The 122,401-nt window shown below is 41.0% G+C and overlaps 9 protein-coding genes and 1 pseudogene across 11 annotated transcripts; 4 read left to right on the top strand and 6 right to left on the bottom strand.

Moving 5' to 3' along the window:
• Positions 1–4,419: 4,419 nt before the first annotated feature.
• rxrgb (retinoid X receptor, gamma b) lies at positions 4,420–33,176 on the top strand. 2 transcript variants are annotated; one of them, XM_084920837.1, is made up of 10 exons: positions 4,420–4,648; positions 23,651–23,886; positions 27,001–27,145; positions 27,506–27,685; positions 28,135–28,295; positions 28,959–29,088; positions 29,573–29,705; positions 30,008–30,099; positions 31,066–31,171; positions 32,689–33,174. In XM_084920837.1, the coding sequence occupies exons 1-10, from the start codon at positions 4,618–4,620 to the stop codon at positions 32,834–32,836; spliced, it is 1,362 nt and encodes a 453-aa protein (XP_084776963.1). In that variant the 5' UTR covers positions 4,420–4,617; the 3' UTR covers positions 32,837–33,174. The 2 variants fall into 2 exon arrangements, with proteins under 2 accessions (XP_084776963.1, XP_084776962.1); XM_084920836.1 differs by lacking the exon at positions 4,420–4,648 and adding an exon at positions 10,301–10,473 and having other exon boundaries at positions 32,689–33,176.
• Positions 33,177–33,303: 127 nt separating this feature from the next.
• On the top strand, positions 33,304–44,372 carry lmx1a (LIM homeobox transcription factor 1, alpha). The gene is made up of 9 exons (XM_084920838.1): positions 33,304–34,328; positions 34,418–34,463; positions 34,823–35,003; positions 39,824–40,044; positions 40,467–40,645; positions 41,260–41,337; positions 41,779–41,860; positions 43,503–43,682; positions 43,854–44,372. Exons 2-9 carry the CDS (start codon positions 34,436–34,438, stop codon positions 43,994–43,996), a joined length of 1,092 nt encoding a protein of 363 aa, XP_084776964.1. The 5' UTR covers positions 33,304–34,328; positions 34,418–34,435; the 3' UTR covers positions 43,997–44,372.
• Positions 44,373–45,646: 1,274 nt separating this feature from the next.
• On the bottom strand, positions 45,647–54,508 carry selp (selectin P). The gene is made up of 20 exons (XM_084920840.1): positions 54,418–54,508; positions 54,238–54,307; positions 53,767–54,156; positions 53,576–53,683; positions 52,981–53,166; positions 52,703–52,894; positions 52,013–52,198; positions 51,720–51,905; positions 51,416–51,601; positions 51,119–51,304; positions 50,789–50,974; positions 48,653–48,838; positions 48,356–48,541; positions 48,028–48,213; positions 47,714–47,899; positions 47,372–47,557; positions 47,035–47,223; positions 46,770–46,958; positions 46,428–46,544; positions 45,647–46,337 (listed from the first exon to the last, which is right to left on the bottom strand). Exons 2-20 carry the CDS (start codon positions 54,305–54,307, stop codon positions 46,273–46,275), a joined length of 3,366 nt encoding a protein of 1,121 aa, XP_084776966.1. The 5' UTR covers positions 54,418–54,508; the 3' UTR covers positions 45,647–46,272.
• A 155-nt stretch (positions 54,509–54,663) lies between these two features.
• Positions 54,664–58,681, bottom strand: LOC146362161 (L-selectin). The gene is made up of 8 exons (XM_084922382.1): positions 58,654–58,681; positions 58,144–58,539; positions 57,590–57,694; positions 56,759–56,938; positions 55,539–55,718; positions 55,223–55,312; positions 55,104–55,125; positions 54,664–54,984 (listed from the first exon to the last, which is right to left on the bottom strand). The coding sequence occupies exons 1-8, from the start codon at positions 58,679–58,681 to the stop codon at positions 54,942–54,944; spliced, it is 1,044 nt and encodes a 347-aa protein (XP_084778508.1). The 3' UTR covers positions 54,664–54,941.
• A 3,005-nt stretch (positions 58,682–61,686) lies between these two features.
• Positions 61,687–69,961, bottom strand: LOC146362160 (P-selectin-like). Its single transcript, XM_084922381.1, has 19 exons — positions 69,871–69,961; positions 69,131–69,535; positions 68,878–68,982; positions 68,590–68,781; positions 68,290–68,475; positions 67,982–68,170; positions 66,895–67,080; positions 66,578–66,784; positions 66,273–66,452; positions 65,920–66,105; positions 65,603–65,809; positions 65,298–65,477; positions 64,945–65,130; positions 64,628–64,834; positions 64,331–64,510; positions 63,242–63,427; positions 62,913–63,119; positions 61,777–62,150; positions 61,687–61,695 (listed from the first exon to the last, which is right to left on the bottom strand). Coding segments are annotated over exons 1-19 (3,573 nt in total). The 5' UTR covers positions 69,872–69,961.
• Positions 69,962–76,102: 6,141 nt separating this feature from the next.
• On the bottom strand, positions 76,103–81,641 carry LOC146362159 (E-selectin-like). The gene is made up of 15 exons (XM_084922380.1): positions 81,579–81,641; positions 81,401–81,473; positions 80,890–81,294; positions 80,124–80,228; positions 79,843–80,034; positions 79,500–79,685; positions 79,202–79,390; positions 78,932–79,117; positions 78,603–78,809; positions 78,306–78,485; positions 77,220–77,405; positions 76,891–77,097; positions 76,594–76,773; positions 76,358–76,487; positions 76,103–76,148 (listed from the first exon to the last, which is right to left on the bottom strand). The coding sequence occupies exons 1-15, from the start codon at positions 81,639–81,641 to the stop codon at positions 76,103–76,105; spliced, it is 2,535 nt and encodes an 844-aa protein (XP_084778506.1).
• A 5,235-nt stretch (positions 81,642–86,876) lies between these two features.
• LOC146362158 (E-selectin-like) lies at positions 86,877–90,569 on the bottom strand. Its single transcript, XM_084921894.1, has 12 exons — positions 90,502–90,569; positions 90,294–90,372; positions 89,759–90,163; positions 89,537–89,641; positions 89,254–89,445; positions 88,954–89,139; positions 88,646–88,834; positions 88,376–88,561; positions 88,055–88,261; positions 87,750–87,929; positions 87,537–87,666; positions 86,877–87,452 (listed from the first exon to the last, which is right to left on the bottom strand). Exons 1-12 carry the CDS (start codon positions 90,502–90,504, stop codon positions 87,392–87,394), a joined length of 1,923 nt encoding a protein of 640 aa, XP_084778020.1. The 5' UTR covers positions 90,505–90,569; the 3' UTR covers positions 86,877–87,391.
• Positions 90,570–94,372: 3,803 nt separating this feature from the next.
• Positions 94,373–98,159, bottom strand: LOC146362157 (E-selectin-like). 2 transcript variants are annotated; one of them, XM_084921896.1, is made up of 12 exons: positions 98,061–98,159; positions 97,868–97,931; positions 97,345–97,749; positions 97,070–97,174; positions 96,787–96,978; positions 96,444–96,629; positions 96,134–96,322; positions 95,864–96,049; positions 95,542–95,748; positions 95,265–95,444; positions 95,023–95,152; positions 94,373–94,938 (listed from the first exon to the last, which is right to left on the bottom strand). In XM_084921896.1, exons 1-12 carry the CDS (start codon positions 98,061–98,063, stop codon positions 94,884–94,886), a joined length of 1,902 nt encoding a protein of 633 aa, XP_084778022.1. In that variant the 5' UTR covers positions 98,064–98,159; the 3' UTR covers positions 94,373–94,883. The 2 variants fall into 2 exon arrangements, with proteins under 2 accessions (XP_084778022.1, XP_084778023.1); XM_084921897.1 differs by having other exon boundaries at positions 94,373–94,935.
• A 7,798-nt stretch (positions 98,160–105,957) lies between these two features.
• On the top strand, positions 105,958–109,678 carry LOC146362156 (dynein axonemal heavy chain 6 pseudogene; annotated as a pseudogene).
• A 3,422-nt stretch (positions 109,679–113,100) lies between these two features.
• On the top strand, positions 113,101–114,075 carry LOC146362155 (14 kDa phosphohistidine phosphatase). The gene is made up of 3 exons (XM_084921119.1): positions 113,101–113,327; positions 113,657–113,781; positions 113,866–114,075. The coding sequence occupies exons 1-3, from the start codon at positions 113,114–113,116 to the stop codon at positions 113,956–113,958; spliced, it is 432 nt and encodes a 143-aa protein (XP_084777245.1). The 5' UTR covers positions 113,101–113,113; the 3' UTR covers positions 113,959–114,075.
• The last annotated feature ends 8,326 nt before the right edge of the window (positions 114,076–122,401 follow it).

The raw sequence follows: 122,401 nt of genomic DNA, 5'->3' as shown, positions 1-122,401 counted from the left end.
CATCTACGTCTAAAAGTATATTGTGTTTACTTAGCAGGATATAGTTCTCTATGGTTCCAGTCTAGGGTTTTACTATTAACAGAACTCAAAATGCTAACTTTGTGGTGTCTTGATTATGGTAACAATGTAAGCATGTCTGTTTGGAGTCTGTGGACAGTTTGGGACTTATAATATTGATCGTGAGAAAAGCCCCTGAGAGCCAGACACCAAGAGCAGATTAACAGGTTAACCTGATATGTTGGCTGAATGGTTTAACAGAACATTTGTGTAAAATGGATTAGAGGCTTTGGTCATATTGCTGCTGCTGTTGGTGTAAAAGCTGCTACAACACGTCTCCTCCGTTCGAAGCAGACTTAATAAATGTTTTTTTTGGAAATATTCGTAGTAATTTTAAATGAACACCAGAGTAGAAATGATGATAATTAAGGGTGCCCAGTGTAATTTTGGGACAGGTAAAGCAGTCACATATATTTTATACAAATATGAACAGCTGATATAAACAGTGTATGTTGCCACTATAAATAACACACAGCAGAATAGGAACACCATGTTATTTGAATATTATGCCCACTTTAACACACTCACAACAAGCTTTTTTTGTTGTTAATTCTTCACAAATCCCTTAGAATAAAACAATAACCCGTTATGAAACCAGTCTTTGTTACTTTACTATTAGCAGCCTGTAAAACACATACTTTGTTTCCATCTCTTGAGTTGAATTAATTAAAAAAGCTAAAGACTGCACAACTTGACAGACATAAAATTGTACTTTTGCTCTATAAACATAATTCCCACTGGCTATTAGAATTGCACAACGTGTTGTTATTGCAGCATGGTGTGCAATGTTTCCTAAGGAACAGTGGACCTAAAAAAAATCAGTACCAGAGAGATGCTAGCCATTCAGCTCATCCATGTACTGCTCACTGAAGGGTCACCATAAATGGTCTCAGTGGAGGAGTGGCTGTCATAAAGCCATTCTTAAGGAAGGGAATGGGTAGAAAAGGCTGACGTATGCCAAAAAATTATTGAAGCAATGTAAGATAACAAAAGTGAAACAAAAAACTGGAGAACTTTTCCTGAAGACTACTTAAAGAAATTACAAGAAAGCTTGCCTATGAGAGTTCAGGCCATGTGGAATAATAAAGGTGGTCATACCACATATTGACTTTCAGGCCTTTTAGAATTGCATAAACTCTGGTTTTGCCTTATATACTTTATTTCAATTTATATTGAAACATATTTCAATAAATCATTGTAAGTGCTTCTAATTTCCCTAGCAACATAAAAGAAAACGAGGGTTAGCTTAGGATGTTTCACTGTACTGTAGATCAGTAAGTAGAAAAAAAGCCATTTTTTTAAGCAGAAAAGGTTTTCAGTCTGTGTGTTCTTGTCTCTCAGTTCATTTTCTTTTTTCTAATGCAAGATAACAGTTTCCTCTCATACTGCTTCCTCAAAACACTTTTGAAAACAGGGTTAAATAAACTCCATTTAGACCAATAACGGAAGATGTAGACGGTGCCCATGATTTCTCTAACAGGATTTTGCTCAGACGAGATGAGAAACAAGCAACAGAGCAAGACTCGAGTCAGATGACTTGATGACTGAAAAAGAAGAAAAGGTTGATTACAGCACGTTACTATACTCAATTTATTGGTTGTTTACAGTAATTTGTTACAGTTAATGCTTTGGTGTTTACATTCTGATGCTCTTGTTATTTGTCATGGTGGTTTAAGAGGTGAAACAACACACTATTGTTCACAGGGATCTAAATGCTGTATAAGTAAATTTACATTTACTCATAAAACATTAAGGAGTATCTTGTTAGGAATGTATGACTGAAACAAATAAACACATAAATAAAATAAAGACCACAGTGAGTGAACAAAGAGCCCCACGCTGGCCATGAGACAATGTAAACTTAATCAAGGAACCAAAAGTAGATGGTGTCATTTATTTGACAGCAGGCTTTAATTAGCATTTACCACAAAACAAATTCCTGTAAATGTGGCAGAGGCCTCATGCTTTGGTGAGTTGACAGCATGTTTCCAGTCAGGCTTTTCATGCCTAAAAGATAATTTTGCTGCCACTGAGTACATCTGTCACTTGATATTGAAATTGTGTCTACATATTTTATTGGGTTTTTGTGCAGTTGTAATTATGCACTGGTGTTTTATGAAAAGACAGCCATACTTTCCTCCTCTGTGGCCATGAGGAGAAGAACTTTACTTAGCAGTGAAAAGGAGCGAGAAAGTTGGGCTACAAGCCTCTTCTAAGCAAAGAGAAAACCCCTTTTGCAAAAGGGACTTTGAGCTACATTTCATCTTTTGTCTGCCAGATTGATGAGCTATGAGATGGATGATGTTCTGTAGTGCTCTGTGGCATTGTCTTATCCCAACCCGCACAAAGAGGGAGAACACTTATCATCGCAGGCTTATGAGCAGGGGGCAGGGGTTGTCAGAATGGTGAAGAGGGGTCCAGGAGGGTGGGGGTGGTGGAAGTCCCTCGGATAAAGCGTGATGGAGATGGGCTCATGGCTGCGGAGGCAGATGGAGAGAGTCATCTCCCATGACGACACAGCTAGAACTTCCATCCCGAAGCCAGAGAAGGACAAATGCAGAAAGGAACAGGGAAAATACAGGAAGCGGGCCAAAAGAATGGTGAAAGACTGAAAAAAATGAACGCACCTATAAGCTGGTGCTGTTTACATGAATGCATGCGAAGGGGGTGATTAAAGGTGACTTAAACAGACGGTTTGGTTAAGGTTTTGGTTGGCCTCTTAGCTGCACTGTGACTTGTTAGCAGGTAGCCCAGGTTTGTCGAGCTTGGTTTAGGATTAGGCTTTAGGACAGTTTGGTGGGAATGGGGCTGTGAATACAAAGGGATTAGTGCAGAGGGTTGATTCGCTGAGTGGGCTTGAATGGGTGTGTGTGTGTGTGTGTGTGTGAGCAGGATGGGTGGGTGGGGAATGAGATCTGAAGTTGATGGATGGATTAGATGATCGCCAAAATAAAACATTAGGCAATTAAATAAATAAATAAATAAAATATGATAGTTAAAAAAAAGGTTTTAAACTATACATGTGGATTTGAGCAGATTTTTATAATGTGAATTTATTTTTTAATAAAGCATAAAAACCAGTATGAACATATGTTTTTAGAATTTCAAAATTTTCATTAACGAAAAAAAATACACATATAAACACACAGACTCTTATATCTATCTATCTATATAGATATATAGATATATAGATGTGTGTGTATATGTAATTCCCACGTCCCCCCTTTTTGAGCCAGAGTGCAAAAAAAGCCCTACCAAAATCATTTCAATGCCTTGAACCATGTGCCACCATTAGGAACACACAAAGAGAGAGCTGACAAATGACCATTTTAATGCCTCTGTTTGACTTTAATGAATTTATATGTTATCTGGCCCTAATGGAAGGCTGCGCTGAGGGGCTTGCGCAAGGCCATAACAAATGAAAAGCTCTGATTAGTGTAGAATGAGCTGAGAAAAAAATCCCATTCATCTTGGTTACCATCCTCCTGTGCTCTTTTATGGGTCGCTGTTACAAGGACGGGAGTGCCGGGGTGCCTGTCCTATTAGCGGGGCAGCCCAAAGGCCCGCTGAGTGGTCAGCGGCCGGGCGTTGACGGAGCGTCTGCCCGCTCTGCAGTTCAAGACTGTGAATGCCTCAGTGCGGCTTGACTCCTAAATAACCTTCTGAGGTACCGGGAGCTTCACCCCTACATGACCCCGCACTGTGAACAGGGGTGTGTGTGGGGGGGCTCCGGGGGGGTACCCAGACCAGGACTCACACTAACAATTAGGTAAACACTGGAGAGATCCCTTCACAGGAAGACGGCAGGAGATTAAAAAGAGTGTTTTGCATTTGGAATTGTTATAGGCTGTAGTCACAGATTTAATAGGCTTTAAGCAAAGCCAAATGAGATATTTAATTGGAGTTAATAACCTACCAAATACAGATTAAGCCGGATAATTTAGGAGCCGGGAAGCAGGTGTTTGTGTGTAGGCTGCAAATAATAAAGATATATATATATTTTTAAATCGCATGATTTTATGAGAAGAAGGTAGAGAATCTGTGTCAGATAAGTACAGACCTACTGACTCTAAAGTCAGTGGAGCAATTATTTTAAAATATAAGGATAACGTTACATATTGTATTTAAACTGGTTGTCATGCCCAAACATATCGCCTGTCATCAATAAAATCCAGCTTGCATTCCCTTCCTAGACCGACTAGATTTATTTTCATTGGCCTATTAAAGATTGATCTGATTACGCTGCCTATAAATAGGAAGAAGACAACGTGTAGGCTGTAAAACACCTTATTTCTTTCTTTCTGTCGCCAAAGTAACATTTTACTGTGAAAATATTGCAACACAGTGTCGCTGCAGGAGAGATGTTTCGTCATGATCGTGTTGGAGCTTGATATCGACCACTGTTGTCATTGGGAGAAGCCCTGTTTTTGCCGCCCCCTCCCTCGCTGGGCCCCTGTGTAGAGCCGCCTTGCAGAGAGAGTTCAGTCGGGCTGGGAGAGGAATGTGCTGGGATGCGGAGCAGCACCGACTGTAGGAAATCGACGCAACAACTCGCGCAGTATGGACAGCAATGATCCATATCTACACCTCAGTGAGTACTCTTGAGTATTTTAGCCCGGGTCCGATCTTGCTGCGGTGCTCCCCGCGAAGCCGCTGCATTTTGTTGTGACTTCAGCGGCGAGCGCGTTTGTTTTATGGCGTCTTCTCTCTCCAGTCAGCAAGCGGTGCGCGAAAGTGTTCTCCGACTTTAACCACCAACTGCTGTGTGGATCCTGTTGTTACGCTTGCTCTTAAATAATCGCTTTAGAACAGCGCGAATTGAAACGAAAGATGCGGTCACTGCAAAAGTCAGGTGATCATGGCTGTGCCGGTCGGGCAAGGTCAGAGGTTGGCACTTTAATTGCGCTTATGTAATTTATGGTGCTTGTCGCGCGTCTCTTGCTAAACAGTTTGAGACAGAAACACAATTTATTGGTCTGGGTAGGTCGTCAGATCCAGAGAGGGGAAAAGCGTTCAACTGCGCAGAGGAATGGCGGATTTCCACTGATAAACAAACTTATAGGCTCCCTCTTTGTGGTAGAAAGGAGTGCAGCGTGCTAGACGCGCCCTGGTCACCGCCGTGGCCATAATCAACTGAATGACAGCGTGATGTGATTTTGCTCAGTAAAGCTGAAGTCTGATCTGACTCGGTGACTTTGCCCTTGAACCAGTGGATTGGATTTGTTCTGTTATCCTTCTTGTGGCCGCTTAAAATCATCTGAGACAAGGAAATAGGACGTCTTGGAGCAACACGTGGGACACACTACTTACAGAAATACCCTGTGCCATTTAAGTGTTTAGTTGAAACCAAATGTGGTCTAATAGGCTTGCGCATATAGTCTCATTAAGTCACACACACTTATCCTACCATGTAGTTTAGCACAGTGATTGTAAAACCTAAAGTGGTTTTACCTGTCTTGTGTGGGGAAAATAAAATCTAATAGCAGGCTAACTCTTTGAAGGCAAAACTGTACCGCCTGTTTATGCTATCACAGATATCTTTGCACCATTTGGAGGGGCTGAGTATTGTTTCCATAATGAATGTGGCTCCCAGGGGAATGACATGACATCTGGATAGGAGAGTGTGTTGAGAGAAACCCACAGTGTACAGAAGTAATGGAGCAGTCCCTCAGGGCGAAACTCTTTCTTCTTTCTCTTTAAAGATCTGTTATGATTGGGCAGTAGTGGCATCCTAAGATTTAGATATTAATAGATATTAGCCAATCGTGTTTCTGCATTAAAGTTCCACGGTGCGATTGAAACACTGTTCTTTTCCAAAATTGCATTGGTTTTGGTTAAAACAGAGAGTCTGTTCTCCACAGTAATGCTGCTGTAGCATTACTCACTACCCGCAAAGGCTAGAGGTCTGTCTTAAACGCGAAATAGTCATAATATTTGGTATGAAAAAATGAATTATGAATAAATCTTAAAGTAGTTCTCATAAACCAGGATTAGCTGAATCCTCCTCTTCTGGTGCATTCGCTTTTGAATGTTGGTAGTAAAGCCACAGAGCTAAATGAAAACCACAACCACTGAAAGTCATTCCAAATCTTGTTTTGTCTATGTGTTGGCTCACAGCTATGATTTAGGATGCACCAAAGCACGTATGAAAACAGGGCCATAAACAGTACTTGTATTCTGACTTGAAAATGGTCACCCTTTGTAATCTGTCAGGAGCGTGAAGCTGAGGCGAAGCAGTGTGGAGTCAAAAAAAACAGTCTGGTGATTATGTGCAGATTGCTTCATGATCCACCTCTTCCTCCTCTTGGCTTTTCCCAGACTTGTTATGTTTCAGCAGGTTTGATGCAGGCCTGCTCGGACCTTAAAGTAGAATCAGCATTTTTTTTCTCTCTCAGCACTTCAGCATTTTTTTATTTTCCGTCAGTGGAAGTGATTCTAGACAAGCTGATGAGCGCGTATTTTGGGAAATTTGACAATGAGAACTTATTTGGCTCACACAACAGGGAGGTCATGACAGAAAGAAGAACTGGATTGAAACCAGGGTGAGGGGATGGATGGGGGTGAGGGGGTGGTTTGAAAACTCATCACTTCCTATAGGGATCAACAGTTGACCTCCCAGTGCACGCACAGACAGAAGCAGGAGGACACCCACACACATTCACACACCCATGCCTATTCTTCACAGCTGCGCAGTAGCTTGTATGAGTAACTCCTTTACAACAGACTGTGACCGTGATGGCACGTGACTTAAAGAATGTGAGTTTTACCTTTTGACTGTCAAGTCCCCGCAGTAATAAAACCTCCTCCCCTCCCACTGCTGCAGATTTAAATACACCACACAGGTAGAGAAGGTGTGGCTCTTTGCAGGTATTTGCTCAAGGATCCCATAGCTTGAGACATGCAGTACCTCTGTGTTCACACATTCATTAGCACACAATACCTACAAAAGGTTTATTTTCAGGCACTTTTTAAGTGAGCGTGTGCGTATTTGTGTTTCCGCGTAAAATAGTCAGCTTGCCTTGATTGTGTGTTTGAGTGGGTGCCAATTGTGAGAGCAGGATGAGGGAAAAGAGGGGGCAAAAAGAGGCCATTCTCTGGGCTAATTGCCAGTAATTAGTCATTAGTGAAGAAGGTCAAATCCTTGATTTAATTCCAGCTTTAATCAAGCAGAGAACCTTCAAAGGCTCACGTGCTAAAGCAATGTTTAGTTATGAGATGCACTGAGCTATTTCTGATTTCAACAACCTATCTAATTTGAGTTTTTAATTTGTTCACTGCTTGGAAGGCATCTTAACATCTGGCTCCTTTTTTCATCTGATATTCAATAAATTGTCATTTCCTGCAACAGCACTTCTCAGTGTGTGCAAGCTTTAAGTTGCACCTGCGCACACAGAACTAAAGCTGTTGATGCATCTGCAATATTATTCCTAGAGGGAACATTACTTGATTACTTAATTGATAGAAAACTGTTTGCCAGCAGTGCTACTATTAGTTTGAGAAATGCAGAGTGGTTCACTCTTACCGCTCTGCTAAAAAGGCTGGAGTGCAGTGAATAATAGTAATAAATATATGGAATCAAATAAGAATTAGAAAGTAGTCACACAGGAAAATATTTGAGGATCCAGTAGTGAAAATGCAGTAATCTGCTTGTGGATTTGTGCAGTTTTTTTTCCAATTTAATTAAAAAATGCTAAAAGGCCAAACATTCCCTAGTTTACTACTTGCATGATGTGAATTATTTCTTTGTTTTGTCTTTCTTTGCCATTCATAATTGCAGTTAAGTATTTACTAGTGTTTGCACAAAACAGGCAGTTAGAAGCCATAACCTTGAGTTCTAGGCACATTTTTAGACAGTTGTAAACTGACTCTGTAGGCAAAGGTGCTGGAAGTTTCTTAGCTTTACATTTGTAGCCCCAAGTTCTTCTCACCAATCACGTTCAGGCAACTTTGTTTGCATTTCAATAACTTTTAAACATTTTCTTCAGTTGTGTGCATACAATCACCTGTGAAATGAACAGGAAGGTTTGACCCGGATTTCCAGTATCCGCTGTTTGGATATCCTCGCCACACAGGAAGCTGCGAAAATTGGCCGTTGGCTTTGCAGGCCAAGTCAGCAGACTAGCTGATGTGTTCCCATGTTGACAGAATAATGTATGTGGAGTCAGTTCCAAAACAAGCACATGCTTTGAAAGTTTAAGCACTGTGGAACTCATTTATACTATTATAGGAGTGTGATTAATGAGAGCAAGTTCATAACTCAATAGATGCTAGTTTGACTGACCAGCCAAAATATTTCTCATGGTGCTTTTTTTGTCCTGTGGGTGCACAAATAGCAGCAACAGGTAACAGCTAAGCACATTAGATCTCATTAAACCTCTCCATGAAGAACATGCTGGAAACCTCGCTTGGTTATTTTTAATGCTTTGAGAGTGCCATTTTAGTGTGCTGCTCCTGTCTCGCTTCTACAGAGCATCAACATGTAGCAGAAGCACACATTAATGTAGCATAATTTCCCTTCTCTTTTCTGCTTTTCCACTGTATTTTCCTATAAATGTCTACACAGCTGAATATGCCACATGATTATGTCCTCAGTGCTGTCAGAAATCACTACCGGCAGGGAGAGCAGGCCATAAGGAAACCTTTCTCCTGAGGGGACAGCACGCTGATTACATTATTAGAAGTTTAGATTTAAGAATGTAGCCTAAATTTAGGGCTGCCAATTATCTTCTTCCCGTGCCTTAACAAACCATAATACATCTGTGATTACTAATTATGGCTCTCGGGGTTAATTTTATGTATTTTATGTGGGCCATGACACACTAATATAACACAGCGTGCTTTTTAGAAGGATTGCATTATTTTAATTTCTCCCTCTGGGATTTCTTAAAGAGACGCTAGCGTTTCTCCTCTTCCATCATGTTCTCCTCTTATGTGTCGGGCCGCTGAGTCACGGGAGGAGGACAAAGCCAAACGAGTGTCACTGAGAGTATATGGTTACTAGTGGTTCTCCTTTAAACACTGTATAGTCGATCCAATCACTTGCTGGGTAGTCTGCGCAAGAAGGCTCTGAGTTGCGTAAGGCAAATGGATGGACACAAGAAGTGGGAAGTTTCTGGTGCCATATCTCAGTTTGAATATCTGAAGAAGAACATTCAGTACATTGGAAGGATAAATTAAAAGGAACACTTTAACATTTACGGGTTGGTCTATTTTGTGGTGATAATAACATGTTGCCTTGCCTCTGTCATCACTAAACAAGTAGAACATCTACTTCTTGCATGCATATTTTTAAGTCTAAAAATTATTACCTGTTTTAAAAGCCTGCTATAGTAGACGCAGTCTTCCACCAAGGGTTACTTTTGCAGATCAAATCCATCTCTGCATGGTTTATTTGGCTTCCCTCAGGATTTTTCATGTATTGTTCCTTGCTGCCTTTAAGTTATATTTTTGGCCTGTGTGTGCATCTGGATTTTCACTTTGCCCTGTGTTTTCCTGGCTATCCTAGAGCACCTAAAAAAGACAATTCCTGACTTCCTGGAATGCTATCACACTTGTTAAACACACGAACATATTCACAGAGGCGACTCAACTGAACATGCTGCTAACAATACCTTTAAGCTTGTATGCTGGCACAGTTATTTCACAGCGTGATATGGTGTTAAGTTATTTTTGGCAAGACAAAATAGAACTTCAACCTCTGACCACTTCTTGTCACCCACTCAACACACGTCATTTATAAAACCTGCAAAACAGAAAGAGAATTTGTGATAAATGCTTTAAAAAAACAAGGAGAACGTAGTGAAGAAATGTCACTGACATATAATAACCTTTGGACTGTATTAGTGTCTTCATACTGTCTTCCCTTGCTCTTTAGCCCTGAACCCTTTTTAGAGGAAGTAATTGGAAACGTCTGGTTGTACTGTACTTTTAGACAACCCCTTCCACCATGACCTCCCCCAACCGCGTCCCCCTCTGGCCAGACCTCCTGGTTGTACCACTACAACAGGTGTTTCTGTATAGATAGAGGGGGAGATAAAGAGAGAGGAGAAACATGAGTTGAGTGGGCGGTAGAGGAGCTGATTTGTGCTGCAGTCGGGCAGCAAACAGTTCCTGTGGGATTGATCTCTGGGGAAGGATAATCTGGGTAATCCTATAACCGGCGCTGTTGGACTCCGCCTCTTTTGCTCTTCACGGAGGCCCCCCCATCCCTCCCTCTACACGCCGACCCTTCCGTCCCGTTCTTCTCTGAAAAGCGCTCGATTGAGCATCCACCAAGCCAGCACTTTGAGTCTGACACCTGGTTCTGAGCGACTCGTGTTCTTCCAGCGCTACCATTAGGGCCTGAAGACATGTGGCATCCAGTGGCATCACCTGGAAGTGGGGGCAGCCCTGGAACGGAAATAGGTTATGGTCACTGTGAGTAGCCGGGTTTTGTTTTTAGTGTGTGTGTGTGCGTGTGTGTGTGTGTGTGGAATCATTCTGATGCAACGCGTCTCTTCTGTGGGTTTCAACAGAAGTGAACCTTGAGCACGAAAAGCTAGTGGTGCACAGATGCATTTAAGTAATGCCTCTAATCCCTGTGCACTCTTTGATGAAGTTATTTTGAATTTCTTTCTTCCGGGGAGAAACCAACAACTCTCATGGCAATTGCATCTGCAGATCGTTAAACCCGTTTTTTTTTTTTCCTTTTATATATTCTTCTCTCACCCATGTTGTATATGTCCCTCGCTAAAAAACAACGAAACATTTAATTATTTTTTTAATCAAGGAACTGCATCTTTAAATCTATTTCCAGGATATTCGCTGCTAACAGATTAGTTCCTGCTTTTATCATCACTGGGTCATTTTAACAAGTTGTGGCAGGTACAAGGTTTTCCAGTTGGAGATCGGGATCTAGAACTAGTGACTCACTTGAATTCTCAGATGATTTCATGGGGGTTGTCACCCAGTCTAAAAGGATGCTTCCAGCTCTCTTTGCCTTGTCCTTCACGGTCTCTTTATCTCTCAACACTTGTCCCTTCCTGTTAGCCCTCTTCATCACGTTTTCTTTCTCCATTTGTGTCACACTGCCTGTCACCTTTCCATCAACAGCCTCAGTGATGTGTTTGTTTCCTTTTTTTCCCTTTCTATCCTTCCTGAAGAGGTGTGGGAAGCATTGGTGTGAGCCATTAAGTGGCTTCTCTGTCTAGAGAATATGTATATCTGCAAATTGTGCATTTTAGAGCACCCTCGTGTTTTTGAGTGTCCTTGAGAAACAAATTCTCCTGAAAATACTAAAGTTGTTCAGTGGATTTTCTTGGCCTGGGTGGAAGTATGGTCTGAGGACAGTAATATAGTCTAATACAGACTTTCAAACCTGGCAGTCCAAGTGTTTTATGTTCATGGTTATGCTTATTATGGGAGGTTGGCTCTTTCTGTTCTGATCATTCATTAAAAGCACCGCAGGACATTCGACAAAGCTGTGATTAAATCCATATTATGCTGAGCTTCAGCTATGTTGATGAAATACAGTGTTGCCTATTTAGTATCAGGAGCAATTCAATACAACTTAAACAAACAACAGGACTATAGCTTAATAAATGCTGGCAGTTTTGCATGTTTTTCAACAGTCCAGTACAAATTGATTGATATGGCATTAAACCAGAGCCACCATATGGTTTCATAATGATTTTCCTTGTCTGAAAATGCGATTCGTTTATAGGAACTTTTAAAGCAACCAAGCACTGGGTTTAAATAAATTTGATTCCATGCTAACTTTAAAGATATTTCTGTTATTTGATTTTCACATTTTAGTTGCTTTGGCAATGTGGAGTAAATCATAGCTAAGAATAATCTTTAGAAGATCAAAGGAAAATCGTCAAATGCTGCTTGTAGATAAAGGGGTACAGTGTAGTTATTCTGAGAGAGCGAATCCTTTTTTTTGAAAACGTTATTTTGTTGTGCTAAATGTGCTACCTCTTAGCATCATGTCCGAATAACCAGCAGCTTGCCTGACTTTAGCAGTTAACTTAAAGCAAAGCCGTTAGCATGGCTATGGCTTAGAAGCTTAAACCTATCACTACCTCGCTTCTTGTCATTTAGCATTTTTCTTCTCATTTCCCGATTGGTCTTTTTATGTTTCTGTATATGACCACAAGGAACACTTTGTTTTTCATGTGATACGGTACCCCAAGACCAGACTGTCTGTGTTAACTCTAGCTGCTAAGCTGGTGTAAGTCCGACTGTCTTTCTAGGATCCAGAAAGCTGGTGTAAGTGTCGTCCTCTTTCTAGGATCTGTCTTCAGTTCAAGAGGCCAGGTCGGCCTGGTCGCAGCATGAGATGAATGGGTTTGTGTGTGTTTTGTGTGTCCGTGTGTGCATGTCAACAGCACATGGCTATATCTCCATTGCCCCCTGTAACAGTGAATGACTACTTCTAGGAACTAATTTGAGTTACCTCAGCAGGCGAAGCCAAAAGGGCGGATGCCCGATTTGCATTGGGACTTTCGGCCCAGCTGTTTGTTTTCCAGGACTGCTTGGTCAGCCTGTTCTGTGTTAGCTCGTGTTGTTTAAGTTCCAAACTTTTATCACTTGCAAAACAGTCTTTATCTTGTCCCTGTCTCAGTTATGGGCTCCTCATCGATTCTCTGTGGGCCTGTGTTTAAAAAAAAAAAAAAAAAAAAAAGGTCCCAGTGGTAGGTCTGTGATTTAAAAGAAAAATAAACGTGGTCCGCCTGTGGGAAAACAATATATGTACTTTCCAAACAATTTGCTTTGCTTGTATGAATGCTTGCTATTGGGAAACTGAAAGAAATGGGGGAAAGAGTTCATTCCTCTTCTGTTCAGAAGGATATTTGATTTCACTGGAGGGTTTCACAGGGCAGAATTTGGGGTCAGAGAGGTTTGCTATCTGAAGCCTTTATGTTGTCACAGCCGTAAGCCTTTATGGACACAACTTCCCCCCCCCACACACTTTTCTTTATGTTTCCAACAAGACAGGAATGATACACAGCTGTAACATCTGTTCTGCTGGTAAAATGAGCGGTATTAATTTTGGCTGACAAAGCAGTACAAAAATGGAACAGGTGTCCTTGAAGCAGCTTTGGACAGAGTGCTGCTTATGTAACAGTGGACTGTGTCTTTATTTTCTATCACCAGCAACCATTCGTATCTCCTAAAATCACAGCTGTGCAGAAAATAAACAGGGGCTTTTCTCAACTCATGATCTAATGTCCTCGCACAGGCGGGGCGATTAGGAGTGTGTGGTGGTAGTGTTAGTGCAGTCATGAGGGCTGGGAAGAGAAGGAGAGCAGTGCCCTCCCCCAGCCAGCCATCCAGCCAGCCATCCGTTGCTACCTTCTTCCTCCGTGGGTCTATTCGGCTCTCAGTCCCCTCCTCCCCGGGCCTCCCACCTTCTTGACAGCTGGCCTGCTGAGCTGCACATACTTACCCGGGGATAAGAGGATTTACTGACACAATTGATCAGATATCAACCTCATTTAGTCAAGAAATGAATGTTAAAAGGGTGGTGATTTTTATGCTGGTGTGTGCAGACAATTTGAGGGGGGTTTCCCCCCCTCTTTTAGCGTGAGCGAGTATGTGCGCATGCAAGGAGTGAGTGTGATGGTTTGCAGCCAGTGCAAATGAGCTGGACTGGCAGCGCAGAGATTTCTTAATTACATGTTCACTGAATCTAATGAGCTCCTCAGGCTGTCCGTCTGATTACTTTAGGATGCATTCTGTTCTATGTCATTTGGTCACGGCACTGTCATCTACAGACTTTAACTCATTTTGCATAAAAACACATATAGAATAGACGGTTATTGAACAAATCCATGCACATGCTGGGGATTCCTTTTTGTTGGGGTTCATGTGATAGATATTGAAGTTTATGTTGTCATTTAGGAGTGCTGCTCCTGCTGCTCCCACCCCGTCATCCCCTCACTGTGCACTCCCAGTGCTGGTCTGCTCTCCAGACGGGAGATATTATTAGTTTGGTCTTATTGAATTACTACTCAGTGCAGCGCTCCATCCAGTTACAACCCAGTAATTAACTGCAAGGGATTTAGAGGGTTTGTGGTTTGTGATGTTTTTTTAAACCTGTTGATCATCAGATCAATGTGATGTATTTGTGGCTTTGGGTATTCCTTCCTTTGGCTTTCAAAGTAAATATGATCATCTGACACAGCAGAGGCAGTTTGATGAGGATGTTTGAATCTTTTGTATGCAAGGGAACAGAATAATGTGATGTTGTTAAGCTCAGTAAAGGTCATATTAAGAATTATTGTTAGTATTAAGTTAAGTGGTTAGTCTATAAAAATGCCTTGGAGGCAAAAAGTACTAATCCCAATTTTCCAAAGGCCACAGGAAAAAGAGTCAATCTTGATGTGTGTGGACATGGTTTGCACAGGTTAGTTTAATATAACACTACCGCGATTGGTTTGTTATTGTTGATAACTGTGCAATCACTCTACATTCAAAGATCTTTCAAACACGATAAGCATATCAAAAGGGAGCTAATATGAAAATAGGCTGATGTGCTGTAAAACTGTATGGGTTACATTTCTTGCTAAAAGTAGCTGTGATTTACACTGGGTCAATTTTTAGGAGCCTTTCATCGCAAAGTCAGATCAAGCTGTATTTTAGCAGGTTTTTGTGCGAGTCCTGCATCCCCCCTCAGTGCAGTAATTTCTGGGAACGATCAGTAGAGACCTGCGCTGCTGCAGACAGAAAACTCTTTTGAACTTGGCTCAGGAGTTTGGTAACAAGTGACCTTTGATTTGCGACACTAGTGTTCAAAGGTGCCCTTCACTGCTCTGTTTGCTCTCAGATAGATGCTTGAGTTGCTGAAGCGTTGCATAGGTTTAGGCAAGACTGAGAGGGAAAAGTTAAACGACATATTTGGGAATGCTGCAGACTGCTAACGTACATTTCTGTGCCACGAAATGAATGGAAGGATTATGGTCAAATATAGTCTGTGCATTTAAGAGTCTTTGTTGTGCAAGTGACTTAGATTGGACTGCCAGTTGAGGCGGGTCATTCAAGGATAGGCTTCTTTGAGCCGCTCGGGGCCCATTTGTGCTTCCTCCACTGAGCATGTTGGCCTTCTTACACACGGACACAAAACATGCACACGCCCTTCCCAAAGCATGCTCACCTCCCGAGCAATTCCCTTTTAGGCATCCCACCAGCTGACTGTCCATGTGCTTTTCTTTTCCCCTGTGTAATGCAGCCACGAACACACTCAGGTCTGGGCGAAGATTTGTCGTTAGTGTTGTGTCAAACATGTATGTTGTTTTTCAGAGTTTAAACGGACCCTGTCTCCAGACAAGCAGGAAATCTGAACATTCAGCTCACAAATAGAACTGCACCGATCTATCCACTGATCTACCTACTTTACTTTTCATTTCTCTCCATATTTTCATCCTCATATTATCTTTTACATCTAGTCTTGTTGGTCTTCAGAGCATGTTGCTAAACTATTGGCTGCTGGAGTACCCTGTTGCCATATCTCCCACTCTGTACTAGAATAGAATGGATCTTTATGAACCCCAAAGGGAATCTGTCATGCACATAAAAGAGGGGCCATTGCACGAAATCAGACACAGAACATGTTGTACAGTGGACGTCTATTACATAAGAGTGTTGATTGGATGAAAATGCACTCGGGAAAGTTGGGAACACTGCCACATAGTTGAATTTCAATTTATGTAGTGCATTTTGTAACAGCCTGGAGTGTGAAGTATATTTCTTTTATCCATTCAGCTCTGTGGGAGAAAGAGGAAGGCCCCAATCCTTTTCTGCCTGCCAGGGATCACTCGTGGAGTGCTGGAGAAAGTGGGCGAGTAAAGAAGGGGGTGGAGGATATAGTTTCACTGCTAAACAGGAAGTTGCACAACATCTGTTCCTTTGCGTACAGAGAGGGAGTGAATGGCCAGCTGTGTCTTACTGTGCGTCTTTGTGCAGAAAGTGCTGCGTCCAGCCCGACAATATGACATTATTCTCTTTTTCACAATTTCTTCATATTTCAGCGCAATGGTCTTTCATTACTCAGAGTCACCATTTCCTTTAATGTGGTATAAATGGGTGCTAAATGTCTGTGAAGGTTCTCAGTCATCCAGGTCATCGTAGTCAAAGGAGCTTGCAAAGAAAAGCGTCTGGACTTCTTTAAGTTACTTGAAGACGTTTCACCTCTCATCCGAGAAGCTTCTTCAGTTCTAAGGTCAAATGGTGGAGAGTCCCAGATATAAACCTAGTGGGAGTATCCCCCCACAGAGGGACAAAAGGACCCCCTGATGATCCTCTAATCGCCTGAGCCAAGGTGTGAAAGCGGGTGTGGGTCCCAATCAGCCAGAGTTTCGGGTGTGTTCATTGTGAAACCTGGCCCCACCTTATCATGCGAATTCCTGAGGTCAGATGGCCCAGGATGTGAGTGGGCGTTAAGGCGTCTGGGAAGGGATCTCAAAACTGGATTATAGATGGCAGAGAGTTGGTGTCGTAAACCCCCGCCTCTGTTCAAAGATGGTCGCTCACAGTGGACATAGATGGCTTCTTTCACTCCTCTTTCAAACCATCTGTCCTCTCTGTCCAAAATGTGAACATTGGCATCCTCGAAAGAGTGTCCTTTATCCTTAAGATGCAGATGGACTGCTGAGTCTTGTCCTGTGGAGGTGGCTCTTCTGTGTTGTGCCATGCGCTTGTGAAGTGGCTGTTTGGTCTCTCCAATGTAGAGGTCTGGGCATTTCTCGCTGCACTGTACAGCATACACCACATTGTTAAGTCTGTGTTTTGGCGTTTTGTCTTTCGGGTGAACCAGTTTTTGTCTGAGCGTGTTGCTGGGTCTGAAATGCACCGGGATGTCATGCTTGGAGAAAACTCTCCTAAGTTTTTCTGATACACCGGCTACATAGGGGATGACAATGTTGTTGCGTCTGTCCTTCTTATCCTCCCTCGCTGGTGTCTGGTCTTCTTTTCTGTGCCTCTTTGCTGACTTTAAGAACGCCCATTTAGGATAGCCGCACGTTTTGAGTGCTTCCTTTACATGTGTGTGTTCCTTCTTTTTTCCTTCAGGCTTAGAGGGAACATGTTCTGCCCGGTGGTGTAGGGTCCTAATTACTCCAAGTTTGTGTTCCAAAGGGTGATGGGAGTCAAAGAGGAGGTACTGGTCCGTGTGTGTGGGCTTCCGGTAAACTTCGATGTTGAGTTTGCCGTTCTCTTCAATGTGCACAGCGCAGTCCAGGAAAGGCAAACAGTTGTCCTTTGTGTCTTCCCTGGTGAACTTGATGTTTTTATCCACAGCGTTAATGTGCGCAGTGAAGGATTCCACTTCTTGTGTCTTGATTTTGACCCAGGTGTCGTCCACATATCTGTACCAGTGGCTGGGTACTCTTCCTTTGAAAGAGCCAAGAGCCTTCCTTTCCACTTCCTCCATGTAAAGGTTGGCTACAATAGGTGACACGGGGGAGCCCATGGCACAGCCATGTTTTTGTCTGTAAAAGCCTTCGTTGTATTTGAAATATGTAGTGGTGAGGCAGAGGTCTAACAGTGTGCAAATCTGATCGGGTGTGAAGTTGGTCCTGTCCTCCAAGGAGCTGTCTTCTTGTAGTCGTTTTCTGACAGTCTCCACGGCCTCCGTGGTGGGTATGCAAGTGAAGAGAGAGACTACATCAAAGGACACCATGGTTTCATCTGGGTCCAGGGTAAGTTTCTGGACCTTGTCAGTGAAGTCGGTGGAGTTCTTGATGTGGTGTGGGGTGTTCCCCACAAGAGGAGCAAGGATGGTAGCAAGGTGTTTAGCAATGTTATAAGTGGCTGAGTTTATGCTACTGACTATGGGTCTGAGTGGGACAGCTTCCTTGTGGATTTTAGGAAGTCCGTAGATGCAGGGTATGGCATCCCCTGGGTAAAGGCGGTGATATGTAAGGCGGTCAATAATTTTGTCCTTTTCAAAGTCTTGAAGGCAAGCTATAACTTTCTTTTTGTAGCTGCTTGTGGGGTCTCGCTTTAAGGCTTCGTAGGTATTATTGTCACTGAGGAGAGTAGTGATCTTTGTATGGTAATCTGTAGTGTTTAGGACCACGGTGCATCTTCCCTTATCAGCTGGTAAAACAGTGATGTTGTGGTCTTTGCTCAGGGAAGCGACGGCCTTCTTTTCCTGTATTGTGAGGTTGGATGGAGGGACTTTGGCACTGGAGAGCGTGGCTGAGACTTTCATCCTGATTTGCTCTGCTTCTGTCTGTGATAATTTATTAATCCGTATGGCAGATTCTGTGGCTGTGATGAGGTCCACTATGGGCAACTGTTGTGGAGAAATGGCAAAATTGAGTCCTTTGGCTAATACTCTCTTTTCAGGTTCAGTGAGAATCCTGTCTGAAAAGTTCTTAACCCATTTCTCCTGACTGACTTCAGGTGTGTTTTCTTCTCTGGGTTGTGTACACAACCCAGAGAAGAAAACACACCTGAAGTCAGTCAGGAGAAATGGGTTAAGAACTTTTCAGACAGGATTCTCACTGAACCTGAAAAGAGAGTATTAGCCAAAGGACTCAATTTTGCCATTTCTCCACAACAGTTGCCCATAGTGGACCTCATCACAGCCACAGAATCTGCCATACGGATTAATAAATTATCACAGACAGAAGCAGAGCAAATCAGGATGAAAGTCTCAGCCACGCTCTCCAGTGCCAAAGTCCCTCCATCCAACCTCACAATACAGGAAAAGAAGGCCGTCGCTTCCCTGAGCAAAGACCACAACATCACTGTTTTACCAGCTGATAAGGGAAGATGCACCGTGGTCCTAAACACTACAGATTACCATACAAAGATCACTACTCTCCTCAGTGACAATAATACCTACGAAGCCTTAAAGCGAGACCCCACAAGCAGCTACAAAAAGAAAGTTATAGCTTGCCTTCAAGACTTTGAAAAGGACAAAATTATTGACCGCCTTACATATCACCGCCTTTACCCAGGGGATGCCATACCCTGCATCTACGGACTTCCTAAAATCCACAAGGAAGCTGTCCCACTCAGACCCATAGTCAGTAGCATAAACTCAGCCACTTATAACATTGCTAAACACCTTGCTACCATCCTTGCTCCTCTTGTGGGGAACACCCCACACCACATCAAGAACTCCACCGACTTCACTGACAAGGTCCAGAAACTTACCCTGGACCCAGATGAAACCATGGTGTCCTTTGATGTAGTCTCTCTCTTCACTTGCATACCCACCACGGAGGCCGTGGAGACTGTCAGAAAACGACTACAAGAAGACAGCTCCTTGGAGGACAGGACCAACTTCACACCCGATCAGATTTGCACACTGTTAGACCTCTGCCTCACCACTACATATTTCAAATACAACGAAGGCTTTTACAGACAAAAACATGGCTGTGCCATGGGCTCCCCCGTGTCACCTATTGTAGCCAACCTTTACATGGAGGAAGTGGAAAGGAAGGCTCTTGGCTCTTTCAAAGGAAGAGTACCCAGCCACTGGTACAGATATGTGGACGACACCTGGGTCAAAATCAAGACACAAGAAGTGGAATCCTTCACTGCGCACATTAACGCTGTGGATAAAAACATCAAGTTCACCAGGGAAGACACAAAGGACAACTGTTTGCCTTTCCTGGACTGCGCTGTGCACATTGAAGAGAACGGCAAACTCAACATCGAAGTTTACCGGAAGCCCACACACACGGACCAGTACCTCCTCTTTGACTCCCATCACCCTTTGGAACACAAACTTGGAGTAATTAGGACCCTACACCACCGGGCAGAACATGTTCCCTCTAAGCCTGAAGGAAAAAAGAAGGAACACACACATGTAAAGGAAGCACTCAAAACGTGCGGCTATCCTAAATGGGCGTTCTTAAAGTCAGCAAAGAGGCACAGAAAAGAAGACCAGACACCAGCGAGGGAGGATAAGAAGGACAGACGCAACAACATTGTCATCCCCTATGTAGCCGGTGTATCAGAAAAACTTAGGAGAGTTTTCTCCAAGCATGACATCCCGGTGCATTTCAGACCCAGCAACACGCTCAGACAAAAACTGGTTCACCCGAAAGACAAAACGCCAAAACACAGACTTAACAATGTGGTGTATGCTGTACAGTGCAGCGAGAAATGCCCAGACCTCTACATTGGAGAGACCAAACAGCCACTTCACAAGCGCATGGCACAACACAGAAGAGCCACCTCCACAGGACAAGACTCAGCAGTCCATCTGCATCTTAAGGATAAAGGACACTCTTTCGAGGATGCCAATGTTCACATTTTGGACAGAGAGGACAGATGGTTTGAAAGAGGAGTGAAAGAAGCCATCTATGTCCACTGTGAGCGACCATCTTTGAACAGAGGCGGGGGTTTACGACACCAACTCTCTGCCATCTATAATCCAGTTTTGAGATCCCTTCCCAGACGCCTTAACGCCCACTCACATCCTGGGCCATCTGACCTCAGGAATTCGCATGATAAGGTGGGGCCAGGTTTCACAATGAACACACCCGAAACTCTGGCTGATTGGGACCCACACCCGCTTTCACACCTTGGCTCAGGCGATTAGAGGATCATCAGGGGGTCCTTTTGTCCCTCTGTGGGGGGATACTCCCACTAGGTTTATATCTGGGACTCTCCACCATTTGACCTTAGAACTGAAGAAGCTTCTCGGATGAGAGGTGAAACGTCTTCAAGTAACTTAAAGAAGTCCAGACGCTTTTCTTTGCAAGCTCCTTTGACAATGGGTGCTAAAGGTTAAATATCACAGCAACATTTCAAAACTGTTTCAAAATGTTTGACAAGTTGTTTTGAGTAAAGCCTTAAAACTGAAGTCACAAACTTTTTCAGTTCTAAAAGGTCAAAAACAAATTGTGACACAATTTTTCCCCCAGAGTCAGATAAACAAACAGATTAGCAGCATTAGCGTTTAGCAATTTTGACACATTTTTATCAGATCAGATAAGGAAAACCAAGTTTAATTTATATTTGTGTGTTCCATTTCAAGTCACAGTGACAATGTTAGTAAAGGGGCCTGCAGAAAAAGCGATGACAGCAATGAAATTCAAAATAAATAAGATGATGCGAACTTCAAAAGCAGAGATTAGAAATCATAATTACAGACCAAACCATATGTATAGGATGTTTTCATTCAGTGGGAGCAGGAAAACTCTTGTTTTAGGCTGATATTTTTGGTGAAATCTAAAATGCACTAAATAAATTTAAAAGCCAGGAAAAAGAACATGCTTTTGAAAGAGTGCTGACAAGTACATACAATTCAGATTTTGTGTAATTATGACATACAGGAGGAGCTGAGATGGCTCTTTAGATTTAAGATTATCACACAGACTAGTCACAGCGAGGTCTAGGTCATAGCTGATCCTTTTTTTTTTTTTTGTACTGTTGATTAGTTGTCAGAATCTTTTCTGTGGTAAATCATTCTTAAAATGGTGAAAATGTCCCTTTCCCTTCTTTTAAATCTTGCAAGATTTTTCTAGATGTCTTGTTTTGTCTGGTCAACAGTCCCGCAATCCTTGGACATAATCAGTTTACTGTCACATAAGAAAGGGGGAAGCATTAAATTCTTCACTTTTGAGAAGCTAGAACCTGCAATTTATTGGTAACTGTGTGTTAAATGAGACTTCACAATAAACCAAGCAAACAAATTGACTCATGGAGCTCTTGCTGCCCAGCTAATCTCCAGCATCTCAAGGGTCATGCTGTAGTCACACTGTTTTTGACTCATGATTTTAATTGATCACTAGTATTTTCTTGTTATTTACAGTATTTTTAGCAACTCGATTTGTTTACAACCATGAATCTCTACTAAAGGAACTTTCAAGTGATAAAAGACTCCATTATCATCTGTTGGAAAGTGCACAATCCATAATCATCTTTTAAACTTTAAACTTTTAAGTTAAATAAGTGTATTTTTTGACATTGGAGATCTCCCTTGGGGCTCTCTCCGGGCACCCGGTTCGGCTTTGATTCAGGAAAAAAAAAAAAGACCTTTGAAGATTATAAGAAACCCAAAACACAGGTGCTGTTCATTGCGTGTCTGTGCAATCATGCCACAACCCAGCTTTATAGACGCACACGGGACACAAGAATGTGACATTTAACTAAGAACAGTGGCGCAAAGCCCAGTATCACGCTGAGTTTGTGTGTGTGTTTGTGTGTGGAGGCAGGGGATATACACTGACAAAAACCCCAAAACTTCTGCAGGCTTATCCAAATGTTTATGTGCATATGGTGGTCTGTCACTCTTCATCAGTAGCATTTTACTCAAGAAAGCCCAGTTTTGTTCGCGTCGTTGAGTCATCACCATTAGCCCAGAGGGGTACTGCTTATTGCATCTGTCTGTATTATGATAGCCTTTGGCATTTGTGTAAAGATGTGTCTTGGTCCCTTGCTCGTACACACCATATGTATGTGATGGTATTTGCTGAATTTGTATTACTCGCAGCTACAACACATGCATGAAATTACACACCATGCCCTGTTACCCAGCTGACTGACAGCTTTTCTAAGTAGGTCATCTATGTAAATGCCAGCCTGTCAGTTTACATCAATGGCCGCTGAGCAAAGTCAGCATCCTGTGACCAAAATCAGATGGGCTTCGCTCTGTGTCGCTAAATTTACACTCCAAAAGGACACATGGCACCACTGGCCAACAATATATAACCCAAACCTGGATTCTAATTAGATAACATCATCATTTTGTCAGTTGCTAGACTTTACGTTTTAAAGTGTGATTATTTAGTGTATCCATTCATGTGGAACCTCTAAACTGTTTCGAACCTTGAAGCTATTTTTTATACAAATGTATCAAATGACTAATGGTAATGTAGAGACGTCCTTTTTGAACAATCCACTGATTTCCGTCATCTGACTGTAGAGCATCATCCTGATCATCAGTTTGGTTTTATCCTCCACAACTTTACTGTTCAGGTCACTCTTCGTTCTATAAATATTGTTTCAGAAAAAAAACACTGAACACATCGGCTCAGTACCAAATGACAAACTATAGGGGAGCCAGATTTATTTATTTCTCCAAGTTGGTGGAGACTTGATAGCTAACAAGGGTTTGATGTGGTTTAATTTTATTTTAATTTATTCGCCTCTGTTTATTAGTTTTATGTCTATCGTATGTGTGATTCAGCAAATCTGTGGTGTCGAGTTCAGCTTCATGAAGTCAGACAAGTCGGTATTGGTTTCAAACTTGTTACACTGTCACCCAATACCCCGAAAGTCATGCATTTTAGATTCAAGCAGTTTATTTTGGATGCAGCTAAAAACTGGCCTTGGGTGGATATTAGGTCCCTCTTAGGACCAAAGTTAGCAGAGATACAGTACTGGGTTATATAATGTTTCTGTTATTCTGCCGCTGTGTATATACATAAATATTAGAATCACCTTTGAATAGTCTGCTGTTCAAGTGGATTTAGATAGTGCCTATGACAAGCAGTGTCTGTTCAAAGTACAACTTCACAAAGAAAGCATGTGTGGTAGCATGGATGCATTTGTTTGTGTAGATGTACCTTCCTAATTCCTTTATTCCTAACTCCTAAATCCAAAGCATTTGCTCGTTCTTTTCAACATGCACCTTCTTCCTTTCCAGACTCTACAGGGCCGATGAGTACAGCCCACACCCACCCCCCTTTGATGGGCAGCATGGTGGGTCACCCATCAGTCATCAGCACCTCCAGGCCCTTACCGTCCCCCATGTCCACCTTGGGCTCACCAATGAACGGCCTGGCCTCTCCCTATCCAGTTATTACATCTTCCCTGGGCTCGCCCTCTGTATCGCTGCAGTCTACTCCCAACATGAACTTCGGACCACTCAGCAGTCCACAGGTCAGACATGTGGGGGTGTTTGGTCGTCAGAAGATAACAATGAATTGTTATTTCCCTAAATGGCTCGAGTATAAAGTTGCTTTTATGTATCCATGAATCTATAATGACAGGATTATTATTTTTTTTGCATTTATATTTGAAATGTTTGTTCTTCTTTCACCATTCTCTGTCAAAGCGAACTCTTAAGGCAGGTAAAAGTAAAAAAAAAAAATGCACCACTCAGAACCCCATTTGGAAATACCAGAGAATGTGTTTTGAAGCAGAGTTTGTGTGTTTTAAGGTAGTGAAGAATGCAAATACTACTTGCTAGAACTGTTACTTTTGGCAAGGTGCACATGTATTAAATAACATGTTTTTCGGTGGTCATGTGCCTTTATTGCTTGGGATCTCCTCCAGCAGACAGGACTTTGAAGGTTAGCCATATCCAATGTGTTTGGCAGGCATACCTTGGCTTTACTCTCACTCTTTTACCCTTCTGCTGACCTTTAAACTTTTCTCCCTAAAGGTCATCCATGAGTTCTGAATTACTACACTCATGGAAGTGGACATATAAGACACAGTATGACTATTAGCCCCTTAATGGATTCCTGAAAGACGGAGAAAGGGCAGCCTAATTTTTCCTGGTTTCTCCTTCTTCCTTTGTGGATATTTCTATTTATTTGTTTTACTTTTTTCTGCTCATTTAGGCATATACTAATAATACCAAGGCTCTTTACGTCACAGGAGCTCTGTTGCACTTTTTAAGCTCAGTGATTTGACAGTCAGCCATACAAACAGAAACAAAGATGTTGAAAGCACGTGGTGCTTTCAAGGCTAGATTCAGGACCGTGCTGTTGGGAATAGCAGGCGATGATATACATTTTATGATAGAGATTTTGGCTTTTTCGCTGCATGCCAAAAACAAAGCTGCTGGCAGGTTTTATAATCATGTAATGTATGTTTTTCACGGAGTGAAGATTACGAACATGACAGTGTTAGCAACATGGGGCAACATAGGCAAATTCATGATTACAGCTTAAAGTCTGGTGAAATCATTATTTTAATTACAAGGAGAAATGATGTGTAAATTTGATTTATTTGGATGATTGTGACTGACTTTGTTTTACATCATCACATTTGCTTTGGAGTAGCTGATAACTGATTTTCTGATCAGTTAAATAATCAGCGATTTAATGAATTCATCAATCAGCGAAAATTTACTCAAAAAAATCAATTTCATTTTACAGAAATTTTTACATATAAATTTAAAAAACAAACACGTGCATCACTCAGTAAACCTTGCATGTCTCATGCAGTATTTTCTTCATACCATGTGTTGAATAAAAAATGTATGAAGCATCAATAATCCATATGCAGTGCTCGTAGCCGTTTTCTACAGCATCCTGTTGTCTGTGTAAAGCTGCATGTTGTCTAAACGACAGTTTAAAAACACTTATTTTTTAAGGTCATGCAAAATTAATTATGAAAACTGTATGCTACGTTGAATAAGCTGCTCACTACAGACTCGCCAATAAGCGAGCACGCTGTTGCTGAAAGCTTATTTAGGGTGTGACCGTCTCCCTGCAGGCAGCCAGCATGCTGACATTAAACTGAATGACGGCAAAAAGAAACACTCTTGTGTGATGGTCTCTGCTGCAAATTCATGGATATAGAGTCCTAAGTTCAGACTGCCATTGGAGAATATTGAGAGTGCACTTTGTAAATAAGTGATAGGATCTGTCAGAAGGATGTCCGATACTGTATATCATGCTGCATCATAAGATAAGATAAGATAACCTTTATTAGTCCCACACGTGGGAAATTTGTTTTGTCACAGCAGGAAGTGGACAGTGCAAAAGTTATGAGGCAAAAATTAGGATACAATAAGAATAAATACAGTACACAACTGTACAGAATAGAATAAAATAAAATACTATATACAGTAGAATAAAATAAATATACAATAAGATAAAAATAGAATACAAATGCTATATACAACTAAGTAAAAATACAACGATGACAGAAAAGATTATTGCACTTAGTGTTATTGCACATGTGTGGATGTGTGTGTTTGATCAGTTAAAGTCTTTATTGTGGAGTCTGACAGCAGTGGGGAGGAAAGACCTGCGAAATCTCTCCGTCCCACACCGTGGGTGCCGCAGTCTCCCACTGAAGGAGCTGCTCAGTGCTGTCACAGTCTGCTGCATGGGGTGGGGGATGTTGTCCAACAGTGATGACAGCTTAGCCACCATTCTCCCGTCACTCACCACCTCCACTGGGTCCAGAGGGCATATAGTACAAGGTATATGTAGGCCAGGCTTGTTTTTTTTCTGGTTGGAATCTGGAGATCAAGCAAATATGCTTTCCATGTGTCTCTCTGAGAGAGGATCGACAGGCTGGACGATAAGAAGATAAAGAAGCAGATATGAAGAAATCAAAGGAGGCTTAACTTGTTGCTCTTTTTTTGGGAAACATATTATATTACACATTATTTCTAAATTGGCCATACTTTGTGGTTTGGAGTCTTGATGTACCATATTTGGGAGTTACTCGTATATCTTGTGGGGTTCCTTGGGATCAGGTGTGAAACCCTACGTTGTAGTAAGAGATATAAATCATGTCAATTGAACTGTGCATTATTGTGCATCTACTTGGGATTAAAAGCTGCTGTAAGCACTGCTTATGATATAAAAAAAAAAAATGGCAGATAAAATACATTTGGCCTTCATTAGAGGTCTAACAGAAATGCCAACTGTCATCACAAAGCATAAAATTCACCATGAGTTCCCTCTGCTGCTGAGTTTGAGAACTGCACCTGCTCCACGTGACTCCCCCTTCCTGCGACTCTCCCTGTCAGCAAACATTAAAAAACCTGTATGACAGGCCTCAGCCCCTCCTACAGGCTGATCATGTGATCATACCAAGACACTTTCACAATAAAGTGTGTGGGTGGGGGAACAAAAAAATATGAGTGAGCGGAAGACAAAATGAGAAAATAGGGGAAGGGAGAGAGTGTCATGAGACTACCACAAACTTTTCACTCTTACTTCCCCTCTGCTTCCTCCTCTGCTCTGTTCCGTTCAGCTCTGGCCACCTCAGCTTTAATTCTTTGTTCTCTCTTCCTGTCATCTGCAGATGAACTCTATGAACAGTGTTAGCAGCTCAGAGGACATCAAGCCTCCGCCGGGCCTACAGAATCTGGGAAACATCAACTACCAATGTACGAGCCCGGGAGGGATGTCAAAGCACATCTGTGCCATTTGTGGGGACCGCTCCTCAGGTAATGTTAGCATGTAAGGACGGAGGAGAGGGATGGGCAAGCATATTTACACTCCAACTCACCACCACAACTCCCCCCACCCAGATGAGAACAGATAGCAGACAAAGACGGACTTGTTTGAAGTCGTTTGTTAAGTATTTTGTCAGGATTTGTGCCGTATGTTTCTGCAAATATCTTTTATCGGTATGTTGTTACAAGTAGGTTGTCTATTATACAGAAAATAGTTAACACATTTCCCATCCTAATTCTAAAGATGTGCCCAGAAATTAGTCTACAAGCCAGTGCGACGCTTTATGCACTGTGATGCAAGCTGAATAGTGGTCCTAATCAATGTTGACCCTGTGGCTTTATTCTCCTCAGGAAAGCACTATGGTGTATACAGCTGTGAGGGATGTAAAGGTTTCTTCAAGAGGACCGTGCGCAAAGATCTCAGCTACACTTGTCGAGATAACAAGGAGTGCCTGATTGACAAGCGCCAGCGAAACCGCTGCCAATACTGCCGCTACCAGAAGTGCCTGGCCATGGGCATGAAAAGAGAAGGTGTGTATGGAGGGTTAGAAAAAGGTTGGTTCGAATTTTTAACAATATGTGACATTTTGTAGTTTAAAAAAAATCACATGTGGTTTTGTCTTGTAGTAAAACTATAGTTTTCAGGTAAATTCAGTTTTGTTTATTGAATGTTCTATATAGCGCCAAATTATGACAAGAGTCGCTTCAAGGCGCTTAATATTGTAAGATGAAGACGCTACAAGAATAGAGAAAATCCCAACATTCAGATGTTCCCCTGTGAGCAAGTACTTGGCAACAGTGGGAAGGAAAAAACCTCATGGCAGAACCAGGCTCAGGGAGGGGCGGCTATCTGTCGCGACCGGTTAGGGGGGTTTGAGTTATCTGCTAATATTACGGATTTTCTAGTTACCAATTCAGGATGTTTAAATGCTGTGTGTTGCACTTTAAATATGTGGTTTTTTTTGTGTGTCTGTGTGCAGCGGTGCAGGAAGAGAGGCAGCGTGGGAAAGAGCGGGGTGAGAATGAGGTAGAATCCACCAGCAGTTTCAATGAGGACATGCCTGTGGACAAGATCCTAGATGCTGAGTTGGCTGTAGAACCCAAAACAGAGACGTACAGCGACGGCAGCCCCGGGAACTCGGTAATTAATACAGGCACTGGTCCATGTCTCTTTCACTGTTTGTATTATGAATCTGATCTTATTATAAACATAAACACACAAGCTTGGCTAAATAGTTTTGAGTGTGAAGCTGGGACCGGATGGAATTGGGTCAGTTGAATATAAATAACACAAGCTGAGGAGTTTATGGGAATAAATCTAGGCTTTAGTATTGCTCCAAAATTCTGACAAGCTACTTTGTGCAGTTGTCATAATCTCCTGGGTTAATCTGTTGAGATAATGTAGCCGAGCTGCCGAGTTGCTCTGGTCCAAAACTAACTCTTAAATCTGAGAAGTTAGTAAACAAATTAAGTAAACACTGATTTGGCAATTTACTGGGTATGAGCTCAAGCATTTAAATGAATTTTAAAACCTAGAGGTTGGGTAACAGAGCCACAATTTAAAAGCTGTGCGGAACTTGGATTGAATTGTGCTTCAAGATATTTCCCTTCTTTGGTATGTAGAATTTAGGATTGTATTAAAACTACCGCAAGCAACGAGAGAAATTGTTGGTTTAAAAAGAGTCAAAAATAGCCAATGTTGCACCTGGTTACCAGCTGTTGCTAGAAAAAGTTTAGATGTCACTAACAGTGCTTACAATCACATTAAATCGGTCTGGCACTTGTCCTACATGTTCTTCTCCAGACCAATGACCCTGTCACCAATATCTGCCAAGCAGCAGACAAACAGCTTTTCACCTTGGTGGAGTGGGCGAAAAGGATCCCGCACTTCTCCGAGCTCCCCCTCGATGACCAGGTCATCTTACTACGAGCAGGTAGACACGCAAACACAAACCAGTGCATGCAGCAAGCTTATGCTCACACAAATATCAGACCACACACTCATACACAGCAGTTTCCTGCAAGGGTAAACAGTCCTTTATCCTCCCTTTCCCCCTCACTTTTTGTGTAGTATTTTCATTCAGAGTAGTTGCCGAGCCGATGTCAAGCAGTCTATTTAAGTCTTTTTTTTTTTTGTAACATCTAGTTTAATGGAGCAGTGAAACCAAAATAACTGGACCATTTGCAAGTCCCAGCAGTGCAGTTTGCTTCCAGTGCTGACCTCTGCTGGGAGGAGATTTAACACATGCCAGGACGATAAAGTGAAAAAGTCACAAAATGGATAATTAATTTTAAGCAAGCAGGAAAATCACAGAACATGTTTTTGTGTATTTAATTTACACAAACTAAAGACGGGCTTTAAAAAGACGAGTGGATCGAGATGTCACTCGTTTTTCTTTGTTCCTTTTTTGTGTCCAGGCTGGAACGAGCTACTAATTGCATCATTCTCGCATCGCTCAGTCACGGTAAAAGACGGTATCCTGCTGGCAACAGGTCTTCACGTCCACAGAAGCAGCGCCCACAGTGCTGGAGTTGGCTCCATCTTTGACAGGTAGGAAGGATTGAAAGATGAGGCAAAAAGATAAAATAATGTGACATTTAGACTCCTTCATGATTAACCTCTTAATTCTGTATATTTTGTGGTTGGAGGCAACCCCCCCAACACCACCGTTAACTGGCTGTAAATGTTACTAATGTCTTAACTGCATTCATTTCAGTGTGTTGTCATTTAAACTAAATACATATTTGCATAGAAATGCAAATTCTTTACTGAGAAATTATTCTAATTATTATACTGATTTAATTCAGTCCTATTTTGTGACTCGTCATTGTTTCTTTCTTGATTTCCTGCAGAGTACTCACAGAGTTAGTATCTAAAATGAAAGATATGCAGATGGATAAGACGGAGCTCGGCTGCTTGCGAGCAATTGTCCTCTTCAATCCAGGTCAGTCTGGCCTCTTGAGATTGTTACATACCACCCAAAACAACATTTTCACAGACATTCCAGTTGTGTTATTTCACCGCTTATTTTAGTAACTGCAGAATCACTATACTGGATTCATGAAATTCAAGTGAACATATTTGTCAAGTGTAATGTTGGTCATCACAATATTATGGCTAGTTGGAGAGATTTTACTGTGCACCCATGCATTCCTAATGGCCCAGTCAGACTAGACTAAAAATAGGATAGTACTTTATATCAAGAAAAATTAGTGTTTGCCCGGATTCTTTTTGCTGACTGTAAGTAGTTGCAGCAACCATTTTCAATTGCACAGGTGTCTTGGTAGAAGAAAACAACGTTGCTGAGCACCTGTGTCATATAAATCAGTCAATTAACCATCCTGCAGCAATTAGGTCATTATTTGTGGAGGAATTTCTGAATCTCTGTTTAAAATTTATGAGGTTCTGGCTGGACTCTAAATGTAATGATGCATTCAGTTTCCCTTGGAAGCAGGGCTGGGAGTGACATCACTCCCAAGTTGAGTGTGTTCCAGTAGTGAAGTCAGAAAAACAGGATTTATTTTGTTCCTTAGCAAGTAGAGCCCTTCATACCATGATGGGGATACAAGGTGATGTTTGTTTGGGTTTGTTGTTTTTTTTTTTTAACTGAAAAACACAACAGCAACACATTTATGGTTAGAGCCTGGACGGTGTTCTGTATATGGCTTATTTAGTGAATCAAATATGTACAACAGTATTTTCACAGATTGAAAGTTGAGAACGCTGAAATTCAGACTTATAGCTTCAAATGGAATACACTGAATTTCTGTGTTGTTAGACAGCAACAGATTTATGATTTTTGCTCACAGTTAACAGCCATATTATCACAAACAGACTGCAGAAAATTGACTCCATTCGATCACAAACTAGCAGAATGACTTGTGTGTTTTGTTTTGGGTCTTTTTTCCAGATGCAAAAGGTTTGTCTAACCCAGCAGAGGTTGAGGGGCTGAGAGAAAAGGTCTATGCTTCATTGGAGTCGTATACAAAACAGAAGTACCCCGACCAGCCTGGCAGGTAGGAACTGTTCCATTACAACATTGATCATTTTTAAACACATTGCTGCACTGGATGTAAAGAATAATAAGGATGGCAGCTTGCATTATATTAGTACACAGCTCTTATGTAAGTAAAACACTTTTGCCTAATCACAACATTACATTTAAAAGGATGTAGGCTGATAACGCTATTTGTAACTGCAAATTGTTGCCATTGATTGTATTTTTTATTTGGGAGCTGATTGAGAGCAACAGGTATTAGAGGTAAAAGCACATACTGCAAACTTCCTGAAAAGTCAACACATCACAGCTGAGATGCAGAAAGAACGCTTAAGAATATTTTGGTCACTGTTGAGATCACAGTTATTATTATTATTACGCCATGAATATTTCACCTCACTGAAAAAACGTTTAATGGTGAAATTATGACATAAAGTGCACATAATTGAAGTGAAACTAACATGCCACAGCCCGGCAGTGAAAAAGATCACCACTGCAACATGTAATACTTTTTCTTGTTTGTTTTCATTAATCTAAATCATAAATCTCTGTGAGCAAAGAATTGATTTTTGAAAGGTAAATGTAACACTAGCTTGACTTTCTTTGAAATGGCTTACTGTGTACGGTATGTTGTCTCATGAAAAGTGAGATGTTTACAATATTAAAAAAAAAAAATCTTTATATGCACTCACTATATTCTTTATTAGGAACATCTTGCTAGTCCTTTTGGGCCATATTGATATGATCGCTGCATGTCTATGATGGGATTCTCACGTTCCACCACATCCCAAAGGTGCTCTATTGGATTGAGATCCGGTGACTGTGGTGTTTTATCCTGCTGGAAAAAGCTATCGGAAAATGGGAACACTGTGATCAATAATGATATAGTCAGCACCAATGTTCAAATAAGCAGTGATGTTTAAAGCGATGCTCAGTTGGAGCCCAAAATGTGCCAAGAAAATATCTCCCACACACACACACTACCACCAACAGCAGCCTGAATTGTATACAGGGCAGAATGCATCCGTGTTTGCACTAAATTCTGACCCTATTATTCTAATGTCACAGTAAAAATTGTGACTTATCAAATGAGACATTGTTTGTCCATTCCTCTGTGGTTCAATTTAGGTGGTGCCCTGTCCTTTAGCAGGTGACCCGGTGTGGTCTTGTTGCTGCTGTAGGCCATCTGCTTTAAAGTTTAATATGTTGTGCATTCAGAGATGCTCCCATGCATATATTTTCTTTTTTGGACTATTCTCTGCAAACCGTAGAGATGATTGTCACCTTTCGTCCTGAACTTCAGCAGGTCATCTTGATCATGTCTACATGCCTAAATGCAGAGTTGCTGTCATGTGATTGGCTGATTAGATATTTGCATTACAAAGCAGGTGAACAGGTGTATCAAACAAAGTGGCTAGTGAGTGTGTGTAAAATATGCCTTTTTTCTTTTTACACAACTTTGAACATGTGTGGAAGTGAGTTTTAAGCTCAGTTGTTCACGCCTCACTATTTGGCACGACTTTTTATTATTCTCAGGTTTGCCAAACTGCTGCTGCGCCTGCCTGCCCTGCGCTCCATCGGCCTCAAATGTTTGGAGCATCTGTTCTTCTTCAAGCTAATTGGGGACACGCCTATTGACACCTTTTTGATGGAGATGCTGGAGGCTCCGCATCAGATCACATGACACACGTCTTCCCCTTTCCCTTGTACATACTCCCGCATCATAAGCAATATGATGATGGAATTAAAAAGACTTGATTGAAATGTAAAACAGCTTATTTTGTACCCATTTAAAAAAAAATGCGATTAAAATGTTTAAAAAAAAATGTGGTTGTGGGGATGGTGGAGTCATAACACGATAAATTCCAATAAAGTTGGTTTGGAATTTTGTAAATAGCTAATTTCAGGTGTTTGTTTCAAAAGCCACCAAATGCAATTTGAAAAAAAAAAAATCATATTTTATTCAAAGCGGAATTGTATAAAACAAAAACCATCCCTGCATTTCTTAAACGTGTCTGAGAATTCTTACAGAATAAAGTTATTTAAAAATGTACATGAAATATTTTGTGCATTGTGTTAATGCCTTATCACATTTTCTTTTATTAGCTGTGTTTGGTATCAAATATAAAGTGAACCTGCTATTTTCACCCCTCGTCCACCAGATGGCGTCCACAGAGTGCCATCAAGACAGCATATTTTAGAGCTGTTTGCACGGATTCCTGTATCCTCCTCGTGGCTACGGTCTGTCAGAGTTACATGACTCGTCAGGGCCTCTGCAGGCTTCAGCATCACGAACTGCCAGGACCTCATCGCAAATACCTTTGATTTCATTAAGACTTCTTGGTGAAGATAATCCATGAAGAAATAGGAATCTACAGAGAACAAAAAAGAAAATCTACGTCGGAATATGTGCTTATACTGGAATGAGTCAGTATGTTGGCTGATATGTAACAAAATCCGCACGGGTTTGCAGTTGTCCGCAATAGTTGCAACTGGAGCTAGAATATAAAATGGCATACAGCCATATCTTGCTCACATGTTTCAATAGGAAAAATAGATGTTGTTATTTTGCAAAAATCATTGGAATCGCTATGATCCCATTTACTGCCAAGACTGGGCTAAAGTGAAACTTTGTGAAGCCACTAATTCGCAGAAAAAACAAACTGATCATTTAAAGATTTGGGGGGGGGAAATCATCACTTAAGTGTGTGACCTTTTAACCTGCAGTTTACTTCATGAACATTAAAATATCATCAAATCACAATTTGAATAGTACTGGCATTAAGGCTTGGCGAGAGAGACACACAAGCGTGGGGGAGAGAGCGAGTGACCGAGGGAGGAGAGAGAGTGCCTGGCAGAGAACGAGAGAGAAAGAGAGAGAGAGAGAGAGGTAACCTGCACCTGCACATGGAGGAAGTCTTACTCTGTTTCGCGCTCGCTCTCTCTCACTCTCTTTCCCGTTCACCCCTAATAGGATAATTGATAGACAGCCCAAATAGTCAATAACTGTGGACTCAGCGAGGTCGCTCGAAGCACTAAGCAGAAACTTTGATGCGCTGCTCTCTGCTCCGAGGAGCAAGTTGCAGGGGAACTTTGAGTGGCGGAGATGCTCTGAGCAGGACTGGGAGTTCATAACCAAAATCCTTCGCTGCTGACAGGAAACTCGCATTTTACAGGTATGCCACTCTTCTTAGAAAACTCTAAGAAGAAAATCTTAGAAAAATGTTTTCCTTAAATTAAACCTTGGTGAAAATATATTTCGCAGCTTCTTCAGGGAACAGCAATGGTGGATATACCGGATACATCCTTAGGTAAGTAAACATGTATTTTATCAATATACTGAGATTAGATTCGTTTATTTTAAGCAACTTCATTTATTTTTTTTTATCAGCTCAACAGAATTACTCAGTTGCTAGAATTTAACAATTTGATATTTTAAAAAAGTGCTAACTTTAAAATAATTGTTCAAATGTATATCGCTCTTATAAAGCACATGCACACATTTTCCTCTGATTATAAAAGAGGAAAAGTTTGGTTAATTTGCCAACCTTCGCCTAGTTCAGCCACTTGGTTACGCACACAACAAAATTTGCCAGTTTTCATTTCTTCAGTTTTATCCTTCTCGCTGAACCAAAATATTTACCAATTAAAGGATTTCCGTGCATTGCAGATGTGAATCGGAGGGCAGTGTGTGCCGGATGCCATCGGTTGATCAGAGACAGATTCCTGCTCAGAGTCACTGACGGCCTCTGGCATGAGGACTGCGTGCGGTGCGCAGCGTGCGGGGACGCGCTCACGAACTCCTGCTTTCTGCGGGACCGCAAACTTTACTGCAAACGGGACTATGCTGAGTGAGTTATTATTTATAGCTGTTTGGTTCATAGGTGGCGTAAGTAGTAGTTCCTTTTTCACGGGAAGTCACCAATTTCAGCTTTAACCAAGACGTGACAAAATAAAATTTGCAACTTGGGCACATATAATGCAACACACGCAGGCATGTTAAGAAAAAAACTACCTAATATTTCTCATACAGTAAAAAAAAAAAAAAAAAAGAAGAAAAAAAAAATATATATATTAAACGACTCTAACCATTAAAATGTTTGAATAAGCGTTTTAACACAACACTAAACTAATAAAGTTCTAAATAAAATAGTCGTTTTTATGCAGCTTCCTGCAAAAATATAATCATGATATAGAAAAATATATATGACCTTTTCTGCCATTTAAAAAAATGAAAACTATGTTATTTGACTTCAGTTTTGATCATTTTATTCTGAGGGCCAAACCTGATGGTGTATCATTAAGGTCATTTTTGCAACAGTACAGCTTTGTCCAGACTTGACCTTGACTAAGAAAGAAAGTGTGTGTGTATGTGCGCGCGTGTGTGTCTGAGAGATAAAGAAAATAACTTTCTCATAAGGCCAACATAAATATTTCTAATCCTTCTTAGTGTTGTATTTGGTAGACATGGATGCATTTTGTGTGCAGTTGTGTTTAAATGTGTGTATATGCCGTAATATGACTTCCAGTAAACTTGGCACAGTGCACTGAGAGAACAAGGTGACTGTAGGAGGAAGGGGTGGCAAGGGAGCTGAAATGTAAGAAAACTATTGTATTGTGTTGCGTTCGTCCGTACATGCACATGCGCACACACACAATAATGTGGTCACACCTTCATGCACAACCAGGGGTAAGGCTCAACTGACACATTGTCAAAATGTGTTAAAATTTTGAGGCCCACTGACGTGGCAACTGCAAGCTGGGGACAACATATGGTCCCCCACCCATCCACACACACAAAAAATAAATAAATAAAAAAAAAATCACCTACTGCTCATGCCCTCCTACCTCATTCACCAGCTCATCCCCCCTCAGCTTCCAAATACACTCTGCACACCCTAAAAGGCAACAACTCACATTATTTTTGAACAATTTGGTAATGGCTGTTCTGCCAAGCACACAGGGAAGCAAGGAAATGTTTCGACACACTCATGTTGGAGACATATACCTTTAAGGAGATGGAGTGTTTTAGAAAAAATATGTAGATTTAATTTCTGTAAAACAAAACAAAAAAAATTAATGTACTTAGTGTCTTCAGTGGAGATAATAACACTTGGCGAAAACACGTAGTAAAGACTTGTACTGAGAGGTAATTAGGAGTGCACAGCCATATGTCAGAAGGTCTGGTGCATCCCTACAAGAGGGACGGTGAGGATAGTGTGAACTTATTTTGGGGGACAGTGCGCTCCATGAGCCCTGGCGTTATGCGCCGTGGCATCTGGAAAGCTCTTCACACAGCAGCCCCTGTGTTGAGCAATGGGACAACGCCCAGCCGACCGTGAGTTATCTGACCTGATCAATTAGCAGGAGGCCTGGTGCCAAAGCTCCACCTCTGAGTCCACCCGTCATCCTTCCACCCCTGCTGTCCTGTCTGGAGTTATGACACCCAATAACACATGAGCACTACTTTTGTCCACAATGAGGGTTTTAAAACTGTGCCAGTTTTTTTTTTCTTCTCACCAACAAACTATGTCCTGCTCCCCCGTTCGGCTGATGCAAAACAAGTGTGATTATTCCATACTGTGACAACATTTGTCTTTTACCACATGCTGCATCGTCTGACTGAATCTTGCTTTGTTTTTACCTTTGTTTCATCAGTGCCGGCCATACCATGAAGCCTGGCCCATTCATGTGGTTTATAAGACAATAATGCTAATATTTTCCAGTACCAGAGGACCGTACAGATTTCAATTTTATATATATTTATGCATCTAAAATGTTTCTTTTTAATAACAAATAGGAACATGAGGATATAATATATGTGCCACAAAGGAATAATAACATTAAAAAAGGGTTGAAAATTAAAAAATTAACTTATCAAAACTTATTGAAAAACATAATTAAAGTAGTTTATCTCTTTGGATGATCTAATATGTGTGATATAACAAACAAGATGCATAAAAACATTTTTGTTTTAACAGAACTTTACTAAATTTCATTGTCTGTCCCAGTTACTGTGGCAGACAAGACTAACTTAAGCATATTTAAACTCACTCAGTATATGAGAAAGTAATCACAACCAAAAAATAAAATAAATTCAATGTGTTTTCATATAATAATACTTTCTGATAGAGTCCTTTTTTCCTCTTTAATTTCATTTTTGATTATATCAAAACACTTTGAATTAAATTTTTTATAAAGACCAGCTGAGCAGAGGGGTTTTTGCACCTCAAGCGTGGGGGGGGGGGAATCCATCTGTTTTTCTTCCTCTTATCCAACCCGAGGGTTGCATTGAAAAAACACAGTATTTAAGCGTTAATTATAAAGTCATCGGTAGTATGTGTGGTATTAGCTTGCAGTCATTGCCCCACATTTTAGAGAAGCCGCTGAAGCTTTTCTAACTGTAATAATTAATTTACAATAATCTGATTCATTTAGACGACTGAATGCAGTTGTTTTTAATAATGCTTGTTTTATTCCATAGTTTATACATTGGCTGTCTGACCTGTAGTGACTCCAGTTTTCTGAAGCCGTATGCAGAATCCTGTCTGACAGCGTGTCTTCAGGTTGGTTTAGGTTAACTAAACGGTTCAGCGGGCAGGTGGACCGGACAGCAGATTGGCCGTCAGATCTTCGGTGTGACTTGCTGTGCACTTGACCTGACGATCTGTATCTGATACATAGCTCCCGCTGGTGTGTGCATTCAGCAATGGATCCAAGTTAACCTGATCCAGAAACAAGATCTGTCTCTCTGCTTGTCCACTAGACCAGCAGTCTGTTTGCCTGACTGCCAAAGGTCAGCACTGAAGTCAGAGCAAGAACAATGAAAGAGGAGGGCTTGAGGAAAACTGAGTTTGTCTGTGTACATTTCTGCTAAACACTCATCTTTTTATACAGTGCTTCCGCATTAGGAGTGCCTCACCCAGACCATGTCAGTGTGGAGGAGTGCAAAATTTTGCTGACTTACTCTGTAATGATCTTGTCACTAATTGCCATGTCTAAATCCAGCGTGACTGAGTGTTCCCGCTCTCCTGGCCGAGCCTCTGGGCCAATCATGTCAGCGGAAACTCTGAAATATTAAACACCTTGAACCACTCCATAAGTATTGGAGGTACTCTTACCTTTGCATTAACGACGCTTAAGAGTACTGGGGATAATTAGACGAACTGGATAAGGCGTATAATGGAAAAGCGCTTCTCGAAACACGAATGATCTCAAAACATTAATGCCCATAGTTTCTTCTCCACTGGCATTAGCATCATACTGAGATGTCAAATCAAATACTTTGCGGTATCTCAGAGACCCAGAAACATTCAGGGTATTTCCTCTGCCACACTTCCTTTGAGATATTTGATTGATGCATCTTGTGTTGCCACAGGAATGCACATTCCACAGACGGTATGTTGACCATATTAAAGCACATACCATTGAAGCTGTGGGGCAGACAACTCAGATGGGTCAAGCAGACCGACCCTCCTGAGCTTCTGGGAAGGGGCTCTTACCATCGCCATAGTGACCCCAGAGCAACAGTAAGGTCTTAGCAATGTCTGGCTTTAGGACGTACGAGCTCCGGAGCCTTTGACAGGGATATGTCAACATGGCTGTTAGTTTTATTTTCAACTTAAAAATTAATTTTTTTGGAAATATTGTTCTCATTCGGAATTTGAAATATATCCAAAAATGAATTTATTTGCTTAAGTTTGGGGTGTATTCTTTTTCTAGGTAGTGTAAAAATTTGCAGTATCTTTGTACTATTAAGAAGAAAGTCAATAAAAGCAACATTACACAATTTATTCAAATTAACTTATTAAAGTAAATAAAATAGATTCAATGTGATTAGGACATACAGAATAATAATTGTGGTTATTAATGTGTCCATGCACAGTGTTAGAATAACCTCCAATGCTCCTATTTTCTGATGGTTTCACAGTATCAAGAAAAAGACTTTTCTCATGAGGCACATGGAGTATTTTTATTTGGAAACAAAAAAGGGGAAAAGCTGTCACTTTCTCAAGCCTCTGTGCTGACTGCTCTGGTGACCTAGTCAAGTCTGGAGACAAACGCCAGCTCCAGAATGATGACGCATCATCCTGCGTGACAGACCCAAAATGCGGAGGTGCCAGCCAGCGGACAATGGTCCTGCTGCTTGAGGGCTGGCTCTGTCTTTGTCTACTTCTGGTTAAGCAGACTTACGGATAATTCCACGGATAATTCCTGGGACCAGTGGCTCAGTCTCTCCCACCAGGAGATCTGATTCCACCCCTCTGCCTGGAGCCATGGCCTGCCGAGAGCCTTTCTCCTGCCTCCCCAGGAGCGCAGCCTCGGACACGGCAGTCGGAGCCACGGCAACAGTCTCTGAGGCTAAGCTCACCAGTACTGGTTGCCAGGCGCTAAGATACACACCCGACACACTAAGGGTATGTGTCTGAGTGGTCCGGGCAGGAGGGGGGAAAAGGCGAGAGAAGTCAGGCTGGCGGTTGTTTTGAGTGACAGCTCGACTCAGCAACATTCTCAAAGTCTACCCAGCATTTTTTGGTTTTCTCATAGTCCCATCTTACTGATGTGTGAGGGGGTCCTCAAGTGTCTAAAGAAAACAAAATCCCTATTCTCTGTTATTTACTCAGCTCTCACACTTTCTCTCTCTGTGCGCTTGCTTTCCTCCACTGTTCAGTCTGTTTGCAGTGCGTTGTGCAGGGTGCACAGAAGCCATCTCTCCTGCAGAGCTGGTGATGCGTACGGGGGCCGCTGTGTTCCACCTGCGCTGTTTCACCTGCAGCGTTTGTTCCTGCCGCCTGCAGACAGGAGATCGCTGCGTCCTCAGGGAGGGACAGCTACTATGTGCCAGAGAGGGCTACCACCAATGTCTGGCCAGTCCTAGCTCTTCTGAAACAGGTACAGAAATTCATGCTGCTCTTTGATTTGTAATAAATTCACAATCCATTTTGATGATTAAATCCCATTTTAAGAATTCAAACTGTGTCCAGCATTGGGTAAAATAAGCACATTTTAGTTTGAGTAACTAACTGTACTCAAACTTGGCAATAAAAACATTGCCAAAATAATGATTCAAATGAAGTGGTAAAATACCAGTTCGAATTGGGACATAAAAATCATCCTGGGAGACACAGAAAAGCCGAAAACTCAGCCCGACATCAGCCAAGTTGATGTAAAGTATCTGCATTTTAAACAAAAACTAAAATTCTTATAAAAAAATATTTAAACATTGGCATGAATTTTCCTTGTGTTTCACAACAAAAGAAAGAATTTCTGTTTTTATGTGAATATTTTCAATCATATCTATGCCTGTCTTCTAGGTAAAAGTAATGATGAAGATGAAGAAGTTGAGGAGGAATCTGGAAGGATTGCAGGCAGAAAAGTTAAATCAGATGATGTGGAGAGCAAACGCCCCAAAAGACCTCGCACTATTCTGACCACTCAGCAAAGACGGACCTTTAAAGCATCCTTTGAGGTCTCCTCCAAGCCTTGTCGAAAGGTAAATGAAAAAAAATATCTTCTGTTACTTTGCATTCAAGTTAAAAGTATGAATCTATTTCATATCAGGACATAACATAGACTAGTGTTAGAAATTTTCATACAGCACTGTTTCAACTTTACACTTATTTTATTCATTGTTTAAAACAAGGTGCAAGGGCTAAGCCTTTTACTAGCTTGTACAATCCAGATACCCTTTTACCTCATATTGTGAAAGAAAGCCATTGTACCATGTGTCACCTTGACAGAATGAACAAAAAAAAGGAGAAAACTTCATTCAAAAATATGTGACATGGTTTCATGTATCTTCTGTACATTATTATCACTGTACTGCGGGTGGGTAGTTGGGCAGTTTTGTTATGAGTGACATTGCTAAATTCCTCATGAACTGACTTTAAAAGTACCAAAGTAAAGATTTTTGAAAATATAGCAGTTATTTTCACAAAAAAATAAGCATCATGAGTGTTTCTTTAAGCAGTTTCTGCCTCTTTGCTAAATTTGTGATGTGACGCAGATTTTTATTATCCTTCAAATGACCTCCTCATTCTTTTTTTTTTTTTTTTTTTTTACCCTCGCATTCTGTCTTTGTGTTGCCCTCCTGAATCTTAATCCAAGGTAAGAGAGACCTTGGCAGCTGAGACTGGTCTGAGTGTCCGGGTGGTGCAGGTCTGGTTCCAGAACCAAAGAGCCAAAGTAATTCAAAGTACACACACACGCGCGCACACACATACACACACACACACACACACACACACACACACACACACACACACACACACACACACACACACACACACACACACAGCATCATGCACTGCTAATAAAAGCCTTCTTTCTGCACTGTATTTGTAAGCCAGAGTGGAAATCAGCCTGGTTATCTCTTCATACAGGAAACTGATGACATCTCATGGAGAGATCACTGTAGATTAAACCCAATATTTCCTCACAATTTGGGCTCATGTGTGGCTGCCCTCTACTTCATTCTTGATACTTTACAACTGAGTGAACACAAGCATACTCCTGGGTGGTAGATGGACTGTGGAGTGGGAGGACAGTTTTTTTTACAGTAGACTTGAGGATTTGACTGCACTGAGGCATTAAAGAGCTTTAATGTCTCTCGATGCATGTTTTTAGATGAAGAAACTGGCCAGGAGACAACAGCAGCAGGAGCAGCAACAGACTCAGGAGCAGTGTGAACACCCATCGCATCACACAGGTATTATTCATAATTGCTTTTGTTCTCGCTGTAAGAAAAGGTACCGTTTTCTCTATTTATTTATCTGTTTCTAATCGGTAATGGGAAATATCTTGACTAAAGATTTTATTCAGCCTTTAAGTTATACAAAGTTCAAATTCAATTTATATAAAGCTTAGCTTTTTTTTTTTTTTTTTTTTACCTTTTATTGTTTATTTTATTTTATTTTTACTTGTTAAATACGGGACAGACTGGGGAAAAGAAAGGGGAGAAAGAAAGAGGGAAAGAAAAACAGCGGGGAAGAGGGACGGGGATAAAGGGCAAAAAACAAAAACAACAACAAAATAAGCAGACAAAAAATACATATATCAATCACCTGGATCACCTGTTGAGAAAGAAAAAAGAGAAAACAAGCAGAAGAAAAAAGAGCAACATAATAAACAACATCACGATGATATATGGGAATATAACAGTAAATACTAAATATTAAACATTATTGTGCAGCACATAAGATCGACAGCGCACAGTGTGCTTTGAGTTAGGAGCCAAAAAGGGTGTAGTTTTTGTGTGTGAGCACCCGTGTGTACACCTGTGAGCATAAACGCGCTTGTATTTAAAAGGTTCCTTCATGTAATGATCTGCTAGAGGGTGTGGGGGGGCCACAGCCCCGTCCACCAGGGCATGAAGCAGGTATGGAGGAGATCAAGACTCCAGACATCCAGAGGCCCTCAGAACACAAGAGACCAAGGAAGACCAACAGAGGGGCAGCCGCGCCACTATCCCAGAAAGAGCTGACGAGAGTCCCAGATGAGGGGTCACTCAGTAGCCGCGGGGCAGAGGCCAGGGGGGGTTGCAGTGACGTGCCCGTGAGCTCCGCCGGCAGCCAGCTGCGCCAGTGACCGAGCCCCAGGCCGAGAGGCCGAGGGCACCCCACCCCCGAAGTGGCCCGAGCAAGCCCCAGGCTCCAGGCCCCGACAAGCAGCCACCAAGGAGTGAGCCGGTGGGTACCCGGACGCCCACCCCCGGACACAAAGAACCACCAACGCACCGATGTCTGAGGGCGTCTGCCACTGGCAGGGGGAGTGGTGGTGGAGATAGGCCTCCATACCTTGGAGGGCCTGAGATGTCCCCAGAGAGGTGGCGTCTGATACCCGACCTGACATATAGACACAGACATACAGGCACACACAGATACAAACATCCATTCCCACCCTCATGCTCTCATATGCAATTACTCAACACTCACCCAACGTGGACACAGACATAAAGAGACACTGTACACACAATCACACTCCCCAAGCGTACTCTAAGCCCCAGGTCTAGGTACCCTTGCCTCCGGAGGGGGAAACTGCACCAAGACCCAGGTAGTGTTACCCTTTTCCCTGGGGTGGAGAGAAGCAGACTGCCCCGGCTCGGCAGCAGCAGGGAGGCCCCACATTCCAGACCCCAATCGGACGGCCAACTTCTCCTCCCAGCCCCCCCGCTCCAGCAGGCCGCAGAGAACGGGGGTGTGAGAAGACTCCAAAGTTTAGAACTAAAGTTTAGCTTGCTTAATTGTTTTGAAGGGGTTTCTGGAGTTAAAACAGGCTAAAATCATTAACAGAGAACAAAAGCTCATAAACACACAGCTCTGTGATCTCCTTTGGTTTCCTATGCTTCATAGCGCCCTCCAGTGGCAGTGTGACCTCTGAGATGAAGCACCTCGGGTCCTCTTATGTCCATATTGAACTGCAGCAGCAGCAGATGGGAATGACCACACTGGAACAGCAGGACTGGGACATGGACCCCTTCAGACAGGGCCTGACCCCGCCTCAGATGCCAGGGGATCACATGCATCCTTATGGTAAAAGATCTCAACGCAGTCAAATCCTCAGCTTATTTTAAGCCTTTTGTAAAACAAACATGAAATAAACGTAATTTTAAAAGTAAAAAAATGTACTTTTGATATTGCTGGTATTAGTTTAAACTTCCAATAGTAGTTGAGATACAAAATAATAATTTACATCTTTTTAAGGTTTCAAGAGCCTGTATGGCGATGTGGACAGAGACCCGCTGTGTCATATGGCTGACGGCGACTGCCTCTCTCTTGGCGACTCCTCGCCACTCACTCCTATTGACCGCCTCTACTCCATGCAGGACTCATACTTCACCTCGTGAGGGTGGCTATCAGATTCAGACAGACTGAATTTATCTCAGAAATGTGGTAATTTGGTACGTGGACGTAAAATGTTAGGGGACAGGGGTACACTCACAGTGATACCATGCAATACTATACCATGTTCACCTCTATACAAACCCAATTACACTCCTGCCTCTTATGCTTTAAAATCTCTTCAGAGTCTCCTGTACGTGCATGACACTGAACTCTCATTATGTTTGAATGCTAGATTATGAGAGCATAACTGCATCTACTCATGTAAATAGTTGACTGGGTGTGTATTTGTATTTATTCTCCAAATGTGTGTGTATGCTGTTCATCTCGATCGAATTAACAATAATCAGAAAATAATAAACATGAAACAGTGAATGTTCACTATGGTGTTACTACAAACTACGGGGTGATTTGTCCATATGAAAATGGGATATTCATGCTGAGGGTTAGAGGCAGGTCAGTCCATCCTCAGTGCTTATCAGTCCGATCTAGGTGACGGGTCAGTGAGACATCTTCTCCTGGCTGTTGAATGGATCGTCAGATTGTAAAATGCTGGGCTATGACAGCCGTATGGGTCAGTGGCAGGTAAGCATCACATCCACGCCGCCATCATCAACGCTCACATTGTGCTTTTTCTTGGTCAAAGGCCTTTGCTGCATTTTTCTGCCTTTTCCTTCCTTCAGTCAAAGAGGATGGGAGGAGGGGGAGGTGGGGGACCACCCAGGCGCTGTGCCCAGCTGGAATGCACCAATCATGGGAAGGGAGGTTGCGAAAACCCACGGAGGGGGCTTCAGACAACGGAGTGGCTGAAAGCTGTGTCAGGGGAGAATGCCCAGGGTGACACGGAGATATGAAGCCCTACTGTATGGAGTGCCTCCTTGCCCCAGCCGTGAACCCTCTCCTGGACCCATCTCATATTTCCCACTATGAAATCAGACCTTGCAAAGCAGAGAGCTCAAGTCAATGGTCAGGAACAATCTAACTGTCTGTCACCGTAGTACACTACTGCCAACCAGAGCTAAAGAAGCAAGCAGCAGAGTATACCTACAGTACGTCTGTGTTTCGGAGTCCCTTAGTATCTGTTTCTGTATCGGCTCTGAGCGTCTGCTGGCATGTGCATGTGTTCATTCTCATGTGTTAGAAGGAACAACACTCTTTGTTGTAGGGCCTAACATAACATAATGTATTCCTTGTATCTATAGGTGAATGAAAAGAGGGGGAAAAAAGGCTTAAATATTGGGGAAGAACGCCAAGGTGGTCACCTGGGGGAGCCTTTTACCTTCTTGTCTGTGTGCAGTTGGCATACGTAGCAGGTGAGAAGACCAAAAAAAAAAGTTCACACCGTGATCATACGGTCACAGCGGGTAGCAATAACCTCATTATTATTCCGACGGTAGCCAAACAGTTTCCTGTCAACAGTGCGGTTATTTATTGCACGCTCCATGCCAACCACAGGCCACAAACCCTCTGTCTTTTAACTGCTATAATTGGCTTCATGCTGTTGCAGTGCCAAGACAGATGCACACGCTTTGCTGAACGTACTCCAAAGGATGCTTGCAGATTATAAATAAAGTCTGCTTGCACACATAGACCAGCAAGGTTTAATGCAGTAGATACAGTCATACCATGGAAATGTATCATTTCAGCCACTGGACTTACATATTCACAAATATGAAACACATTTCAATAATCAGTGTGTAATGGGTGGGGGTAGTCATTGTGGGATCAGTGCCCAGTTTGACACTGAGTTGAGACTGATAATAGATCACCTCCTCACCATATCCTATGATGGGAGCTTTCTGGTCACCAAATGTGCTAAATTGACAGTTAACGGCATTTCGGCAAGCCTAGAGATTTCTGGGAACATTCCCAATTGACCCCACAGCATTCAAATGCCAAATGTGTAAAATATGAATTTCTGATGACGACCTGACAGGACAGGGTTATTCCAAATTGTACCACATGATACTGGACATAGCTGAAAGAATGCCAGCAGTAAAATGGGACTGAATGAGTCAGGGAAGAGTAAACTTAAAACAATGAAAAAGCAAATGAAACAACAGTTTTCTGAGATTTTTTTAATTTTATTGACTTTTGGAAATTTTCAGGGAGGACCTAATGCAACAGCTGTAGACATACTTTATGTATCGTGGATGAAGTCTGTCATATGAATTGCTATTGCTTAAGCGAGAGCAAGTAGATGCAGTAACTACCAAGCTTCTTAGAATAATAATAATAACAAGCAAAAAGTAAAATCACATCTCAAAAAAGGAACAAGAGGTCAAAACTCAAATGCTGGATTCTCTCTTTCACCCCATGTCGGGACATCAGAAGTGATCATATTTCCTACAAAGATGAAAAGATGGGATTAGAAGTGTGCTCACCCTGCTACACCACACTGTATGTGTAAATGTGCATCACTACAGTAAGTTTCACCTGTTTTCTTAAATTGTTTCATGATCAACATAGTCAGGCCTATCAGGAGAAGTATCACAACAGCAATTCCCGTCGCTGCGGCAGTGTACAGCAACATGGCAGTCCCTATCGACATACCTGGCGTGGGATCACATAAAGATTTTAATGAAGCTTCAGGGAATTGTTCTCAGTGTATACTTCATGGCCAGCAGAAGTCATTGTTTTATAGTGTATGTTGATATTAGTTTGGGTTTTGCCTGTATCACACCACACAGTGTGCAAGAGAAGACTCCTATTATAGAAAATGGTGTCATTTATAAATTGCGGGGGAAATAACATTTTAAACTACAGAGAATAATTTACCTGTGCAGCTGGGCAGGCTGTCATTCCAGATCCCAGTGGCAGAGCAAAGTATCACTGCTGTGCCATTGAGAGTGAATCCATCTTTACAGCTGAAAACGCATTCAGAGCTAAAGCTGAAATTCCCCAGAGGATGAGAGCAATTCATAGACAGGTCTGAGGAGAAGGCACGGATGGCCTTACACTGTACAGCTAAAAAGGACAGCAACTACAATTACATAAGATCAATGAATATGTAATAACATTCAAAGTATTGCTATGCACTTACGTCGACAGGTGGGTGGATCCTGATTCCAGTGGCCTGAGGTGTTGCACATCATAGAAGATGTTCCTTTCAGCCAGAAACCTTTATCACATTTAAAGTCACATTGTGAGCCATAACTGAAAGGAGAGTTCAGATGGCTACAGTTCATCCTCCCATGCTGTGGTGATTTGGCCAGCAGGGGGCATTGGCGTGCTGTGGATAACATAAAAACAGTATAGGCTCAGTACAGCTTCACTTTTGACTTTCCGGGTGGTGTAGAGTTTGAAACTATTTAATGTATGGACACAGATTAAGAAGGACTTTATGTGGATGGCAACCGTATCATGTTTTGGTTTATTACCCTGACAGCCTGGTATTTCTGTGCTCCATGTGCCCGCAGAGGTGCATTCAGTGTCAGGAATCCCAGTTAGCAGAAAGCCGTCCTCACAGGTTGATGTGCACCTAGAGCCAAAACTGAACTCGCCATGAGAATGAGAGCAGTCTAAAGTCCCATGAGAAGGAGGAGTGAGAATAGGACACCTTTCAGCTATAAAAGAAAAAAACTCACAGCACATAGAGAGGAACAGAGCAGATTATTAGCTTTTTTAAGAAAAAAGTGTAGCTGTGCGATTTAAATTATGGAAAAAGGAGTTTATCGGTCTGTTTCTGATACACTGGATATTGATACAAAGAGTGTTTTTACCTAAGCAATGGGGAACAGCTCTGTTCCACCTGCCTTGAGGTGTGCACTCTGTGATAGCTGTACCATTTAGCACAAAACCTTCTGCACATGTTGATGTGCACACAGAAGCAAAACTGTACTCTCTGTGGGGATTAGAGCAGACTAAGGACCCATGAGAGGGTGAGTTCAGAGTGGGACACCGTCTAGCTGCAAGAGGAATGAAGACACAGAGGTACCAAGACAAAGAAAAGGCATCATGCCATTTAAACCTTTAAATTAAGCATTTATCTTTGATTGTCTGATCACTTATTATTGATAGAGGGGTTTTTTCCTACCCAGACATTGAGGTATGTCAGTGCTCCAGTTGCTCATAGCCGTGCACTCGGTGTCAGCTGTCCCATTCAGCACAAATCCTTCATCACACGTTGTCGTGCAACGAGAACCAAAACTGAACTCTCCATGAGGATCAGAGCAAATTATGGATCCGTGAGCAGGAGAGTTCAGTGTGGGGCATTTCTTAGCTGGTGGGAGGGAACAGGCAGGGTAGAAGGTCAGCAATACGTTTTTTAATCAAGTGGTAATTGGACCCTCTGTGAACCTTGAAAGTACAAGCAATTTTGTTAACTAAACAATTGAGAAGCATGGATTTAGAATGTTTTTTACCCAAGCAATGTGGGATGTCTGTGCTCCAGTTGCTCATAGCCGTGCACTCAGTGACAGCAGTTCCATTTAAGATAAAACCTTCATCACAGGTTGTCGTGCAACGAGAACCAAAACTGAACTCTCCATGAGCATCAGAGCAAATTATGGATCCGTGAGCAGGAGAGTTCAGTGTGGGGCATTTCTTAGCTGGAGATGAACAAAAGGAAAGATGTACACAAGGTATTAAGTTGATTTAGTGAAAAATTGTTGTAATGCAAACTGAACCATGAAATTACAAGCTTTTAGCATGTTCTTTACCCAAGCAAGGTGGAATGTCTGTACTCCACATGCCCATGGAGGTGCACTCAGTGCTGGACGTCCCATTCAGCAGAAAGCCCTCATCACATGTTGATGTGCACACAGAAGCAAAACTGTACTCTCTGTGGGGATTAGAGCAGACTAAGGACCCATGAGAGGGTGAGTTCAGAGTGGGACACCGTCTAGCTGCAAGAGGAATGAAGACACAGAGGTACCAAGACAAAGAAAAGGCATCATGCCATTTAAACCTTTAAATTAAGCATTTATCTTTGATTGTCTGATCACTTATTATCAGTGTTGGGTAAGTTACTTTAAATTAGTAACTTAGTTACATTACTAGTTACTTCTATCAAAAGTAACTCAGTTACTTCAAGTTACTCGTTACTTTCAGAGTAACTAGTTACTAGGGAAAGTAACTTTGGTTTTACTCAGAATTCTCTTGTTAATGTGTTGCTTCCGTAACTGGATACCCAGCAAGATTACCAGTCTTCTAGCTTGCTTACTTGCCACAAGTGCACTGTGCCACCTACCAATAGAAAGGAAAAAATAATGTGCACATTTCCACGAGAGAAATCCCACGCCTGATTCTATCCTAGCCTGCTTTTTACATCCAACACAAAAACTGCAGTCGTGGTGCTTTCGATTGTACTCAGAACTCGGAAATTCTGCCTTCTGAATAGGAAGATGTAGGTAACACCAGACTGAAGATGAGCTGCATACAGGGCTGGACTGGGACAAAAAAATCGTCCCGGGCATTTTGACTAGAGACCGGCCCACCATTATAGGAAAAATCATAAAGCCTTTGAATGAAAATAAACACTGTTGTGACAGTGATGTTCACTGTTCTGATGGTATATATGTATCAATCTATCAATTGTTTGTTGTAAGACTCAGATAATTATTTTTTTTTTTAAAGTGAGACATTTTAAATGAGAATAAGAAAGTATTTCCTTGTGCCCCCCTCTCCCTTTTAATGCCCTACATGGACCCCTGGCAACACTTTGCTAGACCCGCCCCTGCACAGTTACCAGCTGTCAGCTACTTAGAAAAGGATCCTGGTGTTATTTGTCTCTCAGAAACAGTTCATAACTTCCCTTCAACTCATTCATGTCACCTAAAAGGTAAACCTGTTTCTCCATCACCTGTTCAGCTCTGATGATTCAGTAAGGACATCTCCTGGTTTCATCTGCATGTTTCCCTCTCACCACATATCCAAACCGATATCATGACCAGCAGCTTTACAGCTGTGGCTCCAGCAAACATCAGCTGATACTAGAAAGTAATATTAAATAAATTCTAACAACAGCTGATCAAACGTGCTGCTGTTGTTTAACGCGACATTTGCTGGTTTCCTCTTTCTGGTGCAAAGTGGGCGATAAATAAACAAGAGAGAAAAGCCGATCAGCTGATCATTGATCAGTTTCATGATTGAAGTTGAATCATGAGAGGGAGGGTGAGAGGATGAGAGAAGAAGAGGCAGCTGTGCAGCAAAGACACAGAATAACTCCAGCTTTGTGTCTTTTTCATTGTAGCTGAAGTCCGGGACAAACTGTTCCTTTTCACCTCAATACGAAACGCGTAATAATTTCTCTGAATATGAGACGATTCCATTTTTTAGGGAACGGTTGGCAACTCTAATAATTAACGTATGAACAAAATAAAGTTCAACATCAGTAACATAGCACCATCCAGCTGTATAGAAACTCCGTCATGCTAGCTAGCACGCAGTACGAAAAAGTCAGCATAACGAAAATAAACTCCACCTAAACTTGGTTCATATCTGACCCAGATGGACTGCAGGTCTTAACTTCTTACCTGAAGTTCAGTTCACCTGACGCTCTCGGACCAGCGGCCGCTTCGGGTCTCTCCTCTTGCCTCCCTTTTCCTTCATCCACCTGCTGGCTTCCACCACTTGCTAATGTTATTGAATCTGTGGAAGCTCCGCGATAGCCACCACACGAAGTAACGAATAACGAGCCTATCTAAATCCCAGTAACGAGTAACGCGTTCCCGGTTTTGGCATAATAACTAGTTACCGTGCTCGTTACCACAATAATAACGTAGTTACTGTAACGCGTTACTTAATAACGCGTTAGTCCCAGCACTGCTTATTATTGATAGAGGGTTTTTTCCTACCCAGACATTGAGGTATGTCAGTGCTCCAGTTGCTCATAGCCGTGCACTCGGTGTCAGCTGTCCCATTCAGCACAAATCCTTCATCACACGTTGTCGTGCAACGAGAACCAAAACTGAACTCTCCATGAGGATCAGAGCAAATTATGGATCCGTGAGCAGGAGAGTTCAGTGTGGGGCATTTCTTAGCTGGTGGGAGGGAACAGGCAGGGTAGAAGGTCAGCAATATGTTTTATATGGCTAAAGTGGTAGATGAACACTATGTAAACCTTGAAATTACACATTCTTATGTTAAATAAGATTAAAATGCATGCATTTAGAATGTTTTTTTACCCAAGCAATGTGGGATGTCTGTGCTCCAGTTGCTCATAGCCGTGCACTCGGTGTCAGCTGTCCCATTTAAGATAAAACCTTCATCACAGGTTGTCGTGCAACGAGAACCAAAACTGAACTCTCCATGAGCATCAGAGCAAATTATGGATCCGTGAGCAGGAGAGTTCAGTGTGGGGCATTTCTTAGCTGGAGATGAACAAAAGGAAAGATGTACACAAGGTATTAAGTTGATTTAGTGAAAAATTGTTGTAATGCAAACTGAACCATGAAATTACAAGCTTTTAGCATGTTCTTTACCCAAGCAAGGTGGAATGTCTGTACTCCACATGCCCATGGAGGTGCACTCAGTGCTGGACGTCCCATTCAGCAGAAAGCCCTCATCACATGTTGATGTGCACCGAGAACCAAAACTGAAGGAACCATTTGGGTCAGAACATGATATGGAGCCATGAGAAGGAGAACTAATTGGAGTACATTTCTTAGCTTAAAGAAAGACAGACATAAGAAGAGGCAGCTTCTTAACCTGTGGTTCACATTCATTCAAAACAGTAAAAAAATTTTTTTTTAATTATATAGTATATATATCAGCATTTAGTCATACCCAGGCAAACAGGAAGTGCATGACTCCAGTTACCCTGTGAAGAACATTTTGTCACATTTGTACCAATTAGATCAAATCCTTCTTCACACTGAACAGTGCATATTGAGGTGTAGCTGTGCTTGTTTATAGGGTCATGGCATTGCAGATGGGCATGAGGTGGAGCCTGAAGACTGTTGCACTGTACCACTAGAAAAGAGGAAACACTGTTCTTTCAACATCAGAGCATGCAATTTTTATTTCTATCCAGAAAGCGTGTGCTGCTTTGTGGTACAGCAGAGTAGTTTGCGACACACCTGTACATGTAGGTGTAGGCTTGCTCCATTGTCCCAAGGTCAGACAGCTGAGTACCTTGTCCCCAGTTAAATAGTAACCCTCCTTGCAGGTGAAGTTACACCATGAGCCATAAGAGAAAGGCTCCACGGGGTCAACGCAGGTCATGTGGCCCATAGCAGGAGAGAAAACTGGGGAGCATTTTCTCACTGTGGCGAGACACAGATATCACTCAGAGTTCACATAATGCACATCAGTGCTCTTATTTAAAATGTCAGTTTGAACAACTGTATGTTATGACTGCGCTTTCACAAACATAGCTTAATCATCATGCTGAGATCATTTACGGTCAAAGAAAAAACAAAAAAACAGTTTACTGACCCATGAAAAAAAAATCTGTGTTGTTTGTCCAGCACGGACTTAAATGAGTGTGAAGTGGAGTGATGACAGGCGTGACCTAAAGCTAATCTGCTGCACAGTCCAGACAGGATGTGAAAGTGGACTGAGTGCAGTTATGCGGTAGTATATCTCGAAAGTAAATCTGTAAAAAGGGTTCAAGTATTATACAAGTTCTGTGAAAAGTAAGTGACACTCAAATACACACACAGACACACAAAATGAAAGCTATAATCAGTTTAACTAAAAATAAAAATGAGTAAACTAATTAACCACCGTACAGAATGATTTAAATTCAAAGGCAATGACAACTTTACCTGTACATACTGGAACAGTGGCTGTCCATTGGCCAGTGTGGTCACAGATGATCTGGTTCTGCCCAATCAGTTCATAGCCTTCATCACAACTGAACTCACAGGTTGAGTTGTAGCTGAAGGGTGCGATGGGGTGGCTGCAGTTCATGCTACTCGCACTGAAGTTGGTGTATTTCAAATTTGGACACTGTGCAACTATGATAAGCAGTCAAAATATGTTTTGTAACTTTGCCATCTGAAATATCAAGTTTTTAAAAACAGCTGGTTTCCTGTTGCCGTACCTTGACACAGAGGAACAGGGTGGTTCCAGAGCCCATTGGCTTGGCAAATCAGTTGAGGCGCTCCTATTAACCGAAATCCAACTTCACAGAGAAAATGGCAGGAAGAGTTAAAATGATTAGACCCATAGGGATTAGAACAGCGGTGAGAGCCTTGATCTGGATGCGGAAAAGGTTTGCATGTGATCGCTGAAGATAAAACAAATAAAAATATATTATGTAGAAAATTAGTTCATGTCTTTTGCTTAGGTTTGCAAAAATATCTTTAACAATTGTCAGTAGGCTAAAACTAAAATACAGAAGTTCCTGAGGAACAAATGAGGGACAAATTAATAACAATCTAACCCTAAATGGACTGCTACGGTGAGGTTCAGGACTTACTATGCCATTCAGATATAAAACGGAGACTTAAAGATGGTCAATATTATTCAAAATCAATCACTTGTTATGGGGACTCTTGTGACTGAGTTGTCAAGTAACTTCATTAAATAAGTCTGAGGTGGTCAGAATGAAATATCAGGCTAATCTGGTTATTTTAATTTAATAGTTGTACATTTGGATTGCATATTGCAATATTCTACAGATCTTATCAGCTTACCCTCTTCACAGCGTAGGCCTCGGAAACCAGGATGGCACTTGCAGATGTGGCTTCCAATGCTTTCCACACAGTCTGCATGAGCACTACAAGACTCATGTTTGCAAGAGGCTGCAAGTCACACAAAAAGTGTCAGATGCTGTATTACATTTACTGCCAAAGTTTTCCATCAAACTAAGTGAAAAGTATCCTACCGGTGTAGCAGACAGCTCCTTTCAACTTATTGCAGTTCTCATTGTTCCACTTGGCTGTGTCTCTCGCCCTCTTAATGTATATCTCCACACAGTCCTGACGGGGTATGGTATCTGGCTCTGCTGATGCCCAGTTTTGAGCCTCTTCAGGTACACTCTGACTGTTGTTTACTGAGGTCCACAATCCAGCCACTCTGTGAATCCCTATCCAGTAATATTTTGGATTAAATGGTAGCAGATCATTGAGGAAATTGGTCTCCTCTTGGTTCTGAATGGCAACCATATCCGTGAAGAACTTCTGGCACCACTTGCGAGCCTCGTACCAGTTCTGGTTTGCACCAGTGCTGTAGTTGTATGTCCATGCCTGCGCACCTCCTCTCCTACTACTCAAGTCTAAAAATGTAGCATAAGGACAGTAAGATAAATGTGGACTGGTGAAGAAAAGTGTTTGGTGTGTGTATTACGCAGGCTTACCTACGGCAAACACAATCAGCGTAGCTATCAGCACGTTACAATGCGAGTTTTGTCTTACATCACCTGACATCTGAAATACAAAGAAAAACAACTGAGAACGACACATGGCTGCTATATGTGAGAATGAGGGTACAGTATCAATTTCTATAGGTATGAATGAACAGCCGTTACGTGTCTTACCTTCTGAGCCGTCTTTAGTTACTAATTCTTGGCATTTAACTCTCACCTCTTCAGTAAATGGCAAAACAGTATTATCTGTCCTCCAGGGACTGAGCCAATGTCCAATTTTGTAATATCATTTCTACCACAGCTTCCTTTCAGGAAGGGTTTCACTCCAACCACTCACAGCACTCTGCACACATGCATGCACACATCCAAAGATAATTAAATATTCACAAAAAGACATGCAGACACAGTCACTAAAACATTATTTTTATTCACATTTACATTTCAAAGCAATTTACAAGAATGCGGCACACATGTCTGAACCATACCATGATGACAAACCATCGAATATACACAATTACATAATTTATAAGTATGCAACATATCAAATGTAACTTTTACAACATATTAGGTAAAAGCCTTAGCTGACTGATATTTGCATCAGCATCCAATGCATGATGCAAGGAGACCAATTTCCTCAATCTCTAAGTGAACTGTCTTGGTGTCAAATATATTCTAATTAAGACGTGGGACGTTGTTTACGGTTGTGTATCACAGGGTGGACTTCCTTCTTCGGGCAGCCTGTGCAGGACAGAACAATGTTCTTAGATTTTTCCCCCAAATTCTTTGAATACTAAGTTAGCAAAGGCTGTGAGAAAGGGTGGAGCAGCTTAAGACAAACGTATAATTTCAACACTGACCTTTCTTGGGAAAGTTTCTTTCCTGTGAGAAACAGAGAAATGGATTACTTTTGAGGGGTGTTGCAATAAGATTGCACTGAATCTTTTATTTCTATAGAGAGTAGTTGAGAATGACTGACTTTGTCTGTGTTTTATGCAACAAAAACAGATGCAGCAGAAGGTAGAGAGGGCTCCACATCCAGCTAAAGCCAGCAAAGCCTGTTTATAGCCTGGAAGAGAGGGGAAAGCAATTTTTACCATTCAGTTATATATTATAGCACATCATTCATGTACATGTCAAAGCTACTGCTTTCCATCAAAATGATTTAGCATGAGTTACTGGAAGCACAGTTCTTATGGCAAAGAAACTATAAAAACCATACATGAAATGGCCGGCCGCCATATTTCATGTTTAACAACATTTTACAAACATTTACATGATTTTTTTGAAATTACTTGTACAAGTAGGTCTTGGGCCACTCCAGACTCTGGTCTCTCCACAAGTGACGGCTGGTGAGCCAATCACGAGGAAGCCAGGGTCACACTTAAAATGACAGGTTGTCTTGAATGTCTGATTTCCTCTGGAGCAGTTATGGGATCCATTATAAGTTTGAGGCAGAGGGGGACACTCCACAGCTGAAGGCACAAACAGGTTATACAACATCTTACAGTATGTTATAATACATTTTAAAGCACTGTACTTTATTTTTATTTATTTATTTTTTTTATACTTTATTTTTATTTATTTTTAGGAACAGGAACATTAACATTTACACAGACACAGCAAGGGAAAAAGGTAAACAACTAACTAGAAGTAAAAATAATAATATAAATAAGATAAATAAACAAATAATAAAAAATAATGGAGGGAGGGGTTCACCCAGGGCTATGGGAAGTTACTAAAATGTAGTTTTTCCACTTGGAGACACACCGTGCATCTTCACCCCCATACCTACGTCTATCTACATACTCACACACACTTTCAAGTATCTACATACACATCTACATATACATACATAATACATATCTACATGTGCACACATGCATACTCATGCATGTATACCCTTTGACATATTTTTGTGCATGTCTATACAAGTGTCCATTCAGCATCATAAGCTATTAAGACCAGTCGAGCACCAGAAAATCAGATTAAATGAAAACAGAATGGGAAGGGAATGAATAAGATCCTTTCCCTACATTATTCACAACCCTTTCACATACTCGAAAACCATTTTGACCAATATCTTTGAAATTTGTCTTTACAGAGAAAAGGTAATCTTTTCCATTTCACAAATCTCTTTTACTATGGCTGACCACTCTCCAACCGTTGGTGGGTCCTTGTCCAGCCATCTTCTAGTTATTGCTTTTTTTTACTTGCTGCCGGGAATATTTTAAAAAGGTGTTTATCTTTCGTATTCATCTCAACTGGTACATTTCCCAAATATATTGTAGCAAAGCAAAACTCAATCTCAAAACCCATGACTTTTTTAATCCTCATTAGTATTTCGGCCCAATAAGTGTACTTATTTTAATGTGATATTACAGTTTGGTATTACTACCGCTCTAATCAGTGGTAACAGTAACTTAAAATGCTTCACTGGAAGCACAGCTCTTATGAAAACAAACCTGTGTATTTTCAAGAACCTTTAAACTTTTAGATGATTTCACGAAATTACCTGCACAAGTAAGTCTCGGCCCACTCCAGTCCCCAGTGTCTTCACAAGTGACAACTGACGAGCCATTTATGAAGAAGCCAGGGTGACACTTTAATCGACAGGTCGTGTTGAAGGTTTGATTTCCTCCTGAGCAGCTATAGTATCCATTATAAGGCTCAGAGAGAGGGAGGCATTCCACAGCTAAGGACACAAACAAGTTACGCAACATCTTGTAATGATTTATAAAACATTTCAAAGCAAACATGCTGGTGCATGCACATTTTAATGTTATATAAGAATGTGGATAATGAGTCGCTGAAAACAGAATAAGTGTAGCAGTTAAACTAAATCTTTTTTGAAGTATTTACTTCTATATCTAATTGTACGTAAAGTGGGGAACCACTCAGGACAAAACCTGGGTTCCAGTTAAATCGACATGTTGTGTTGAATGTTTGATTTTCTCTTGAGTGGCTTTAGTATCTGTTCTCAAGCTGAGGAAAATCCACAGCTGAGGGCACAAACAGGTATGCAGGGCATCATGTAATGTCTTGTAACAGGTTTGTAATATGAAAATAACACATTTGAAAGCATTTATATTGTGTTTTTGTGTTCATACTGATGTAGGCTTAATAATGATAATTTCAGTTTTTGAAGAAAAACAACATGAGTCACTTATATATGTAGAGCATAAAAAATTGTGCATATCTTAAAGTGTGTGTGTCGGAATATACAACTCGGTTACGATTACTTGTTTCCTCCGTGCAAGTATGCCTACACATTGTTTCACACATTACTAATAACTGTAAATGGCAACTATTTATGCATTATAATAAATAACACTAAATTGCTCACCTGTTTGGCACCTGTCTCCCTTAAAACCACGTTCACAGAGGCAAGTTGTACTGTTGATGGCCTCCTGGCATCTTCCTCTTTCACAGGATGATTCATTGCACTGGGCTTTTAAGAAAAAGCACACCAATATAAGGTCACTTATCATTATAAAACCTTCACAGCTTTTCTTTGTATAGAAGACACTTTATTTCTTTTTTAATAATTGATATTAAAAAAATTAGTTTTAAGACAAGACATGTTATCCTGAAGATGTTAGAAAAGTTAAACAATGCAAACAAAAAATATCTGACATTACTGTAATGGTGCATAGCACATTAAAATAATATGTAAACAAAAATACAACAATTTACATCAATAACAAATAAAAATAATATTTTAAACAAATATTATGAACATGTAAAAACTATTCTGAAATCAAGATTAAAGGAAATCAGCAATGCTTTTTCATGAAAATATAAAGTTATGATATAGCAAAAAGAAAAAAAAATCAACAAAGCAGAATTAAAAATGTGGTAAAAACTGTACAGGAAATACTATATGACAGGTTTACGTACTTTTAAAACACGCTGCATATTTTAATTTGCTACATTTCTCATCGTTCCACTTCCCTCGATTTTCTCCTGTGTTAGTGTAGATCTCTACACAAAACTCTGTTGCATGGACATTATTTGGTTCATTTGGTGCCCATGAATTGTTACCAATCCACGTGCTGTTATTCCCAATCCAAATCCAGCTTTCATTCATATGATTTCTAGTGATTCCAATCCAGAAATATGGGGAGCTTCTTTTCTGTGGCAGGATGGAGACCAGATAATCATTCTCCGCTTGGTTTTGGATGACCACCATGTCTGTGAAATAATTCTGGCACCACTCTCTGGCCTGGGTCCAGTTCATTGTCTCGTTTGAGTAGTGATACGTCCAGCACAGAGTAGTCTCAGCCAAGCAACTACCTGAAAATGTTCAGAACAGCTTTTAATGTGATAATTAATAAAGTTTTCTGACACGTGTCAGCCGGTCTTTGCCCAGCAGCCACACATTTCACTGGAACTGGAATTAAAACTTACCAAAGATGAGGATTAATGTCCACTTCATCTTCAAAGAGCAATTTACTGTCTGTACAACTGGGGGGAAAAAGAGTATATTTTCAAAAGTACTAATGAATATCACCACAGAGAGTTGCTGAATAAGAAAATTGTGACTTACCCAGAATTAATATTATAATATTGTCCTTTGAACTGTTTGACACAAACTTCTACATAAGTTAAATCCCTGTTTTTTCTGATCAACTCAAACATAAAACAAAAAGCGTTACAGCAGAAAAATGTAAAGTTTGTTAGACGAAACTAAGGACCAGTGACAGGCTTTTATATGTTCTCGTTTGCCATTCAGAGCAACATTATCATACAATAACTGGATGTTTTCTTTTCAGGCTGAATGCATGTAATGAATGATTTACTGAATATTTTAATGACTTTAACAATCCTTTAGGGAAACCCCACCTATTTCTAGTAAAGGTGGTTTCAGGGGCAGATTTTAATGAAGGTGCTTACTCATAGAGGTTGGACTACAGCCTTTGAAACACTTTTTAGTGTTTAAATAGGAATTTTTAAGCCTTTCATTTGTGGCTAGAATGAGTGCTTTCTTGTCTGTTTTCAAAAACACATCTTCTCCATATCCTGACATATTGATGTAATGGAAACTCTTTTTAACGGCAGTGTCCTTCGAGACAACTTTAGATTTATGAAAGATGCGAGATGTGAGTTCCTGTCCAACTAAAGTAAAAGAGACTGAATTTTTTTAAACAATGAACTCTGGGAGAGAAAAAAAGAATACCTAGGAATATAATTGTTCCTTCTTTGAATACCGCTCACTTTTATATGTTTATTCTGCTTTGTCATGAACTTTATGATGGAAAGGTCGATGTTTTGGCAAGAGATCTGGGAATTTTTCAAAACACATCCTTCCTCAACCCCTGAAAAAAACCCAGAAGGTTGTAGAAGGTCATGGCTGAAACTGGGAAAATAGATTGGTTTATGATAGAAATCATGAGTCGATCTATGAAGGCTGGCTCCACAGGAGGCTATTACACACCCCACTACTACACATCCTGCTTGGCTAAGCATTCCTACCAGTGTGGTGACACTGACACAACTGGCTGAACTTTTTTATTAGTCCTCCGTATATTTTTATCAAATGAATATCAGAACATTTCCGAACATAGAAAACAGCAGATAAAAAACATCAAATTTGAAGTGTTACAGTAACAAAGTCAAAAAATAGAACACACACACAAACTCAGCTATCATGACAGGACGGGCAGATGATGATAAATGCAGAGGAGGAAAAGCAATTACTGGATCAGTTAGGTGTAGTAGGGAGCGCTCAGGGCACTCATTACCAACAAACTGTAGAGTTTGGGATGCACACACACACACACACACACATCACCTTATTCAATTCAATTCAATTCAATAAAACTTTATTGATCCTGAAGGTTGACCCCGAAGGAAATTGGGTTAAGGCTGCCGACCTTTGCCAGCGCCGACTTACCCTTCTGACCATACATACATTACACAAACATCACATGGGGAAGACAGGTCAGAGAGGTATAACAATGGAAAATGCACCACATGAGGAAAGATAAGGAGAAAAAAAAAGAACTCCCCCCAGACTGAGCTCCAACAGGGAGATCAGTTTGGGAACAGAAAAAAACACCTCTGCACATAGCACATGAAAAAAACTCTAAATACGCCAAAGAAACACATGACAAGCAACAGGGGTGGGTAAAGGGTGAGAGACAGCCGATTTAGACAGTACATCCGGGCCTGCAGCCTGTCCTCTGGTCTCCTTGATCCACCGTCAGCATCGGAAGGGAATAAGCGTCGAAGGCGTTTGGAAAGGGAGGGGGGATGAGTGTGTGCATATCAGTGTATATGTGTGTGTGTGCGTGTCCAGAGTTCAGCTGAGACAGTGTCCTTCGCCCTGCTAGGCTAAGTAAACAGTCTTCCAGCCAACCCAGGTGGCCTTGCATGGAATGGGAAGGAACAGTCTAAACACAGTCGTTATCAGGGTGTTTTGTTCAGCTCCAGCCTTGAGGCCGCAGCTGGTGCCGAGAGGGTATCCGCATGAAGTGATGGTGGTTTTTACTTTAGTGCGAACAACTCATATGAATTTCAAAGCTGTTCTAACAGTCCAACACTGGTCTCTCAATCTCCCGTTGGAGAGCCGCGAGCTTTCTATGATGTTATCCAAACTTGCGTTCCGTGATGTTGTCGTTCTTTTTGCTCAAAGAGCAGGTTCTGAGAACTCACGACCGCAGTGCACTTCCCCAAGATGTGATCGAATTTGCGCTCAAAGGTGTTATTCGAGCTAGCCACTCCAGATGTAATCCAGTTTTTCACTCAGAGGTCTTGTTCTGAGTATTCACGGCAGCCGTGCGTTCTCCAAGATCTTCTCCGTGCTGCACTCAATGAGCCCATTTTGAGAAACTCACGCCTCGTCCCATCATTTCAATCCCAGCGGGCAGCCTTGTCGGGGTTTGAACAGCCGGTTCCGCTTCCTTAATTCCTCGATAAGCCAGGGCCAAGCCAGCTCCGATCCTCCAGAACCCTGTTATCATGGTTCCGAATAGGTAGATATCTTCAGCAGTCAGGCTCACCTGAGCCCAGACTTCTCGTTGAGAAGGGCTGTCAATTGTATTCAGAGACCAGTTGATCAAATCCATAATTCCTCTTTTAGGTTTTAGAGAACAGAATGTGAAAGAGTGTTCAGGGAAAAGTAAGTAAAAACACAAGACAAGGACATAAGAGGCTAAGCAGGGAAGCTAAGGGAGAGGAGGAGGAGGAGAGGAGAAAAGTGCGACCGCCTTCGTCAAGAGCAAGAGCAGAGCAGTTTTATACTTAGTAAAGTTAAAGAATAATACTTTTTTAAGAAAATAAATATTACATGAATTCTATATCAAATTATTTGCTGCTATGCACTACAATGATAATTTACACATAATGCGTAAAACCATCTGTAGTTTTCTATTATAGCACGTTTTTGCTATATTAGGCTGTCAATACTGTTCTTGGAAACTCTGTGGAGGAGCCTCTATGTCAGAGATGCTGTAATAAAAGAGAAAAGAGGAAAAATCAGAAAACCTCAAAAGACACACACGATTTAAACGAGGTAAATTCTTTTCTAACCTGTTCAAACTTGTTTGATTCCTTCAGTTTTTTAAAGATCCACATAGCCATAGGCACACCAGATAGGAAGGCAATCCCTCCTGTGGCTACACCAGCAGTAACTGCTGCAACTGGAGCAGGAGCTGTGGAAACACGGTGAAATGTGAATAGTGTGAACTTTTGCTTTTCCCTTTTATCTGTTGTTTCTTCTTTACCTTGACAGGTGGGTTTCTCTGCAGTCCAGTTGCCATGATGATCACATTTCAGCAGCTCAGGTCCTTCTAATGAGTAGCCTTGGTCACAGGTGAAGGAGCACTGAGAGTTGTAAACTGACTCAGTGCTGGAGCAACTGATGTGACCGTTTTCAGGAGCCTCAAGCAACAAACATGTAACAGCTGTTGTAAAGGACAGGAAGATGTCACATATTTTATAAAATTACTTAAAAGTCCCATGACAAGTAAATAGTGTTTGCAATAAATAAATATTGATATAATTAGTCTTTCAGACCTTTGCATGTAGGTATGTTTTTATTCCACTGTCCGTCCTCAGAACACTTGATGGTGTTTGCTCCCTGCAGTTCAAAACCTTCTTCACAGCTGAAGCTGCAGGTGGAGTTTGGTCGCAGTTCAGTCACAGATTCACTGCACTGCATGATGAGGGGAGCTTCTCTCTCTGGATTCTGGCATAGGATGGCTGACACAGAAAAATGTGTATTTTATTGAATGTGTCCTCATTGTATAGAAGATGGGTGGGTTATAGAGAGGGAGCTATAAAAACATTATTAAATGTGAATAATGTGAAGCTTTTATATCTCAAATTTGTTGTTTGTTTTAATCCGTTGTTTTTTGTTATTTTTTTACCTTGACAGGTGGGTTTCTCTGCAGTCCAGTTGCCATGATGATCACATGTCAGCAGCTCAGGTCCTTCTAATGAGTAGCCTTGGTCACAGGTGAAGGAGCACTGAGAGTTGTAAACTGACTCAGTGCTGGAGCAACTGATGTGACCGTTTTCAGGAGCCTCAAGCAGGGGGCATCGAACAGCTGTTGTAAAGGACAGGAAGATATCACTTTCATGTGAAACCACTGCTCGTAAAGGTCTGAACATGCAAATGAAGTTGTGAACAACAAGTAATCCAAGTAAAATGGGTTCACATGTACCTGTGCAGGTTGGTGATCTGGAGGTCCATTGGCCTGGATGTGTACACTCCATGCTGTGTGCACCTTGCAGCTCATGTCCTTCATCACATGTAAAATGACAAACCATGCCAAGTGGATGGGGTGTGTCATGACTAAGAAATGAAGACAGAGAAGGGCTGCAGCTTATCTGCCCATTTGTTGGGACCTCTGGAGCAGGACATCCTTTTGCTACAAAAGAGAAACAGAAGGAGATCAATAAAATATATCATAGTTAAAGAGACTTAAAAGAAAAGTGCTACAATGGGTAAACACTGTTTGTAGTAAATATTGATATAATTAGTCTTTCAGACCTTTGCATGTAGGTATGTTTTTATTCCACTGTCCGTCCTCAGAACACTTGATGGTGTTTGCTCCCTGCAGTTCAAAACCTTCTTCACAGTTGAAGCTGCAGGTGGAGTTTGGTCGCAGTTCAGTCTCAGATTCACTGCACTGCATGATGAGGGGAGCTTCTCTCTCTGGATTCTGGCAAAGGATGGCTGACACAGAAAAATGTGTATTTTATTGAATGTGTCCTCATTATATATCAGAATCAGGCTACTTTAATAATCCCTAAGGAAATTACGTGGGTTACAGTTGCTCCAAGACAGTAACAGTAACAGACTAAACTATTTAAAAATACAATATGTAACAGAGTTTACAAATTTAAGAAATAGCATTAATAAATACAATCACTGAATTATAAATATCAAGAATATTACAGGGGTGGAATATATATAACTGACATTTAACTCTAACCTGTAAACTTTGTCATTTGCTATTTTATTTGCTATTTTACTGAGCGTGCGCAAAAAGGGTGTAGCTATTGCAGTTCCACAGTGTATTAGATGGAAGAGTTGTACAAGGAGATGGCCACAGGCAGGAATGATTTCCTGTGTCGTTCAGTGGAGTCTTTGGTAATCTCAGTCTCTCACTAAATGTGCTCTGGTGACTAGCCAGGACGTCATGGAGTGGGTGGAAGGTATTATTCAGCATTGTCCTTATCTTGGACAACATCCGCCTCTCAGACACCACCCTAAGGGAGTCCAGCTCCATCCTCACAACATTACTGGCCTTGCAGATCAGTTTTTTTAGTATGTTGGCATCTGCGACCCTCAACCTGCTGCCCCAGCATGCAACAGCATAGAGGATGGCACTGGCCACAACAGTCTCATAGAAAGTTCTAAACATTGTCCGACAGATGTTGAAAGACCTCCGACCCCCCAGAAAATAGAGACAACTCTGGCCCTTCCTGTAAAGTGTAGTGGTGTTTTAACCTAGTCCAGTTTATTGTCTAAGTGTACTCCAAGGTATTAATAGTTCTCCACAATGTCCACATTATATAGAAAATTTTTCTTTTCCCCTTTGATCTGTTTTTGTTTTGTTTTTTTTTTGTTTTTTACCTTGACAGGTGGGTTTCTCTGCAGTCCAGTTGCCATGATGACCACATGTCAGCAGCTCAGGTCCTTCTAATGAGTAGCCTTGGTCACAGGTGAAGGAGCACTGAGAGTTGTAAACTGACTCAGTGCTGGAGCAACTGATGTGACCGTTTTCAGGAGCCTCAAGCAACAAACATGTAACAGCTGTTGTAAAGGACAGGAAGATATCACTTTCATGTGAAACCACTGGCCGTAAAGGTCTGCACATGCAAATGAAATTGTGAACAACAAGTAATCCAAGTAAAATGGGTTCACATGTACCTGTGCAGGTTGGTGATCTGGAGGTCCATTGGCCTGGATGTGTACACTCCATGCTGTGTGCACCTTGCAGCTCATGTCCTTCATCACATGTAAAATGACAAACCATGCCAAGTGGATGGGGTGTGTCATGACTAAGAAATGAAGACAGAGAAGGGCTGCAGCTTATCTGACCATTTGTTGGGACCTCTGGAGCAGGACATCCTTTTGCTACAAAAGGGAACAGAGGAAAATATTATTAATATGTCATGACATAATCAATCAAAAAAACTCGAGTAACACTGTTTGTAGTAAATATTGATATAATTAGTCTTTCAGACCTTTGCATGTAGGTATGTTTTTATTCCACTGTCCGTCCTCAGAACACTTGATGGTGTTTGCTCCCTGCAGTTCAAAACCTTCTTCACAGCTGAAGCTGCAGGTGGAGTTTGGTCGCAGTTCAGTCTCAGATTCACTGCACTGCATGATGAGGGGAGCTTCTCTCTCTGGATTCTGGCAAAGGATGGCTGACACAGAAAAATGTGTATTTTGTTGAACGTGTCCTCATGATATAGAAGATGGGTGGGTTATAGAGAGGGAGCTATAAAAACATTATTAAATGTGAATAATGTGAAGCTTTTAAATCTCAAATTTGTTGTTTGTTTTAATCCGTTGTTTTTTGTTATTTTTTTACTTTGACAGGTGGGTTTCTCTGCAGTCCAGTTGCCATGATGATCACATGTCAGCAGCTCAGGTCCTTCTAATGAGTAGCCTTGGTCACAGGTGAAGGAGCACTGAGAGTTGTAAACTGACTCAGTGCTGGAGCAACTGATGTGACCGTTTTCAGGAGCCTCAAGCAACAAACATGTAACAGCTGTTGTAAAGGAAAGGAAGATATTGCATATTGAAAAAGTGATCTCACCTGTGCTCGTAAGATTCTGAACATACAAATGAAGTTGTGAACAACAAGTAATCCAAGTAAAATGGGTTCACATGTACCTGTGCAGGTTGGTGATCTGGAGGTCCATTGGCCTGGATGTGTACACTCCATGCTGTGTGCACCTTGCAGCTCATGTCCTTCATCACATGTAAAATGACAAACCATGCCAAGTGGATGGGGTGTGTCATGACTAAGAAATGAAGACAGAGAAGGGCTGCAGCTTATCTGACCATTTGTTGGGACCTCTGGAGCAGGACATCCTTTTGCTACAAAAGGGAACAGAGGAAAATATTATTAATATGTCATGACATAATCAATCAAAAAAACTCGAGTAACACTGTTTGTAGTAAATATTGATATAATTAGTCTTTCAGACCTTTGCATGTAGGTATGTTTTTATTCCACTGTCCGTCCTCAGAACACTTGATGGTGTTTGCTCCCTGCAGTTCAAAACCTTCTTCACAGCTGAAGCTGCAGGTGGAGTTTGGTCGCAGTTCAGTCTCAGATTCACTGCACTGCATGATGAGGGGAGCTTCTCTCTCTGGATTCTGGCAAAGGATGGCTGACACAGAAAAATGTGTATTTTGTTGAACGTGTCCTCATGATATAGAAGATGGGTGGGTTATAGAGAGGGAGCTATAAAAACATTATTAAATGTGAATAATGTGAAGCTTTTAAATCTCAAATTTGTTGTTTGTTTTAATCCGTTGTTTTTTGTTATTTTTTTACTTTGACAGGTGGGTTTCTCTGCAGTCCAGTTGCCATGATGATCACATGTCAGCAGCTCAGGTCCTTCTAATGAGTAGCCTTGGTCACAGGTGAAGGAGCACTGAGAGTTGTAAACTGACTCAGTGCTGGAGCAACTGATGTGACCGTTTTCAGGAGCCTCAAGCAACAAACATGTAACAGCTGTTGTAAAGGAAAGGAAGATATTGCATATTGAAAAAGTGATCTCACCTGTGCTCGTAAGATTCTGAACATACAAATGAAGTTGTGAACAACAAGTAATCCAAGTAAAATGGGTTCACATGTACCTGTGCAGGTTGGTGATCTGGAGGTCCATTGGCCTGGATGTGTACACTCCATGCTGTGTGCACCTTGCAGCTCATGTCCTTCATCACATGTAAAATGACAAACCATGCCAAGTGGATGGGGTGTGTCATGACTAAGAAATGAAGACAGAGAAGGGCTGCAGCTTATCTGACCATTTGTTGGGACCTCTGGAGCAGGACATCCTTTTGCTACAAAAGGGAACAGAGGAAAATATTATTAATATGTCATGACATAATCAATCAAAAAAACTCGAGTAACACTGTTTGTAGTAAATATTGATATAATTAGTCTTTCAGACCTTTGCATGTAGGTATGTTTTTATTCCACTGTCCGTCCTCAGAACACTTGATGGTGTTTGCTCCCTGCAGTTCAAAACCTTCTTCACAGCTGAAGCTGCAGGTGGAGTTTGGTCGCAGTTCAGTCTCAGATTCACTGCACTGCATGATGAGGGGAGCTTCTCTCTCTGGATTCTGGCAAAGGATGGCTGACACAGAAAAATGTGTATTTTGTTGAACGTGTCCTCATGATATAGAAGATGGGTGGGTTATAGAGAGGGAGCTATAAAAACATTATTAAATGTGAATAATGTGAAGCTTTTAAATCTCAAATTTGTTGTTTGTTTTAATCCGTTGTTTTTTGTTATTTTTTTACTTTGACAGGTGGGTTTCTCTGCAGTCCAGTTGCCATGATGATCACATGTCAGCAGCTCAGGTCCTTCTAATGAGTAGCCTTGGTCACAGGTGAAGGAGCACTGAGAGTTGTAAACTGACTCAGTGCTGGAGCAACTGATGTGACCGTTTTCAGGAGCCTCAAGCAACAAACATGTAACAGCTGTTGTAAAGGAAAGGAAGATATTGCATATTGAAAAAGTGATCTCACCTGTGCTCGTAAGATTCTGAACATACAAATGAAGTTGTGAACAACAAGTAATCCAAGTAAAATGGGTTCACATGTACCTGTGCAGGTTGGTGATCTGGAGGTCCATTGGCCTGGATGTGTACACTCCATGCTGTGTGCACCTTGCAGCTCATGTCCTTCATCACATGTAAAATTACAAACCATGCCAAGTGGATGGGGTGTGTCATGACTAAGAAATGAAGACAGAGAAGGGCTGCAGCTTATCTGACCATTTGTTGGGACCTCTGGAGCAGGACATCCTTTTGCTAAAACAAAGAAAAAGAAAGAAAGAAAGAAAATTAATCAGTAACATATAAGAACACAGACACTGTTAAAATTGCTATGATGAGAGAAAGGTGTTTGCAATAAATACTGATACAACTAGGCTTTCAGATGAATGATGGCTGACACAGAAAAATGTGTATTTTATTGAACGTGTCCTCATGATATAGAAGATGGGTGGGTTATACTTTTCATGTTCCTCTTACCTTCACAGTGAGGAATCTGCTGATTCCATGCACCTCCTGATGTGCAGGTCACTCTACTGGCTCCCACTAAATGGTAACCTTGGTCACAACTGAAGCTGCAGGTGTTTTTGTAGCTGAACCTCATATCAGCATCTTCTCCACAGCTGACAAAGCCATTTGTCAAGTTTTGCAGCGCAGGGCACTGAACAGCTACAAAAGAGAGAGGCAACAGAAGGAGTTACATTAAAGCTTTTTATTATAATAATGCAAATCATCCTCCAAATAACAAAAACTACACAATAATGAAAGGTAAAAACATGTGGCCGTACCAACACAGTATGGCTGGGATCCATTCCAATTTGCTGATGATTCACATTGCAGAGATGGAGATCCAGACAGTACATAACCTTCATCACAGGTAAAAGTACAGGTGGACTGATAGCTGAATGAGCCCAGAGGATCGGAGCATTTCATGGATCCATGTGTAGGCTCTGACATCTTCTCACACTGAATCACTGTAGACAACAGAGGGGAAAAAAACATCAGTCCATGACTCCATCACTGTGTAGTAAATAGTATAATTACAAAAAAAAGTAGCAACATTACGAGCTATTAGTACTTAAACTCACATTCACATGTGGGGGTCTTTTCTGACCATTTTCCTGACCCCGTGCACCTCAGAGGAGTCTGCACACTCAGCTTGTATCCTTCCTCACAGGAATACTGACACAAGGAGTCATAGGAGAAACTGCCATACTTGTGAGAGCAATTTACATGTCCTTTATCTGGCACAATCACCTCACTTTTGTTACACTGCACAACTGACAACAAATAAAACAACAACACACAGTTGGATATTAAATCCTTTACATAACTTAAAATATGTATTTAAACTACGCTATCAGATTTTTTCTCACCTTGGTCACACTTGTGTCCAAAAAAACCTTCGAAGCAATCACATTTGTGGCTGTTGATGGTTTCAACACACTCTCCGTGGAAACAGGAGTCAATCTTACAAGCCGCTGGAAAAAGCAGAGGTACCGCTATAAAGGTTGGTAAATATACTAAAACAATATGTCAGAAAAATCATTTTTAACTTTTAGATCACCTATTAAAGAACAGCAACACAGCAGCAAAAATTAGTTTTTCAAGAGTGTGATTTTTGCTCACCTGTGTAGCACAGAGCAGTCTTTCTTTTACCACATCTCTCGTCATTCCACTTGCCTGGTTCTTTATCTCTTTTAATGTACATCTCCACACAATCCTCATGCATGCCTGTGTTTTTGTCACCCTCGTTATTGTTCGGTTCTCCTTTTGCCCAGTTGGTTGCTTCTTCTGTCAGAGGCTTGTTGGTTCCTACCCAGGTCCAGACATTATTAATCCTACGAATCCCAATCCAGTAGTAGCCATTTTTCTTGGGCAGCCAGTTATTAAGATGCTCAAGCTCCTCCTGGTTCTGGATGGCCACCATGTCTGTGTAGTGCTCCTGGCACCAGCTTCGTGCATCATCCCATGTCATTGCGTTGTCCGAGTAGAAGTAAGACCAAGACTCTACACTAGTCCACATGCACAGCACTTAAATAGAGACAGTGACATATAGTAGATGTAAATGGGGAGAAAATGAGAGATTTAAAAAAAAAAATTCTATTTACTAATTTGCTCTCTAATGAGTGTTTTTAGTATTGGGTGCCTTTGTCCCTCCTGTATATATTCTTCATCCTGTATAAATTTCTCTTATTTGTTGTTTATTTTTGCTGTCTTACTATTTATATTTTATTCCTGCACACTTGGTGTGGAGCACCCACAATTTTGTCATACATGTACAGAGAACACAGGGCTATTCTATTCTATCTGGTTCTAAAACTTTTTATTGAGACACTCAAGGCTCTTCTGGCAATAAATTTACATACTTGAGCAAATAACAGCGAAGTTGATCCATGAGGCAGAGCTCTTATATCCATGGGTTAGTCCAAAGAAGGAATCCTGTAAAAAATCATTTAAAGGTGCATTAAATTAAAACCAAATTAATTTACATTAAAATGAATAATATTTAAATTGATATCCCTTCCACTCACCATTTTAAATGATATGCCTGATAACCTCCAGAAGGCACTTGATTCTCTAGCTTTCAGCCTTAGTATGTGTAGGGATGATTCTCTGCGTTATGCACTGGATTTCCAGGTTTTATACGCTTCTCTAGTGTCATTCAGGAAACCTGGAAGGTTTCCATGGAATCCCCCCCAATACTGCTCCATTCCACAAAAGGCTTTAAAAACATTTCCTGCACAAAAGCATTGGCTGGTCGTTCTCAGTACTGAACTCCCAGGTTGACTTTTAGGGTGAGATGGGGCTTACTTGGCTCTGCAACAATGCAGCTAATAGCGATCTGCTCCTCATGGGGTGACAAATGGGGTGACTGCATGTTCATGCTACTCCCACTGAAATTGTTGTGTTTCTAAGCTAGACACTGTGTAACTATGATAAACAGTCAAAACTATTTTTTTAAACTTCGACATCTGAAATATTAGTTTTTAAAAATTATCAGTTTCCTGTTGCCGTACATTAATGTAGAGGAAGAGAATAGCTCCAAGGTCTGCTGGCTTGATAGATGAGTTGGGGTGTGCCCACCAACAGAAAGCCAAAAAAGCAGGAAAAGATTAGACCTTTAGACCCAAACAGATAAAAACAGTGGTTAGAGCCTTGATCTGGATGGGGAAAGGTTTGCATGGAATTGCCGAAGATGAAAATAAAAAGAAAATATATTAATTTGAGAAAGAGGTCGGTTCTTTGGTTCAGGTTTATAAAAATATATATACATACACACTACAAAAGTCAAAAGTTTGGACACACCATCTCATTTTAATAGTTTTTCTTTATTTTCACTACTTTCTACATTGTATTTACATACTGAAATCAAATATATGAAGTAAGATATATAGAATTATGCAGCAAAGAAAAAAATCTATAAATAACTCCAAATATGTCTTATATTTTAGATTCCTGAAAGTCTTTGTTGACAGCGCTTCAAACCTTTTGCCTTTTCTCAATGAGCTTCATGATGTAGTGACCTGAAATGCTTTTAACTTCACAGGTGTGTCTTGTCAGGGTTCATTTGTGGAATTTCTTGCCTTCTTAATGGGGTTTGGACCATCAGTTGTCTTGTGCAGAAGTCAGGTTGGTACACAGCTGACAGCTCTATTTGAAAAGTCGGAATTCGTATTATGACAAGAACCAATCAGCTAATGAAGAGAAATGACAGTCCATCATTATTTTAAGAACTGGAGGTCAGTCAGTCATTTGAATATGTCCCCAAGTGCAGTCGCAAACAGTGTGACACAGAAAAGGTGAACGGATGGTCTCTACATGCATGGTTCCCACCGTGAAGCATGGAGGAGTGATGTTGTAGGGGTGGTATGGTGGTGACACTGTTGGGGATTAATTCAAAATTAAAGGCAAAAAGAACCAGCGTGGCTCCCACAGCATCCTGCAGCAACATGCAATCCCATCCAGTTTGCGTTTCGTTAGACCATCATTTATTTTTTAACAGGACAATGACCCCAAATACACCTCCTGGCTGTGTAAGGGCTATCTGACCAAGAAGGAGAGTGATGGAGTGCTGCGCAAGATGGCCTGGCCTCCTCAGTCACCTGACCTAAGCTCAATCAAGAAGGTTTGGGATGAGATGGAGCGCAGAAGGAAGGCAAAAGGGCCAACAAGTGCTCAGCATCTCTGGGAACTCCTTCAAGACTGTCGGAAAACCATTTCAGGTGACGACCTCATGAAGCTCATCGAGAGAATGCCAAGAGTGTGCAAAGCAGTAATCAAATCAAAGGGTGGCTATTTTGAAGAATCTAAAATATAAAACTTTGTGAAATGGATATAAATTTCCGCTACCAGAGAATGGACTGGGGGAGTGGGAGAACATCAAGAGCTGTTATTTTTTAATGTGTTCCAGTTTACGAAAGACAGCATATCACTTTTTGTGGCACATAAAAAGACAAACTAAGAATAAAAAGTTAGTAATGTTTGTGCGGTTAGTGGTTTGTGCAACTCAGAAATATAACAACAATCCTTGGAAACTAGAATGACGCTGACAGTTGTATTTTCACGTGGTTTCCATACAGTATGCAATAACACTAAAGGACTAATGTTTGCACAAGATTGTAATTTACAACCAAAAAGTAATAAATGCTAAAATAACAGTCAGGAAAGAGCTCCGGGAAAGGAAAAGGTGTAGCAGACAGATTCTTTCTTGTTACTGCATTTATTTCTCAGTGTTCCACTTGGTTATGTCTCTCTTGGGGTGATTGTGGCTCAAGAGCTGGGAGTTCGCCTTGTAATTGGAAGGTTGCCGGTTCGAGCCCCGGCTTGGACAGTCTCTGTCGTTGTGTCCTTGGGCAAGACACTTCACCCGTTGCCTACTGGTGGTGGTCAGAGGGCCCGGTGGCGCCAGTGTCCGGCAGCCTCACCTCTGTCAGTGCGCCCCAGGGCAGCTGTGGCTACAATGTAGCTGCCATCACCAGTGTGTGAATGGGTGGATGACTGGATGTGTAAAGCGCTTTGGGGTCCTTAGGGACTAGTAAAGCGCTATACAAATACAGGCCATTTATCTCTTCCTTGCAATGTATGTTATCTGGGTATGTTATCTGGCTCTGCAGGTACCCAGTTTGGAACCTCATTAGGTGCATTCTGATGATGACGTATCTGATATCCTCATGTTGGTGTTGTTCCTGGATCACCATAATTAATGTTGGTCCAGGTTTAACACTGCAAGTTACTAATCATATTTTTGTGACGTCATAGTTTTGCAACATGGAAAAAACCCTGCTATTGTCCGCTCAGGAAAACATCCAACAAAGGTTCAATGTTAGGGTTGAGGGTTAGGATGTAAACATCATTAGGATTAGGGTCATGGGGCTATCGCTAGGGTTATGAATATGGGGTTAGGGTTTGGGTTTGGTGTATGGTGTGATGGTGTGATGGTGTTTCCACCAAATGGCAAAACATTATTATCTCCCCACCAGGGACTTCGCCAATGATCATCATTGTAATATCATTTCTTCCACAGCTTCCTTCCAGGAAGGGTGTCACTCAACCACCAATAGCACTCTGAAGACACATAAACACACAGACACATGCACACAAAGTACTGATAATCATGATATTTATATTGTATTTATTCACATTTATTTTTGAAAGGACTGTACAGAAATATTGTATATAACATATACTGATAAAGAGATGCTATAGGAAATTACATAATTTACAACATATTAAACAGACTCTTATTTTTATCATGCAGTCATAAAGCACGGTATATCAGTCTGACACTACTACTGCCATCATTATAATTTCATAATAATAATAATAAGAAGAAGGATTCACTGGAAAGCAAAGAAACAATAAGTCAAACCATTAAATGGTTGAAGCTCAGACAGGTTGTTTTCAGTGTTTCTCAATTTTCACTTGAGCAGTTTTGGTATCTGTTATCAGGACAAGCAGAGTGGAAAATTCCACAGTTGAGGGCAAAAACAAGTGATGTACCATCTGTAATGTATTGTTCTAAAAGTACCAATGTGCTGCTGCATGTACCACTCTTTTGATGGGCATTTTGAATGTGATATAAGTATGTGGTAGTAGTACTACTGCTCTGGTCATTGGTAATAATAAACTGTAATGATTTTATAGAAGTGGAATCAATGTAGCAGCCTTGATTTTTGTTAGTATTTACTGCTATATCTAACTATATCTAAAATTTTAATTTACTACCTGCACAAGCAGGAGCCCAGTGTTGTCACACGTGATGGCAGCTAGGAAAATAGCAAGAAAAAATTCAGGACTGCAAAGCTCATAACCATAGTTTAGGGTGGGGACATAGATCGACTAGTAAACTGACAGCTTTACTTTTATGGACAGCTCTCTCTTCACCATGCAGTGCAGTGTCCACATCACTGTAGCCATGATCCAAATCCATCTGTCAATCTCCCTCTTCCCTCTCCTCTAACCTGTGACCAAGACCTCTGTGATATTAAATATCTTCCACTATGGGCAGCAACTCAACATTAACCCAAAGTGGAAACTCAACTGTTTTCAGGCTTTTTCAGGGCCATACGACTCAGACTTGGAAGAGTTCAATCTTATTCTCGCACTTGGCCATGAACTGCTCCAGTGTAAGACCACCACCTCATGAAGAAAGCAGGACTATATCACCCACAAGAAGCAGAGATGAGATCCTGAAGCCACCTTGGAAGAAACCTTCAGCTACTAGGCTCCACCTAGAAATTCTGTCCATGAAAATTATGAACAGAATTGGTAACAAAAAGAGCTGCTTTGGCTGAATCCAACACCCACTGATATTGACTACGAATAATTGGCACACAAAACAAACTTTGACAACATTTGTGCACAGACGAAATGGCTTATATCAGACTATTTATCTATCTAAAGTAAAAATCATCGAAGAGTGCATGACTTTAGGATGCTTTGAGCAATAGCCAGATCAAGTCCATATGAATTATGTAATTAAGTAATGCACTGAATTACTTTTCAGAAGAGAAACAAATAATATATAATTCATTACTGTTTTTTGAGTAATGACCCCGACACCGGTTGGTCCATGTGTGTCACGGTACCGGGTCTGTGGCCCAGTGTTTTGTGTGTGTTTTAGTTCAAATCTTTGATTATTGTTATTCATGGGTTTTGGTTCTGCTTGTGTTATATTTTTAGACCTAGGATTTTGGTCTCAGGGTCTAGTCTGCGTCTTTGTGATTTTTCTCGTGTTTCCTGTTTTACTTTGAAAGTCTGTGTCCTATGTCAGTGTATCTAGTTTTGCTTCCCCTTGTCTCGTTATGTCTTATTAGTCCCAGCTGTGGTTCCCTCCTGTTTCCCATTCTCTCACACACCACAAAAGAAAAAGAAACTTGATTTAAAATAAGAAAAAAAAACATAATAAGAAAAATCAAACTGAATTCTTGTGTTGTACCACTTCCATGTGCTTTGTGTTTCCTTGCGCCTAGTTTCTAGCGTCCCAGTTTCTAGTTTCCTAGTGTTTATGTTCCTTGTCCTTAGTTTCTAGTTTTTTGCTTTTGGATTTTGTTTCTAGTATGTTTTTGCTACAGCGCAATAAAGCTTCCTTTTTGAGTTCATCCTTTCGTGTCTGTGAGTCCTGTATTTGGGTCCTACATCCTACCTGCCACACAACGTAACCTGCCAATGTGTTGTTATTTCCAGTCTAAGTTCAACTTTTATTCGTGGGGTTTCTGATGAATACAGTCAAGAAATACAAGAAACAATATCTCTGTGGTAGGATGGAGACTAGGTAGTAATTCTTCTTTTAGTTTTGGATCACAGCCATGACTGTGGATCTGGCACCACTGTCTGGCCTGGGTTCAGTTCATTGTTTTGATAGAGTAATAATATGTTTAGAACTGAGTTGTCTCAGCCAAGCAACTACCTGGAAACATTCAGAACAGCTGTTAATGTAATAATTAAGTGGAAGATGTGACAGAGTTCCAACTTATTATTGTCCTAATCTTTCCCCAGCAGCCACACATTTTGCTAGTGTTGACATTAAAACCCACCAAAGATAAGGATCAGTGTCCAATTCATCTTTAATTAGCAATATGCTGAACAAGGAATTAAAAAATAAAATATGTAACAAAATGTTCTCTGAATGATTTTTTTTAAAATCAATTCTTCTTAGTTTTGCATGTATACCACAACATTTCCAACCATCTAAGACTGAAAATATAACATATCAGTTTTAAAGTGTAATGGTAACTTAGCAAAACACAACGTTATACACACAAGATTCACACGATGCTATATAATATTTACAAAAACATGGATAATGCCACCTTCCCAGCATTTGCATTAAGTTGTAGAACAATATGTTCCATTTAAAACTCCCTTTTGGAGGAAATATGTGTCAGCACATTTTGTTTGAAAAATTCAGCCAAATATGATCAAACCTATAATGTAATCTGCAAATGTCACATCCGCTCACTTCTTGTGACACTGGGTTTACTTATTTTATACTCCTTTTAAATTAGTATATATGATTCATATTTTCACATTGCTGTTTTGAAATATATACTGTCTGTAGTTGTCTACTAAGAACAGAAATGTCTTCTACATCAGGCGTCACTGCTTTTTGTAGCTCTGTAGAGGAGCCTCTATGTCAGAGTTGCTGTAATAAAAGAGAGAAGAATATGAGCAACTAAATTCAACAAACGTAAAAAACGGTTTTGAAAAGAAGTGAAACCTAACCTGCTGAGTTCATACATAACTGATTTGTTCTTCAGTTTTTTCAAAGTCAACATATTCAGAAACACAGCAGAGAACACAACAACTTCAAAAGAAAGATGAAGGAAACAAAGAGGTGAATCCTTCTCTAACCTGCTCAGCTCATATGCGTCAGCTTTCTTCTTCATTTTTTTCATGAGCCACAAAGCCATAGACACACCAGATAACAACGCAGTAGCCCCTGTTGCCACACCAACAGTAATTGCAGCTACTGGAGCAGGAGCTGTGGAAACATTGTGAAATATGAAAAATGTGAATATTTGAACTGAAATTTGTAAAGGTGTGAATGTTTCTTTTCCCCTTTGATCTGTTTTTTTCTTTTTTTTTACCTTGACAGGTGGGTTTCTCTGCAGTCCAGTTGCCATGATGACCACATGTCAGCAGCTCAGGTCCTTCTAATGAGTAGCCTTGGTCACAGGTGAAGGAGCACTGAGAGTTGTAAACTGACTCAGTGCTGGAGCAACTGATGTGACCGTTTTCAGGAGCCTCAAGCAACAAACATGTAACAGCTGTTGTAAAGGACAGGAAGATATCACTTTCATGTGAAACCACTGCTCGTAAAGGTCTGAACATGCAAATGAAGTTGTGAACAACAAGTAATCCAAGTAAAATGGGTTCACATGTACCTGTGCAGGTTGGTGATCTGGAGGTCCATTGGCCTGGATGTGTACACTCCATGCTGTGTGCACCTTGCAGCTCATGTCCTTCATCACATGTAAAATGACAAACCATGCCAAGTGGATGGGGTGTGTCATGACTAAGAAATGAAGACAGAGAAGGGCTGCAGCTTATCTGACCATTTGTTGGGACCTCTGGAGCAGGACATCCTTTTGCTACAAAAGGGAAACAGAAGGAGATCAATAAAATATATCATAGTTAAAGAGACTTAAAAGAAAAGTGCTACAATGGGTAAACACTGTTTGTAGTAAATATTGATATAATTGTGCTTTCAGACCTTTGCATGTAGGTATGTTTTTATTCCACTGTCCGTCCTCAGAACACTTGATGGTGTTTGCTCCCTGCAGTTCAAAACCTTCTTCACAGCTGAAGCTGCAGGTGGAGTTTGGTCGCAGTTCAGTCTCAGATTCACTGCACTGCATGATGAGGGGAGCTTCTCTCTCTGGATTCTGGCAAAGGATGGCTGACACAGAAAAATGTGTATTTTATTGAATGTGTCCTCATTATATATCAGAATCAGACTACTTTAATAATCCCTAAGGAAATTACGTGGGTTACAGTTGCTCCAAGACAGTAACAGTAACAGACTAAACTATTTAAATAATACAATATGTTACAGAGTTTACAAATTTAAGAAATAGCATTAATAAATACAATCACTGAATTATAAATATCAAGAATATTACAGGGGTGGAATATATATAACTGACATTTAACTCTAACCTGTAAACTTTGTCATTTGCTATTTTATTTGCTATTTTACTGAGCGTGTGCAAAAAGGGTGTAGCTATTGCAGTTCCACAGTGTATTAGATGGAAGAGTTGTACAAGGAGATGGCCACAGGCAGGAATGATTTCCTGTGTCGTTCAGTGCAGTCTTTGGTAATCTCAGTCTCTCACTAAATGTGCTCTGGTGACTAGCCAGCACGTCATGGAGTGGGTGGAAGGTATTATTCAGCATTGTCCTTATCTTGGACAACATCCGCCTCTCAGACACCACCCTAAGGGAGTCCAGCTCCATCCTCACAACATTACTGGCCTTGCAGATCAGTTTTTTTAGTATGTTGGCATCTGCGACCCTCAACCTGCTGCCCCAGCATGCAACAGCATAGAGGATGGCACTGGCCACAACAGTCTCATAGAAAGTTCTAAACATTGTCCGACAGATGTTGAAAGACCTCCGACCCCCCAGAAAATAGAGACAACTCTGGCCCTTCCTGTAAAGTGTAGTGGTGTTTTAACCTAGTCCAGTTTATTGTCTAAGTGTACTCCAAGGTATTAATAGTTCTCCACAATGTCCACATTATATAGAAAATTTGTCTTTTCCCCTTTGATCTGTTTTTTTTTTTTTTTTTTTTTTTTACCTTGACAGGTGGGTTTCTCTGCAGTCCAGTTGCCATGATGATCACATGTCAGCAGCTCAGGTCCTTCTAATGAGTAGCCTTGGTCACAGGTGAAGGAGCACTGAGAGTTGTAAACTGACTCAGTGCTGGAGCAACTGATGTGACCGTTTTCAGGAGCCTCAAGCAACAAACATGTAACAGCTGTTGTAAAGGACAGGAAGATATCACTTTCATGTGAAACCACTGGCCATAAAGGTCTGCACATGCAAATGAAATTGTGAACAACAAGTAATCCAAGTAAAATGGGTTCACATGTACCTGTGCAGGTTGGTGATCTGGAGGTCCATTGGCCTGGATGTGTACACTCCATGCTGTGTGCACCTTGCAGCTCATGTCCTTCATCACATGTAAAATGACAAACCATGCCAAGTGGATGGGGTGTGTCATGACTAAGAAATGAAGACAGAGAAGGGCTGCAGCTTATCTGCCCATTTGTTGGGACCTCTGGAGCAGGACATCCTTTTGCTACAAAAGGGAAACAGAAGGAGATCAATAAAATATATCATAGTTAAAGAGACTTAAAAGAAAAGTGCTACAATGGGTAAACACTGTTTGTAGTAAATATTGATATAATTATGCTGTCAGACCTTTGCATGTAGGTATGTTTTTATTCCACTGTCCGTCCTCAGAACACTTGATGGTGTTTGCTCCCTGCAGTTCAAAACCTTCTTCACAGCTGAAGCTGCAGGTGGAGTTTGGTCGCAGTTCAGTCACAGATTCACTGCACTGCATGATGAGGGGAGCTTCTCTCTCTGGATTCTGGCAAAGGATGGCTGACACAGAAAAATGTGTATTTTGTTGAACGTGTCCTCATGATATAGAAGATGGGTGGGTTATACTTTTCGTGTTCCTCTTACCTTCACAGTGAGGAATCTGCTGATTCCATGCACCTCCTGATGTGCAGGTCACTCTACTGGCTCCCACTAAATGGTAACCTTGGTCACAACTGAAGCTGCAGGTGTTTTTGTAGCTGAACCTCATATCAGCATCTTCTCCACAGCTGACAAAGCCATTTGTCAAGTTTTGCAGTGCAGGGCACTGAACAGCTACAAAAGAGAGAGGCAACGGAAGGAGTTAAATTAAAGCTTTTATTTCAATCATCCCCCAAATAACAAAATCTACACAATGATGAAAGGTAAAAACATGTGGCCGTACCAACACAGTATGGCTGGGATCCATTCCAATTTGCTGATGATTCACATTGCAGAGATGGAGATCCAGACAGTACATAACCTTCATCACAGGTAAAAGTACAGGTGGACTGATAGCTGAATGAGCCCAGAGGATCGGAGCATTTCATGGATCCATGTGTAGGCTCTGACATCTTCTCACACTGAATCACTGTAGACAACAGAGGGGAAAAAAGCATTACGCCATGACTCCATCACTGTGTAGAAAATAATAACAATCAATAAAATATAGCATCTCAGAATTTTAGTAGCTACTGGTTAATGTCTCATCTCTTCATTTATCTTGTTAATGCAGATTTCCAACTCACATTCACACAAAGGTGGCTTTTCTGACCATTTCCCTGAGGAAGTACACCTTAGAGGAGTCTGCACACTCAGCTTGTATCCTTCCTCACAGGAATACTGACACAACGATTCATAGGTGAAACTACCATACTTGTGAGAGCAATTTTGGGATCCTTTTTCTGGGGCAATAACTTCGCTTTTGTTACACTGCACAGCTGAAAACAAATAAAACACACAATTAGATATCAAATCCTTTACATGACTTAAAATATGATTTAATCTAGGCGGTCATTTTTTTTCATACCTTGGTCACACTTGTCTCCAAAAAACCCTTCAAAGCAATCACATTTGTGGCTGTTGATGGTTTCAACACACTCTCCATGCAAACAGGAGTCAATCTTACAAGCCGCTGCAGAAAGCAAATGTACTTTCATAAGTCTTCTTAATTATACTTGATGAGCAGTAACGCATTACAGTAACTCAGTCTGAGTCTTTGATTTTATTTATTTTTTGCTGTTTTACTTGCATCTATTTCAAAGAGTGAGTGTAAACACAAAATATATTTTATTTTAAATGCTGGAATATGCAGAAAATAGGTTTAAATGTTAAACAAAAGTCAAACATGTTTGCATATAAATAAATTTTTGCTTGATGCAATGTGCAGAAAGTTAAAAGATTAAAACTAATAAAACAAATTTTAAAAAGAGCCTTTCCATTTGATTACATTTTATATGATGGATTCTGCATAAACAATAGAATTGGGCTGAAAGGGCTATAGTTTTATTACCTATTCAGGTTGTGTATCATGTTTTTCAAAAGTAACTAAGTAACTAATTACTTTTGAAAATAAGTAACCAGTAAAGTAACGGGATTACTTTTTTGGAGACTTAATCAGTAATTAGTTAATAATTACTTTTTTCAAGTAACTTGACCAACACTGATTATACTACAAGAACATGTCAAATAAATAATTGCAAGCTTTTAGATTAGTGAAATTATGAACAAGAATATCAAACATGAAGCAGCTAAAACAAGCTGCTCTAATATGCTAGTCCCAAACTTTTGCTCACCTGTGTAGCACAGAGCAGTCTTTGATTTTGTACAACTCTCGTCATTCCACTTGCTTGGTTCTTTATCTCTTTTAATATACATCTCCACACAGTCCTCACTGATTTTTGCATTTTTGTCACTCTTGCTGTTGTTTGGTTCTCCTTCTGCCCAGTTGGTTGCTTCCTCTGTCAGAGGCTTGTTGGTTCCTACCCAGGTCCAGACATCATTGATCTTACGGATTCCAATCCAGTAGTAGCCTTTTTTCTTGGGCAGCCAGTTGTTAAGATGCTCGATCTCTTCCTGGTTCTGGATGGCCACCATGTCTGTGTAGTGCTCCTGGCACCAGCTTCGTGCATTTTCCCATGTCATTGTGTTGTTTGAATAGAAATAAGACCAGGACTCTACACTAGTCCACATGCACAGCACTAAGGATAGAGAACAGAGATATTTATTAGATGCAAATGTAGTTAAAAAAGGATGGATTTTTTATAAATTATTTGTAAAAGTTTTTAATTAACTTAATTTACATACTTAAGCAAATAAAGGCGAAGTTGATCCACGAGCTCTTATATCCATGGGTCTGAATTAGTCCAAAGCAGGAATTCTGTAAACATCATATTTAAAAAAAAGTTCATGAAATTAAAGCTGAATTGATTTTTACTGAAATCTGCCCTAAAAAGAACAATATTTAAATTGATACCCCACTCACCATGTCAAATGATATGCCTGATAGCCTACAGTAGATGTTTGACTCTGTGGGTTTCAGCCTCATATGTAGGGATGAAAGTATTCTGAGTGTTATGCACTGGATTTGCTGCTTTTATGTTCTTCTCTTGTATCATCCAGGAAACCTGGAGGATATCAGTTGAATTCCCCCCACCCCCTCCAATACTGTCCAGTATTTCATCATTCCACAGAAGGCTTTAAAAACATTTCCTGTTCAAAACATTTGTGTCGTCTTACTCAATCAGCTCATAGTGTTCATCAGTCTGTAACTCACAGGTTGAGTTGACAACGGACAACAACCTTAGCTGAGTGATATTTTAAAAAATTGTGTAAAAATTGCAATATTCTTCACAGTTGATAGATTTGCATTTTTAGGTGCTCTGGTGAAGACAAAACAACTCACAGAACATTTTGTAAAATTATTTAAATGTACAGCAAAGACTGTGTGAAAGGGTGGAGTAGCTCAGGACAAATGCCTCATTTCAACACTGACCTTACTTTTGTAAGTTTCTTTCCCTGGAGAAAAAAACAAAGAAGTTGATTTCTTTTGAGGTATATTGCAATAAGATTTCATTTTATTTATTTTATTTCTTCAACACATAATTGAGAAAGTAACTGACTTTGTCAGAAGATGGTAGAGAAGCTGTTTAGAGTCTGAAGAAAAAAGAGAGAGAAAAAAAGTACACTCATACAGTGTGGTATGTCGATGTCACTACTGCAGCAGCCAAGAAGGGTGTAGTCTGCGTCTGTGAACACCCGTGTGTACACCTGTGTGCATACCTGTGTGTATCAGCATGCTTGTATTCCAAAGGTTTCTCCATGTAACGATCTGCTAGGGAGCGTGGGGAGCCATAGCCCCGTCCCCCAGGGTATGAAGCAGGTATGGAGATCCAGGCCCCAGACATCCAGAGGCCCCAGAGTACGAGGACCCGAGGAGGACCACCAAAAGGGGGGGAACCGTGCCACCCTCCTGGGAAGAGCTGAGTAGAGCCCCAAACAAGAGGTCACCCAGCAGCTACGGAGCAGAGGCCAGAGGGGGTTGCAGTGGCGTGCCCGCGGGCTCTGCCGGCAACCAGCTGTGCCAGAGAGGACCGAGCTTCAGGCCCAGAGGCCAGAGGCCTGAGGGCACCCCACCCCCCGGAAGGGGCCCAGCCAGGCCACAGGTGCTAGGCCCCGCCAATCGGCCACCAGGAGTGAGCCGGTACATACCTGAGTGTGGTTCTTGAACATGGAAGGACACTTTCATTAGAGTTTTGTAAAGTTTGTAATATATTATTTAATTTAGTTAAGTCTGTTACTGTTATTATCTTGTAACCATATAATTTCCTCAGGGATTAATAAGTGTTCTGATTCTGATTAAAATAATAAAACAAACTGTGATTTTTCCATATGTTCACACAAAGGTTCCAAGGACATCTTTGAGGCTGACTCTAATGTGTATAAAAATACAATACCAGCAACCAGCAGGGGGCGATAATATATTTAAATCCACTGAGTCGGTAGTAAGCTAAAAACATATGAAGTACAAAGCATTTAAAAAGACATTATTAACACACACACACACACACACATATATCTTCTGCTTATCCTTTTAGGGTCCCTTGGGGGAGGGCTGGGGCCTATCCCACCTATCTTAGGGCAACTATTTGCACTCACATTCACAACTATGAGCAATTTAAAGTTTCCTTTTAACCGATCCCCACTAACTGCATGTCGCAGTACCCACACATGAACACGGACAGACCATGCAAACTCTACAAAGAAAGATCCCGGCCTGATGGTGGAATTTAACTCAGGATCAGTGCAACAGTGCTAACCACCACACCACGTGGGCATAGTATTAACAACATATTAAACAAAAACTTTAACTTACTGATATTTAAAACAGCATCCAGAGCATGTTTGAAACTACCTGTTACCACTGCATTGTAATTAATATAAGTAACTGTACAACTGTTCTAAATAAGACTTGTTGTTTATAGTTGTGTATCACATGATGGACTGGCTTCTTCAGGCAGCCTGTGAATAACATGAAAAAAAAAAAGAAAGCTCTCAGCATTTTCTTTTTTGTTCATTCTTTGAATTTCTTTTTTAAAAATGCTAGGTTGGCAAAGGCTGTGTGGAAGGGTGGAGCAGCAACGCATAATTTCAACACTGACCTTACTTGGGTAAGTTTCTTTCTCGTGAGAACCAGAGATATTATTTCTTTTGAGGGGTGTTGCAATGAGATTTCATATGCTCTCTTACTTCTATAACATATACTTGAGAAAAACTGAGTATGTTTATGTTTTATGTAGCAAAAACAGATGCAGCAGAAGGTCAAAATAGCTCCACTCTCGACTGCAGCTAATAGAGTCTGTTTATAGTCTAAGGGGAAAAAAACAAACAAAAAAACCCCCCAACATGCAGTGACAGTAGCATGACACTAGTATTGCTGATCGTAATAACCTAGAATGAAGAAAAAACACGATCCATAAGTTCAATTGTCAGCCTTCATATTTAACTTGCTTTCCAACAACATTTTACAAACATTTACACAATTTAATGAAATTACATGCACAAGTAGGTCTTGGGCCACTTCAGACCTCTGTGTGTCTACAAATGACAGCTGGTGAACCAATCATGAGAAAGCCAGGGTTACGCTTAACCCGACAGGTTGTGTTGAATGTCTGATTTCCTTCTGAGCAGCAATGGTATCCATTTTCTGACTGATCCAGAGAAGGGCATTACACAGCTAAGGGCACAAATGGGTTATGCATAATTTTATGTAATATAATCGAACAGGTTTCTAATATAAAAACAACAGATTTCAAAGTATTTGTATAGTGTTTTTCTAGTCACACTGACCTCTCAAAGTGCTTTATACCAGCAGCAACATCTAATAATAGGTTCATACAATACTTTAATCTATACATTTTTACTTATTAAGGAGTGTAGAATCACCACTTCATCTGACTTGTATTTCTTCGGACTGTGGGAGGAAACCCACACAAGCACAGGAAGAACATGCACAAAACACACATAAAGGTCCCAACTAGGATTCTAAATAGGAACCTTCCTACTGAGAGGCGATACTGCCAATCCACGTATTGTCATCGGAGATCTGACAATGTGATAACTGTAACAGTACTACGACGAGCCCTGTTCATGCTAATAACTTATAATGATTCACTGGAAGCAGGATCGATGCGGCAGAGGAAAAAAAACAGTCCTCTAAGGCTGAGGGCACAAACGGGTTAAACAGTCATGCAGTGATTTAATATCTTGCAGTATCTTTGTAATACATTTTTAAAGACAGTGCAGGTTGATGCATGTAATTGGATCAGCATTTTGAAAGTGTTTATGGCCTCAAGAAATATAGTACTTGCACTTCAGTCCTTTTTTGTTTATTGTGGAAATTAGCTTGTTGGATAAGAATGTCATGGTCCCTGTGTCTGCCCGGCCAGCCCTGCAAGGCTACGTCTGTTTTTGTTTTTGTTTTGATCTCTGTTCCCCTCCCTCCTGCTCCTGCATCACTCGGCCAGGGCGGAGCTCACCTCGGGCTCCTGCCTTTGGCATACACACCTGCCACTAATTACTCACCTGTAGCTCCTCGCTGTTTCTGGACACTAAAGGCAGCAGCTCAGAGCCTTTCGTCGCTGGAATATTGAATTACCACGTTAGTGAGAATCCCGGCTTATAGATTCGTGTCCGATATCGTGTACCTTCAGTGATTGCTTCCCTTCCTGGCTTCAGATTCTTGGACCCTTCCTGTTCCCTGCTTTTTGGAAGATTTAGCGCGAGCTGAGAGCGTGACCGGAGTGTGAGGAACGGCTGAGACCCCACGAGTGTGGAGCACCTGTCCTGACTTTGAATGGCAGCTCTTTGCCAATTTCAATACTAAACTGCTCACATGTTTGGCACCTTTCTCCCTCAAAACCACGTTCACAGTTATATTGTTGATAGTCTCCTGGCATCTCCCATCTTCACATGATGTTGCATTACACTGGGTTTTAAGAAAAAGCTCACCAATAAAAGGTCACTTATCACTTCAAAACTCACACAGGTTCTTGTTTTTCTTTGTACAGATGACTGTCTTTTTCCTTGATGACTGATATAAAATCATTAGTTTTAGGATAAGATTTATTGAGTTTATCCCATCAAATTTACTTTGGGTAAATTGCTCTGTCACAATAGTTAAACACAAAAATAAAAAGTGCTAAATTAAGTGGAATGGTGTATAGATCAGTAAAATAAGATATAAACAAATATACAATCATATAAAAAAACTTAATGAAATAAATAACAGAATGAATATTTTACAAGGTAAAACTACTAATCTATGCAACATAAATTGTGATACACTTCTATCATTCAACTTCCCTCTATTTTTTTCCTGAGTTAGTGTACATCTCCACACACATATCTGTAGAGTGGATATTATTTGATTCATACAGGGCCCTTGAATTGTTACTGATCCACGTGCTGTTATTATCTGTCATCTGCACAAGTAAAAAATAACAACAATAGTTAAGACTAACAGTACTTCTCATAAGTAACAATGAAGATCATGATGAAAAGGACTGAATAAGAAAATCCTGACTTATTTTTTATAATAACACCATAAAATGCTCTGTGAACCTGTAAACACAAGCTGCTACTTCAGTTAAACATTTGCTTTTCTAATCAACTCAAATATAAACAAAAAAGGTGTTACAGCAGTAAAATAAGTGTGTGTTTTTTAAACACAATTAAAAATCAGTGTCAGGCTTTTGTAAGTTTCCCTTTTTTTTTTATCATACAATAAGTGGATGTTCATAACAATACAAGGCACATGTTGTCACCTTCAGCCTTATGTAAGATATTAGGTCCTTTTCCTGTACCAGTAAAGTGCTTGCACAGATAACAATCAGCTTATTAAAACAAACAATGAGCAATGGGGAAATGAAATACACAGGAATACAGTTCTTCCTTCCTTGAATAACTGCTAATGACCTTCATGAGGGAGAAGAGAGAGGTTTGAGCATTTTCAAAAGACATTCTTGTTTAGCCCTTAAAAAACACACAGTGGCAGAAGGTCATTGTGAAACTGCAAGATCAGGTTGATGATGGGCAGAACTGATGAGTCAAGTTTAAATTCTGGCTCCACATGAGCCTGGAATAGATCCCGCTTGGCTACGCATTTGCAGCAATGTGGTGACACAGCTGAACTATTATTATTAGTCCTGATGAAGAAAAGTGAATGTGCCAACAGCAAACAAAGACATTTTTCTTCACATTTTTTCCAAAAAGGTTTATTAGGTTTGCATATATTCCAGAATTTTATAAAACATCAACTGTAAAATTTCATATTATAAAAAAACAGTGAAGGTAAAAGAAAACACAACTTTATACATAAAAACAATAAAATAAAAATTCAATTCGAACTATCCTATTGTAAAATAAATAGTAAATAAATACATATCAAATTATTCACATTTGTGCAGCTAAATGACAATTCACACATAACGTTATGTAACATTTACGGTGACATGAATCGTGCCACCTTTCCAGCATTTTCATGAAGTTGTAGAACAATATGTTCAATATGAAATTCCATTCTGGAGCATATACATGTTGTAACAACATTTCAGAGCAATTGCAGATCTTTTAAGTTTCAGGAAAATTCAAATGTCACATTATGACACTCCTTGTCACATTTAGTATGGCTGTTTTTTTTCCCATCTGTTATGCTAGTGCATATGATATGTACTTTTTGCATTTCTGTGGTGAAATATACAGCTGTCTGTAGCTGTCTTAGAGGAAGAGAAGTGTCTTCTATATTAGGCTGTCAGTGCTGTTTTTGTAGCTCTGTGGGGAAGACTCTATGTCAGAGTTGCTGTAAAAAAAAAGAGAGGAGAGGATAAGACAACAAACTTCAAAAGAAAGATGAAGGAAACAAAGAGATGAATCCTTCTCTAACCTGCTCAGCTCATATGCATCAGCTTTCTTCTTCATTTTTTTCAAGAGCCACAAAGCCATAAACACACCAGAGGACAAGGCAGTGCCCCCTGTTGCCACACCAACGGTAACTGCAGCTACTGGAGCAGGAGCTGTGGAAACATTGTAAAACAGAGATTTGTAAGTGTGCACATTTACATTTTGTGTACCATTTGATCTGTTGTTGCTCATTTACCTTGACAGGTGGGTTTCTCTGCAGTCCAGTTGCCATGATGATCACATGTCAGCAGCTCAGGTCCTTCTAATGAGTAGCCTTGGTCACAGGTGAAGGAGCACTGAGAGTTGTAAACTGACTCAGTGCTGGAGCAACTGATGTGACCGTTTTCAGGAGCCTCAAGCAACAAACATGTAACAGCTGTTGTAAAAGAAAGGAAGATATTGCATATTGAAAAAGTGATCTCACCTGTGTTCGTAAGATTCTGAACATGCAAATGAAGTTGTGAACAACAAGTAATCCAAGTAAAATGGGTTCACATGTACCTGTGCAGGTTGGTGATCTGGAGGTCCATTGGCCTGGATGTGTACACTCCATGCTGTGTGCACCTTGCAGCTCATGTCCTTCATCACATGTAAAATGACAAACCATGCCAAGTGGATGGGGTGTGTCATGACTAAGAAATGAAGACAGAGAAGGGCTGCAGCTTATCTGACCATTTGTTGGGACCTCTGGAGCAGGACATCCTTTTGCTACAAAAGGGAACAGAGGAAAATATTATTAATATGTCATGACATAATCAATCAAAAAAAAAAACTCAAGTAACACTGTTTGTAGTAAATATTGATATAATTATGCTTTCAGACCTTTGCATGTAGGTATGTTTTTATTCCACTGTCCGTCCTCAGAACACTTGATGGTGTTTGCTCCCTGCAGTTCAAAACCTTCTTCACAGCTGAAGCTGCAGGTGGAGTTTGGTCGCAGTTCGGTCATAGATTCACTGCACTGCATGATGAGGGGAGCTTCTCTCTCTGGATTCTGGCAAAGGATGGCTGACACAGAAAAATGTGTATTTTATTGAACGTGTCCTCATGATATAGAAGATGGGTGGGTTATACTTTTCATGTTCCTCTTACCTTCACAGTGAGGAATCTGCTGATTCCATGTACCTCCTGATGTGCAGGTCACTCTACTGGCTCCCACTAAATGGTAACCTTGGTCACAACTGAAGCTGCAGGTGTTTTTGTAGCTGAACCTCGTATCAGCATCTTCTCCACAGCTGACAAAGCCATTTGTCAAGTTTTGCAGCGCAGGGCACTGAACAGCTACAAAAGAGAGAGGCAACAGAAGGAGTTAAATTAAAGCTTTTTATTATAATAATGCAAATCATCCTCCAAATAACAAAATCTACACAATGATGAAAGGTAAAAACATGTGGCCGTACCAACACAGTATGGCTGGGATCCATTCCAATTTGCTGATGATTCACATTGCAGAGATGGAGATCCAGACAGTACATAACCTTCATCACAGGTAAAAGTACAGGTGGACTGATAGCTGAATGAGCCCAGAGGATCGGAGCATTTCATGGATCCATGTGTAGGCTCTGACATCTTCTCACACTGAATCACTGTAGACAACAGAGGGGAAAAAAGCATTACGCCATGACTCCATCACTGTGTAGTAAATAGTATAATTACAAAAAAAAGTAGCAATATTACGAGCTATTAGTACTTAAACTCACATTCACATGTGGGGGTCTTTTCTGACCATTTTCCTGACCCCGTGCACCTCAGAGGAGTCTGCACACTCAGCTTGTATCCTTCCTCACAGGAATACTGACACAAGGAGTCATAGGAGAAACTGCCATACTTGTGAGAGCAATTTACATGTCCTTTATCTGGCACAATCACCTCACTTTTGTTACACTGCACAACTGACAACAAATAAAACACACAGTTAGATATCAAATCCTTTATGTGACTTAAAATATGTATTTAAACTACGCTGTCATTTTTTTTTCTTACCTTGGTCACACTTGTCTCCAAAAAACCCTTCAAAGCAATCACATTTGTGGCTGTTGATGGTTTCAACACACTCTCCATGGAAGCAGGAGTCAATCTTACAAGCCGCTGGAAAAAACAGACATGCTTTTATAAATTTTACCTATTATAGTAAAATAATGTGTCACATAATTAATCTTAAATTTTTAATCTGCTCTAGTATGTTAGTCCCAAACTTTTGCTCACCTGTGTAGCACAGAGCAGTCTTTGATTTTGTACATCTCTCGTCATTCCACTTGCCTGGTTCTTTATCTCTTTTAATGTACATCTCCACACAGTCCTCACTGATCTTTGAATTTATTTCACGCTCGCCATTGTTCGGTTCTCCTTCTGCCCAGCTGGTTGCTTCTTTTGTCAGAGGCTTGTTGGTTCCTACCCAGGTCCAGACATCATTGATCTTACGGATTCCAATCCAGTAGTAGCCATTTTTCTTGGGCAGCCAGTTGTTAAGATGCTCGATCTCTTCCTGGTTCTGGATGGCCACCATATCTGTGTAGTGCTCCTGGCACCAGCTTCGTGCATTTTCCCATGTCATTGTGTTGTTTGAATAGAAATAAGACCAGGACTCTACACTAGTCCACATGCACAGCACTAAGGATAGAGAACAGAGATACGCATTAGATGCATAAGTGGCAGAAAGGATGGATTTTAAGAATTTCTCTTTGGTTGTAAAACTTGCAAGAGTTACACTGATGTTTCTGCTTGCATCAAAATTCCGTACCTAAGCAAATGAAGGTGAAATTCATCCATGAAGCAGAGCTCTTATATCCCCAGGTCTTAAGTAGTCCAAAGCAGGAATCCTATGAAAATAAAATCACAAAACAAGTTAAAATAAATTTACAGCGTGCTATCAGCATTAAATATAAGATAAAAGTGAAATAATGTTCTCTGTAAAGATTGATATTTAAATTACTAACCCTTCTACTCACCATGTTAACTAATATGCCTGATAGCCTACAGAAGATTGTTGATCCTTCCGCCTCAGTATATTTAAGGATAAAATGATTCTGAGTGTGATCCACTGGACTGCCTCCTCTTATATATGACTCCATCCTCCTACAGGAAGCCTTTCAGCGGAATTTCCCGCAACATTTCCCAGTGCTGAATTCCACAGAAGGCTTCAGGATAATTTCCCATAAGAAAGAAAAAAGACGAAAAGGAAACTTCTATTGTCTGTCATCATCAAAGAAGCATTAAATGATATTAATATAAACAAATTCAAATAAATTCAGTCAATATAAGCATTGATAACTTTATATGCTGCAACACTGGCTGCCAGCTGTGTTCACACATTATCTGGTCCTACAGAATCAGAATCTGAAATATCAGTTTATAAAACTGTTGGTTTTCTGTTGTCTTATGTTGAAACAGAGGATGATGATTTTCAGTGTGCTTGCCAAAACAGTTTGGATCTGGGTCAGCTCCACCGAGAGGAAACCTTTAGACCCATAGGGATGGAAACAGTGAGTAGAGCATTAATCTTGATGTGGAGATGGTTTGCATGATTAAAAAACGGGGAAAATATATTCATTAGAGAAAAAGGTCAGGTTTATAAAAATATTTGTAATCCTTTTCAGGTTAAACAAAGACACCGAAGTTTGTCATGAACAAGCGAGGGACATATTAGTAATAATCTAATTATAAAGGGGTGGATATTATGAGGTACTGGGGAGCAGACTGGGAGACTGGGAAAACATCAAATGTTGTTATTTGTGATGTTTTTTTGTTTTGTTTTTTACAATGTATCACAACTGATGTATTTATTTATTTATTTGTGGTGAACATAAAGATGAACCACAGATAGAATATTTGTAACTGTTGCATGGATACTGGTTTATGCCATTTAGATAAAACAGGAATGAATAATGTGAGGAGAAAAATAAATATTATTCATAATGAATAAGTTGTAATAATTCATCTCTCAAAGAGTTATCTATCATGTTAGAAAAGTCAGAGGTATTCAGAATGAATTATCAGAGTAGTCCTGCGTTGTTCCTTACTGTTTTGAATATGTCGTATCTGTTTCTATAAATAAGGATGAGTAATATCGTCTTATCTGTCTTTAGTTACTCATTATTGTCACTACATTTACACTTATTCATAAATAGATAAAGGACATTATTTATCCTTCTGGAATTGAGCCACTGGTAAATTTTGTGTTATCATTTTGGCCATAGCTTCCTTTCAGGAAGGCTTTCACTCATATACACACATCCCCACACAGACACATGCATACACAGTAAGTCCTTGTGACTCATTTCATGTGAGATTATAGTAAACAAATACAGTACAAATGTATGAATCACATCCTGACTTTAAACCTACACAATTATAAAGTTAAATTTATGCAATAGGTCAAATGTGACATTCCTCAGAAATCTTTGTCCATATCAACAGGATGTCGTCACCCAGTTGCTGGAGACTTGTCAGCTGCACATTCAGGATGTAACTCTCTCTCAAATGTGCTCTTTTGAATTGAGAACCGGTGACTGTGGAGGCCTTTGGTTACAGGGAAATTGTCGGGTACAAGAATTTCAAAACTTACTTTTCATGCTCACATTTCTTTCTTGTGAAGAGTAAATAGAGCTATGGATTATTCTGGACCTGTTTTGCCATAAACTTGCACTGAATCTCTTAGCAATATTATTGCTGTTCTAGTCAGTGGTAATAATATCTCATACTGAGTCACTAGAAGTAGAATCAGTGTACCAGAGATATAAAAAAAAAAAAACTAACAGCACTGAACAGTCAGCCTTAGTCAGAATTATTTATCAATATCTTTAAATGAAGTGAATGCATAAGTTCAATGAGGAGAATTTGTATTCACTCATCAGCCCTGCATGGGTATTCAGGTATGTTAAAATTATGTAAAAAACAAAAAACTAATTTCAGTGTTTTAATGATGAAAAGTATAAGTTATTGAAATATGTAGAGCATGTTGTGTGGAAAGAAATATTTTAAAAACATTCAGACATCTGAAAGTGTGTATAAGGATGTATAAATATGCCAGGATGACCTGACTTAACTAACTGTGGTAGTTTCCTCAGTTTATACTGTCCTTTACTAATAATAAATTACTAATAACTTTGAGTTGCTATTCTTTGCCCATTCTAATAGCCATCTGCTCACCTGTTTGGCTTTTTATTTTTTTCAACCTGGGCAATTATGACACCCCCCCTCCCCCCCCCCAACCCCCAAACAAAGCATGATTAAAATGCTTGTTATTAATACCAAAATAATATTTCCTGTTATTCCTTTTTTCAGATAACAGCCTTATCCTTTGCCAAGCTGCATACACATGAATCAAGTTCAGGAGAAGATATGATATTCTTAATAAATCCCAAAGTTGGTAAATTTAATAGTTACAGCAGTTAAAGATGTGACAAATAATTATACAAATATAAATGTTCAATGAAAGTGATATTATGACGATCATATAACAATTTAAAATATTTCTAAATCAACAAAATAAGAACAGGATTTAAAATGGTGCAAAATTTTGTATAGGAAATATCAAACTTTAAAATAATCTTCACCACTTGATGTTAAATTGCTGCATTTCCCATCATTCCATTCTCCTGAGTTTCGTCCTGAGTTAGTTTACAAAAAAACCCAAAAACACTGTGGCTATTTGGCTCATTTGTTGCTGATGAATCATTAGCGATCTGTATGCTGTTATTCTCAAACTGTGTCCAAATTTCACTCTTGTGTTTTTTTGGGCGTGGAATCCAGAAATACAGGGAGAAAATATCCTTTGCAGCAGGATAGAGACCAGACAGTCATCCTCCTCTTGGTTTCAACATCATGTCTGTGAATCTGGCCTGGCACCACTGTCTGGCCTGGGTCCAGGTCATTGTCTTGCTGGAGTCGTGATGCATCCCGCAGACAGTAGTCTCATCCAAAGAATTATCTGAAAACATTCAGAATAATTCATAGTGTGACGATTATAACATGTAACACTGTTGCATGTTCCATGACATCAGTCATTTTGCTAGCATCAAGTCTAAAACCCAAAGATAATATCAATAATTTATATCAACCTCATCCTATATTATTAATCTGTTGCCTACCCAAGGTGAAAGGTGGATATATTTACATCCATTATGATGCATATTATCATTAAAAATGACTGATGAGAAAATGTCTCATTTACTCAGATGTTATGTTGTTTGACAGAAGTTGCTGCTGAAGTTAAATCTTTGCTTATCTGATCAACCCAAACATAAGATAAGAAAGTGCTGCAGCAGTAAAAATAATTGTGCGTCCATTCAGTGCATCTAAGGGTCATTGCCAGGTTTTTGTAAGCTCTCATTTTTACATTCAGGGCAGCCTTAGCATAGAATAACTCGATGTTCACAACATGTTGTCATTTTCAGCCTTATGTAAGATATCTGACCCTTTCCTGTCCCACGAAAGTGCTTGCACAAATGACACTCAATTAAAACAATGGATAGAATACCCAGAAATATAGCTTTTCCTTCCTACCTCTCACTTTTCAATTTTATTCTGCTTTGTCATGTCCTTTATGATGGAAAGGTTGCTGGAGAGACAAAAGGTCCAGGCAGCTTTCAAAAGAGGTTCTTTCTCAACATCTAAAAAAAGTCATGGTGGCAGAAGGTCATTGCTAAAACTGTGAGAGTCGGTGCATGTCGTGCAGAATTGATGAATCAAGTTATGAAAGCAGACGGCTTCAGACCCTGCTTGGCTAAGCATTTCTATCATTGTGGTGACAAAACTAATGGAATATTTTTATTGGTCATTATAACAAAACATGGAAGTATCAAAATCTAATTTTTTTCAACAATATTTATTTGTTTTGTGTGTACATCAGAACATTACATTTACAGTAGCTCAGTAAATAAAAATAAAAATATAGTTTTGTACTAGCAAACACCTGAATAAACATTCAACACAATTTTCTTTTAGAAAATAAATACCACATAAATACTAAAAAGAATTCACAGGTATGCAGTGAAATGGCAGCTTACATGGTATGTGACGTTTAAAGTAACAGGAATAGCCACATTTTCCCAGCATTTTCATGAAGTTGTAGAACAATATGTTCAATATAAAACTCCCACTGGGAGGAAATACATGTTGAAACAACATTTCAGAGCAATCACAGATCTTTTTACAGTTTACAAAGGGATACAATGATTCAGTGGATGTGTCTAAATAAGCTCTTTTTCTTACATTGGCTTTGCCTTATTAGTGTGTTATACTAGTGCACATAATATGTTTTGCAATAATGTGGTAAAAATTTACAGTATCCATATTTGTTTATTATGAATATTAAGAATATCAGAGATTCCTATATTAGGCTGTCAATGCTGTTTTTGTAGCTCTGTGAGGGAGACTCAGTGCTGCTGTAATAAAAGAGAGAAGATTAGCACTGAAATTTCAATAAACTTAAAAATAAAGATAATAAAAATGGTTAATCCTTCTCTAACCTGCTCAGGTCGAATTTGGTTACATTCTTCTTCAGTTTTTTCAAGACCCACATAGCCATAGACACACCTGATAACAAGGCAGTGCCCCCTGTTGCCACACCAGCGGTAACTGCAGTAATTGGAGCAGGAGCTGTGGAAACACGGTGAAATGTGAATAGTGTCAAACTTTGAACTGAAACTTGTTATGTTAAGTTTATGCATTTTAACTTCTTGTTCCCCTTGTTCTGTTGTTGCTTATTTACCTTGACAGGTGGGTTTCTCTTCAGTCCAGTTGCCATGATGATCACATTTCAGCAGCTCAGGTCCTTCTAATGAGTAGCCTTGGTCACAGGTGAAGGAGCACTGAGAGTTGTAAACTGACTCAGTGCTGGAACAATTGATGTGACCGTTTTTAGGAGGCTCAAGCAGCGGGCATCGAACAACTGTTGTAAAGGACAGGAAGATGTCACTTTCATGTCATTAACATACAAATGAAGTTGTGAACAACAAGTAATCCAAGTAAAATGGGTTCACATGTACCTGTGCAGGTTGGTGATCTGGAGGTCCATTGGCCTGGATGTGTACACTCCATGCTGTGTGCACCTTGCAGCTCATGTCCTTCATCACATGTAAAATGACAAACCATGCCAAGTGGATGGGGTGTGTCATGACTAAGAAATGAAGACAGAGAAGGGCTGCAGCTTATCTGACCATTTGTTGGGACCTCTGGAGCAGGACATCCTTTTGCTACAAAAGGGAAAAGAGGAAAATATTATTAATATGTCATGACATAATCAATCAAAAAAAAAAAACTCGAGTAACACTGTTTGTAGTAAATATTGATATAATTATGCTTTCAGACCTTTGCATGTAGGTATGTTTTTATTCCACTGTCCGTCCTCAGAACACTTGATGGTGTTTGCTCCCTGCAGTTCAAAACCTTCTTCACAGCTGAAGCTGCAGGTGGAGTTTGGTCGCAGTTCGGTCATAGATTCACTGCACTGCATGATGAGGGGAGCTTCTCTCTCTGGATTCTGGCAAAGGATGGCTGACACAGAAAAATGTGTATTTTATTGAACGTGTCCTCATGATATAGAAGATGGGTGGGTTATACTTTTCGTGTTCCTCTTACCTTCACAGTGAGGAATCTGCTGATTCCATGTACCTCCTGATGTGCAGGTCACTCTACTGGCTCCCACTAAATGGTAACCTTGGTCACAACTGAAGCTGCAGGTGTTTTTGTAGCTGAACCTCGTATCAGCATCTTCTCCACAGCTGACAAAGCCATTTGTCAAGTTTTGCAGCGCAGGGCACTGAACAGCTACAAAAGAGAGAGGCAACAGAAGGAGTTAAATGAAAGCTTTTGTTTTAATCATCATGCAAATCATCCCCCAAATAACAAAAACTACACAATGATGAAAGGTAAAAACATGTGGCCGTACCAACACAGTATGGCTGGGATCCATTCCAATTTGCTGATGATTCACATTGCAGAGATGGAGATCCAGACAGTACATAACCTTCATCACAGGTAAAAGTACAGGTGGACTGATAGCTGAATGAGCCCAGAGGATCGGAGCATTTCATGGATCCATGTGTAGGCTCTGACATCTTCTCACACTGAATCACTGTAGACAATAGAGGGGGAAAAAGCATTACGCCATGACTCCATCACTGTGTAGAAAATAATAACAATCAATAAAATATAGCATCTCAGAATTTTAGTAGCTACTGGTTAATGTCTCATCTCTTCATTTATCTTGTTACTGCAGATTTCCAACTCACATTCACATGAAGGGTGCTTATCTGACCATTTTCCTGACCCCGTGCACTTCAGAGGAGTCTGCACACTCAGCTTGTATCCTTCCTCACAGGAATACTGACACAAGGAGTCATAGGAGAAACTGCCATACTTCTGAGAGCAATTTACATGTCCTTTATCTGGCACAATCACCTCACTTTTGTTACACTGCACAACTGACAACAAATAAAACACACAGTTAGATATCAAATCCTTTATGTGACTTAAAATATGTATTTAAACTACGCTGTCATTTTTTTTTCTTACCTTGGTCACACTTGTCTCCAAAAAACCCTTCAAAGCAATCACATTTGTGGCTGTTGATGGTTTCAACACACTCTCCATGCAAACAGGAGTCAATCTTACAAGCCGCTGGAAAAAACAGACATGCTTTTATAAGCCTTGCTAATCATAGTAAAAATAATATATCAAATAAACTATTTCTAAATGTTTTACCAGTAGATTACCTTGATAATAATGAACCAGAATAACAAATCTAAGGCAGCTAAAATAAAGCATATAAGCCCCAAACTGTTGCTTACCTGTGTAGCACAGAGCAGTCTTTTTTTTCATACACCTCTCGTCATTCCACGTGCCTGGATTTTGGTCTCGTTTAATGTACATCTCCACACAGTCCTCACTGACTCCTACACTTTGTCCAGTTTTGCCATTGTTTGGTTCTCCTTCTGCCCAGTTTGTCGCTTCTTCTGTCAGAGTTTTGTTGGTTCCTACCCAGGTCCAGACATCATTGACCTTACGGATCCCTATCCAGTAGTAGCCCTTTTTTTTGGGCAGCCAGTTGTTAAGATGCTCGATCTCCTCCCGGTTCTGGATGGCCACCATGTCTGTGTAGCTCTCCTTGCACCAATTACGTGCATCATCCCATTTCATTGATTTGTTTGAGTAGACGTAAGACCAGGACTCAACACTAGTCCACATGCACAGCACTAAGGATACAGAACAGAGATACACATTAGATGCAATTTTTTGCAAAAATGCAAAAAATGTTAAATTTCTATCAGGCTCTAAAACTTGCAGGTGGGACGATGTCTGCATTGCACATACTTGAGCAGATAAAAGTGAACTGGATCCACGATGCACGTGCCTGAAATAATCCATAGCACAATTCCTAAAAAATAAGTTAGAAAGATGCATTAACATACATTAATAGTATACTATCAATCACAGGCTATAAGATACAACTGAATAAATCTGCAGTGCAGAGAATGGAATTTAAACTGATTCAACTTCCACTCACCATTTTAAGTGATTCTTTAGCCTTTGACTTCAGTGCAGATCGATGTGATTCTGAGGGTTTTGCGCTGAAGTGCCTGCTTTTATGATGGTTGGCTTGGTCCAGGTTTCCTGAAAGCTTTCATAACAATTGGACTTTTGAGTGGAAACTCCACCCTGACTCTTATACTCCTCCACTCTACGAGAGGCTGTTCCTTTTGAGATAAAAAGAAAAGCAAAAGTAAAGTTAAAAAGAAAAGAAAAATAACAAATGAAACTCTGTTATTTATTAACACAGTTGCTATTTTCATTAGTACTTTCAGTATCATTGTCATAAGCAGAAAACAAGTGTATTTACTTCAGTTTACAAACTATTTTCATGAAGTTACTAGTTACTAGTGTATTACAGTTTGTGCTACCTTATATGAGTATCACACTACACTGCACTGCACGTGCAAATATTGCATTTTTAAACATATGCACAACCACTGCATATAGTGTTCTTCACTGAGATGCCATCAAAACATGCTGCTCAGAGTGCTTTAGAGAACAATAACATATGCAAAAAGCCCCACACAGTCCATCAGCCCTGCTTCAAAAACACCTGTGAACATCATTTAAGTGATCCTCTCATTAATTCGGGTGAGAATGTTAATGAGGAGAAGATCTGTCAAGCTAAATTGACTGAGTTAAAACAACAGGCAGTGGTTATTGAAGTCATTGTTCTTACTCTATTAACCATGGTTATCTGCAGGAAAACATGTACAGTCATCACTGCTTTGCATAAAAAGAGCTTCCCAGGGATACTGATGCTAGTAAGATTGCACCTAAATCAACCAATTATTGGAGCATGAAGAACTTTAAAGAGAGAAGTTCAGTCGTTATAAATACGTTTTCAGGGCACCTTACAAAGCCCAGCAAGCGCCAGTACCATCTCCTAAAGCAGGGGTTTCAAACACAAGGCAGGGGGCCAGAACTGGCCTGCCAAAGACTCCAATCTGGTCAGTGGATAGTTTTTGGAAAATGTCAATGAGAGGATACATTTTATTTTTTCAACTGCATTTTCTATATTTTTATCAGCTTATGAAAATACCACGCTAAACTGAAATAGCAGAAAAGTTCCTGCTTTTTTACTGTCTACGAAAGAATTTTTTTTTTCTCCATGGGCTCACGTTATTAAAATGGGCATTTTTTGTTAATTAACAAGATGTTTTATAATTTTAGGACAGACTGGGCAATGAGCTACCAGACTTCTAATTTCTTACAATTTAAGTCCAAAGACTGATCCTGACAGATTTCTTTCATTTACCAAAACAGCATTTCTTTATCACGAACAAAAAGAGATGTACTGTTGAAACTTCTTTTTCTTGTATCACAGGGTTTAAATGTGTAGTTAAACTTCTTTAGATTGATAGAAAGAGTTTCACTGGTCTGGCCCACTTGACATGAAAGGGGGCTGTATGTGGCCCACAGTGTAAAATGAGTTTGCCATCCTTGTCCTAAAATTATTCAGTTGCTTAGGAAAGACAGCAGGCAGGTGTGAGTGTGAGTGAGACTGATGTTTTTCAAAAAACTACAGGTACTGCAGAGGCCTGTGTTAAAAGTCATTTTTTCTCTGATGAAGCCCCTTTACAATTGTTTGAGACAGCCAGAGAAATGATTGTCCAGAGACGAAAAGGTGAGCTCTAACATCAGGCCTGTGTCATGCCAACAATAATGCATCTTGTGACTATTCGTGTGTGGGGTTACGTCTCATACATAGGCGTGGAATCGCTCACAATTTTGCCTAAAAACATAGCCATGAATAAAGAATGGCACCAAAACATGAAAGCATTTTTCCCAACCACCAACAAGAACATTTTGCTAAAAAACAATGCCATTCCCAGCATGCTGGAGCAAAAGTGATAGCTAAGCTTGGGGAACATTGTTACGGGTCCCAGATGTGAAGACCACAATAACAAAAAGAATACAAATCTGTAAAAATAAAGGTAGAGTCTCAGAGAAAGAATCACAGGAGCACTCGTATCTTTTCCCGAATTGCGTCTCTTATTTCAGATCAACAAATATAATTTACATCCAGTGTTTTCACTTGTCAGATATGCTCAATAACTGTAAAAGGTAAATAAAAGGCATTTGGCAAATATATGTATCTATGGTTATTACATTTCTCCAGTTTACACTGTTAATTACACTATTCCTTCACTCATTTACATCAGCAATGCAGATACCATACAATGCCTTAAACATCTTATTGCTCTTTCTCACATATAGGGCAAACTCAAAATAGCTTATCCACAAATCTGATATAAGTGCATAAATCTTACTAGATTAGACAAAACACACCTGAATGTATTACTTTGCAATGTAACAACATAAATGTACATGCATTCTTAGCTTATTCTTAACATTTCCACATCACTTGAACCATAAAGTGTATATGAGATATTTTAAATTCGAATAATCTGATGTCAGGGCCTTTACAGTTAAATTGGAACACCACACACACATATTTGATTGTTAAATGGAGTTTACCAAGTTTAAATACATCCCGCGGGCTGGCAAACTCTCGCGGTAACTCTCGCGAGACTTGGGGCTGCGCGGCTCGTCTTTACCACCGCTGCGGTGCCGCGCTTCAGTAACTTTCAACTAAACCCCGCTTAAGGTTACATCGGCGGTGTCAACATAACTCTCAGTAAACACCGAAGTAGAACGAGGCACAAAACCCTCATACACTGTATTTTTAAGACGATACTGACCTGTAAAAATAAAGGTAGAGTCTCAGAGAAAGAATCACAGGAGCACTCATATCTTTTCCCGAATTGCGACTGAGAGGACAGGAAGTAGGTCCGCTCTAGGCAACCGCAGGCGAATGACTACAGTGTCAACAGTTCCGCTTATTATTTCTCACTTTTACTCTCCTCAATTGTTATGGACTACACGTAATGAATGTAAAATAATAATTGTCTTAATTGCTGGCATATATTTTTCTTAAAAATAATAAAATTTACCAAAATGTGGTAGCACATTTGTGTTCACCACATGCTCCCCAACAGCAAAAGTGGCTCCTGACACTTAACTTGAATTATAAAAAAACCCCTTTAAACTAACAAAGTCTCTTTACAGAAGTCCCTGGAATATTCCTCTTGCCCAGGTGTCCTTAACATTCAGGCATCCTTCTTCCTGAGATTTCTGTTTGATTCAATAGCAAGGAACAACATATGAAACAGGTAAGTAAGGGCTAAGGGTAAGGGGAGAGGGGTAGGGGGGCTGGGAGTAGAGAAGAGGGTAGTACAGGGAAGGAAATGGCGAAGGCTGGACGTTGATGGTGTTCACCACAGGATGAGTCTGATAGGCTGGTTGACCCAAGGACGGGTAGGTGAAGAATGTGGTGGGACGTCTCTGCCTGCTGGACTGCCTAAGATGAGGCGGTGGCTCTGGATGGATGTCATCCCCTGGCTCCACCCTGGGTTCCGGCTCTGGGTCAGGAACCTCTACTGGATCAGGACTGGACTCAGTGACGTCAACTTCTTCTTGAACCTGAGGCATCTCCTGATCGTCACTTAGCTGAGGTAGGTCTGAGTCTCTTAACACGATTAGATCCTCTTCCGGAACCATGCCACTTTTTTTTCTAGGTTGGACATGAGCCCTTAAGACTTGTCCTAGTTCACTTGGACCGGAGCTCTGTTGCGCTCCACTTGGAACTGGTGTGACTGGAGAATGGCCCCCTCGAGGATATCTGGGTACACCAATCCAGTAGAATGGCTCACCCTCTTCCGAGTCAGTTGTGTCAGGGTTCGGCTCTGGTGTCATTGGTCTTCCGGTAGACTTCTTGTTTCTCTTGTGTGGTCTTGTAGCCTGACTTTGGATAATGTCCACTGGCAAGTCGTTTACTTGTAACAACAAGTTCCTGTGCAAGGTGCGAACAGGACGGCCTCCCGCCTCCGGACTCACTTTGTAGACGGGGTTGTTGCCCACTTGCTCCCTCACAATGTAGACCGTTTGCTCCCAGTAGGGTCTCAGTTTGCCAGGGCCCCCCCTTTCACTCAGGTTTCGTACCAGTACCCGGTCTCCTGTCTGTAGCATTACTCCTTTGCACCTTTTGTCATAGTTTGCTTTGCCTTTGGAACTTGACTGTTGACTGTTTGCATTTGCAATGCGGTATGCTTCTGTCATCTTCCCTTTCCATCTTTCTGCATACCCATGTGGTGTCTCAGTGTTGTTTTCTGTCATGAGACCAAAGAGAAGGTCCACTGGAAGACGAGGGTGTCGACCATACAAGAGGTAGTACGGAGAGAAGCCAGTTGATTCATGCTTGGTACAGTTGTAAGCATGGATAACATGGGGTAGATGTTCCTTCCAATTTTGTTTCTCCTTTTCTCCCAGTGTACGCAGCATCTGTAACAGGGTGCGATTCAGTCTTTCAGTAGGGTTGCATTGGGGATGGTAGGGGGATGTCCTTGAGTGACCAACGCCTGCGAGTTCTCTTAGGGACTTGAATAACTGATTCTCGAACTCGCGACCCTGGTCGTGGTGGAGCTTGGAGGGGTAGCCGAATTTGGGAATGTAGTCGTTGAAGAGGCGGTCTGCCGCGGTCTTTGCGGCCTTATTCTTGGTGGGATACGCTTGTGCGAACCTGGTAAAATGGTCCACAACAACCAGTATATATTCAAACCCACCTTTACAAGACTCTAAGTGCAGGAAGTCAATGCAAATGAGCTCGAGAGGGGAGCTGGATGTTATGCTACCCATGGGTGCTCTCTCGTGTGTCGTTTGCTTCTTCTGCTTGATGCACTGACACTTCCTTGTGACGTACTCTTCAATTTCTCTCTTCATGAAAGGCCAATAGAACCGCTCTCGAGCCAGGTTCAAGACTTTTTCCACGCCGACATGGCCCATGTTGTTGTGGAGGTGTGTGAGAGCGACCTGTCTGTAGAGAGTAGGTAGGACCAGTTGCTTGCGTCCTGTAGTCTTTCTATAGAGAAGGTCATTCTCCATGTGCAGCCAACTCCAATCTCTCAACAGTCTCTTTGTTTTAGTGTCAGCCTTGTCATCTTCTGTTGGTCTTATGTCCTTCTCTACCATGTCAATGACTTTTCCGATTGCTGGATCTGCTCTCTGCGATTGTACAAGTTGGTCATGACTGATTGACTGTAGGGGTTCATTGACGGGTAGGTTTGGTGCGGTGAGGTTAAGGGCTGCAATCCATGCTATGTCTCCTTGCTCCGCTCTTCTGCTCCCTTCCCAAACTGCACATACGGCTTCCTCCAACAGTTCCTCTGAGCACTCTCCCATGAACCTCTCAATGTCAAGTGGGCAACGTGATAGCACATCTGCATCAATGTTTACTTTTCCTGGCCGGTATTTGATGTCGAAGTGGAAATCTGCCAATTGTCCGACCCAACGTGTCCGACTGCGTTGAGCTTTGCTGTGCTGAGGACATATGTCAAGGGATTGTTATCTGTAAAAATGGTGAAATGTGGAGCATAGTAGAGGTAATCCTTAAACTTGTCACAAACTGCTCACTTGAGGGCGAGAAACTCTAGTTTTCCGCTGTGCAAGTGGTAGTTTTGTTCAGCAGGTGTGAGCGTGCGAGACCCGTACCCAATCACTCATCTTGTCTTGTTGGTTCTGATATAGGACGGCACCAAGGCCTCTCTGGGATGCGTCCGTGTGCAATATAAAAGGGCGGGTGAAGTCAGGGTACGCTAACACTGGTGGCTGAGTGAGCATGTCGATCAAGCGCTCGAGGATTTCTTGGTGTTCTTTGTTCCACTGTATCAGGGATCGAGGAGGCTGCTGAGTGTGTTTTGCTCTGCCTCTAGTTGGCTTTGGTGGCAGTTTGTTGGACGGGACTTGGAGAAAGTCATACAACGTATTGGCTATGCGTGAGAAGTCCTGCACATACGTCCGATAATAGCTTAGGAATCCCAAAAGCTGCCTGACTTCTCCGACGGTCTGTGGCCTTTTGTGTTTAAGTGCCTGTACTGCCTCGGTATCTTTGGGGTCCACCTTTACTCCATCTGCAGATACCAATCGGCCGACATAGCGAACCTCTTTACGAAACAGCTCACACTTCTCGGGTTTTAGCTTCACACCATGCCGTTGTAGGGCTTGGAGGACTTTCTGTAGCACTTGGACATGTTCGTCGAACGACTTGGAAAAACAAAGCACGTTGTCAAGGTAAGGGATACAGCACTCGTCTCTGAGGGTGTCAAGCATTTCTTCCATGCTCCGTTGGAAGGCTGCTGGGGCATTCGACAGTCCAAAGGGTATCCTCACCCATTCGTAGAGGCCCCACGGGGTAGTGAATGCCGTCAGGTACCTTGAGCCTTCTGCAATGAAACCTTGATGATAAGCTTTACCCTGATCCAGGATCGAGAACCAGCTGTAACCACCTAGCGAGTCTGTGAGATCCTGAATCCGGGGAAGTGGGTGTCTATCTGGCACAGTCTTGTTGTTTAAGAGACGGTAATCGATGCACAAACGTAAAGACCCATCCTTCTTCCTTACGCAAATGACTGGAGCAGCATACGGCGACTGTGACTTCACTACCCATCCCTTGACAATCAGCTCTTGAATATACTCCTTCACTTCCCTGTAGAGGGGTTTAGGGATAGAAGCATAGGCCCTCTGGACGGGTGTATCATCTTTGAGCCTGATTTCCATTTGTAGTGAAGGGATACAGCCTATGTCTGTGCTGCTACGAGAGAACGCCTCACACTCTTCCCTTAGCACCTTTTCAACTGACTCCTGTTGGTCCGGACTCAGGTGGCTAAGATCAACTGGGGGCAGCCATGACTCAGTGGACAGTTCAGAAACAGAGGTGGCTGCGCTTACCTCAGCTGTGGTGATGGGGCTCTGTGTGGGTTGAGTCAGCTCTGATGTGTTTGTGGGTCGGTCTGTCTCAATAACTTTAGCGACATGTTGAATAGTACCCAGGGCTGTTCTCTTTGGTAGAATTATTTCGTGTTTGGAGTGGTTAGAGATGGGGACCTTAACAAATGGCCTTTGAGGGTTGTTGATCTCAAGGAGCCCTTCCCCAACACTCAGGTGTCTCCAGGCAGTGTTCTCGTCGGGTTCATACAGCACCGTCACAAATGTCAAAACTTTGGGGTACTCTGCACCACACTTGGACTGATTTTCCAGCAGGAATGGTCACATTGCTCTTCCCAATTCTCACTGTGGCTGGGTCACATCCTGCTCTTTGTGGTACTTGTATGAAGTTTACCATAGCCATCACTTGCTCTTCGTCTGTACCAAAAGCTTTGCGTAGGATACTATACAATAAAGCACTGGCCTCTCGGTCTGACTCTTGTGCTTGGATAATGGCGCCAAGCACGTTCGCTCCCAGGAGGGGCTGAGGGAGTGACAGCTTACTGACAAGGAAAGGGGCTTGCACAGTAAGATTGGGATCTTCGTGACCAACGAGAGTGACTGTAAGTTCGACCCACCCATCATAAGGAACTGCTTGTCCGTTAACCGCATAAACTTCAAGTCCATCATTTAACAGCTCTTGGAGGGGTCGCACCTGATAGGAAAAAACCGCTGAACCCACTGCCTGTCCACTAAACTCACTTGTGAGCCAGAATCAAATAACACTGTCACTGGATAGCCACCAATCAAACACTTGAGAAGGCTTTTCTTTCCAACTAGGGGGACTTTACAGCTGTTTGGTGTTAAACTTTGGCAAGAGGTTACCTGTTGCTTTCTCTGGTCTCGCTTTGGCTGCTTTCTTTTTAGCTTACTGCAACGTCTTGCACACTCAGTGGTGAGCTGTGCAGAGGAGGACCTTACTGGCTGGGACTGTGACTCTGCGCCGGCCTCTGGCTGTCCCTTGACAGAGACCGATCCCAGTTTCCCTGAGTTTTGGTCCGCTTTAAACATCCCACTGCTTGGTGTCCTGACTCGCAGCATACAAAGCAATGAAAACAGTCCTGCAAGTTCTGCTCAGTACACTTTGGACAAAGGAACGCTTTCTTTTGGAGGTGGAGAACCAGATCAAGGTCCTGCAGGAGCAGTATGATAGCAGCATGAATGAGAAAGAATATTTGGTTAATACGATGGCTCTGACAAAGGCCCGTCTGATCAGGGCAGGGAAGCTAACGTCCCCTCTTGGTGACGAACAAGTATGCTGGGAAGAAAGTGTAGCCCTGTTTGAGCAAGAGATCATCAATGTTGTGAGAAATGTCTTCATTGCAGCTGCTTGTGTGGCATATTATGGCGCATTGGCTTCCCACTATAGACAGCTGCTAATTGACCAGTGGATAACGCAGTGCCAGAACCTGAACATCCCAATCAGTTCCACAGTTCCACAGTTCCACAGCCTGATTAACATTCTTGGTGATCAATATGTCATCCGCCAGTGGAATGCAGAAGGTTTGCCTCGTGACACTGTTTCTACAGAGAATGGCATCGTGGTGACTGAGGGCCACCGGTGGCCTCTTATGATCGACCCCCAGGATCAGGCTAACCGATGGATCCGCTCCAAGGAGGCTAAACATGGTCTAAAGGTGATCAAGCTAACGGACTCTGGCTTCCTTCGTACCCTAGAGAATGCCATAAGCATGGGTGTCCCTGTACTGCCAGAGGAGTTAAAGGAGACCCTGGATCCAGCCCTGGAGCCCGTCTTGTTGAAGCAGACGTTTGTGGCTGGCGGCCGAACAATGATCCGACTGGGAGACTCTGATATTGACTATGACAAAAATTTTAGGTTCTATATGACCACAAAGATGGCCAACCCACATTACCTGCCAGAGGTTTGCATCAAAGTTACAATTATCAACTTCACTGTCACTAAATCTGGCTTAGAAGACCAACTTCTCAGTGATGTGGTGCGTCTTGAGAGTCCGCATCTTGAGGAACAGAGGAACGAGCTGATTGTGCGCATCAACGCTGACCGCAGCCAGCTGAAAGATATTGAAGACCGCATTCTTAAGCTTCTCTTTACCTCTAAGGGGAATATACTTGACAACAAGGAGCTAGTTCAGACTCTCCAGGAGTCAAAGTTGACTTCAGAGGCCATAAAGCACCGTCTGGAAGAGGCAGAAGCAACTGAGCTGTTGATAAACTCTGCGAGGGAGCGCTACAGGCCTGTGGCCACTCGAGGATCTGTTTTGTACTTTGTCATTGCCAGTCTGTCAGAGATTGATCCTATGTACCAGTTCTCACTCAAGTACTTTAAACAGCTCTTTAATTCCACCATCGAGACATCAGAGCAGAGTACTGTGCTAGAAGAGCGCCTTCAGATCCTCCTGAATCAAATCTTGCTAAACTCCTACATTAATGTGTCACGTGGACTCTTCAAGCAACACAAGCTTATCTACAGCTTTATGTTGTGCATAGAAATCATGAGGCAGCGTGGCGAGATCGCTGATGGGGAATGGTGGCACTTCCTAAGAGGAGCTTCTTCACTGAAAAAGGAGTTTCCAGAGCAACCAGATGTGCCATGGCCAAGTGATTTTTACTGGCAGACATGTTGTGAGCTGGAGGACACACTGCCTTTCTTCAAGGGCATCTCCAAAGAAATCACTAGAACCCATATCCATATTAAGCTAGGGCATTTTGAAGCATCTTTAAATCCAGAAAAATGGAATGGCTATGTGTCAGAGTTGCCTTCTCTCGAGGAGTCCAAAAAGGAAAAACAGGAGATGAAAGGCTACTGGAATGAGCGATTGGGATCTTTCCAGAAACTAGTTCTTATCAAGAGCTTCATGGAAGAGAAGGTGGTTTTTGCAGCAACTGAGTTTGTGATTGTCAACCTGGGGAAGGAGTTTGTAATCTCTATAATGACATGTCCCCTACCACCCCATTGATCTTCATCCTCAGCACAGGTTCTGACCCAATGGGTGCCTTCCAGCGCTTGGCAAATGAGAGAGGGTGTCTCGACAGGGTCGAGGCTATCTCACTGGGGCAAGGCCAGGGACCTATAGCGGAGAAGATGATCCATTCAGCGCTGACAAGTGGCAACTGGGTCTTCTTGCAAAACTGCCATCTGGCTGTGTATTGGATGTTAGCCATGGAGGAGCTCATTAAGACCTTCACTGAGCCTGACACTTCAGTCCATGAGAACTTCCGTCTATTTCTCAGTTCCATGCCGACCAAAGTATTTCCTGTTACAGTGCTCCAGAACTCCGTTAAGGTGACTAACGAGCCTCCTAAAGGCCTGCGAGCCAACATGCAACGAGCCTTCACAGAGATCACCAGCAGTTTCTTTGAACACCACATTTTGGGACACCAGTGGAGGAAGATTGTCTTTGGAATCTGCTTTTTCCATGCAATCATCCAGGAGCGGAAGAAGTCCCCTGTGCTGGAACATCCGCTACAAATTCAATAACAGTGACAGAGAATGTGCTCTGCTCAACCTCAACCTGTACTGCAAAGATGGCACCATCCCTTGGGATGCTCTGGTCTACATCACTGGTGAGATCACATATGGAGGGAGAGTGACGGATGCCTGGGACGAATCGGTGCCTAAGGACAATCCTCAAAGGCTTTTTTTCTCCAGAAACTCTGCAGCCTGGCTACACCTACTCCCCCTCAGATGTTTACTACGCTCCAGAGTCAGATGAACTCGAACAATATAAGAAGTATATTGAGAATCTTCCAATCACTGATGATCCTGAGATCTTTGGTATGCATGAGAATGCCAACTTGGCTTTTCAGCGTCAAGAAACTATAACTCTGATCAATACCATACTGGATGTTAATCCTCGTTCTTCAGCACAACAGGGAGCTAAGAGTAACGATGACATAGTCTGCAAGCTCGCCGAACTGATTCTAGCCAAACTGCCCGAGCGACTGGACATGGATGAAGCAATTGACACACTGTTTATCAAAGACACCAATGGGCACCTTAACTCCCTCACAACTGTTTTGGCCCAAGAAGCAGACCGATTCAACAACTTGCTTAAAGTTCTCAGGATGTCTCTTATCACTCTGCAAAAGGCAATAGCAGGTCTCGTTGTGATGTCAGAGGAAATGGACCGAATCTACACAAGCTTTCTGAACAACCAGGTCCCCACCCACTGGGCAAACTCTGCCTACCCTTCCCTCAAACCGCTGTCTTCTTGGGTCAGAGACTTGACTCTCAGAACTTCCTTTATCCAGACTTGGATCACACGTGGTCAGCCCAAATCACTTTGGATCTCCGGGTTCTTCTTCCCTCAAGGCTTTCTTACTGGAGTGTTGCAGAATCATGCCCGGCGTTACAGTTTGCCTATTGATGAGCTTAATTTCCGCTTCAGCGTGGTGCCGGCCTACAGGGATGAGGAAGCAGTCTGTGAGGCTCTACGCACTCTTCCCATTGGTGCAAAACTGAACATGGATGAGGAGGACGGTGTACTTGTTCACGGCATGTTCATGGATGCCTGTCGCTGGGATGATGTCGGCATGGTGATTGATGATGCGCTGCCTCGGGTTATGAACGCCATGCTGCCGGTGGTGCACTTTGAGCCACAGCAGAACTACGTTCCAGAGCCTGACCTCTACCACACTCCTCTGTACAAGACCTCAGCCAGAGTTGGCACTCTGTCCACCACAGGTCACTCAACTAATTTTGTGGTAACAGTAATGCTTCCCTCCAAGCGACCCAGCGACTACTGGATATCCAAAGCCTCCGCACTCCTGTGCCAGTTGGATGATTAAATGTTTATTCGAGTGCAAAGTAGAATTTTAAATGTCACCAAAACAGTTGCACAAACGTGAATTACGTTTGTGTAATAGCAACACAGACCGCAATAAAAGTTTCACCTGACTGAGCTGTGTAGTGTCTTTGTTTTCTGATGCGAGGCTCTTAGCGAGTTCGAAGAGGTCTTGACCTTGGAGTGAAAACAAGCGTCTCCTGATATTCCAGGCGAGTTCCTTTCTCTCGGTCGACATGTTGTATGTATTTCTGATTATCCTGCAGCTCGATAGTGACTAGGATGCGTCACACTCCCCTCACTGCAGTACGGTTCCACGTCGAGGCAAAGGTCCCCTTTTCGCCTCACTACCTGGACACCTACTCGCTGGCTTGGCTGGAGTAGCGGCCTTGTCACGATTGTGTCGTGGTTCTGGTATCACTGGATCTGCCCTCGACGACTGTAGAGGAGAGATCCCAGACGAGCCCCCACAGTTTGTTACGGGTCCCAGATGTGAAGACCACAATAACAAAAAGAATACAAATCTGTAAAAATAAAGGTAGAGTCTCAGAGAAAGAATCACAGGAGCACTCGTATCTTTTCCCGAATTGCGTCTCTTATTTCAGATCAACAAATATAATTTACATCCAGTGTTTTCACTTGTCAGATATGCTCAATAACTGTAAAAGGTAAATAAAAGGCATTTGGCAAATATATGTATCTATGGTTATTACATTTCTCCAGTTTACACTGTTAATTACACTATTCCTTCACTCATTTACATCAGCAGTGCAGATACCATACAATGCCTTAAACATCTTATTGCTCTTTCTCACATATAGGGCAAACTCAAAATAGCTTATCCACAAATCTGATATAAGTGCATAAATCTTACTAGATTAGACAAAACACACCTGAATGTATTACTTTGCAATGTAACAACATAAACGTACATGCATTCTTAGCTTATTCTTAACATTTCCACATCACTTGAACCATAAAGTGTATATGAGATATTTTAAACTCGAATAATCTGATGTCAGGGCCTTTACAGTTAAATTGGAACACCACACACACATATTTGATTGTTAAATGGAGTTTACCAAGTTTAAATACATCCCGCGGGCTGGCAAACTCTCGCGAGACTTGGGGCTGCGCGGTTCGGCTTTACCGCCACTGCGGTGCCGCGCTTCAGTAACTTTCAACTAAACCCCACTTAAGGTTACATCGGCGGTGTCAACATAACTCTCAGTAAACACCGAAGTAGAACGAGGCACAAAACCCACATACACTGTATTTTTAAGACGATACTGACCTGTAAAAAAATAAAGGTAGAGTCTCAGAGAAAGAATCACAGGAGCACTCGTATCTTTTCCCGAATTGCGTCTGAGAGGACAGGAAGTAGGTCCGCTGTAGGCAACCGCGGGCGAACGACTACAGTGTCAACAGTTCCGCTTATTATTTCTCACTTTTACTCTCCTCAATTGTTATGGACTACACGTAATGAATGTAAAATAATAATTGTCTTAATTGCTGGCATATATTTTTCTTAAAAATAATAAAATTTACCAAAATGTGGTAGCACATTTGTGTTCACCATCATCAAATGTTTGGGTCCATAGCCAGGAAACTCCCAAGACCTTAATTCCACTGAGAACCTGGTGGACAAACAAAAATCCCCAAAACTCCAACCGCTGATTATGCACGAACTGGCTGCCGTCAGCCAGGATGTAACCCAGAGGCTGCTTGAAAGAATGGCAGGATGCCAGGGCAAATGTCACAGGTCTTAAGAAAAGGCCAAATATTTTTACAAATATTGACCCTTTGCATAAACTTAATGTGATTGTCAATAAAACACATTTTGACACGTATCCTCAGTCTACAATACAGTACAGTACAGTGTACAATAGAAACAACCAATAAAAAGGTCTAAAAACACAGAAGCAGTAAACTTTGTGAAAGCATATACTTGTGTCATTCTCAAAGCTTTTGGCCACAATTGTAATTTGTTAAAAAAAAAAAAAAAAAAAAAAAAACACCTGAGGGGAAAAGAAGAACAAATTCAAAGACAAAGCAAATTGTATGACATAGGGTACTTAAGCGTTTCCTGGTGAAGCAACAATGGTACAGAGTACACACAAAAATACACGTATTAAATATAAGGCCACTGAGAAGCTTTTTCAAAGCTCTGAAATACTGGGAGCTGATAAGAGTCTATCTGTGATTGACTTGTGTACCACTGACATGTTTTCTTGGATGTCAGGAAAGAATATTATCTTCATCAGCACTAATGAGGATTTCTTGTGTTTGCATTTGTGTTTCAAGAAATCTCATGGCCCATGTCTAAACCTCAACTGTATGCAATGAATCATTCTGACTAATACACAACAACAGTACAAAGTGTGCTAACAGACACTGCATAGACTAAAACATGCTTTTCACAGTTCAGAACTGACATGTCATTGAAAAGGAGGTGTTAGTAGAAAGCAAGGGGAAAGATTTTGTAGGAAAGATCACGACAGTCACTTGTTTGCGAGTGTCTAGAGATGGAAAATGTGCGGCACATAGGAGCAGAGGTGCCTGCTGGCTGCCTGCGTTTCCAGAAGTGACAGTTTACATCCTTCCTCTCTGAGCTGAGGCATGGGATTGTAGCTACTGTTATTGACACACTTTACCTTACTCCCTTCCACAACTAGATAAAACAAACTCTCTGATTAACTAACACAGCTATGAATAGTAGAGCAATTACACAGTTGTAAGTTGAATGGAACAGACAGTTACACAACTCATCACTATTAGTTACAAAAAATCTAAACGTTTATTTGACTTCCCTGTCTTATTGGCTTGGTTATATGGGAAAGGCTTTGTCTTTTTAGAGGTTTATCTTTCTCTGACTGTCCTAAAACTTCTGTGTCCTTTGGCTCCAAGCTTAAGGTAACATGATAAATTACTTCTTAATGAAGTCACAGGGCAAACGGGAGTCTAATCACGCAAAGCAAAACCATGCATCCTACTCCCCGCTGAAGCGTTCTTGATGTGAATCCAAAAAGATAGGATTCCTTTGGATTAAGAACCAAAAGGCCCTCAGAGGGAGGATCAAACCTAACTCTGAGGTTTGATCTTGACCTCTGATCTCTCCGATAGACACCGGAGGACAATCTGCAGCATGCTGCAGAAACGGCCGAAAGCAGAAAATTCTCATAGTAAACTTAGACATTTGACGATCTCACTTGTGCATCTGAGTAATGTAACATAAAGTTTTCTAATGCAAATCCACAGTATACAGAGGCTGCAAGGAACGCAAATTCAAACACTTCGCACTTACTGCCATATGAAGGCGCCAGCGTGCGAGCGCACTGTTAAATCTGCACATTTATGGCAACAAGTCGCGAATGTCCTGCCGCTTTAAGAAGCGAAGTAGAAATCCTGACCCAAATAAAGGTATGTGTGAGAACTACTCATGTTCTCTGTGGTCAGTAGACCTCTGCGCAGTTTGAGAGTCTACGGCGTTTTGCGTAAATCTACAGTCGCAATGGCAGACGCTCTGGCTAAAATCCCCGATGTAGAGATTGATCCAGAGGGAACTTTTAAGTACATACTGGTCAGAGTAAAAGCGAAAGATGGCGATGTGCATAAAGACATTGTCCGTGGCACAAAAAATGCCGAATATCACAGTAAGTTATTATAGTTTGTTTCAAGGAGAGCGTCAACTGCGTCAGTTCAGCGCGAGATATCGTGCAGACCAGTGACTGTTGGTGCAGATGAAAACCTATAGCATGTAGTCTATTTTGCAATGTTGCCTCATTGTTATGGTCCCTTCGGTGGATTTTGCAGACGTGCATTGCGGAATAGATACTGCACAGAGCAGAGGGATGAAATTCAGGCCAACCTAGTCGTTGGAGACAACTACCAAATTTCCGTATTTGATTCTAATTGCTATTTTTATTAAACTGTAACTAAATTACAATCTCAATTTCTTCTAAATGTCCTCATAAATTTTCAGATCATATTTTTGAGAAGGTCAACCCTGCTATGGAGGCCTTGGGGATGGAGTGCAAATGCCTTGGAGGAGGGAAGATCGAGCACAACAACCAAGAGAAAAAAATAAGGGTGTTTGGAGAATCCACTGTAAGTTAACTAAAAGCTGAATGAAAAGTTAAAATCTTCAGTAGTATTTAATTCACTAATGTCAGGTCTCTTGCTCACTCGCAGGCCTTTGGAAAAGCTGACCATGCTGTTTCTGTGGAGAAGCTGAAGACTTTCTTCAGCGACTATGCGGTCACCTGGTCAGACGACAAAAAATAGTTGTAACCTTTGTGACATTTCAAACGTCCGCCTTTAATTAACAGTTCTGTGAATCAAACCACATAATGATGCTTTAACTGTTCTGTAACCATTCAAATACAGTCCTTCTGCATTTCACATTTGGTTTCTTACTCAATGAAAGCACAAATTCTGATTCTCTGCAGTTGTAAAAATTTTTGTCCTTCAGAATTGAATACTGTATATGAACTCTGTAGATATTCCTGTAAATACCTTTTTGACTTTTAGTCCCCATTGGCCTCAGTTGAATAGGAGTACATTTGCCAGGCGTAAAGTCCATACAGGAAAGGGTGAGTCTGCTGGAATCACAGACATATCCTGTTACACAGGAGGAAAAGTTTATTGTTGAAAACCCAAAAGAGAGATAACAAGCACTTTCATTTAACCCACGGATAATCACTTTTGTTTTTGTTTAAGTCCGGATAATGATAAACATCAAGCTAAATTCAGCAGAACTCTTTCTAAACGGTAGTGCAATAATAAATAAAAGCCTGCGATATCTCCAATCAAAAAACTAACAAGAACTCAGAGTGAGAAAATAGCCCGAGCTGAGTCATATTTTAAATCACACGTTGAATTTTGAAAAGTTCTTCCGCCTTTAGCATTTTATGGCTTTAATCCAGTTCAAATTTCACTTTTACTTTTATGCTGCCAAAAAAATGCACTTTTAAAATCTGTAGTAAACAGGTGGTACTTACACCAGACCACATGGTAATATTTAGCAGGCACAGTATTTGCTGTGTTTCAGTTTGCATGTTTGCATGCAAACACTTTGGTTTTTAGTAAAGGTCATTTGCAGATTCTGGGTCATTAACTTAAGCATAAATTGATGTTTTAATTTGATGACGGCACTGTAAACTTTGTAGTGGTGTTAAAGGGAACCACTTAGTTGTGTCACGTGATCCATGAGCACATGAATGATTTTTGTTTTATGCCTGTCCCTGTTGTGATTTGGTACTGTGCAAACGTCTTGAACCACCCATCATTTCTTTGTTTATTGCACACACAAAAAAGAAATATGTGCAAAAATACACAGAAATACAGGTAAAAAAATAATTTGTACTTTTCTACTGAGCTTGAAAGGTAATATATGGAATGACCACATTTATTCTTTTCCAGAGCTTGAACTCACTTAGGCAAGCTTTCTTGTCATTTATTCAGGTAGTCACTTCACTACCTGTATGTGCCACGCAAGCTTCCACCATGTTTTACAGATGCCTAAAGACACCCACTGTTGTACTTCTCTTCTGTACATGTTGACAATTTGAACCAAAGATTTTAGTTTTGGATTCATCACTCCATAAGACCTGATGCTGCTGATTTTCAGTCCAGTGCTTGTATAATTTGGCACTCCTTGGCCTTTTCCCCTCTTTCCTTCCTTAAGAATGGCTAATTAATGAGTCTTCAGTAAAAACTATACACAGTTTTTAAGGTTCAACTGAATCTCTCAGGTCCTATGTCAGGTCTTTGTTGAATTTCTTCCTATTAAGAACATGTTGTAGTTTTTAGGCCTGCCACTTCTCCACTTCACCAGTCTCCTCGAATATGTTAAGGACACTCAGGCTGCTAGTAACAAAAGGCCTAAAGATACAATTCAAAGTTGCTGCTTTACTAACATGTCTTTTATCTGTAGTCAAAACACTCATTCATCCCTTGAGCTAGGCGCCTTTTTAATGCATGACTGATTCATAGGTCAAGTGGCCTGATTAACCAAAAAACCATTGAAAGTTGTCATGTACAAAGACATTGCTCAAGACCACTTAAAAAGTATAAAGAAATGAGTGGTAGTGACTGTGAAGAAACAAGATTCATTCTGGTGTTTATTTTTTAATGTGACACAGTGTGTGTTTTAAGTGTGTTTCTCCTAAAGCAGAACACAAACACTGCTTTTTCTCAGCTGTGTTAGCAGTACATGAAAATACTTTGGGTGACTTTACATTGACAGTTGATTGCTGTTTTTAATATTAAAAAGTAGCTTTATTTTTCATTATAATGATGAAAGAAGTAATAGACCTTTTACCATAAAAGACTGCATTTACATGAAATTCACAGCCCAATTTTTCCGATGATATTTAGGTTGGCAGCATGCTAAATGTCACCACTGGCACACATTCCTGTACTTTCCGTTTCACTTTGACTCACTCAGTGCTTAAAAAATCACAAAGAAAACATTTGGATAGAAAGTACCATGTAGCTTTGCAGACAGGATTGGAATTAGCTCATGTCGACACTCTGAATAGACCTTAGTTCACTCTGAGTCACATCAGAAGACTTAAAAAAAGTTACTGGCTAAATTCTGCCAAATACCCCATGACCCTAACAAAAAGAATAACAAAAGCCATTTTCCTTCCACTTTGTATTCCAATCTACAACCGGTTTCCTTTAAACTGATAACCTTTCCATTATCTAGGTATGGGGAGGTCTGTGTGGGAGGTAGGAGGCTTAAAGTGAGTTAGACTCAACCCTTTTCTTGTGAAATGAATAATTTACAGTAAGTAATTAGCAAATTCTTTGTAATCTTATTAGAGGACACCATCATAATATTTCCATTGTTTTTTAAAGCATTTTTTCATATATTCATTTTACCCTATTTAAATGCATGTTGCTTTGAAGGTTCACTAGACTGTAAAAGTGTCTAATTTATTGAGATTAAACTGTAGTGTAGGTAACAATATATATATATATATATATATATATATATACAGGGAGTGCAGAATTATTAGGCAAATGAGTATTTTGTCCACATCATCCTCTTCATGCATGTTGTCTTACTCCAAGCTGTATAGGCTCGAAAGCCTACTACCAATTAAGCATATTAGGTGATGTGCATCTCTGTAATGAGAAGGGTTGTGGTCTAATGACATCAACACCCTATATCAGGTGTGCATAATTATTAGGCAACGTCCTTTCCTTTGGCAAAATGGGTCAAAAGAAGGACTTGACAGGCACAGAAAAGTCAAAAATAGTGAGATATCTTGCAGAGGGATGCAGCAGTCTCAAAATTGCAAAGCTTCTGAAGCGTGATCATCGAACAATCAAGCGTTTCATTCAAAATAGTCAACAGGGTCGCAAGAAGCGTGTGGAAAAACCAAGGCGCAAAATAACTGCCCATGAACTGAGAAAAGTCAAGCGTGCAGCTGCCAAGATGCCACTTGCCACCAGTTTGGCCATATGTCAGAGCTGCAACATCACTGGAGTGCCCAAAAGCACAAGGTGTGCAATACTCAGAGACATGGCCAAGGTAAGAAAGGCTGAAAGACGACCACCACTGAACAAGACACACAAGCTGAAACGTCAAGACTGGGCCAAGAACTAGCTCAAGACTGGTTTTTCTAAGGTTTTATGGACTGATGAAATGAGAGTGAGTCTTGATGGGCCAGATGGATGGGCCCGTGGCTGGATTGGTAAAGGGCAGAGAGCTCCAGTCCGACTCAGACGCCAGCAAGGTGGAGGTGGAGTACTGGTTTGGGCTGGTATCATCAAAGATGAGCTTGTGGGGCCTTTTCGGGTTGAGGATGGAGTCAAGCTCAACTCCCAGTCCTGCCAGTTTCTGGAAGACACCTTCTTCAAGCAGTGGTACAGGAAGAAGTCTGCATCCTTCAAGAAAAACATGATTTTCATGCAGGACAATGCTCCATCACACGCGTCCAAGTACTCCACAGCGTGGCTGGCAAGAAAGGGTATAAAAGAAGAAAAACTAATGACATGGCCTCCTTGTTCACCTGATCTGAACCCCATTGAGAACCTGTGGTCCATCATCAAATGTGAGATTTACAAGGACGGAAAACAGTACACCTCTCTGAACAGTGTCTGGGAGGCTGTGGTTGCTGCTGCACGCAATGTTGATGGTGAACAGATCAAAACACTGACAGAATCCATGGGTGGCAGGCTTTTGAGTGTCCTTGCAAAGAAAGGTGGCTATATTGGTCGCTGATTTGTTTTTGTTTTGTTTTTGAATGTCAGAAATGTATATTTGTGAATGTGGAGATGTTACATTGGTTTCACTGGTAAAAATAAATAATTGAAATGGGTATATATTTGTTTTTTGTTAAGTTGCCTAATAATTATGCACAGTAATAGTCACCTGCACACACAGATATCCCCCTAAAATAGCTAAAACTAAAAACAAACTAAAAACTACTTCCAAAAACATTCAGCTTTGATATTAATGAGTTTTTTGGGTTCATTGAGAACATGGTTGTTGTTCAATAATAAAATTATTCCTCAAAAATACAACTTGCCTAATAATTCTGCACTCCCTGTATATATATATATATATATATATATATATATAGTTTGTAACCAAATTTTAATATTTAAGTGGTTGCAAAGCCTTAGAAAAAGTCATGAAACTGAAGAAGTTGTAGGACTGCTGGATTTTGACCTCACTGTTGATCAAATAAAAGAAATGCTTTTATTTTGGGGAACACTGAAAATATGAGTCTTGGAAAAGACAAACTATTACTGAATTCTACAGGATTCAGCAATACTGGTTTCTTTTTTTTTTCTTTTTTTAAATTATAACATAGTAGTAAGGGGAAAAATCACCATATTGCCATTGTCCCGTGTATTTTTATACTTTGAAGTGTACTTCAAACAGGTCGGAGCCTTGTTTCCTGAAGAAGAAGAATGTCCCTTCCTGTAGCAGCGCCAGCTCACACCTCAGGGTGTCTGGAAAAGAAGTCACAAGAATAACCAGCATGGGTTCACTTTAATGTTTAAGATCTTATCTCCAAAACAATAGCCAGTACTCCATCAGGTCAGAGTCAACAGAAATTCCAGATGTTCCAGATAAAGATGTGTGTGTGTGTGTGTGTATATAGGGTTAGGGTTACATATATATATATATATATATGTCTAGACATATATATATATAAATAATGCAGTTGGCTGAATGTTATAAATAGCTGCAGAGAGATGAACAGCTACAAATATCTAGACAGAAACTGCTTCCAACGAGGCAGAATCAGAACACTTCCATCTATAGGACTTTATTTATTCTAAAGAAGATATACTGATATTACATATTGCATAATGTCCCTTTTTTCAAGCTATAAATAAGGGTTAAGGCCTAGGAAATTTTCATTTATGGCCATAAGACTTTTCAATAAATATGCACTTTTTTCAAGTGAAGGCATCTTCTTTCAGCCACTACAGTGGATCACCATCCTTCATCTTTCATCCTCTTCTGTCACATCAGCCCTCTGCTTGTCCTTTTCCACATCGATTAATATTTTCTGTGGTTTTCCTCGTTGATTGAATCTGCGGTCTAAGATCAACTGAAAGAAAAATCAGCTGATTGAAAAATGCATTTCTAGCCTCTACGTATCATAATTGAGATATGGAGAAAGCAAACCTTTTAGACCCCAGAGAGAGATTTGAAATAAAATGCTACAGGGGAAAATACAGAAAAGGGGATTTTTTTGTGGGGGGGTTTAAGGGAAAGAAAGACATTGATTGTTTCCTTGTGTTCATGTCTAGTCTAGAGGTCATTAGTGGGCCAGGTAAACACAAGGTTCCAGGAACTCAGTGAATTACTGTCAAAGGAAGAGAAGAGAGTAACTGCAGACTGCATCCTTCTTACTGTAATTACTGCCCCACCAAATTGTGTCAAAAAATATTTGAATTTATGGTGAGGATCAAGTCTCAAGGAGTGATTAAGTACACCAGATAGCAAAAAATGGAAATTTGTGAACATGGGAAAAAAGTCTGGTAAAGAAAGCCCCATTCTCTATGAAGTGCCGGATTTCCTGTCACCAGATGTAGTTTATCAGAAGGGAAAGTATGGAGACAAAGCCGTCTGTGTTATGTATGTTTGCGTAAACCATTTTGGATTTGCACAAGGCGTCAACATTTGACAGCTGATGTAGTTAGAAGAGAAAAATGATCATAAAGACAAATAGATAAAATTCAAGAAAGAAAATGAAAAGATTTTGTTGAAATTGCTTAAAGACATTAAACGTGTGGAAGCGTGAGGCAGAAAAAAGGAGGATGAAGCAGAGAAATCTTCTCAGAGAAAGTCCGCATCTCTCCCCAGAGCCTCAGTGTGTTATAGTGAATCGTGATCTCAACTGTGCTGCTCCAAAGGCTACATGTGCTCCACCTTGACCTTCACCGTCACTGTACAACAAAGACACAGGACAGGACATGGTGCCAGCAGACAATTAAAGTGATTCATTACCGACTACGATCTAACACCGGAGGTTTCACATTAACAAGCTGATTAACTGAACATCCACCTCCACATCAGAGTTTTCTCACATAGCCCACCACACCACTTTCCCAATGGACAGCCTACTAGACTGTTGATTGAAGCCATGACTTGTGATCAGGAAATAGTTAATAACATCAACAGACAACATCGCAAGTGGGACGATGATGATAGCACTGTGCAAGGTCAGACATTATGGCACATTAGCAATCTCCTCAGAGCCTAATGGAAGAAGAAAATGGAAAATAAATGGACTAGGACGTGACAGGCCTAACCATGTACCAATCTGTACAGGCTACAGGCTCTTTGCCAGAAACCCTGACTCCAACCATTTATCAAGCTCTAGTTGGAGGAAGAGGTGGTTTCAGAAGAGGCCCTCTGTTTCTAATGCTATCAGGGGTGACATTGTGCTAGAGAAGTCCTCAACAAGGATAAACTTGATGATTGGAAATTTGGCAAGGTGGACTGAAACTGGGGAAGACACGCAACTGCTCGGATTCAACTGATGCAGGAGGTTGGAGGTACCACACCTACACATGCAAAAGCATCTGTTTACTCAGTTTGTCACAAGACTTGAAGATAAAGTCAGATTCTCTGTGAATGTATATATTAATTATCATGCCAGATACATCAGTCTGACTTGATGGTGCATAGCCAGCAAGTCATCCTCCTTATTGATTCAGGTGCTACACACCTGAATTTCCAACTCTTCCAAAAGTTAGTATTAACTGTGTTCATGCTCTCATTGCATCCGAAGAAGATGCGAAAGAAAATTTGACTTTAGTCTTAAGTGTAATGATGAATAAGAGAAAATCTAAAACTGCTTTTTTATTTTTTGTTATGATCCCCGTTTTGTATTTGTCTCTCTTCTGGAAACTGTTAACTCACCTTTGTGCAATTGGCCGTAACGTTCCTTCCACTTAAAGCTGTAGAAATCTCTCATTGGATGCAAGATAACTGCACCAAGTGTACTTCTGTTGAATGCCTCTCATAATTAGTGTTTGTTCAGCTTGTTTGGATTTTTTGCTTCCTTTGACTCTCTCCGCTCTCTCCTGTGCAGTTGCTTCCAGTCCTGACATCTGGCCCAAGAGAGAGAATCCTGCTATTAATCTTCTGTGCTATTTGTTTTCCTGTGGAAAGATTTCAGTGGATGTTATGCATGCCCATCTTCCAGTTCACATCTGAAATAACTGCCTTGCATAAATCCCTGTTTACATCCAAGTCCCAGAAGGTTCAGTGTACACCTGACTCCCAGAAACAGTCTCTGTTTTGTTTCTCATAAATACTGCTATACACTAACAATGCCTCTTCAATACAAAAACAATAGCATGCTTTATGTATGATACACAATGAGGACATTGAACCCATTCGGAGTTTTGAGTCAGATGTTTATGTTATATTATAAATATGATATACATGTGTAATTAGTGAATGCTTAAAGAGAAGGAATGATTTAGTGGTGGAGGAAAATCGTCATAGCGCCACTGTCCCTTATATGTTTATATTTCCGAGTACACTTCAAGCAGTGTCGCAGTGAAGAAAGTGAGATAAGCATCAGTGTGGAGCCCTGTTTCATAAACAAAAAGTGAGCTCCCACTTTAAAGTTTTAGGAAAGGACACAACAGCAAGCAACAGCATGGCTTCACTTCGATGCTTAAGATCGTATTTGCAAAACAGAGGCTACAGAAATTCCAGATGGCTCAGATTATAAATTGCTGTAGATGGCTCAACAGCTACAAAGGTCTAGAAAATGGGGGTTTTATTTTTACATTATGGTTTAATTTGCCATAAAACTTTACAAGAAATATCATCATGTTGATTGCAAAGTATTCTTTTCTTAAGTGAAGTCTTCTTCTTCTTCTTCTTCTTCTTCTTCTTGCTCCCTTTAGGGGTTGCCACAGCAGATGTAAACTTGATATTCAGCATCTTTTGTCCAATATATCCACTATACCGCCTTCGTACATGTCCAGAGTATCAAATTTTTGCATCTTGTAATGAAGTATTTTAAGATTAAGCTGCTTCTATGTGTCAAGTGGACCTTAGAAGGTTCCATATTTTCTTATCCTGCTTTCATATAATCTTTTAGACTTGTTGATGTACAAGTTCTCTTTTATTACACAATATTCTAAATGTAGATAGATAACTCTGTATTAGTAGTTCAGGATTACAGTCCCTCTTTGTCAAAGAGCATGCAGACTGCTGTCATGCTGTTTG

Source organism: Perissodus microlepis, chromosome 23, assembly GCF_051167445.1.
Source record: "Perissodus microlepis isolate ML-2025 ecotype Zambia chromosome 23, ASM5116744v1, whole genome shotgun sequence".
NCBI lineage: Eukaryota > Metazoa > Chordata > Actinopteri > Cichliformes > Cichlidae > Perissodus > Perissodus microlepis.
Note: the sequence above shows the minus strand (reverse complement) of the source record. Positions and strands in the feature narration are given on the sequence as shown.

Coding starts and splice junctions, on each gene's coding strand:
- selp (XM_084920840.1), bottom strand. CDS start 54,307: ATGTCAGGTGATGTAAGACAAAACTCGCATTGTAACGTGCTGATAGCT. Junction 53,684..53,766: donor AGGAGCTGTCTGCTACACCG/GTAGGATACTTT, acceptor TGTGACTTGCAG/CCTCTTGCAAACATGAGTCT. Junction 52,895..52,980: donor CCCTGTTCCTCTGTGTCAAG/GTACGGCAACAG, acceptor TGCTTATCATAG/TTGCACAGTGTCCAAATTTG.
- LOC146362157 (XM_084921896.1), bottom strand. Junction 97,175..97,344: donor GACTGCTCTGTGCTACACAG/GTAAGCAACAGT, acceptor TGTTTTTTCCAG/CGGCTTGTAAGATTGACTCC. Junction 95,153..95,264: donor AGAGAAACCCACCTGTCAAG/GTAAATAAGCAA, acceptor GTGTTTCCACAG/CTCCTGCTCCAATTACTGCA.
- LOC146362159 (XM_084922380.1), bottom strand. CDS start 81,641: ATGAGGCTGAAACCCACAGAGTCAAACATCTACTGTAGGCTATCAGGC. Junction 80,229..80,889: donor GACTGCTCTGTGCTACACAG/GTGAGCAAAAGT, acceptor TGCTTTCTGCAG/CGGCTTGTAAGATTGACTCC. Junction 77,098..77,219: donor AAACATACCTACATGCAAAG/GTCTGAAAGCAC, acceptor TCCCTTTTGTAG/CAAAAGGATGTCCTGCTCCA.
- LOC146362161 (XM_084922382.1), bottom strand. CDS start 58,681: ATGAAGTGGACATTAATCCTCATCTTTG. Junction 57,695..58,143: donor ATATGCAGCGTGTTTTAAAA/GTACGTAAACCT, acceptor TTTTCTTAAAAG/CCCAGTGCAATGAATCATCC. Junction 55,126..55,222: donor TTGCATAAAACACAGACAAA/GTCAGTCATTCT, acceptor TGTTTCTCACAG/GAAAGAAACTTTCCCAAGAA.
- lmx1a (XM_084920838.1), top strand. CDS start 34,436: ATGGTGGATATACCGGATACATCCTTAG. Junction 40,646..41,259: donor CCTCCAAGCCTTGTCGAAAG/GTAAATGAAAAA, acceptor TCTTAATCCAAG/GTAAGAGAGACCTTGGCAGC. Junction 41,861..43,502: donor ACACCCATCGCATCACACAG/GTATTATTCATA, acceptor TATGCTTCATAG/CGCCCTCCAGTGGCAGTGTG.
- rxrgb (XM_084920836.1), top strand. CDS start 10,407: ATGTGGCATCCAGTGGCATCACCTGGAAGTGGGGGCAGCCCTGGAACG. Junction 28,296..28,958: donor ACGGCAGCCCCGGGAACTCG/GTAATTAATACA, acceptor GTTCTTCTCCAG/ACCAATGACCCTGTCACCAA. Junction 31,172..32,688: donor TACCCCGACCAGCCTGGCAG/GTAGGAACTGTT, acceptor TATTATTCTCAG/GTTTGCCAAACTGCTGCTGC.
- LOC146362155 (XM_084921119.1), top strand. CDS start 113,114: ATGTTCTCTGTGGTCAGTAGACCTCTGCGCAGTTTGAGAGTCTACGGC. Junction 113,328..113,656: donor AAAAAATGCCGAATATCACA/GTAAGTTATTAT, acceptor ATAAATTTTCAG/ATCATATTTTTGAGAAGGTC. Junction 113,782..113,865: donor GGGTGTTTGGAGAATCCACT/GTAAGTTAACTA, acceptor GCTCACTCGCAG/GCCTTTGGAAAAGCTGACCA.
- LOC146362158 (XM_084921894.1), bottom strand. Junction 90,164..90,293: donor TTTCACCTTCATTTGCTTAG/GTACGGAATTTT, acceptor CTCTATCCTTAG/TGCTGTGCATGTGGACTAGT. Junction 87,453..87,536: donor GATGCATATGAGCTGAGCAG/GTTAGAGAAGGA, acceptor TTTTTTTTACAG/CAACTCTGACATAGAGTCTT.
- LOC146362160 (XM_084922381.1), bottom strand. Junction 63,428..64,330: donor AGAGAAACCCACCTGTCAAG/GTAAAAAACAAA, acceptor TTTCTGTGTCAG/CCATCCTTTGCCAGAATCCA. Junction 63,120..63,241: donor AAACATACCTACATGCAAAG/GTCTGAAAGACT, acceptor TCTCTTTTGTAG/CAAAAGGATGTCCTGCTCCA.